The sequence below is a fragment of the Platalea leucorodia genome (assembly GCF_965183815.1).
Source record: "Platalea leucorodia genome assembly, chromosome: 7".
Taxonomy (NCBI): domain Eukaryota; kingdom Metazoa; phylum Chordata; class Aves; order Pelecaniformes; family Threskiornithidae; genus Platalea; species Platalea leucorodia.
In genome coordinates this window covers 70,128,690-70,272,868 of record NC_138829.1, presented here as the reverse complement: position 1 = coordinate 70,272,868, position 144,179 = coordinate 70,128,690, and the positions used below count along the sequence as shown (strand labels likewise).

Genomic DNA, 144,179 nt, shown 5'->3' with positions numbered 1-144,179 from the left:
GAACAACCGACCTGTCAGCCTCACCTCTGTGCCTGGGAAGGTCTTGGAACAGATCCTCCTAGAAGCTATACTAAGGCACATGGAGGACAGGGAGGTGATTCGAGACAGCCAACACGGCTTCACCAAGGGCAAGTCCTGCCTAACCAACTTAATGGCCTTCTATGATGGAGTGACTACATCAGTGGGCAAGGGAAGAGCTACGGATGTCTTCTATCTGGACTGCTGTAAGGCCTTTGACACAGTCCCCCACAACATCCTTCCCTCTAAATTGGAGAGACAGGGATTTGACGGGTCAACTGTTCGGCGGATGAGGAATTGGTTGGATGGTTGCATCCAGGGGGTAGTGGTCAATGGCTCAATGTCCAGATGGAGATCGGTGACAAGTGGGGTCCATACTGGGGCCAGTACTGTTTAATATCTTCATCAATGACAGAGACAGTGGGATTGAGTGCACCCTCAGCGAATTTGCAGACAACACCAAGCTGAGCGGTGTGGTTGACATGTCTGAGGGGTGGGATGCCATCCAGGGGGACTTGGACAAGCTCGAGAAGTGGGCCCATGTGAACCTCATGAGGTTCAACAAGGCCAAGTGCAAGGTCCTGCACCTGGGTCGGGGCAACCCCTGGCATCAATACAGGCTGGGGGATGAAGGGATTGAGAGCAGTCCTGTGGAGAAGGACTTGGGGGTACTGGTGGATTAAAAGCTGGACACGAACTGACAATGAGCTGTCGCAGCCCGGAAGACCAACCGTATCCTGGGCTGCATCAAAAAGAAGCATGGCCAGCAGCTTGAGGAACGTGATTCTGCCCCTCTGCTTCTGCTCTGGTGAGACCCCACCTGGAGCCCTGCATCCAGCTCTGGGGTCCTCAGCACAGGAAAGGCATGGACCTGTTGGAGTGGGTCCAGAGGAGGGCAACAAAAATGATCAGAGGAATGGAACACCTTTCCTATGAAGAGAGGCTGAGAGGGTTGGGGTTGTTCAGCCTGGAGAAGAGAAGGCTCCAAGGAGACCTTATTGCAGCTTTTCAGTACTTAAAGGGGGCTTATAAGAAAGATGGGGACAGACTTTTTTTAGCAGGGCCTATTGCAATAGGACACAGGGTAATGGTTTTAAACTGAAAGAGGGTAGAGTCAGACTAGATCTAAGGAAGAAATTTTTACAACGAAGGTGATGAAACACTGGAGCAGGTTTCCCAGAGAGATGGTAGATGTTCCATCCCTGGAAACATTGAAGGTCAGGGTGGACGGGGCTCTGAGCAACCTGACCTAGTTGAACATGTCCCTGCTCACTGCAGGGGAGTTGGACTAGATGATCTTTAAAGGTCCCTTCCAACTCAAACCATTCTATGATTCTATGAACCCTGCAACTTAACAGCATGCACAGAGGATTAACAAGAAATGAACAAACTGAACACTAACTAGAAACACTATTTTCTTCTCTTGTCTTTGTAAAATACTTTTAAAATGTTGTCCCTACTCAGGCAACATTATGAATCTTCTGAGTAAAGAAGTCCAAAAGCAGAACCATTACAACAGCTGTAAGGTAACAGCTGCCTAGCAGCAAGCATAGGAAACACAGAAGTGCTCTTCAGACTTGCATGAAACTTAGCATCTATTCATGTGCAATGGTGGCAGAAAACCTTCTTCCATCACATGGCTAGAATTTTTTCATTGTCATGGTTATGCAGAGTTCCACCTTAGCTGCTCTTGGATATATGTGAATACGTCCCCTGAAAGGGGAGATATGGCACAAAAGTATTCAAAACCATACCAAGCTTGTTCAGCTTGGAAAAATGTGCAAGATCAGCTAAAATATGTATCAGGAAAAGTTTAGTCATCATTGAAAAACAGGCTTTTCAACTTGGGATGTGTCTGGCTACTTTGTGCAGAACTGTGACTGTTGAGACTGGTCAGTAACAGAGTAATCCTTTCCAATACTGTACCAGTCCAAGTACCAATATTCCAGAAGAATAGTTTACCTTAACACAGAAATAAGTTTACAATACTCAGGGGGTGTTAGAAAAACAAATGCCTCTCAGTTACGCTCTTAATCAGTGAATTCTAAGGGTTTCACAATATGAATTACCACATTCCTGCACACCAGCCCAGTCTATTTTGATTAGTAACTAATACAGTAAGTAGTAGCACAACTTCTTAGTTATAGCTTTAGGCATCTCCATTTTTGGAGTACATGTCAGTGAAGAAACCTACCCACACCCATACCCACTATGGCAAAAGGAGAATACAGTTGTACTTAATTAAAGAGGAAGAATCTTGCATTACCAGTTTGACCAGATATGGGACAAAACCAGTCTCCATCTTTAACATGACACTATAGAGATTTCATTGACATTCTTCCTCTCCACATAAAGTTGGTCAAGATTTCCTGGGATCCCATACAGGATTCCACAGTATACAATGTTCCTCAAAAATACCAAACCGTAAAAAAAACTGCAAGATATGCTGAGCAAATTTAACAAGTTTAGTATTTTTCCTAGGACCCCCCCCCATTATGGAGGCTAAGCAGCTACTACAAAAGCTATAGCGAGATCTTTTAAGTTGTAAGCAACACTGAACTGTCAGTTTCCTTGGGCAAGAAAAAAAAAAAAAGTCTTTTTCTGTATATCAACTCCAAACATACTGCACTCACAAGAAATAGCACAATTCTGGCTCAGCTGACATTTAGTATTAAATTCCTATGACTTTTATGAATTAAAAATTATTTAATCCTCAATACTGCATTCTAGCATGTTTAAAAAATTCATCCTCACATGACTAATATTTCACTATTTTTTAGAAATAGACCCAGGACAAGATCCTTCATGCATGATTATTTCAGTGACAAGATACTTCTGCTTGCAAAAACTGTAAGCAGCAGCTGAGGCACTGCCCTGCCCTATTCTAATTATTCATCTTAGCCTCTAGTTGTCAGGTTTAGTTCTGTGGCCACTAGTTGTAAAGTACGTTTTTCACACCATGTTAAAAGGGAGTGCTTGGGAATATCTTAATAAGGCTGGCCAAGCCATCCTCATTAAACAAGCATCAACATGTACTTCCCCCGTCAGTGCTCTCCTATTATATATATATATTTTTTTTTTTGCCAAGTGATGAACAGTTCGCTCTTATAATTTCAAACTTGTTTAAGCAAGTAATACTCAATGAGGACAGATACATGCCTTCAGCAGGAAATTCAACTTACAGGCTCTTTACATTTTGTTTTTCTCTTTGTACTCTGTCACCCCAGTTTACATACTAAGTGAATTTACTGGGCTAACTGAAGCTAAATATATCTAAATCTGCAATATTTGAACTAAATGCAACTGGACCATTCCATGGAAAAGTTGCTTGATTTTTACAAATAAAGGCAACTCTAATGCCCGTGCAGAAAGAATAGAGTCTCAGGTCTTACAACAGACAAGTCTGGTATTTAAACACAGAAAAGCTTAACTCAGCAACACAGATGAAGTGTCAAAGTGTTGTTCTATGGGTGTTTTCTTTTTTAAGCTTTTTCTAATGTTCAAAGTAATTTTTTTGTCTGCCACAAAAGATATACATAATCAACAGCTCCAAACTTCATAACTACGTGAACCCAAAAAGCACGTTACATCACAGAACAAAACCAGGGATACGAATAATGCTAAAAGGCAGGGAAGGAAAGAAAAAAAAAAAAAGAGACGAGATGAGGACAGTCTGTTAATATGCTGTAACCAGTAACATATGCTGAAGTAAAAGATGGATCGGGTGAGGAACCTGGTCTGAGGAGAGGAAGCAGCTCCTATTCCACACTGGGCTACAAAAGGGAAAGATGATGCAGCCAGGAAACCCTGCAGCCTCCTACTCAGTTGAGAGAAAAGACATGCTTGGCCCATTTCTCCTCTACTACCTCCCAGGACTTAAACTTTTACAACCATTGGACAAAATACAGAAGAGTGTTACGCAGTCTCCAAAGACTACAGTTCCAACAAGGGATCAGAGTTACACCAAGGTAAGTATCAGCATAACTAAAATTACAGGAGGGGAAAAGGACAAGCTTCCATGGACAAGCAGTGAAAGCTAAAAGCCTAAAAAAGCTTTTTCATTTCCACTTTACATGAAGTCAAGTAATTCCAGATTTCCTAAAACAAAGGCTCAGCTTTTGGAAGATAATGTTGTTGAACCACACCCTCAAAAGACATTCTGAAAACTCAAGCTGCATGTTCTAAAAGAAAGAAATTACTAGATGCACCTGCCTCGTGTTCTTCAACACAAAGCTAAAAGAATGTTATGACCTTCCAAGCCTTTTCCCCATGAACTACAAAAAGGTGATAATACTGCATGAAAAATATATTACTCAGGAACAAAACAAAACAAAAAAAAAACCAAACAAAAACAAAACCACAGTGGTATCCCGAAGCGCCCCTGAAATTATCTAAACCAAACTTTTAGTCATTCACCCAAATGTAATACAGCAAATACAGAGAGCTTGGAAGAGATATTCTGAAGTTAGAAGCTTACCTAAGACACGCATAAACATGAAAAAACCCCAACCAGATTCACCCATCTATCCAAGACCGCCCTCCATACACACTCTGCTGTTCCAACCTTGGTCTCTCAGGTGCAGAGTCATCCTTTACACCCATAATTAGATTATCTGAAGAACTTCTAGTACTACAGGTAGCTCTTTGAACAACAAAATCCCATTTAAATCTTTAAATGACCTTTGATTTGGGTCAAAAGTTTCGTTTACTTCTGGGTTTCCAAATTAAAACACAAAAAGGTAGCCCACGTCTTAAATCCTAGTAGAAACAAAGAGATTCAAGTGCGAGACGTCAGTCAGGACTTTAAATACGATACACAACAGAACCTTAAAAGAATATAAAATTACACAGAGTTCAGGTTCCCATTGGGAACAGTAAATCCACAAGTCTTACTCAAGCACAAACTACAGTGAAAAGCACAGCTAGTAACAGAATTTAGGGGCAGTCTTACTCATTCAGCAAGGTTATCGGAGACCCATGAACCCCACCATGTTACAGAACGCCATTTCAGCTAGCCGATTCCCCATTTATGGATAGGAGTGCAAAGAAAAGGATAGTTTTGACTATGACATCCTATTGGCAAAAGTATATATTGCTAAGTTATTTTTATGGTAGGTTCACATAAGACATTTGAGAATCTGCAACTAAAATCCCCAAATCCACAATTTAAACCCTGCCATTGATCAAGACAGAGATCCTTTCAGACGTATACAGCAGAATTCCCTTTTCCCCCAGTTTTCTTTTTCAAAACGATTTACACAGTGAGAAAACTTTCTTATCAAGCATTCTGTACGAAGCACACAATAACACAAACAAGCAATTCCACTTTCAGATCTCTCTCTCCCTTTTCAGTGGCTTGTTTCATGATCATGCTTGAAAATTCAGAAACGGTACTAAACCAGGTTAATAAAACTGGTTACTATTTACTGAGATAACCATAGATCCAGTACCATTAAAATAACAGGAATTTATGATCTTCTTTATTTAGCGAGCCCTCTCCACATTAAAAAAAGTTTTATCTTTTACACCAAGGATTTGGGCAGCTGAAATTCCTTTTCAAGTAATTCAAAATAAACACCATTTCTCATTACAGGAAACTGCCACTGGTGAGAAGACAACGATCAATAAATTTCAACCAACTGCAAGGTAGTTTCTTTATATGAACATCCATAGTTAGATCTTTCAACCATACACCGAGTCAGCCTAAACTTTGTATAGGTCAACACAAAAATTCTTTGTTTAAACTGCATATCTTAAGGTGACTTTGTGCTGTTTTGTTTTTTTTTAACTATGTAAATTATTCAGCTACCTAAGCTTATATAATTAGACCCTTGTACTGTATGCTGTTCTGTAAATTTGAGGTGGGGGAAAATGAAACACTTCTTTCAACAGTAAAGAGTTCATTAACCCGGGGTCTACAGTCTTTGCTCATTTTTACCAGATATTCTACCCCGCAATTCTTTAAAGAAGGTAAATATGCATTTAAAACCAATGTTTCCCTACACACAAATTAAACTGAACAGAACCAAATTCGATACATACTTATATGGGAGGAAGGATTAAAAAAAGCAAGCGTTGTGCTTCAGAATATTTCTAGACAATTAGATGTGAAGCAGACTTAATCTACCATGTTCTAGCAATAGGAGTAAGGCACAACACAGCATGGCTCAGAGCATATCCAAATAGAGACTACTGTTCTACGGGGCAGGGGGGGGGGAACCAAAGGCTGCCCATTTTCCTGTCACAACAAATAGAGAAGACTTGCTTATTTTCCAAGTGGAAGTCTTTTTCTCCTCAACAAAACTAGAAGGACGTGCATGTCGAATTTTTCAAGCTTTTGTCCACATGGCCCTTTGAACAAGTGATGGTCCTTGTTTAAGATCTGTCCTGAAGATATCTGATTATGCCTAATACTGGTAGCGTAAGGACTTTTCCATTAAGGAAACTTGGAACACTTCATAGAAGTTCTAAAACAAAATACTATTTCTAAACATTTATATTTCTGAAAACATAACCATAAGAGAGATTAACTATGGGAAAACACGTTAACTGTTCTTATTCATATGTACCCATTAAAAGTCATAGTATATTTTAAATGCAACCAAAATTATATTCCCGTTAAGATTTTCACTACCATCCTCAAAAACCATATCCTGAGTAGACACGAACACAAACACATGAGAAAAGTTCAAGGCTAGCCACTGTGGAAAAGCAGAAGAGAAAATTAAGCAACAAAGCTTCTCTTCTTAAAAATATTACAGCTCTAGCCACTGAAGGAACGGGCCCCAGAGCCTTGTCATGCCGATCAGAAGAAAAGGAGCTGATTTTCAGTGGAGCTTCTATGAAACCCAAGGTAAAGTCTGAAATAGATAAAGGTCACGGGCAAAAAACAAGTTAACCAACTATTCACAGCAATTTACAGAGAACCTAAAAGAAAGCAACACATCAAACTGAGCATTAACTTTAACAAGTATTGTAATCACAGTACTCCTCCAATTTGGAATATATGAACTAGGAGAGTAATCTCCTCAAGCGACCTACAGATATGTATTCAGCTCACTGCACAATTATCTGGAGTTTACAAAATGCAGAAACAGTATTTCCATGCACTCCTGTGAAAAAATCAAGTTGAATAAAAACCTCACTCCACTCGACAGCAAAATAATAATTCTTTCAGCCTGGAGAATGTGAAAACATTTTTCCTGGCAAGAATTGCCACAGAGTTCCCCATTGACACTTGGAGAATCCACAGGCAGGCTTACAACAAAATACACTTGGAAAGTTACGAACACCCAGATTACCTGATGCACACGATGCATATTTATCCCTTCTCAGTATTTGAAGCCTGAGATCCATATGTGCAAAAGATGGTGGTAAGTATTTTCTAATATATGTCAACAGGTATCAGTCAGCCTTACAGACTTAAAGTGACTTAAGCTGCCTATATTGCTAAAAGCAGCTTACATGAAGACCTCCATCATATTCCTTTAAAGCAGGAAAGTTAAAAAAGCAAAATCAAGTTAAAGTGTCAAGTATATTGTGTACTGGGATGCGGTGCCAACTTATGAAGTGCAAAAACCAAAATTACTGACAGACAGCTAAAGTGTTCTTTCCAAAGATTCAAGTTCTCCCGTGACATTGTTAACCATAAGGCATCTACATATATCGAAACACAAACAAATGCGTAGTAACTCTAAGATCAAATCCTATAGCCAGTAAACCAACATCCATCTCTCCTAAATAAATACCAGAAGGAGAAACCAAAGTCACAAGCCAGTGTGTTAACATGTTAAAACACTAAGAACGGGGGGGGAACGTGTTTTTAATTCATATTGATCTTAAAAAAAAAAATTCCAAGAGTTTTTTTCCTTTTTTTTTTTAAACATCTAGATGGGAATTGGAACTATGTAGCCACACTGAATCTTTAAGTCTTGCTAACAAACATCTTTAAAGTTGTTTTTAGTTATACTCTTAAAAAGAACAGAGAAAAAACAGAAGGGCTTGCAGATGAAGAATTCTCAGAATACCAAAATAAACACTACCTGTCACACAAGAGGCTACAGGCAAGTTAGCATAGATGAGTATATATGTGAAGTTCACCTGGTTCTAAATATACTATATATTTTTTAAAACAGCTTGATTACAGCTCTTTTCACCCAAGCTTACATACCGCCTGCTTGTTAGACTGCAAGTTAGACTACAGCACACCAAACATTAATAAACCCATTATCAGACATTTGTACATAGTAACAGAAGAGGAGGAAAAAATAATCACTAGCTCATCTTTCAGGGCTACATCCACAAATCACTAGTAAAAACAAACAAAAAGCATCTCTGGGTAGTCACCAAAACATTCTTCCTACAAATAAACTAAGGAAAACAAAAACAACAGTTTTAGACTTCATAAAATCTTTTTATTAAAGGCATTGATGGGACATCATAACAGCACTAAAGTTCACCTTGAAATACAAGAAAACTTTAATTCTAAATCTAATCTAGCTAAAAGGTCTACTTATAAATCAAGATAACCTAAATTAAAAGCACAGTATAAACAGCAAGTTGCTAACAATAGGCAAGCAGATGTCTGCTGGGCAGGGGTGGGATGTTTCAATAAACAAACTCACCCAAACATATTTAAATGAGAAACAAAGAAGTCAGAACAAACGCTAGAGACCTGGTCCTCAATACACTCCACTATACTGTTGAGGTGTAGCTACTTCTCTTTCTGCCCAATTATAGAGCATACTTTCAGATAATTTCATATTCTGAAGGTTTTGGTCAAAAGTTGGCTGTTTCTATGCCTGGCAAAGAAAGAAATGTTAGGGAAATTGAGGTTTATTGATATAGTCAGTGAAGAATTCTAAACATTAACTCCTATCTCCATCTGACTTAAACTAGTGTAGATAAAGACCAATCTATCCAGTAATTTACTAACAGTAAGAGGCAAGCAAGATTTAGCAACTCAACATAGACAAGACTAAAACTATAGTTGTCTGACAAAGCAACAGAAAGAGTCATCTTTGCTGTCAGAACAGGATGAGAGAAGTGGAGGATATGTTTGCTCTGACACACATTTGCACATCTGAAATCCTTTTGGATCTCTATCATTTCTGGACACACAGGCTCACTGCTGAGACTAATGGCTTTTATTTAGAAGTCAGGACCACAGCTTGCTAGAGCAAGAAGTATAAGCTATGTCACCTCAAGGCTGAACACTTCTGAATACTGTAAATGGAGTTGCACTTAAAATACTAAGGAAATTTCAGCTGTTGCAAAGTTTGGCAAGCCCTTTACTTAATGTACTTTCTGCAACTGTGTTCTTCATATTATGTACAATACAAAACCTCATTTCTACATCTATGACATCCTGTATTATTTAAAACTTCTCTGGAGGAAATCCAAATAACACCATTATTAAAATGGCAACTAAATCCTTAAGTTCATAATTATAAAACAATACCAGGGCAGTCTTCAGGCCAAGTGTTCAGATATTTCTCACATGCGAGACATCGAACAGTATTTCTGAGATTGTCTAAGGAAGATCATTCTATAGAAACATACCTGAATTTAATTGAATACAAATATAAACAGACAAACGATTTTTAACTGAAGCGTGCAGTAGTGATAAAATATTTGCTATAGATAGAATGCAACTAAAGATGGCCTGCTGGGGACTCACTTTAAATTAAGATACAATGGGCAACCTAGGAAAGCCAAAGCCAAACCAAAATTATAGGTACGTTTGGGTTTTGTTTTGTTGTGTTTTTTTTTTTTTTCTCCACATTTAACTCCACATTACGGTAAAGTGCTCTTATTTACACAGACACACACAGCCTCTGACAGAAAGTTCTCATCTGCCCCTATATATACTTTGCAAAATACAGAAATTCTGAACACGACCATCACAAATACAGAAAAAACTTTTAATTTACTTACCTTGCACAGAAATGAAAATAAAGTACGATAAATTTAAGACCAAAAGATTAGAAGCGCAAGATTAAGATGGATCTTAATAACAGCACTGCTGTACTACATAAGCATAATATTTGTACATCGGCTTATAAAATTCTTAACATACATATTAAAATTGCCATCCCGATAAGAGCTGTGAATTCATCAACTTTGCTTTTATTTGTGCTAGGTACCAGAGTCTCTGTAAATTAAACTCTAGTCTTCTCCACCCAAAACAAGCATGCTGTTGTCATTTACAGAATCTTCTACATGAAGTTCTACCAGCAAATTGAACCCAAGCCTGCAACACCTTAATAGCAAGAGCTGGTGGTCACTTGGACCTCATCTACCTTAAGTTCAAAATTTAACTTCTAAATGCAGTAGCATCCTGTATGATTCACAGGTTTCACAGGTTTTCCTGTATGCTTTTAACTTACAAATTTTAAGCACACAAACCTTGAATTGTACAGAATACACTCTAGAAGGCACATGTAGGGCATAATTAAATCCACTAAGACCATAATTAAATCATAACTGAATGTGTTTACATTAAAAATAAAAGTTCTCTTTAAGTTCTCGAAGTAAAAACTTCATTTTCGTTTCTTCTGCGAAAAATTCTAGGAAGAATAAAATTAATTTTAAGTTCTTGCACAGCAATTTGATTTCACCAAGTTCATCTTCCAAGGTCAGAGTACAGTTTGACTAGGGTAATCTGTAATAGAAGGTAACTCCCAGAAAACAAAAAGCATTGCCAAGAATCCAGTTATTTTATCAAGGCAATGTTGATGTATTTCATTTCCAGCTGTCCATACAAGAAAAACTTGTCAGTTTTACTCTGTGTAAATGTAACAGATAAAGCACATCTATGTAAGATTAGAATGCTCTCCTCTCTGTGAATTAGACATCCACAACAAAAGTCGTCTTAAACCTGAAACAGCTATTTGGGATATGTGAGCTAGAACTGATGTCTTTAAATTACTAGCTGACCACCACACTACAAGCATACTAGAAAAGTCTACTTCTCTGACACTTCAGAGGACGTGCATCATTGCTGCAGAATAAATTGCATTTACTTTTATAATCTACAAGATGTGCAAACACACAAGCACCGATTTGCCATTTTGTAACTACATACACACCAGTACGAGCCTCTTCCCCATACACAGAAACTCAGTGAATGTAAGGAATTAAGTACACGGATGCCATTAGAAATTGAGTGCCTTCATACTAAAAACAGAGAAGTAGTTTTAGTACAGAAGCAATCAATCTGGCATTCCTTCTTTTATACAACGAGTTTCTATCAGTCATCAGAACGGTCTAACTGGCTGATTCAGCTAAATATATAAAACAGGAAAACTGCACATACAAACAACTCAATTCAATACTCCTTAAGATAAAGTACTCCAAAATCAACTACAAAGACATGTTACAAGCTACATGCCAAGCCTGAGGGAGAAATGATACGTTGGTTACATAGTGATTTAGTAATTCATGCAATTATACTAGTATTTGTACAACTAGTTAAATTGATCTTCACATCTCTTTCTACTAAATTGAAAACAACTACTATGACAAAAAAAAAAAAACTTTAAAAAATGTACACTACTAAATCCCTTCTTTCCTGAAAAAATGCACAGTTGTCAGTAAATTTCAAGTTATCCTGCTTCTACCCCTCCTTGCAATCCACAGCTAAAGAACGGGTCATTTGAGACACCAGTTCAAAAGAATGCCCAGCTTGAAATAATTAACTAAAAAGTTTGAATAGTTTCAAATATTACAGTCACCACAAAGTTTTCCTAGTGAATGCTTATTTAGAATTAAAAAAAAAAAACACCCAAACTTTTCACCTCATCAGAAATTTACACCTATGAAGTAACTGACTCTTTAACATAACAACAACAAAAACTTGTCAAATACAGAAGTTATTTCTGATTGTAGCAAGAATAATAAAATATTTTTACTTTGGAAACCATCATCAGTTGTCACCTTCCACAACCATTGAGCCTAAGCACCACTGAGGACAAAAGTGGCACAGTTTTCACACCATGACAACAGCATTTTTCAACAGCAGCCTACAAAAATCCATACACTGCTGTATGTTTATGTAAAATTACAGTAAAATTTCTCTCTCAGCTGAACTGTGAGACTTGCTTTCCTACAGATTTCACATGAAACCATACAATCATGACATTCTTGAAAATGGGAATTGTTTTTTTAACTGCATTAATCTTTTAGAAACGTTTACATGTAAGTAGCTTACTAGATTTAGGAAGGAAAGCTGAGAACTGGAAAGGGAAAAAAGGAACAGTACAGTTTAGAGCTTGGGTGATTCTACTTAGCCACAAATTCAAGTATAACAGTTTACAGATCATACAGTTGGTTAATGGCATCCATTAATGTAGCAGACCTGAAATAGTGGCTAAAGAGAAGCCACAATTATTACAACAAAAAAAAACAAAGAATGATTTTTGCCTGCAGCACATGATTTAACACAAGGAGCAGCAAAGGTTGGAAACTTCTCCTTTCTGATTTCCATCGTACCACTGTAACACAACTAGATTAACATGTATTACTTTTTAGTTTCTAACCCTGAGTAACTGCCAGTACCGATTACCATACCAAGAGTCATACAGTGATTACATTATAATGAGAGCAGTGGAAACAGAAGTGTTTAAAACTACTGTTTTAAAGTGTATAAACAGTAACTACAATATTTAAGGATATGTAAATGTTTGTAAAAATAATAAGTATTCTTGGAATAATGTATGCAAGTATAACATCACCATGACATACTTGCAACAACCACCAACCATGCTAGAAAGTATAAGGCTATCAACAGTTAACTGACACCTGAAAGCGGCCTCTGCTTTGCCTACAATCAAATGCTTTTCAAAGTGTTCAAAGTTCACTTGTATTCTTTTTAACTAGAATGGATAAAACCCGAGAAGTTCTGTAGACACCAATCACCTTTCCTAACTACACACTACTGCCCTATGTAACACATGTAGCACTACAGGCTGTATGTTGGTACGCTGCATCCTCCCAAAGTCAATAATTAGTAACTCCTAGCAACACCAAAAAAAACCAAAAAACCCCAAATCCAAACCCTCCAAAAGGAACTACATGAGTTAAACAACACACTCAGACTTCTACACTGCCATGACAACTCAGCATGTATTCACAAGGTTGCAGTCTTGAACTTTTCAAGTTTTTAAATCAAAGTCCATCATGGTACCAGAATGACCTGCTTGCTTTCCCAGAATGGCCTGTATGCAATTCTTAAGCATGTGAATGAATCAGGCAGTTAGAAACAACGTTAAAAAAAACACTAGTGACAGAAGAAAGTCCATCAAGTTCTATTAAACAAAAGGATGTAGATAAGACTTCACGCTCAAGCTAAGCCAAAGAAATGCCAGAAACTAGGAAAGCATACTGGAGGGAAAGGGCTGATGTTCCCCGCTTGCCTTGCTTTTATATCTTTCTCAAAGCAAGCAAGCACCAACAGATCCTTCAGGAAAGTACTAAGTTAGATTGATCTTCCCCTAACATAACCTGACTCTTCAGTAAAATAAATATACCAGAAGCCAAGAAAAAAACATAAAGAATACAAAAATTACCGAAAGATACCTTCCTTTCAAAACGTCCATACCTGTGGAAGTGCAGTATTCAGCTGTCTCTGCAAGGAATCTCTCTCATGACCAACTTCATGTAGCTTGCCCTGGGTCAATGCTAGCGTCTCCTGAGTTTCTCTTAGTGTTTCCAGAAGGCGATCCCTTTCTTCCAACATGGATACCATCAATTGCTCAAAATGGGAATCAGCATCTGACTGTAACGGGGAACCTGAACCATGGCCTCCATTTCCCCCAGAGGGAATCTCTGCCTCACTGATGGTTGGCATCACCTCACACATCATCTTGAAACAAAATAAGACAAAACAAAGACCATAAATTGAAGTCAAACAAATCTAAACAGGATAAGCAAAGGAACTTTGGATACTACCCATAATACCAACTTAGCTTTCCCAATGATAGCATCAGCAAAGGCTGCCAACACCTTAGCGTTTGCCACTATTTCATTAAGACTGCAGGAGAAAAGGTATACAATTTAATCAAGGCATCACTTCATAATGAGAATCTTCTGACTTCTTGCAAAACCAGATTTTTACAGCTACGTTTCAAACTGTGACCTCATTTCAATGGATTTATATTTTTTAAGAGTAAACTGCTGCTGAGATCTTTAAAAAAACAAAGATAAGCACGCAGCATGCCACCAAAAATTATACACTTAAACCAGTAACTGATTACACTGCATATTTTGAGAATCATTATCTGCTTCTTCCAACGCCTGAAACATACAAAGATAGTATCTAAACCAGTACTTTGAGCTTATGCTGGCTGTGGAAAGCCTATGGTAAAAGTGATGCATGTAAATTAGTGGTAAATCCAAATAGTCCAATTCAGGAGATATACAGGTAAAGGAAGATAAAAGGCAAAAAAATCATTATGAAGTGGTAGCAGCTGTCACTGTAGATAACAAAAGTGAAGGTAAGCAAAAATAATTCAAGGCAGAGTATGAATGCAATTAACATGCACATGTAAATACTGTACTACTGTTAAATTTAAGAGACCCTAACAGATCCTTACAAGAGGCTAAGGCATCAAGTTTTTTAAGAAGCATGGAGAAAAAACACTAATATAATTACTGTTCACTCTCAGTGAACCACTAAGCCTTCCAAAGTTCCTCAGACAGCCTCTCTCAACATCACAAACCTACAAGAACCTAAGGCAAATCAGAAAAAATGTTTTTTCTCAAGCTCTCAGGTACCACAAGTTTGTTCTCAGCCTTAAATTTCACGCTCATATCTAAACATTTTAAAGAACAATTAAACCTATTCTGACCCTTACAGTGGGATCTCTCAATCCCTTGAAAGGCTTGGCACAGCCTGAAGTGCTTTATAACATTTTCATGCGTGATTACGATAAACTGTATTTTCAACACCATTACATTATTTACCTTGCTCAATAAAATAAAAAGGCTTGGAAAACAGGCCCCAGGTTTCCTGCAGTACCACTTCTTCTCTGTTTTTAGTAGTCTTTTGTTACCCCAAAAAACCTTTCAGATTGCAAAGCATCCATTCAGCTCTAGTTCAATGTCTATTTAACTGAAACACTCCGTGCACATGAAAACAAATAAACCTGCTGAGAAGAGAGCAGATCCAGTAAAAAGCAGCAGCGGCTTCAGCTAACTAGCCAAGTCCCCAGAAAAGAAGAATATGAAAATAAACTGTCTCAGCTTCCCATCCCTCTATTACCAGCCCAGAGGTCCTGCAACAGCTGGGATGGGGGAATCATGTGCTGAGGAAAAAAAAAAAAAAAAAAAAAATAGTCTGATGCAGTGGTGCAACAAGCTTCAATAGTTCATCGCTCATAAATTCCACTCAGGTCACAATCACATTATTAAAGAGAGTATGGACAGCATGGGAAAACAGCATGAGCTTTCTCGTACAGGATCTGGAAAAGCCTCCCTTCTTTTCTCTTCTGTTAATTCCAACGGGAGGCTCTCCTTCCAGTTTCCTGGGTCTTAGTTCACACATTTATAATCCCAAGAGCAAGGCGCTGGTATCGCTTTGGAAGGCGAGGCGAAGGGAGACCTGTTGTTTCCCCCGTGTTAGTCCTCCACCCGCTCTCGCTCCGGCCGCTCCCACCGACGATGCTCCGGAGCCGAGATATCCAGCCGAGAGGGGTGGAAGAAACCCGCCGGGAATGGAGGCAGCGCCCGGGAAGCACAGGCGGGGGAGGAAGGCCCCGAAGAGAGACGGGGGCACCGGTACCTCGCCGCCCGGCTCTCGCCGCTCCTCTTCCGCGGCAGGGCCCGACAAACAAAGCTGCTGGCCGAGGAGACGGGGCTCCTCTGCGCCCCGCCGCGCCTCACGGGGAGCGCCGGGCCCGGCCTCCCCCCGCGCCCGAGGCCCCAGCGGCGCCGGGAGCGCGGCCCCGCGGCGGCGGCAGCCCGCGCACGGCCGGCTCGGGCTCCGCGCAGCCCCTGAGGAGCGAGCCCGGCCGCGGAGGCCCCGGCGCCGCGAGGGCCGAGCGAGCCCTCCCTCCGGCCCCTACCGAGCGGCGGGGCAGGCTCCCCCGCGGCGGGAGGACTCGCGTCCCTCCGGGCCGGGCCCGGCTCCGCCCGCCGCCGCCGCCTCCTCCACGTCCGTGGTGGCCGGCGAGGGGCCGGCTGAGGCCGGGTAGGTGTCGCTGCGTCCCGCGGCGGCCTGGGCCCGGCGGTGCCGCCGCGGCCTCAGGGGGCGGCAAAGGCCCCGTGCGCCCGGAGAGCCCCGATCGCCGCCGCCGTCGCCGCCGGCCCCCGACCCGCCGCCCGCCCGCCGCGCCAGCACCGAGCGCCGCCGCCTCCCGCTTCTCCCGGCGCCCTCTGCGGCTCCTGCATAAATCAGTGCGGGGCCCAGAATGCACCGCGCGGGGAGGCTCGGGCGCCTCTGCCCTCCTTCCCCGCCGCGCTGCGCCGCGGGTTCGAGTCCCGCTCCCCCGGGCTGGGTCAGCGCCCTTTCCCTTCCCCTACAAGCGATACTCCCGCCGCCCACGGGTGTCCGCCCGAAAGGAGGGCTGCCACGTCTCTGGAGCAGAGCCCCGGGGTAGGAGGCGTGCTCGCTGAGGGCTGAGCAACAGGGCAGGACCGGAGTCATCACCGCTGCCTGTGCCAGAGTCGCCCCGCAATCGCAGTCCTTCCCGGGCCTGCGTGTCGCGGCACGGCCCTGCCAGGCGGGTCTGCCCGCTCTGCCTGCAGCGTGCTGCTGCTGCGGGCATCGCAGGCTGAGCAGGAGCCGGGCCCTGCCCCGATCCTCGGCCCGCTCCCATCGCCTCGGCCCGCTCCCATCGCCTCGGCCTGCCCGCTCATCCTGGAGCTGCTCCCCTGGCCTCAGCCCACCGCCAGTGCCCTCCGCCTGCACCCTTGCAGCGTGCATTCAAAAATACCTGGGGGCGGGTGGTGGTAGGCCATGTGTTCAAGCCTTGCGGCTGGCCGAGCTGTGAGGTGATGGTTTTAACCAATGTAACGGTGTGACTAGCGGCTCTCTGGTGTGTAAAGCAGCTGGAGGAGCCAACGCCTGAGTGGCTCTGCGGGCCGCAGAGCACAACGGTTGAAGCGGTGTAACGGGCCGTCTTCCACCATGATGCAGAGGAGGTCTGTGTGCTGTCCGAAGGCCCGGCGTGGGCGACGAAGGCTTCTCCCGCCTCGCCCTGTGAGGACGCAGTGGCACCGTGTCCCCAGCACGGCTCCAGCGAGGGGTGACTTCGCCGGCGTAGCTTATTCCCCACAGGAAACGGGCTTTGGCTACGCTGACAAAAGAACTTTTTTTTTTCCTGTGTAAGCTGTTTCCAAAACAGCATATAAATGTTTTCCACTTGCGTTTATACAGCTTTTACTCTGTTCCTGGATGATCGTGTTTCTAAAATTTTTTCCATGCACCTGAGTAAGGTTGGAGTTTGTAGGCAAAGCTTAGAAATATCTCTTTTCCCTCTTCTTTTTGTGTCACTACTATGAATAAAGCATTTGCATTTTGGACCCTACTCTTGCTTCTATAGTGGAAAGCTCTGAAAAGCATCATGAGCCAGTTACGCAGACAGAGGCACATCATGCCAAAAAAGCAGCAGTCCCTGCACTGAAGGTTGTGCAGTTTTGTGACTGGATTATATGACACTTAATTTGTAAACACAACATATCGACACCTAGCACTGGATAGAAAGGACCGTTAATGAGTCACTCTTCTTTCCCCCAAATACGAAAATCTTTACAATTTGAATTTACTACATTGTGCTCCTTCCCTTTGGTATTTGAGCCATTAGGGTGAATTCAGGCCACATTTTAAAGCTTTTCCTCTATAGCCATGAGGTCTAGACTTTATTTTTTTCCTCCTGAAGTTTTGGATATAATCACATGACTCTGGGAGGTGGAACTTTAAGGAAAAAGCCAAATATTATAAGGCACATTCAAATCATGAGTTCTGCCAAATACTGGGTAGCACAGGTTTAACACTGAGTAATACACCATTGAAGTGTAACTGAATAAATACTGAGATCTGAGTTTTCAATATAGAAAGAATAGCAAAAAAAATTCCCAAATCAATTGTCCTCTTCCTGAGGAAACCTCCCAATGTTATGAATTAGCCTGTGCTGTCAAATAGTCTCAGTAAAGCTCAATGCTATTATTTATAAGCTTTGATATATTTAGAAACTTATAAGCTTTGATTTTAACATAAACTACTTAAAATTATCATGGGATGGGAGGAAGGAAGGCATCATCCACTTGGCCCTCTCCTTCAACTGAGGGTTTAACCCACACTGAGGGTTTCTTCCACAGAATTCGCATTAAGGTAGAACTATCAGCAAAATCTGGGCCATGCTTATGAATCATAGCAACGTATTTCTGGGTGTCAAACGAAGGTAGTTACTTCATGCTTAAAACTAGGTCCTGAAGATTACTTTGAACGTAATCAGCTCTTTATTTCTAAGCACATTTCTACAGATAAATGCTTCTATTTCATTGCCCCAAACTCTCTCTTTACCCACATCAACAAAATTGTCTTCTATAACTCGCATGCAATTCATCGACGACTGTATTCCTTATACAGTACAGGTGCTGATTTTGTCTGATTCTTTAAAGAAAACAAAAATACCCTGCCAGCTTGACCTGCTTGTTGAAAAGTTAGGCAAACCACTAGTAAAAATACTTAAACTCTTCATATGCAAGTGAAAAATAAACCCAGTTTTCTAAGTATGGTCGCAAATACATAGCATGCAAATGTATTGGCAGAAGAGCAGAGATGGTATCTCCTTACCTCTCAGACTAGGGTTCCAGATAATTCTTTCCTTCCTCTATAATGCAATATTTAGGAGGGTAATATAAAAATATAAATAAGTCAAACTGATACCAATCTAATAAAGTGAGACTTTAGAAACTGAAAAGCGTTTTAAAAAATCAAAGAAATTCCTCTTGCTTATTATTTTAAGAAAAATTATAGTAACTTTTTTCAAGATTAAAGTTTTCCCCCCTGCTATCTTCATTTTGTTGTCACTTATACTGCAAGTCTAGTATCAAAGTGACAGCCTGCTTAATTTTTAGCAGAAAGCCCTCAATATTGAAAATTACTGATTTCATTGTGAAATCATTTATGAATAATAGTCTAGGCACCAGCTCTTCAAATAATGCCCTGCAGGCAAAATAAGTCTTTCCACCTGTACTGGCAGAACAGCCATTTTGGACATTACATCCACTGCTCTGCTCTAGGTCCAGTTTATACAGTTTCTAGATTCCATGCTTACACTTGCACAAAAAATACTTTTGAAGCAAAGAGCAGCATTACATGTTAATTCTGAGAGGAGGAAAACCATATTTTACAGACAAACTGGTAAAGGTACATTAAGAAATGCTCATTTTTCTATCATTCTCCAAATGGAGACCTGCAGCTGAAGTATATTGCCTGAACTATTGCATGATGAAATTTTAAATAAAACGTGCAGGTGTAACAATTAAAGCATGCTAAAATAAGCTACCATCAACTGATTACAATCAGGTATTTCTTAGGCTTCTTTATTACCAGAAAAGCAACATTTTTTCCATTGACAACAAAGAGCCTGGAATTTCAGCCCAGCCAAAGTCTCCACACTGCAGTTGCTTCAATGAATTCAGAAATTTATTTCAGAATTTTATTCAGAATTCCAAAGGGAACAATTTGTAGGATTGAGACCATAACTACTTTTTGAAAAGAAATTGAAAAATTACAAAACCTACCCATTTCAAAATATTTTCAAGAACTTAAGGGAAATATCTTGTTGCCATTAGTTGACAAGCAATGAACAGTTCCAGCATGGCAGCAGAGATCTGAATCTGAGAGCCAGCGTAGGCAATTGGTTCCCAGTGCTGAGGTTTTCCCTGTGGCAGGGTCACTGCCGAGCACCAAGTCTTCACTGCAGACCTTATAGGTTGTGCCTTGCCCCTTCCTAAACTGCGGTCTGAATTTTTGTTCCCTGTAAATATGTTTCTCGGGTGCGTCAGGGGTGGTGGTGAGGGCGATGGAGTCATGAGATACATTTACAGATAGGACAGTGTTCATTATTTTGTCCTCATCCTTTGGGAGTCAGAGTTCAAATGGGTTGAAACTGTTTGACCTGGCTCTGCCTCATCAGTGTTGCAAGTCAAGGAAGTCCTTCCACGTCGGAATTCAGGTGGACAGTGCATGCCAGGAAAGGCAAAATCCTCACCTTTCATCTCGATTACCTTTGCTGTACCACTTCTGTGGATAAAGAGGACTTCAGTCTAAGGAACTGTCCGGGCAGCATCTTCAAAATAAAGTGTTCAAGCAAAACCAAAACAAGGCTGAAAAATAAAGTGGAATTTACAGCTGCATGAACAAACACAATTTCACTTCAACTCATCACACATAAAAAATGAAAACTAATAACATTAGTAGAAAGAGTCTGGCCGGATTTGATTTTCGTTTAACATATGGGTCAAATGGAGACTTTGTGAATATGAGGGCAAAAGGTTAAACACTGTAATAGGCACAGAATTTAGAATCTCTATAGAATTTGATAGAATCTCTATCAAACTGGACACTGCAATACATCCAGTCGGATTAACTGATCTCAGACCCAGGTTCTATAGAATAAATTCATAAGTGAACCTCGGTATTCACCCAGATCCTCAAGATGTCATTACATTTTCTCTCAGTTTGGGATGACTTGGAACATGGTTGTTTTTTCTTTTGAAACTAAGTTTTCTTTTGTCTTTGAATGGTTAAAACCAAAAATAGTAGTCGTACCAACTACCAACTGTAATCACACTTCATTATGAAAGCAAAGAACCTACCACACAATTCTGAAATGGAGAATAAATATGAATGAACTCTATGTATTAATCTTCACTTCAACCAGTTTGTTAACAAAGCACAGACGCTCTCACATTCAACTTTCCCAGCTCCTCTCATCTGTGGTTGGACTTCCCGTCTAAGAGGCTTTAGCTGTAGACCCTCCTCAGCCTCAAGGAGTTGTCACCTTTATCTTTGTCACCTTCAAATCATGTATCACTCTATACACAAGTTTCAGAGGAGAGATGGAAATGTCAGTGGTTAGGCACTTTCTTGAGAAATGGGTTTCAGCCTCAGGTGGGAATAGAGTTCCCATGGCATACAAATGTCTGCTATATGAAAGGGAGGCACCGGCTCCTCATGTATAAAGAGCTAGGTGTTTATTCATGCCCAAAAGGATGGCTTAGTCCAGGAGGGAACTTGAATCCAGAATATCCTAGTTAAGGAATACGCCTCCCACATGATATACTGCAAATACCTTCGTTAAGCACCTCGCTTTGTGAATGCTACACTCAAAGCCCAGACTGTGGATACAGCAGAATTTCTGAGGCGCCTCAAAAATATCTGAAAGGGCTGATTTTGAAGCCATTGCTGTCCCTGTGTGCAGTCCACCGTAGCCCAGACTGGATCAGCATACGGTCAGGGCTTCAAATGCCACAAACATGACTGAATAATCAGATCTTTGCATAATGCTCTGTGTTGCACATAATACACATGAAATAATAAAGTCAGGAGAACTCCCAGGTATTTACTGCAAAATACCAAAATATTTCTCAGCATTCCTATTTTCTTTGTAATACAAGGAAAGCGGTTTCTTTTTTTCCTCCTCCTGGGCATGTAACCCAAGATACACCATACAACATCAAGAGCATTAGCAGCTCAGGTCTTTTTAACTAAATGAGTATGGTATCTCTTTTATAAGTTCAGCAAGAGGTCTGGCTCCCCGTCCATGTCATTTAGGGAGACGTAACACTTGTAGACATGTCCAGAAAGAGCCACACTCTAAATCAGCTGACAGCAAAGTAATCAGTTCAGAGACCCAGGTTAAATATCTCTTTGCACCTCAAAACCACGTGATGAAATTCAAACAAAAGCTGTTAAAAACAGGGAGGAGGGGGGGAAAAAAAAGCTTTCCTTTCCTGTCACATGATTAATTAGATCCTAATGTTTATCCAAGCTCAGCAAAACAGCAACCTCTTCCTGCCAGTGAGTTTTGCCCGGCGAGGTGTCGGGGTCCGGCCGTGCCGAGCTGCCTTCCCTGCCGGCAGGGTGGTTTTGAGGACAAACACCTGCTGCTGAGGAAGAGCTTCTCACCAGAAAGCGAAGGAGCAAAGCGCTCCTCCGTTCGCTTCACAGCAGCGCAGGGCTGCATCCTGCCCACAGAGCGCTTCACGTTCATTTGTACTGAAATTTCCTTTGTGAGCCTCAAAGCCACCCTATGCTAGCACAAAACCTCCGCTGAAAATAGTCCAGGATCGCCTACACATTTTTTTTTTCCTTCTGAGTCGAGCCCACGGTACCTTATTTACTCTTTGTGCTTTATAGATGACTTAATGACTTATCAGCAAAACGCATTCTGAACACATTTCAGGCATTTTGTACCGAAATGAATAGATGAAAGAACAGGATTTTTGCCGACAGCACTGATTATTCTTTTGTCAGTAGATAGATGTGACCTGAACTATTCTGTTACCCGAACAAATGTCTCCAGAGGTTGCTAGACAGAAGAGACTCTTTGCCTCAGGGAGAAGGAACGAGAGGGGAAGGTGGCTGGAAGGTGGCCTATAGAGAAGAGGACGGAGGTAATTAATGGTTATGCCCGTATATAAAGATAAGTGCACTAGTAAATGTGTCAGCCCTTTGGCAACAGAAGCCGTGACGTCTAGAAACCATGCCTTGACACAGTTCTTCTTTACATCGACATTTTATTTATATAATATAGGTCTATATGGATCTATGTCAGATTTAGGCAGCTGTAAATCAAATCAGAATTGACTGCTCTGAAATTTCAGAGGGTTTTGAGTTGGAGTTAGTGCATCTGATTGATAGGAAGAAAAGTCTCCACGAAACACTTGACAAAGCACACAGGGAACTGGAGACATGCAGAAAACTCTTAAGAGACCAGATGAACTTACACTATTTATTTTAATGGGAATCATACCTATGTCAAGACCATAAGTATTTCCAAGTTTAGCTGCTATTCCTGCAACCAAGACTGGATATGCCCACTCAAGTACAAACCCGCTGAACTTGAAAAGCTTTTCAGCTTAGTTTCAGCTTCAGTTGTGCAATTTGCAGTTCAGAATTATTGCAGCTGTTGTCTTTTTTGTATGGATTTACAACGGCAGAAATCCCCTTGAGCTAGAAAGAATTTCTAAAGCAAAGTATCATTTCTTTCAATCTGGAGTGAAATATACCCCTAATGTCTGATGCACACGCAGTCTACGCTAAGTGAATGTACTGATTTCAGCACATCTTCAAATAGTTTGTTGGGAACTATTATGGAAGATATCTACCTAAAAGTGCATTCAGTTGTAATTTCAGGGCAATAGGGTTGTTCATTATTTAGCTACACTTCTTTTTTTAAAAGACTGCTTTTAGGAAAGGCCAGATTCATTTGACATAGTTGCGAATAATATTGGAAGAAGAAACTCTCTGGAGTCAAGAATTCAGAAGCAGCTGTGATAATGCAGCTCCTGACTAACTAGAACAGGTTCGGATACATTCCACCCGGCTGACCACCTACATCATGAACCCATTTACCCCCAGTTGTCCCTGTAATCAGTGGAGCAAGAGAGCCACTCCATGGGCGTGATTCAGATCTTTGGTGTGGTCCGTGAATCACCCGCTCAAGATGCTTGTCTCTTCTCATTGACTACAGAGGGAGCCTAGGGCAGCCGGACTCCTGCCGTGGGAGCCGCGGTTAGATGTCTAAACCAGCGTGAGATGAATCTGGGCTGGGATGCTGGATACGTGCGAGAAACAGCACAGCTTGTTTGTAGGAAAGCAAGTAAAATGAATGTGAATGTCCACAGAAATAAGCAGTGCTGTTATCAGCTTCATTGCTTTGGATTAAGCAGTCCAAGGTTTGCCTGTCTTGTTAATTTTAACTAGTCTGGGATTAAATTACTGTATTTGCAAGACTGAAGCCTAGAGCTTCAGAGCCGTGGCAATCTCCCAGGATATGTAAAAAATAAATTACCAAGAAAAAAGAATTATGTTCTTTTTATTCCAAAACACCTTGTATATGCATGCGCTGATCCCAGAGTGAGCTTTATAGACATTTAGCCTTTCACCTGTTTATTTCGCAAGACCCCAAGAGAGAACGGGAGCTGGTTTCTATGCGGATCATTTCAAAATCGAGGCTTCAGCTTTTAGAATGTTTTGAGACCTGTTAAGAGAAAAAAAAAAAAAAGTAAAAGATTGTATTATTTTAACAATATATGCAATGAGCTTTATAAATAGTCTGACTAGAGTAAAAAGGATTTGCATGTGAAGTAACACTTCTGTTCCTGTAAATCAGTGTTTGAAGGCAAAAAATAGTTTCTTTTCACTTTGTCTGCTATGCAAAGGCTCCTACTATTTCAAGTGGCTTTGGAGTAGGCACTAAGCAAACTGGACCATGATTTCTATGTACTCAGGATCCTCTATTATTAGTCCTTCTTACTGTAGTAAAGCAGATAAAAGCATTTAAAAAATAAAGAGATCTTATACAGCACTTAAGCCTATTTTTAATCCTTAACTGACTAGATTTCAGGTGATAACATACCTTTCATTACACGCACATTGCCTGCATGAAATTGTATGCAGCAGTCACTGCAGCCCTTGCAATTAGAAGTTTAGGGGATCCAGTGCAATCAGTATGCATAGTAGAGAGTCTAAATACCAGTAATTCTCCTCTCAGCTATAAAGGCTGTGTACTTTAGTAAAATCTCCTCCATCAATGTTATTAATTGTCATGTACAATACTTATGTCTTCCAGAGAGAATACCTAATTCTCCTGACTTCAATAGCAATTTCTCAATTATACAACTGAAGCTCAACTGAAGTGGCCAATTTCTGCATCCCCTTCTAGAAAAAAGATACCGGCTGTTAAGAACAGAGCAAGACATATGCAGCTTCAGATAACTACTACTGAGCAGTACTTAACATTGGAAACTGAAGCTAATGCTGCCGTAATTAATTATATTAACCTCCTGTTTGATATTGGTGTAACGTGGCTTTCTGTCTGTCCCAAAGACACAAGTGCCAAGTCCCCGATGAGGCCTGGCTTTGTGCGTACAGCGGTACCCACGCTGCAGCGGTGTGTACGGAGACTCGTGGCAGAGCGGCATCCTGCAGAGATGGCAGCGGCGATAGCAGGGGTAACAGTGAAAATGGACTCTTTCCACGCACACCCTCATACAGGCATTTATGAGCGTGAACACCACAGTTCATATTGCCTGCTCTAACTGGAGTCAGACTTTACATAAAGCAGGTTGTGCTTCTTGACGGATCCCTGTGGGTCACTCCTCTGAGTTCAAGCTTCTTACAGGAGTGTGTTTACTACCTTCACCTGAGGTTTGATCCAGCGTGTCCTCAGCTGCCACCAAGGTCTTCACTCCTCAGCTGCCACCAAGGTCTTCTTTTGACTCATCTTAGCTACCAACAAAAGATTTGTCCCTGTGTTGTGCCAGATAATACTCTTAGTCACTCGAGTTTTCTGTTTGCCTTTTTCTGTTTGCCTGAATGCCTTGTTCCTTTGTATGGAGGTATTTACATAGCTTTTATCAAATTACAACTAATTAATGCTGGCAGTTATTAAATAAAAAGCCATTTACAATCTAGCTGCTGAAAGTAAGATTACATGGCGTGTAGCTTGCAAGAGAAAAAAACAAGAGAAAAAGGTATGAAAGGTAGTCCTCTCCCTGCTCTTGGTTAAGAAATTATTATTTCTAGGGAGGTGGACAAAAGCTGAAAAAGCCTTGTCGCTGTCTTGTCCCTAAGCCACATCAATCACTTAATCCTTAAACAAAGTGAGAATAAAAAAAAAAAAAAACAACATTTAGGAAATGGCTGAAAGCCATGTGTAAGATATAAAGGGGAATAACTCATAATAGAAAAAAGAGCCGACCTGGCATTGTTCGTCTGTGCCATAACAAGAAGGGCAAATGATTTATTTCAAAGCTAAATTCCTTGTTCTCCTGAACACAGATCATATTAAAGACCCTTTGACCATACCATCTGTTTGCATTGTAATTCACATTTAAAAGAGTCAACATAAATATTGACTCACGAGCAGGTTCTAGCTTAGGCCTGTAAATTAAGCTGCCACAATACGCTTAAGCTTTTGAACAAAGAGCTAGAGGAATATTGGTCACTTTTTCCTTTCGTGTTACATACAATCAATCAATCAGTACTCCAAACACAGGTCAGATCCTCTCGCAAATCCAAATAAACTTATAACTTCCCTTTGTCCCTTAAACCATTTTAAATGCCGATGCCTAAAACTTCCAGGAATCATTAACATTTCTTCATATACAAATGTGAAATATTAAGTCTAGCCAAGGTGAGATTAATTTGCCAGTTTTGGTCTAGTGAACTGTTGCCCTTGCCACAAAAGCCATCGAGGAACTTGGCGCCAGCTCGTTCTTTGTAGTTTTTACCTGTGAAGCCACAGACTGAAATGGCAGGGACTCACCTAACTTCTGCTGCAGTCATTTCGGGGCACCAGGAACTGTCTGCAGAACGAGAAGGAAGGATTCCTCCATTCACTTTGGTCAGGTATATCGTTTCTAAACTGCACCGTGCCTGTTAAATCGTTTCTTTGGTGTCTACAGCTGCTGCCTGCAAGAGCAGAAGTAACAGGGAAGAGAACAGAGCGTTAATGTCAGCATCGCAGGTTTTGTATTGACCCAAAATATTAGATTGAAGGAAAATGCTGAAAATTACAGTAACCAATGACTGCTCTAATGTATACTAGGAATTCAGCCAACTCTTACATTTAAATCTGTGAGATTAAAACAGTGGCTTAAAATCACTTTTGCTCTGCCTGATCTTGAAGATGCAGCAGGTGGCCCTGAATTTGTACTTAATATTTAGTGTTGGCCCAGAAATACAACACAGTTGTTTCTAGCAATACTAGGGCTGCTCCTGGGGGTTGTCACAGGGATGTATTTCTTTGCAAAGATAGTATACAGCTTCTAAGTGATAGACATAAGTTTGAGAAGCAGTATTGAGAATAGCCCTGTCAGGAAAGTCTTGTTTTCCAGATTATATCAAATAACTTTACTTAAGGATGTGTGTATGTATGCATATGTATACACACGCTATATACACACCAAAATAACATGGCACAAGTTTGATTCTAATGTATCTTTAAGCAGTGTACAAAAGGTAATGTTCCTTACATAAGTATTCAGCATTTACCTGCTACATGTCCATGGATATTCATCTAATAAGGGGAATATTCAGTATAAGTGATGCAATGACAAAATTCTGCAGTACCAGATTTTTGCTGTAAACAGAACCATCAAGTTTTATGCCAGCCAAAATCTGCAGTGACAATTTAAAGTTTTAGGTACCAAATCCAGTGATGTTTTGCTGGATTGGGTTGTTTTATCACACATTCTGCAGAAAGGTTAGGGTGTCCAGTAGCCGCAATGGGGAAGGTTCTTGAGTCCCAATTTTAAGTGCTCACAGAGATAGCATCTCTTACCTCTCTCGGTTTGCAGCTAAAATGCTGCAGAAAAGCCTGCATACACCAGTTAGTTCTTAGCAAGGTTTACGAGTGTATAAAGGAAGGGTTTTTCAGCTCCTAGGGCTCAGTTTGGTTGCATGATTACAGGCTTTTTCGTCTGCCTTTAGTAATGCCACCTTTGTAGTACCAAAATACATGACGGAAGGAAGCTGGCAGCACTCCAGCAGCTCCCCATTACTCCTCTTTGCATGGAAAAAGAGGAAGCGGCCACTGCTGCTCTAACATTTGGCATGATAACGTTTCAAAACCAGGATATTCCCTGACCTGCTTACAGGTACTGTGGCAATTCCATCAGTACCCCTTTTTCCCTAGCTGAGGTTGTTTTACCCTATTTGACTACATTAAAAACCACTGGAACAGGCTGCCTGAATAACGAGGGATGATTCAAGAAATGTCAAAGCCCTCTTCAAACCACCAAGAAAACCCGTCTTTGTCCTCCCTCAGGCTTGTGTGTTACAATTATTCAACATTTAATGATGTGTGGGGGTATGAGTTTGCAGGAGGGAGATACAGGATGAAAGTAATTTTTTAAAGGAGAAAATGGGACAAGCCTATGGGGCACTTCAGGTACTGTTTCAATAAAAGAAACTGTGATCTAATTGCTCCATAATTCTTTCTCCAATTCCTCTGAATTAGCCTGTGAGAACTTCTCAGACCTCACAAAACAAACTGAGCTCCCCAAAATTCGGACCTGAGCAACAGCCATCAGACTTTGCTGGTGAGGTCTCTTCTGGCAGAAGATGTGGCACAATCCTGTTTGAGTCACCGATTATTAAAACAGGCACCCTTAAAAAATTCAGTTCAACCTAAATGCAAGCATCCCTAAGACTAATACTCTACAATAAGAATGCTAACCTAGGAAATGCACAAACAATGGCATTACATTATGCACAAAACCAAACTCAGGATTTTCAAAGGTCTTGATTGATACTAAAATTGGTTACATGCTCCAGCTGTTTTTGCGATGTTATCTACTTCAAGGCTGTTGATCTAGACACTTCTGCAAACCTTAATTCACAGGAGAAAAGACAGGTGAAATCTGGCTTTGGTTTTCAGGCTGCAAAATTATCTGGTCCTTTCACACTATTCAGTAGCTTATCTGTTAGAAATTATTACTGGAGATTCAGGAATTTCTAGGGCTGATGATTTCTCACTCTGACGAGGATGCCCATGTCCATTCCCACTTTAAGCAACATGAGTACAAAGGAAGAGATATTCCTAGGGACAAAATCATCATCAGAGTATCCTATGCCATGCTCCAGCTGCTTTTAGTTACCCACAGAGGCTGTAGGGAGCACAAGCATCGGTTATGTATGCTGAGGAGCTCAAGGACTGGTTGGGATCTTGGCTGAGCACCGAAGCGCCTTGGACACCTTCCTTCCCCAGCACTTTATTCGTGTACTGAATGCAGGATGGAAAACGAGGGTCCCATCCACAGAGTTACTCTTGCGATCAACATCCACGGTTTGTGTGTGCCTCTTGCTCACATTAAGCTACTTACTCATGTTACAGTTTTATTATGTTAATCTATGTCATGAAACTCAGGGGTTTAAATCCTTATTTACTCATTCGGTTTGATTCAGTCTCACAAATAAAGGTTCGAAGTGAGTCAGAGCTGGAGTGCTGGTAACGATGAAGTTCCAGGAAATGAAAGGAAAAAATACTGCACGGACTGAAGGGCCCTATAAATACAGTCATCTAGGATGTACCATAACATTTAATATCCCGTAAAATTCACAGACCAGATGTGGAATTTGACATTTCGATTTAAAGAATCACATGTACTGTATGGAGATATGAAGTTCTTTAGCATCAAAGTGCTATTTTTTTCGCAAAAAGTAGAATATATTTTACAGAAAATTGTAGGAGCAGGTGCATAGTGAATCGCTTATTTAGGTGGGATATAAGAGAGCTGCAAGTAGCCCTTAGCTAGAAACGTACACTTTGTTGTTTTTAGCTCTACTTAGTTTTAATTCATCTGCATATATATTAGCTACTTCATGCACAAACATGCAGTTAGGCACACAAGTTTGAGTTTTACCGTTCAACCTGGATACAGAAATGGAAGCACCATGTACTAAACTGGTGGTTGGAAAAACGTTGAAAGTAAATGTCTTCATTTCTAGCCCTGCGCTCTCTCGCACGCCCTGTCCCAATGGGGCAGTGGAACCAAAAGGAGAGAATTCAGTCAAGAAATTTCATTTTACATTCCTGCACTCGGAGCTTGCATTTTTGACACGGTCACCGACCGGAGACTGCAGCAAATCTCACAATTAGTAACAGCTTCCAAACATGATTCAGCTGCTGGGGCAGCCAGAAGGCAGCGTGCTGCAGCCGCACGCCCCGGGTACTGCCGTGCAGGGCCGTTGCCATGGGAATAATGGCTTTGGGGGTAATTCAGGCTATCCAGGGCTTCCCGCATGAGGGACTTCACAGCCGGGAAGCTGTGACTAAATTCTGCTCACATTGAGCATAACATTAAAAAAAAAAAAAAAAAAAAAGGATGTGGATCCCAGAAACCATGGGCCCAGACCTGCCAGGTGCTGCACCCTTTTAATTCCCATTTTCTCTGCAACTTTTTTTCAAAATTTGGCAACGTGCCTAGAAGCGGCAGGAAGCACCTCTCAGGGAGACCACTGGTTGGGGAAAAAAGATAAGCATTTAGCTCGATGGTTCACGTATTTAGTTATTCTTTTATTTAACAGATGTGGAACTTATTCCTTAAAAAAATGTTGTTGTTTTTTTTAAAAAAACAAATATTACAAATTCTGGAAAAGAATGGGAAAAAGATGAGCTAATTTTGGGTAGAACTCGACAGTGAAAAGCCTGTAAATACTCAAAACCTCAAGACATTAATGACAAGAAAAGTTTTGTAGCTTAATTTTTATACCAAACGTTTCTCATGGTTTATGTGCTCACTGTACCTAAAATCTGGTACCGGGTGCGCATACAAAAAATCACTTAACTTTTGTACAGAAACGCAGTCTTCATACATCCCTTTGGACAAATCTTTGCCACAGGTAGCGTGTACGCTTGCAGCTTTAACAGCTGTTAAAACCCTTTTAAAAGTTAGACCACAATAAGAAGTGCTCATTTATTAAGTTATGCAAATTATTTTTGGAAGTTAATAGTCCTGCTGGGGTCAATAGGAATAACGGGATTAAGAGTAGAAAAGAAAACAACATTATAAAAATTGTGAACATTTTTAATTGCAAGATTATTGCTTCACGTAAAAGTTCTCTAAAACCCGGCTCACCTGTAAATGACATGCCTACCACAGAAAATCCCAGCTGGGTGTTTTTTACATCTCTGATGACAATGGTGAATTTTATCTCTGTGTAACTTCACACAGCACGAGAGCCTGGTCTGAAGGCTTGAACACTATGAAGTAAATAAAAATACCAGTTTGACAACTTTTTGAAACGTTAGACATACGAAGTTGACATTAAGCTGCTTTCCTTAGCAAAGGTACTTACTACATTGTATTGGAGATGTAATCCTCAAAACCTCTTTTATAGATGTTATTTTTTATATACCAATCTCTTCAGAGTCTTAGAGAATACATACAAAAACCTTAACTTGGCTACAAGAGCTGGTTACTTTGAAAGCTGTCTTAAGTACTGTGTCCTGCCAGAAAGACGGCATTACCCTTTTCTTTGACAAACTAAACCCCAAGCTGAAAGAAAGGAAAGCTACGTTACCGGCCACGCAAGAACTGTACACATAGTATATTTGGAAAAACATGTTTGGAAGAAGTTTTCAACTTCCAACGCTGATCAAATCACAGGAATTGCCGAATTTAAACTCAACCAGTGTTAGTAACTTAACATATTTTAACAACATACTATATAAAATTTTACAAGAACAAACTTGTGTTGTTTTATTTTTAGTCTGTTTTAAGAAATGAATGTGTAATGCTACCAAGAATGAAACAGTAGCAGAAATAGCTCCGTGCATGAAACTTATGCCCATTTAATAATTAAGAGTGCCTGTAAGTTTATTCCATGCGGATTCCCACGCAGAAGCCTGCGTCGATCTGCGCTTTGACGGCAGCTGAGTAAAGCTGTGCTTCCTCTTCTCTAACTTACAGTTCCCAGAACCCACTGAAACACACCCTCGTCATGTTAAGTAATCCTCAGCTATGAAAATTTTTACAAAGATAAGATTCTTCAAAAGCTCTTGAACCTTTACTGCAAACTCCTTCCCCTGCCCCTCATCTCACCCCCACAATTCCTATTTTTATGAACTCGTTTCTATAATTCTACCAGTGCATCTGTGCAATAAAAACACTGGCAGAGAAAAGAAGTAATAAATCAAAGAGGGAAAACAACTTAGAAAAATATTTGCTGGAACGCATTTTAAGGACATAGGTGATGGATGCGGGGAATGGGAAGAGTAGCACAAACTACCTTTTGATAATCGTGAAAGAAACAGTGATTAGAAATAAAGTTAAATTGAAAAATACTCTGCCAAAAAGCCTGAATTAAGAACATGCTGAGTGCCAGAGAGAGCTCGGAGATACACCACGTGTTACTAAGCTTTTTGCGTTAGACAATTAAATGAAGCAATTAGATTTCAGAAAGTAGCCAATTATTTTAGGGCTGAAACAAAGGCTGGAGGAAATACAGCTGCCTGTGTTTAGAGAATGGAGAAAAAGGACGACAAAGCATTGCACTGGAAACATTCATGACAACCAATTCGTATAAAAGGAATTTTTAATTAAAAGTCTAGAAAACCGCTTTTAACTCAGTAATGAAAATAATCCAATTAAAAAAAACACCAACTTACTATGCGATACATAATTGATATCTTCAAAAATCATAGGAAATGGCAAGTAAGCACTGAAAGGGACTGTGAAGCGACATGGGAAGACAATCCTCCAAAACGAGAATTCTCCCGAGATGACACTTTTTACTCTCAACATGTTTTCATGTGCTGTTTTCTCAAGGCTGTAAGGAAACAAGACTCTCAAGAGACCAGAAGGGAAAGGTTTTAGTAATTCCCCACAGGCAGATACTCTTGCAGAGTATCGTAGAGAATGGGATAAAATGGGTAATTCAGCTACTTGTCCTACACATTCAAAGCTTTAAGCGCGCGCTGACACTTCAGTGCCAGTCTATAGCTCACAGAACACCGAAGCCTCCGTCGATTTAACTTCTGAACACACCACCTAAAAGCCCAAACAGGTTTAGAATAAGCTATGTTTTTATTTAATTAAAAAACAAATACAACCACCTCACCGCAGCATGACCAGCAGAGGAAAAATAAGGAAAACCGTTGTAAGGGCCTTACTCACAGGCGGCCTGTCTCCCAGGTATACGCTGCGCTGCGACTCAATTTTAGGCTCCCGAGGGCTGGCAGAGAATATTTTTTTCTTACACTTCTCTGAGTGACAGCATTCAAATGCTACTCCTGCTAGGAAAGCTATAGCCTTTTTAGCACTTCTGAGAAATTCAGTGACAAAGCTTTTTGCTTTTTACTTTCTTAAATGTTCCAAGAAGGATATCGGTAACGTAATGCCTGTTTAGCACCACTCCTTGCTTTAAAAGCTTCCTTAACATTTATCTTCTCCCAATTACAGATCTCATCATAGACAGCAATCTCATAACATAAAAAAAAAAAGCTCAATTTCTTTTGGTTTTAAGGAAGTATTTTTTAATGAAATGTGCACAAAATTATACAATATAAAACCTTAATTCAAGTTACAAAAAGAGGTATACATTTTAGTCCAAAAGACTTAATTTGAAAAGGAAAGATTGCTAACTGGATGACAACACATTTCCTTACAAATTGCACCCTTTTCCCTTACCCCTCCGCCCAATAAAAAGTTTTTGTTCCCTTTGTTCCATTTGATTTTGTTTTCACATAATCAATTTTTAAATTTGTAATAAAACCAGTTTTTAATTGGCCCTGAGGTACTGCACAGATTGGTGCAGTCTAGGTCATTGCTTTCATATGCAGTAAAACATCCACTATGTACAAATCTTAAAGGAACAAGAGTTTTTTATCTTCTGAGACAGAATATTGCTTGCAGCTGATGAGCATTTGGCTACAACTAACAAGTTGTATTCCTATTGATTCTTAAAATATCCCGGTTACATGCAGCAGGCAGTGTATTTCTTTTCATATTCCAGATAAATGCGTCTTCTGTGAACCTGAACACTTACTACAAGCGGATATGAAAAACATGCTACTGGACAGATTGAACTTGGAACTGTTGCAGAGCTGTTTCACCACAAACATAACTCATCTTGCTAACTTCACTTCTACTCCCCTCTGCTCACAAAGATTGCTTAGAGGCATGAAGGAAGAAAGTCTGAAGTAATCGTTTTCTTTAAATGCTGTAGAATGAAGGCTGTATCTATGAAGCAAGAACATTTTGAGCTAGTCATTTAGCTGAAGTGCAGCATTGTATCTGCTACTGGAAGTCTGGAATTGACCATCGATTCTGACAAGTGTTGGAGCAGGTACTTAGAGAACTGTACCTGCCCGAAGGGCAGGCAAGTGGGAACTTCTGTATTACCCATTGCTCTTCTGCTTGCATACAATCACTGATATTTAATATACTACAATTAGAAAAATACTTGTGAGAATCACTTAAGAAAAAACCTTAATGAAAAGGTAAATTCACATTACAGCAGTTTCCATTAACTACAGTTGAGTATTCAAGCGTCGCCGTCTAAACTAGAAGCACCAACTGCAACAAAAACTTGGAAATCGTCAGTGTCATGACATTTATGTAGAGTAGTGATATATTATATGCTGACACCCGGCCTTCACAGTAATGGCACCATGTAAAAAGAACTTCAAAGGAGCTAAAAGTCATGCAGGTACAGTAGCTAAAAAAAAGCCTCTCCTCTTCAAGTATCTATTTATGTAGTTAGAAGGATGTTTGCAGGAACAAACAATCCTACGCATCAAGCAATAATGATTTCGGAGAACTTTTCCCCCTCGCGTAGGGGATAGTCCCCAGAGGCTTCTACAGCCCTGCATGTCTTGAAGCTTGTGCAATTTTTCCAGTCTTAGCTTAGGCGTGAAGGCCATTTTTTGAAGTCTGTTTCAAATTAAAGCTGAAAACTGAATCTAGTCTCGTTCATAAATCCTCTTTCCTCTGCGAGTTGCTTACAACCACTTTCAAAAAATATAAAGGAATGGGAATGAACTAAAAAATTGCGAAGGACCTGGAAGAGCTATTGGATCTGGAGCGGCCTTTGAAGAGAACAAACTGTGGTGAAAGACAGCTATTCTTCACCTCGTATCACTAGATGAAAGTCAGTACTACGTCTTTGCTCTCAGTAGGCTTTCACACCCCTCCACGAAAAAGAAACCAATTTGTTTTCTAGGTTTTTGTTACAGTACACACTTCTGTTACCCAGAGCACAGATAACTGCAGCTTACTTATGAGGTGAGCTGCAACTGCCAGCAGACATGACCAGACTCTGTGATATAGGTTATGAAAGGATTCCTAGTAAAGAATCTTAAAACATTCATGGCAGTAAAAAGAGGCTGCTGTAAACATCTGTGAGACCCACACAATTTCTTCGATGGTTTCAGAGGAACATTTCCTTCAGGATGATGAAGGCACTTGATATAGAGATTTGATTTCAACTAGTTCATTTTCAACCCAGGCAAATTTTCTGCCAAGAAAAAGCCACCACAATAGTTACTAGCCCTCTTACACTGCAGCCTTAGGGCCTGAGGTTACAATTGTCTTAGTATCCTTTTATGGAGAGCAAATGTATTCGACAAATTATGGCAGATACTATCTTATGCTGCTCAAAAAGAAAACCCAGTACACAGCTAAGAGGCCTACTCCTCCCTCCTTTCACACTACTGTTGTAACAGGCCACAAAAAAAAAAAAAAGTAACCTCCCCATGAAATTTTGAATTACAGTTGCCTCGGAAGTGTCCCATGAATGTATTTTCAGAGAAGATACATCTGAAAAGTACCTGCAGTAAAGCAAATCTTGTTTTCAGGTGGGTGGTAGAACAAAGGTGTGGGAATTTCTACAGAATAGAGTTTAGGTCTTCTAAAAGTTAAAATCTCTTAAAGGAAGCATCAAACTACAAAGCATTACCTCAAAGGAATTTTTTTTTATGTTCATCTTCATCTGACCACAGATCAACCTATTAAGGCACATAAATTACCAGCAGAATAAGCAACAGAACCAATGATATTGATTTTGGTTCAGAAGAGTAGAAGGCACTTGTAGTTTTTTCATTCATATTCCTGGGACATGGAAGTGTTTTTTACATTGATTTCACCTGGTTCCAGTGTTCAGCAGCAAGAGCTTCTGTTCGACTCTGTCTGCCACCAAATTCAAATTACAGCCCCGAAGAGCTTTTATTAAGTCAGTCACCTTTGCATCTTTTCCCTTCCATTTCTGCCACTCTCGAAGTGACTGAACCAACTGTTCTCTCAAATTAAATGGATTGGCTGCCACTATTCTGTCCATTTTCACTTCAGAAATGCCAAGTTTTCGCATCAGCATTTTCCAGTCTCTCCCGACGTTTTCACATATGACTTCAAAAGCTGCCTCCTGCAGACCTGAAATAGCATAAATACATCAAGTTAATGGTGGCTTTACTAAGAAATATGAGACAATTTTTAATTTTTTTTTTTTTTAACAAAATGCTACCACTCTTGCTGCATCAGACATACTGAAGGTCATACTGTGTCTGAAAAGCTGCTGGATATACTTGGAATCCCAAGTACACAGCAGGATTTCCAAGTGACCATTTGATAAAAAAAAAGGGAAGAAATTTTCACTCCGGAAAGCCATTTGCAGCATATGCTGCCCTCACAGTACGTTTCCAGGATACAGCGCAGTCCCATGCAGCAGTTAGTAGCATAAACACCCTTAGCAATGGGCTCAGCTACAGCAGGCAGCTGAGGGCAGCCGTGCTGATTGCTGTAGGCATACCCACAGCTAGAGAATGCGTACAGATGTACTGGGGTTTCTTGGAGGGGGGGATTAGAAAAATAATACACCTACGTTTTTCATGCACATCTAGTTGATCATCAGGAGCATTAGCTTCTCGTTCCTCTACGAACCGCTTTAGCTGTGAGACCAAATCTTCTCTTTTAATGCTCTCAAGCAAGGCTTCAAGAAACGACACGTTGTCGCTTGCAATCAGCTGCTGCTCGATAAGGATGTTGAAGAGCTCCGCGCCATTCTGGACAGTCTCGAGTTTCCTTTTCCCAATTTTCTCTCGGCAGAGAAACTTCAGGGAAGAAAGCTCTGTGTCCGACAAACTCGAGGAGAAAGAGTGCAGCAGGGTCAAAAACGGATCCATGGTGCCGAGGCCTACACCGCAACCACCACCAGGCCCGGGGCGAGAGACAGGCCGCGCGGAAAGGCTGGCGGAGTCCCGTTCCCGCCCGCCGGGGGCGGATTTGCGTTCTTGTTTTCACAGAGTGACTTCTCGGGAGGCCAGAGAGCGCGGGGAGACGAGACGAGACCCGGCCCGGCCCGGCCCGGCCCCGGCGATGGCGGAGCGCTGGCGGCAGCCCTGCCCGGAAGTCACGTGACGGCGGCGGCGGCGGCGGCGGCGGGTTCCTCCCCTCCCGCCCGCCCGCCCTAAGATGGCGGCCGCGCAGACAGCCCTGTCACGGCTGGCTGCCGCCCTCGCTGCCCGTTAGACTGGTTTTAGGAACGGCGCAGTGTTCAAAAAACCCTGGGAGGCGAACGGGCTTGTTTTGTGATGCCGAATACAAAACGTGTGTGGGAGCCGAGCTCGGCGCGGCCGGTCTCCTGCTGCAGGAGGAGCAGGGCCGGGGCCCGGCGCCTCAGCCGTGGCCGAGCCCTAAGGTGGGGGAACTGTAGGTTCCCCGTTTAATACAGAATTATTGTGTTCTTGTGAGCACATAGACCTACAAGGGTTACTTTCTGGGTTTTTTTTGCGAAAGGGGAAAAGGAGGGCAGTACAAGGATGAAAGGACTCGCTTGACAAAGAGCAAGAAAGGGCACCTCAGAGCCCCGCTCCCACAGACACCATTCCTGCTGTGTCCCTCCCTGGCAGCTGCCCGGGAAAGCGGCCTCTGCCCTCCCTGCGCAGCCTCCGCCGCCCCTGGAGACCCCTCACCTTTCACTGGAAACACGGGGCTTGCAGCCTGGGCTTTCTTCCTCGCAAAGATTAATTGTGACATAAAGTAACTCCCGACCTTTAAAAGGGAAGAATTAGGCAAATGTTAAGTCCTTCTATTTTAAAGGCAATTTTTATACAAGGTGAAAGGTTGTCAGCTTTTCTTAAATGGGAAAGTTCGAGTTCATCCCGTTGTTTTGTAGGTCCCCAAAGTTCAGAAAAACCGCAATAGTTTTTCTTCAGAGCAGGTGTAGGTAGTTCAGCGATTTCCTTGTTCCTTCTGTGAACACTGGGATGTTGATTCCCCCAGCTACTCCGTTGCTAAATTGTTTCCAGTACAGCCTTTAATTTATTGTTCTTGCAACACACAAATAGACCTATGGTCCTTGTCATAAAAAGATTGCCATCTCAGATACACGAGCTTAAGCGTTGCCATTTTCTGCATCTCCTTCTCCAGTCTCACATTCCAACGGGAGGAACAACTCCTACTCCCAAAACATTTCTAAAACTCCCACAGGCGCAAGCCCTCCTTAGATAAAACCGCCAGATTTTCAGCATCCCGTCCCAGTCTGTTACACAGAGCCGGTCTTACACGTGATGAAGAAAGCCAATATATGGAACCGGCTACACGCATGAAGCCCATCTGTGCATCCACAGCGGTGGGCACAAGGATAGAAGAAAACATATATTTCATACTGAATACAAGATTTGTTTCCCATATAATCCTCCCAGGTTATATGAACATTGGGCAACCTCGTCTCCTCCAAGTTAGCATTCCCTTAAAATCATTTCCTTCGCTATAGCATTAGCAATATTTTCTTTGATTTTTAACCGGATAATCCCAAAATTCACAATAAATTTGGGACTTCCATCAGCCTCTGTTTTTTTTTTTCCCCCCTTCCTTATGTTCCTCATCCAGGAAAGGTGACAGGTCATCTAATCATGCCAGCCTTAAAAAGCAGCTAATGTGCATATCACTCCCAGTCTCTCAGATGAAATATAAAAACCTGTTTAAAAGACATATTTTTGTGTAGTCCCTGAATGCTGCAAATTGGAGGGAATTAACCTGCGGCAGGGTTTCATGGTAAAGTAAATAGTGAGAGGAACTGGCACTAAGAATTTGAGCTGGGATGCGATGTTCCTGCATTGAGAGGTGAATTTTCTTTCTGCAGCCCTGAATATACTTTGTACTGAAGGAGAGAACATTACTGAAGGAGAGAACATTAATAAAAAGGATAGTGTGATGCCAAGGAGAAATATATTTGCAGCGTCTGGATTACTTCAGAAAGCAGATGTAAATCCTAGTAACGATATAAGAAGTATAAAATCCATTTAAATAAAATCTCATTTTAATTTTGCCAAGGAAGATGACTCTACAAAACAAGAGGAACCAAATCACATGGTGCATAGGTTGTGCCTGGTGATGGCAGCTGGCCAAATTCAGAGATGAGTCTGTGTGAAGAGAGTCTAAATCAGCGAAATTTATACTTTTATTCTCTATCCCTTGACGTGCAATTGAAAGCAACATCAACTGAGGTTTTAATAGGTTCATAGGAACTTGGCAGCCAGATTCAGCACTGATGTACGAGGAGGTGTGAAAGCGATTCCATACATCAGTGTGATTCTAAGGGAGTCTAAAAGATACAAATCATCGTTTAATTAATAAAATAAATCATCACTTAAATGCTTTTAAACTCACTCCTAGTGCCTGGCATAGTGATTTAGTAGTCCCTTTTATTATGTCTGAATCTGACCCGTTAACTCTAACTTTGACACATTCACAGATGAAAATACCCAAGCAACTTGCTTTCCTCCAGTTATTTTCTTTGAAAGCAGTTCACGGGGCTTTAGCAAAGAAAGTATTATGCCAAGGTCAACAGATCATAACCGCTCCACATCAGAATAAAACTTAATAGAAATGATTTATTAGGCCAGCTCAGATTTCAGTGGAAGTTTCCCAGAAATTTAAGGGCTATGAATGATCCAGTTCCTAACCAAATAATTCAGAGGTTTCTCGAGGCAAGACGATTCCTTGCAAAATACTGCAGAGGGAGCTCGAAGCCTGGGAGTGTTTCAAAGTGAGCTTTTTGACTTCATGGTCTTGGCTGCAGGAGCAGGGCAAAGAGAGCAAATAAAAAGTTGATTTCTGCCACGTTACGTCAGGACATTCAGGCAACAAGCACCCGTTTAGAGGCCGTGGACACGCAACGGCGAAGCGTGTGGCTGCCCTTCGCGGGGCCTGTGCACCGTCACGTCGCGTGAATCAACGTGGGGCGGCTGAAAGGTTGCTTGGGAGGGTTCATGACTTATTAAACAGCTGCTTTAAAAAGCGGTATATTAAGCCACATGCCCTGAATAGTAAACGTTTTGGTAAAATGCATGTGGCTCTACTGAACCACAGGTGACTGAGAAGATTTTGCATGGAAACTTTGGAAGATGCTTTGTGCTTTCCAGCCGAGGCAAGCTAGACTTCTGGCTGGCCCCTCTTTGCTCTCGCATCGTACTCCGATCTGCTGTGGGGCTGTGGAAATGTCTGACAGTTTCTACGGGCGCTGCAATCCCTCTGACGTAATCTGATTCGCTATTAGTGCTCATTAATAAGTGTACGAGTTGCTGAGTCCACCTTTGCTGACTGTATTACTGTCAAGCAACTTACTCTTGCTATGACAAAGAGCTTTCTGTAAAAACTAATAGCTTGCCTTCTCGTTTCAGCCAGCCCCTCTTCTCTAACAAGGGATGTGCTTGCAGCATGCTGTTGACACACCAGAACCAGTTTTCATCTACCTATTTCAGACGCTGGTTGCAACATAGCTACTTCAGCACAGTACATGGCATGCTCAAATCAGAGATAGTAATGCAGATACTCAAAGAAATCGCTCTCCTTTCTGAGGCCCACAGTGCGGGCTGCACGCACCAGTAGAGTTTCCAGTGTTAACACATGTATTTTTCTTTTTTGCCTTTGTTCTGAGCTACATACCCGCTGCTTCATACCTACTTTGCTTACCTTTGGTATGTTTACAGCTTAAATCACTGCTGTTAGTTCAGTCCTGTTGTATGAGGGTAAAGCTCTGCTCCCGGGCGTGTAAGGTGCAAAGGACGTGCTTCTGTAGGAGCTCCTGTCTGGTTTTACAGAGCAGAGATGTGAAGGACTCAATGGATCAGGACTATATCTTGACAGACTTGATGGTGTAGTTGCTTTAAATAATATGCAGGATGAAGAGATAGTCAATAGGTGTCTGCAGAGGCAGAAACTGGAATCAAGTCAAGGAGAGCTTGCTGGTCTACTGCTGTTTCTTTACAAGCTGCTTAATGGTACTTATTAGGTTGGCTGGGCTGATTGTCAGGGGGGAGGTAGAATTGCCAAAGGGGTATTTGTTTCTTTTTTCAGCAAGTGGAAGGAAAAAGGGGAATATCCATACAGAGGTGGCGTCGAAATTCAAAGCAGTCTGTCGTGATAAGAGAAACCTATATACTGATGCACACCCTCCAGATGGACTGCATGGTGCTTTCAAAAGCCCTGCAGCTACAGAGGGGGGTACTCTTGCCTTTTTGACTGAGGCACGAGAAACACGATGGGATGCAGTTTCTAGTTGCCTAAGTCCATAGAAACTGGAGTTTTTAGGCACCACAGTGGTTTTAAATGAAGCAGCTTTGATATCTTTTCTAACTTGTCAGCCAATTCAATAGCAAATAACCCAGGGCGAATTTTAAATTCTCATCCCTGACGGTTCTGAGACACAGGGTGGACAACCTTCTTGGCCTGGACTAGACATATCTAATCCTGTCTCAGTGCTGAGAAATTGTTTCTCTTTTGAGGGCCAGTCAATTATACACTACTTATAACTGCCATTCTCTCTGAAGGGAATTAGAGCATCTCAGTTTTTCTTTGTTGTCTTCAAGATAAGAGCAGTATTAAAAAAATGCAAACCCCTCCCTATTGGTTAAGTTGGGCAGTAACAGTTTTTTTGTTTGTTCGCTTGCTTGCTTTTTTACTCCCACGGTGACTAAACTGATTTCTATAAAATTTCTTAATATACTTATTCAATGCTTCTCATCCATTGTTTGCAAAAGGCGAAAATGCACGTTTTTCAGCAAAGAAATGACAGTTTCTGCATTTTCTTTTGCAAGTGAATTGATCCATCCATGTTTCTTTTGTCAGATATTACCTCTGTTGCTATAACATCTAACGTAGAAAGAAGTGCACTAGTAAAGAAACTATTTGTGAAGAGACTTAGGATCCTAGGAGAAAACTGTCTGTGACAAAAGGGCCTATAAAAAATGTCAAATTATTGTGGGTTGAAAGAGAGAAAAAATGAGAAGCGGAGTGTGGGAAAAGCAAATAAGTATTGAAAAGAAAATGAACTCTGGCACGAATAGGTTGTATACAGATAAAAGATCTGGCCAAGTAACAACAACAACAAGCAATAAGTTGTTAACAGATGCTTGAACTTAATATTGAAACAGAAGAAGTGTTGATATAATTCTGTTGATATAGTTCTGTTGTGTTATTGTTGGCAGAAGAAGTTAGTTTAACTTTAGGGGAAGGGTAAATTGTAGACTTTTGTTTATTTTCTCCAGCTAAAAACCTCTGACTTGACTTTTTACCTATTTTTGTAGTGAATTTTCATCATACCATGTGAGTATGAAATCATTCAGACAAACATTTCACATGTCAATAAAGCTATGTGTATATATTAAACCAGCACATTTCGTTCCTCTAAACCTTCTTATTTATTACTTAAGCTCTGCAACATCAATTTTGCACTTGGAAAAACAGAAGAACAGAGAAAACAGAAAACGAGGGTTGTCTGCACAGGAATGTCATTGTGAAATAAGCCAGGGAGGAAATAAAAAACCTCCCCAAATAGTAGTGAATGATCACTAGATCTCTTTTTGGGCCCTTTCTATTTCTATTTTATTCAGGCCCTAACTAATTCAGGCCAGACTAACCTGACCTGTAGAGCATTGGACGTGTCCGCTCTCTGAGGGTTACCTTAGAATCGCCACGTGAGGCAGCTATTCTGAGCCGTTTCCTCCTGAAGATAAACCTACGGCAGAATATGATACAGAGCTGCCAAATCTGACGTTAACTTACGCCGAGGCACATCCACACGCCTGCCACTGTACTTAAGTCGTTTGCGAGTGCAACACTCGCTCTGACCCATCGACTCTCAAAGCCGTACTGGGGACCGTGCCCCCATCGCGCAGCGCTGGGCTTGGTGACTGGTTGAGAACGAAGCAAACAAAATTAAGATATGAACTGGAAGTTGCTAAATAACCCAGTGGTTCTGGTTGCCAGGCTTGAAAACTAATACTACTTAATTTCTGAAGAGTATATAAATTTGTTCTTTGTTTTCCTGAGCTGCTGTATTGCCAGTTCCCAAGCCCAATAAAAACATGAAAAGGTAAATACTTACCACATTAAGATTTATTTTCTTGGATAGAAAATAAATGGAGGGGTTTTTCTTCGGTCTCCTTCTTTGCATTGGAAAATACAATATTCTGAGCAGCTATAAAAAAGGTTAGGATAACTTAAAATTAATTATTTTGCAGAAAATGGATCAATATTGCACTAGTTTGCACCACTCGGAAGTATTTCTTACAAGCATGCAAACAGACCTGTACCACAGGACTTCATCCTCCCACCTAAGGAAGGGTTTTTTCCCTTTGCTTACCGAGTACAGCCGCACTCAGTTGCCTGCTACACAGCATTGCAGTTGAAAAAGTAGCGGCAGGGATTTTTTTTTGTCTGTGGACATTGCAGCTCGAATCTCTTCTGCATTAACAGACTCTGCTTTGGACCTGGTCGTGCTCACGAAAGTGGTGCGAAAAAACGTAACCTTTTTCCCAGCCGTGCCTCTGCATCCAGCCCGCGGAACGGCCTTGTCACAGACTAGAAAACATCTTGGCCTCTAAATGCCTCCCAGAGTTACTAAAATTTCACTTTAATAAGTATATCTGAATGCGCCTGGCCACACTTGCTTGATTTCTGAGTTAGTTAAACTCAGGTGTTGTGAGCTCACTACGGTGACTGGAGGTCATGAGACACCAGGAGGGGGGGGGACACTTTTCCTAAAAACAAATATTACCTTAGGTATTTGTGACTGGCAGCAGAATTACCCATTAGAGGAAAGATCAGTGCCTTTTTGTTCTTCCCTTCAGGAATGTGCCAGTATAGTATTTTCCGTCTGAGTCATTATCTCACCATCATTGAAGTTGGAAGGTGTAAGTTTTTTTTCAAATCCGATTAGAGAGGGAGTGCCTTGTCTGCTCGAACGCAGTGCGGTGATTATCCCGAGCGCTCATTTCCTTTTAAAACATGAATAGTTTTATGCCACCATTAAGTGACACAGGATATGACTAGGTTAGTTACTCACAGGGCTTTAGATATAATAAGCAAATCTGATTTCATCATCCCCCTGCCTTGATTCTTGGGCGAGGGGGAGTATTATTTTCTGCTCTCTAAAGAAACACTTTAATTGGAGCTAGTCCGCAGCGTTGTAGTCAGAGCCAGGTACAAGTTAGTCTTAAGCTACAATTTGGAGTTCATTTTCATACACAAAGATAATGGAAACTTGTTGCATTTGTTCCCAAAGGTGAAAAGTCTGTGAATGACGGCGAGAAGACTGGATTAATATAATACAATATATAGCATTTATATCTTTTCCTTACAGTCTGTACGCTTTAGAAGAACTAAGGAAGTTACACACACCACAGCTTTGTCTGCCTACCCTCAAAAAATTCATGTACTGAGGTTTTTTTTTTCTTGAGAAGCTCTTATTCAGAGATACAACTGAAATTAAATGACTTGCGACACAAGATCAGACCCAAGCTCACCCTCTCTGGTCTCTCAAATATACATAGAAACATACGGCTTTGCTGTTATTCACCAATTTTGGAGTGAGGCTTTTTAAAGCAGAAGTAGCCTGTATTACATCTTTGCCGAGTACCTGGAAGCGGTTCCCTGTCATTTCTTACCCACAAGAAGACCCAGAGATGATGACCAGCTTAGCTCTGCAGCTCTCTTTGGTCAGAGCTAAAAGACAAGCATCGTAAAGATGTGGAGAAATTTGGTGTCGGAAGTAAAATTCAAAAAGAGAAAAGTGAAGAGGTTGAGTAGAATTTCAGAACTGACTCCTGCTTTTACTTTCGCACTTTGAAGCCAGGAAGAAGATGTAGCTGAAATTTAATTCTACATTAATTTACTCTCAGGACTTTCCCTGTTCCTTCCCTGCTCCCAGCTCCCTCCCACTCCCAACAGTGCCTGAGTAGAGTAAGATACCTCAGCAACTCCAGGAGCAGCCCAGAATCCACCAGATTGCAGAGCTGTTTCGTTACGCACACCATCTCTTGCAGACCCGAGAGGTCGTGCAGCAAACCTGGAGTAGTCTAGCCTGCTAAGATTTATTACTTTCCCACTGGATGGGTAATTACGTGTAATTACCTACCTTCTTTACCTACAGATGTATTTTGAAGATTAATACATTAAGCAGTGTGAGCTGCTCAGTTAATTACGTGCTCCTACCAGGACAGATGGGAATTCCACGCTTGCGAGCGCCGTGCCACGATGCCGCAACGCTGCCGTCGGTTCAAGGCAGGCAGCACAGGCAGATCAGCCGCTTACCTGCAGGTCGCCTTTGCAGCACGAGAGACTTACCCACTACAGAACCAAAGGGCTTGTACCAACCAGGGCCCAACTTCAATGTTGGAAGCTATGTGAGAGCTTCTAAATCGTTCTGATCAACATTAAAAATAAGCGCGTTCCTAGAAAAACTGTTTATTTTTGGTTGCTGAGGATCATGGTATTATTTGCAGTTCAGTACATCAGTGGAGAGGGCATAGTCACCAAGGCCTCACGGATGCCGGAGGGGTCTTCCGTTTCTTACACCATTTTCATCCATTTCCTTCCAAAGGACCAAAGCCTTCCAGCTTTCATCTGAACACGAGAGCAACAGTATTGCGCCGCTTGGCAGGATGAGACAGCACATCGCTACAAAAACATTGGCAAATGCTACCTGATAACCTACTTACAAGATGGCCTCGCCTTAAGAAGCGATTCTCTTTCCGGAAAAACAACTTCTGTGGCTGATCTGCCAGCTAACTTGGATTTGAGAACATCAAAAGCCTTTTCTTCCTCCCTTCCCTATTCACACCTTTTCCCTAGGCTCCATCTCTTATATTTCAGCTAGAGAAAACAGCCACTCTTTTTTCCTTTAGAAATAAAAATAGGGAATAACCTTTTCTTCTGCTCTAAGAACGATTGCTTAACTACCTGCATTTAACTCTTGCTCTGAAAAACAGACTTTGTTATGCTTTTAAGTTCAGCACAAGCGCTCTGCTAAGTATTTTGTGTTTTGATTCTTTTTCTCATGAGCATCGTGATGGATACATTTCCCATTTCGGCATGAATTTTCTTACACGGGTGGTACTAAAGCAAGATGAAAGCTATGACCTCAGAACCTTCAAACTTGTGTAACTAAGTTCACATGACTGTGTCATGCCTTTGATTTTCTGAGCCCTTTACCTTGTGGAAACATAACACAACAGCGTGCAGAACTCTACTGCTTGCACAACTCTTCTGCATCGATATCTTCTGGCTTTAGCTGACGCTCTGGGTCCTAAAAGCACCCTAAAGTAAGCGTCACGAATTTTTATTACCGGTGGAACCAGTCATTCGATAAGCAATGCTTAGTTTCATGCAAAGTGTGCTGGAGTCAAAGGGAGTCAAAGGAAATATTTTCTTTGGCTTCAGATGGCCTCGAATCAGGTGGCATGCGTGGTATTAAAAATTAAGGGAAGAGCTTAAAATTAAAAAGAAGCCACATTAATAGTTAGTTTCTTCTTCAGAAAGGCCTGTTGGGCTAAAAAAAGAAGGAGGTTAAAAAAAAGAACTTTGGTTTTTCTCTGCTGTACTAAAAATGGCATATTGTGTTTGGTCATGGAATAAATAGTACTCAAATGTGAAAAGAATTGAACCAGAGTTTGAATGGAATCCATATAAATTTTAAGGCACGATTTCTTCAGGGGCAAAAGGAAAAAAAAAAAAGAGTTGTTTACTCTGAAAACTTCATAGGAAAATAGAAATGGACTCAAGTGACCTATGAAACTTCAGGAGAGTTCAGACTCCTGAGGTAACAAGATGAAAAGTAAATTGTTTTATTATTGCTTATTGGAAATCTCAACAGCCAAAAAGATCATTAACAGCTCAGGACCAGAGAGCGCTGAGTCTAAAAATAGAAATGTGTCTGTGCCTTGACTTGAGGCTTATTCACCCTTAAGCTATTTAAGACGGCAAAATATTTGTAAGACAGTATCTTAGAAACACGGTGACATGGAAATCCAGAAGATTCAGACTGGTACTGTCACCACCCGGGGGGGTACGGTTTCCTCCTCGGACGCGCCAGCTGAAGGTGTGTCTTTGCCACAGACTTGGGGTAGCAAAAAGCAAACGGCGTGTTTTAGCAATGGTTCAAAAATGGTCTACACAGCCACTTCCAGCTGTAATCTTTCCTCCTATTGTCTGTATTTGCTCTCGGGCTAAGTAAACCAGTATAAGGATTTTCCTGTTTAATACATTGATACAGTGGGGTTTGGCTTTTTTTTTTTCTCCTCTTGATCAAAGCGGGGCTGGGAAATGGGGTTTTGTACTTACAGTTTTGTGGCAGAAGCATGCCAAGAACAGGCTGAATGCACATCGTGGAGATACTGTCAAATCAATACAGAATTCAGCTGTATTTGTACGAATACTGATATTGCTCTCTTTCGTCAAACCTGGCCCATATGGTAGCTGTGAGTCACATCGAGGTATTTTCAGTTATTTCTTGGCCACTTCCAGATCCCTGCTTCTCTGCATTAACTTTCTTTTTTTTCCCCTCTTCCAGTGAATCCTTATTAGCATAACCCCGTCTCAGATTTGCTATTGGCAAAACCAGAATTTGTTTCTACTTGCATCACAAATATGAAAAAAAACTTTCATTAAAAGTACCACAAGTGCAGTGCAAATCTCTTTCTGGAAGGCATTATCTTATATCTAATGAGCTCGTATCTACTAGCTTGTTTTTAAGAACTGACAAAACCAAACCAGTTACCACCTAGGCAGTGATTTACCTGCTTCTGGTTTTCACGTCCATTATCTTGGAACAGAATTCCCACCTTCTAACTAAATTTCATTAGTTAGAGCGTTAAGGTTTGCTGGCTAGAAAGGGAGAATTGATATGAAGCCTCATGCTTTGCCTTCTCACAGAACAGTTAAATGGGAGAAGGAGGAAAAATTTGGGACCGGCGCGTCAGGTTCTGAGCCCAGCTTTGCTTGCACAGGTCCCCCAAGGCAATAAAAGCGTGACAGACGCAGCGTGGCCGTTCGGCTACTCGGCTGCTTCCCCTCAGAACTGAATTCTGCAAGACACGGCTGAAGGAATCCCTGATTTTCATTCCTTTAGCTTTACCATTTCACTTTTTTCTTATAATAAATACATTTTTCAATTTAAATGAACAAAGCAAACACCATTCTTTCTCGTTATGAGCCCACTTCAAATGTCTTAGTGAAAGCTCTTAAACGTTACGTTCTGCTAAATGCCTAAGACTGAAATAAGAAGAAAATTAAAGCTCCCAGGCTAAGATCCATCACTTAATATTCAGTGTCTATGGTGCAGCCGTCTACGTCTGTGCCAGAAGCCAAATCTCCCTTTGTCCGTGGAGACAGATGCATCTTAGGTGGGATCCATTTAATCTCCAAGGGGGTATCTGAAGCGGCTACAACACAAGATCTACCTTCTACGTTGTCAGGAAGATGTCTATAAATGAAGGAGTCAATGCCTGCAAACAAACCTCGGTTCTGGCCCCTGCTGAGTACACAGGGAGCACTGGAAAGCGCACCGCAGACCCGGTTTTAGGCAAATGACTGTATTTCTCAAATCTAACAGTACTCACAGCGGCACACTCGGAGCAGAAGGAGGACTGGGAACAGAACCTGTCCCACAGGAGAAACTCTTGCATATTTAAGTTTATTTCAAATAAGTGTTCAAAGAAAAAAAAAAAAAACAAACTAAAACAGATTTAGTATATATTTGCTTTTCTTAAAAAATGATTCCATGAAAGAGTTTTATAGTTATCTAAGTAGTAATACATTTTTTATATACAAAATTCCATTTCAAACAATTTACTGTACAAAAGAAGAAAGTATAAGCAACTGTTACTATTTCATGATTTCAGCAAATAATGAAAAATTCTGATAAGTATGTGTTTTGGATATAGCTCTACCATTTACAGGAATGTCAGTATTAAGTTGGGAATACTTTCGGATAAGTATTTACAGATGAAATTCCCTTTGAGGAAGTTCCCTAAGATTTCTCTTCAGAATAGGTAGTTCATGTTTGGCTTGCTTCTGGATCTTTTGGGCTACCAAGGAATGAGAGAAGAGCACTTTTTCACCAAGATGTACGACGGAATTCTGCTTGATTTATTCCCACTCACAGTCCTATTGCAGTCAGTGGGCCTGAGCTGGTAAATGCTTACTACCAGGCGTAATGCTTATTGTGTGAATAAATCAGGCAGGATTTGGCCTACAGTAGTAAGCTATCATAAGTTGCAAATTTTAAAAATAGTGACATTCCTGCAAGTCAAAATACAACAGAAACAAGAGTTAACAAAATATAAGCCCTTTATTAATAAAAATCTTTGGTTGGATCAATATTTTAAATAAGCTTCAAGAATATTTGGTTAATACCATTTTCTTTCTTCCACATAGTTTCTTTTCTGGTACCTTCTTTGGACAGACTACAGAAAAATATCGAGTTTATCACATACTTTAAAACAAATAAATACATCAAAAGCAAAATATGGCATTTTTTTTAAGTTCTAGCATTAATCTTTAAATTAGTTTGGCAAAGAAAAAAGAAAAGGAAAAAAGAAATAACTAACTTCTCTTGAAAACAGTCTTTAGACGTTTGGTTTTGTAACAAACCATACAGTAGTTAGACTTTAAAGAAATCTTTCGTTTTATTTTTCAGTTTTATATTTGTAATGCAAGTGCTATGGACAAGACAAAGCAATAAAAGAAATGAGGGTAATTGCACCAATATTATTTGGAAGTGCAGTTTATTGTTCGACAAAGCAAAACTAAAATGTACTATGCTTAAAAGGAGTCATACTGATGGGATTTAGCTAGGCTTCGTAAGTAGGGAGTTTAGACTTACACTTTTAGGAAGCTCCTTGTACAAAAGATAGAGTATTTTAAGACAAAAGCAAAGTCCTGTAACTAACTGAATGTCTGGTCCTGTAGCCCCGGTGCAGGCAAAACTTCCATTGAAGACAGTAAGTGGGACACGTTTTGGATTTGCTCCTCCGGCACAGCCTCTGGGAAATGCCATTCGACAGCAGAAAGTCTGCGGGAGCAACTGGCTGTGAAAAACGGGTGCAGACTCCCTTCTCCTGCAGAGGATAGAGGGCTACAGAGAAAAACCTGGCTAAGGAAGGGATGTGCTAAAACAATGGGAAAAAGGGAATTTCCTCAGCAACGATAGTGACCGAGTGCTAGGCAGGGCAGTGTGAGTCACTGGAGCTCTACGTGTGCTCGTTAATTCAGGGCATTTAACGAAATGCTCTGTGATCATCGGCCTGCTGGGAGGATCTCCGAAATTGTGCTGCTGCTGCCTGGCCATGAGCCAGGAGCCGCTGGGACTGCTCAAACACAGCTGATGCAGCCTGGGGCACTGAGGTAGCTTCATCCACATCAGTCGTTCATTGGTAAAAAAAGAGCTTTTCCAGATTCACTTTTCTGATGTTTCTGAAGAAAGCAGTGCCCCGGTGAAGGTCTCGGGTACACAGCAGATTGCCACAAGTGCCCCACGCACCCATTTGACTCTCAAGCTCAGCGGGAGCTCTGCTTGTTTCAGACCTGCAGGTTCAAACACAGAGGTTTGCCAGCAGAGCTAAACCCTGTCTTGGAAAGCAAGTCAGTCTCGTAGGCTTTACGTGGTTTCTCTCCTGCCAAAAGGAATCCCAGGGCACACTCTAAAGCTGATTTTGCATATAGGTTATCTAGTTACCCCACGGACCTTCAAGCCTGGGGTTCCAAAAATATTTTAAATTAGTAGAGTTATTATTACTTAAAATTTACCTTTATTTAGTTAGTTAATTAATAGGCTATGGTCAAATTCTCAGAGAATATCTCTATCAAGACGTACTAAGTACCTGCATTTATTAATGCACACCAACGTCAATAGTGTTATCTATCGATGAAATATAAAAGTTCCCTGCATTACTGCTTGTGCAAAAGAAAAAACAACAACGTTATCAGAAATAGAACGTGGTCCTCCATGTTTGTAAGAAGAGCATTTCTCACAAAGATGGGAGCAAAATGGCAGCACATCCTTCAACATGCACCAGGTTGTCCGTTAATCGAGTCCTGCCCTTTACGCGATGGCTTGTGTATCAGTGGAATGCCCCGACATACTCAACTCCCTCCTCTTCTATACGTCAAGAGGATACGAATGGCAGGAGGACAAGCTCCCACTGTGGCTCCTGGAGAGTCTGGGGCTGTGATTGTTACAGTTTTCACCTTTTCTCTTGTCCTTGTCTTTCCAGGTTTCTAGCATTTGCAGCTTCCCTTGCTCTTCTCTCATGAAGACCTCCACCATGAGAACTTTCTCTTTATGAATCTGCTGACTAATGTCCTTGGGAATGTCTGGGATAATCCAGTCAACAAAGTCACTCATAAACATGACCAAGTTCTGAAAAGGAAATTGTGAGAAAGTGTCAGCAAGGTCAACTGAAAGGGTGAATGCAGGGGAAGGGGCCATTTTTGGTGTACGTAGGAAGGAAGAATGAAGAAAGGACAATATTTGAGTCAGCCTCAACTGCATGTCGCAAGTCTGATACTGAGCCAAACCTATCTCAGCTTCTTGTTCGTGCTAGAAGTAGAGAAAAATGACAGGCACAGGTCTCTATGGCTTGTGTACAAATACTGTCACAGCCATTTAGAAGTCCAAAGGAAATACTGTCATTGATAAATGGCTTACGAGTTTTACATCAGAACGGCAGAAGCAAATAACAAGAAGTAAAATGATGGAAGTTGGTAAAATACATTCCAGTGAAATGTTTCTGATTTAAAAACCTTGATCCAATGCAAGGGAGGTCTTTCACAAAAAGATACATATTTTGACAAAAAAAAAAAAAAAAAAAAGGAATAAAAGTTTTGAAACAAGTTGTTCAGATAAGGCAGACTTAAAACACTTGTGTCACAATAACCAGCATAACTGTTGGGATCGAATAATGTCATTTAGTGAAAAATTACAAGATTTTGCTTTCTTGTTCAGATGTGAGATAAACTCTAACTGGGAAATTTTGGAAATTTCATTTCTTGGCTAGGTCCAGCAATGAGTTTGGATGAAATTTATGCTGCCTCAGTGCATTTGTTGATGTCCTACTGGAGAAATTGGTGGGACCTAATTAGTATCAGCCTTGTGCTTTGCTGCTCACTAAGGTCATTACGTTGCTTCTGCATCAAACCAGTGAAGGGAATCCCTGGGAATGAATTTTTCCACTGGGGATATACCTGGGCCTGGGTGGGTGGGAGGAAGAGGGTGAATGAGGATGGGCAAATTTCTTCGCTTTTCCATGAAATACCTGAGAAAGAAGGTATTTTCTTTGGCCTAATAACTTATTTCCAAAGGTGGCTTGCCTTATGTAGCTGAAGAAATACAGGACTCTTTTCCTTTCTTATATAAAAAGTGCCTGCAGTATAACCTACCTGGAAAACTATCACAAATGCTAATCTTGCTGCTAGGACAGCCCAGAAATCCTTTGAAATGTCATACTTGTTTTCAGACCAGGGGGGTTCTCGATAATCTTTGTATCTGCAAAACAAGACACAGTAAATCACTGATGTCATTCGGAAATTTTAGCACCATGAGGAATTAATACCCGACAGTCGAACAGCAAATCGAACCGTCTAAAAGCAAGTTCACTATTACAGCATGAGGCTGTATTAACCTCCCAGAAACAAGACACGGCTGAAAGCCTCCCATAGCCTTCAAGTTTTACTCAAAATTAAACCTTCAATCTTAATACCCTCTGATTAGTACAAATAATATCAATTCTGTATAAGGTGGAGTAAACTACACAGCTCAGATGATTTATTTTCTTTTAAGATTGGTAAAAAAAAAAACAAACCCTGTATATTTTTCAGACTAATTTTAAAGACAGAAATACTGATCTCGGATCCACAGAGTGCGTTATGCTATGTGGTGTTCTCCTTGTTCATGAGTAGCAAAAGATCACAGCTAAATTTTGCCATATAGAGAGAAGGTGACAATTCTGCCTTAGGTATGGCTTACAGAAAATCTATGAGCTAATCAACAATAACTTCTTAGAAATGGGACCAAGAAAAACATATTAAATTTAAAACCACAGCATCCTGTCAATATTTTGAAAGAATTAGGGTTCCCTATTTTCAAATGATTTAAAAATCCCTGGAATATGGAAGAAATGATGGGATGGGAAGAAGAAAGAGGCTGTGACTCGAAAGCAAATAAACCGGGCATTTTTGCGTTGGACCGTGACACTTAACTCTTCCGTTCTGTAAGTTCTGTGCTAAAAACCTGTTTGCCAACCTCATTTATCCTGCGCCCAAAGATCACCAGAAGGAAAGCAGGAGAAAGTAAAAGCAAGCAAAGCTAATACATATGCAATTTTGGTTGGTTTTTTCTTTCATCTCAGAGCGATTTTTCTGTTTAGCAGTCATTTCAGCAGATTAACTTGCACTATTGAAAATCATAAAAAATATAAATTAAAAAATAATACGATTATAAAGGTGGGGTTTTTCCCTGGTCAGTTTGTGTAAATTTTTAGTATATGTATACCAAAGTCATTTTTCTTTTTTTTCCTCCCCTGGAACGTCTCTTCCCTCCTTGTTCTCCTCTTCCTCTTCATACCCTCATTGTCCCCCTTTCAGTTTTGCTGGTCTAACTGCCTTCACTGTTATATTTGGCTTTGGTCCCCAATTCTAAGCGTTAAAATGTTTGTTTTGAAGATGATGCATATCTAAGGAAGCCTAAGCAAAACATGCATTTCAGCACTGACCTAGATTGCTTCATAAGCTGAAATATGCAATCATAATTTTTCTTTAAAAATCAAAAGAATATGTAGGAATCGTTACAGGCAGATTTCCTGTACGCTGACACTTTAAGTAGGTCTTAAGTTCCAGTGCAGATAAGGATGTTACTATTCTCATCAGGAATTGCTACAGAAACTGGACAAAAACCAAGAGCGGTGTACCACGCAGTCATGGTCATTATATCCATAGCATGTGATACAACAATATGACATCAGAGTAACATCATTTTGTTCCCTTAAAGCATCATTGTGCTGTTTATCATTGTTTATCTCCTTTCCTGAAAAAGGGAATATATAATAATAAAATTATTTGCATGGACAAACACTGAATTTAACAACGCTAATCTCTATTTCCCAAAATAAGCAGTACTTCATATTCAGGTTTTGTGGTTGCTTAATATGTAAGCCGAGATGTTCAAAGCAATGGATCCAACTGATATAAAAGGCTACCAAGGTGCTAAAAAGGTACTGAAAATACAAGGGACCTGCCCCAGGAATGTAGAAATTTGTCCCATTTTTAGTCAGCTGTGAAAATACTTAAAATTAGTTATCATTCAGGAGAGTACCTGCATATCTGAACCTCGTAGCCAAGATCCATGGGGTCGTTTGGAGCTGTTCCTGCTTGAAAATCGCTGACATTAAAAGAGGATAGTGTATGGTTCACGAAGCCATGCATGGTGCCATTCTCACTGTACATATACAGGTACACGAGGCGTGGAATGAAGTCGGATGTGAATGAGATCACAAATGCCTAAGCCATAAGAGTAAAGAGTGAGCGCAATATTCAGGCACTGGTTAAGTTAATAATACACTCGAGTACGTCTTGCCCAAACAACTCGGGCAACTCGGGGACTGCTTCAGAAAACAACGGGGGACACTGCAGCCCACGGGGCCCTAAAAATGGAGTATTCACGGCTGCAACGAGAGAGTATTCACTGCTTCGTCTTCCGAGGTGCAGAATATTAGATGGAGTAGTTCCACGTTGACTGAGATTTCTACATGGATAACAACTTGAACTCCCCAGAGGATGAAGCGGCCGTACCCCCCAGCGCCAGAGGAAAGCAAAACACGGCGCTGTTTCCCCGTCCCCCCGTCACAGCTTGTCCCTGATGCGTTGTATAAGGTCCAACTGATGGATTTCCAAGTACTTTTCTGTTCTGCAAACAACTGACAGTGAATTGACTCTTTAAATTCTCATTGCATTGCAGAAGGCCATTATTAGTTCTATGTGGTTTTTTAACTCCATCAGGATAAAAGGACGAGCAGGCTGAGCCCAGTTTTATTTTTATGGTTACAACAATTGCATTTTATTTGGTTATTTAAAAAGAAAGGTTTTCTAAAAACATCACACAGAAAACGCAAGACAGCCAATTCAGCTGAGTTCTTCATAACTTTAGCCTTTCTCATTTATCATTATTATGAAATGTTCTCACTGGCATAAATCTCATGTACATGTGGAACAAACGCAGTACAAAATGTTTTACTTATTTTATGATAGAGAGGGGTAGTACATAGATCAAAGAGTGAAAAATAACACTGGATAATGACAAAGAAAGACTACACGGAAGAAAAAAGAAAAAAAATAGAGAAATTATTTCCAGAGGAAAAGAGGAGAAATGGTAAAGACAAATTAAGGCAGCATACCAAATAACCAAAGGACTGGTTTGGTCATAGCACAACAGACACCTGTGGGCAAAACGAAGGGATTTCCAGTCTGGATAATGGTGAAAAAACTGAGAAGGCCCATGGACACGTGGCCGTCAGCCCTACACGGCCCCTGCTTTGCTGCATTGCAAACATGTTTTCAGCTTTCATTCAGCTTTTTTCTGTTCATCTTTCCCCAGGTGGGGTGCAATGAGGATGATCATTGTGGATGTTTATTCATATAGAATGTTAGATAAGTACATAAATGAATACATTAAGGCGTGCTAAAATTTTCTAAGGGCTGGGATATTCACTGTTGAAGTAAACAAAAATATTTTCATGGGTTTTCAGAGCTATCTGAGTGAGAGCAATGCAGTCCGAGGCCAGATTTTCAATGGAGGGACACTGCGCTCTGATGAGCTGAACTAATTCCCCACCAGTTGACTACTGGACCCTAAATAGGTTTTAGCATTGAAATTAAAAAATACATCATCTTAGTGATAGTATTTCAAAAAAGCAAAAGTAAGCAGCTGTGGTCTTGTTTGAAGGGCAAAACCGTTTTATGAAAACATTCTGGAAAAAAGCTGCAGCGCCTACTTACTATTTTATATTATTGCTACTACTATCACAACTTTAAAATAAACACTGCATCCAATTCTCTAATATTTCAGAAAATTTCTAAACCATATACTTTCACCTGATTTTAAGGGATTTATGCTGAAATAAAACTAATGGAGCAGAATGGAAAAGCCAGCCTATTGAATTAAAATTTTATTCATGCCGAATTACTTACATTTATGATGACAGCAAGCTTTCCAATACCTCTGAGGATATTATACCAGATTCCTAAGGAAGGAGACAAACATGTAAATGCTGTTCCAGTCATTAAAATTAGATAAATTACATTTTTAGTGAACAGTGTTAGGAGCACTTATGACTGTGCTGAACTAGAGTTATATTTTAAACAAAAAAAGAACAAATTATAAGAGATTAATTTAATGACCTGTAAGCAAAGGGAGCCCAACTCTGTCTTCCAAAGCTATGTTTAGGCACCTTTTTTTTTTTTTTTTTTTTTTTTTTGAGATTTTAAGCTAAAAGATTCTTTGAGGAAGAGGAAGGCAAGTGTGAGACAGAGGAATGCCGGCATAGGTAGAAAAGAAAAACATCATGAAATTTCATTCAAACTTCTCAAATGCTTGAGGAGAATAAGAAAGCTACAGATAGGGAGCTGGAACCTCCACACATGTGGTGCAGAATGTACGGGTCTACCAGTTTTAAGGATCTGAATCTGTTTCTACACCTTCTCATCACTATTGATCCTACCTCAGTTTCGAGAAAGCAAAGCTCCAGTGGAGCCACTCGATGGGATTTTTCCATTTGCATCTGGAAACCATATAGATATGGTTTCCTATATCATAGGAATATATGATATCCTATATGGTTTCCTCAGCATGGGCTCTGTGCACACCAGATGTAATATCAACCAACACCACAGTGACTCAGGTTCAACCCCTCTGGATTTAGTCTGAGGATGATGTGTGAAGTCCCACAGCTCTGCCCCTTCCCCATCTCCAGATCCCATTCCTCATGGAAGAGCTTCTCTGAAGTCTACATAAAGTGCTGGTTTAGCGTACGTGGTCGTGCACCCTCGTGCCTGGCCTCTCTAACAGCCTCCTGGTGATTAGTGACAGCTTGAGAATGGCTCCTTAGTTAAAGTACTCAAACGGCAAGATTCAGTCTTGATGGAAAAATCCAGGGCTGCTACCCGATCCGCGTGGTTACAGCCCTGATGAGCCACTCTCCTGTTCTGGGTCTGAGGAGGAAGGAAGATGTGGGAGGCTTTACACAGGGTGACATCCCTGGACTCCTCCAGCCTGGCCGAATCCTTTGCCTGCTAACTACCTCATACTTCATATAGCTTTGGTCTTCTGGCACGGTGTACACAAGCCAGCCTGGACAGAGTACAGGATTGAACTTCAGGAAAAGATATTGCAGTGTCAGTGGAAGCAGAGAGAGACTTCTGTTTGCTGCCAGTGGTTACCCACTGCCTTTAGCAGGCGGGACCTTCTCCCTTTCCTGAGTCTGCTGACGCCTGCCCTAAAATCTTGTCTGGTTTGTCTGCGGCCATCTCACAGTCTCTGACTTCGGGACGTCTCTGAAAGAAGTGGGGTTCTTTCACCCACACGAGTGGGATTGAATTGCAATAAATTGTGATTAACACCCTCTCAAAACCAAAAAAAAAAAAACCTCAACAAACCCACCACAACCAAAAAACCAACAACACCCCCCCAGCATCTCTACCGGAAACCTTAGCCCGCAGCATCAAATGAGCCAGCCACAAAACACCCCAAAAGCAATGTCACGGTAAAGGCAATGGCATGACAAAACGTGATGTGTTCTTCAGCTCTAGGGTGATCCGAGGGCACAAGGGTGAGCCCAAGGGAAAACTCTGCTTGCACACTACCAGAATGAACACTGAGTTTGGTAACAGATCATAAACTTCTCTGCTCTTATTGACTGGCTCTGTAATACGAACAATTATTTTAATGACCTTTTTACTCGTAAGTAACCAGCGTTTGGGAGAAATAGCTTCCTCATTACGTATACCCAGAGCTGTTAGCCCCCCGCAGTAAGGGGAGGACTGGGCTGTCGTCACCGTACAACCGCAGAGCCCAGTTCCAGCTAGATTCACTGCAACTTTCAAGCTTCACCCTTCTGACATTCATGCTGAGTAGGGATGAAGGGATACATTTACGCACAAACTTTTAAGTCTCCTCTCTTTCCCAAGTGTATTTCTCCAGCCCAGTCCAGAGTTATTAAATGGAGAAATTTTTGCTTCTGCAAGAAAACTGCATTGCCAGGAAGAACTGTTGATGTGCAGAACCATGCAAGATATTTCGCTGTTGTATTGATCATTTTGATTTGAAAAGTGATATTGTGTACTTAATGAAATATTAATCTGAATTTAAAGCTCTGGTCTTTCTATTTTAAAAGTAAAGCCTCGATAAGTTATGACAGTTCACAGTTAAGCCACAGTCTAATGTTTTGAATTTTCCTATAAATACCTTCCTGTTAATGAAACGAACTCAGCATAATAATATCCTGCCATCAATCCAGGAATAAACAAACAGGGATAACAATAGCAACGTGCACTTACCTATATCCTTTGCTCTGACTGCTACCGGTCTCCTCAGCTCCGTAACAAATTTTTTTGCATCTAGACGGATTTCAATGATGTTGTTCAACAAAGCAAACAAAGGCGCCAGCGGGAAGGATGCAACAAACAAAGTTACAAATCCAAACTGAATAACTGAAAAGAAAAAGCAACCATTTCAATGGCTGTGGTCGGTATTTATCGAATGCATGCATCATCTCATCAGTGCCGTCCCCCCAAATTCTAACCAGATGACACTTGCTGGGAGACTAAACCACATTGCATCAGGCGTGGTTCGCCCGACTGCTGCTCCATTCGGGCATTGGAGGGCCCATTGCCCCTCTTGCAAAAGCCGGGGCTGCTGAGGCAAGGCAAAGTGACCAGAAGGATGGGGAAGCTCCTAAAACAATTTTGCCCTGGGCGAGGCTGGCACAGGAGCGATCTGAAGGAGTGGGATTACGGCAGCGACTGTCTTAGCTCTACATAAACTTGCCATGCTCCACCCGGCAGGTTTTGAGCCCTCACTAATCCCACTGGAAGCTTTCTCTTCCAAAGAATAGAAACGTATGGGCTTCACAAAGGACACGCCTGATTCTCTGCCTTTACTGGGAATAACTTGCTTCCTACAACCTGGGATCGTATTTGCTTTTGTTTGATGGGGACATCACATCAATGTCATACCCATCCTGGTACAGTTAGAGCCCCATCTTTCTCTTCCTCTGCTGATCTCACTAACTGCATCTTTCCTTATTTTTAGGAACCAACAGCATGACCTTGTAGTCTGTACCATTAAATTTCGATCTGTTTCTACTACTCTGAACATCAAGGCCATCAGATATTCTAATCTGCCTCTGCATTTACTGGGCATGCCAATTCTAGGTATTCGTATACTTCATTATCCTTTACCACTATTTTTGCCTAGTAATTCCTTAAAATACTAAATAAAGTTGCTCTTTTAAGACAGAGCCTTCAGGAATATCTGATACTGTAGCAGACAGCACTATGTTGAACAGTTCTCAGCCTTTCCAAGATTCAAAGTAGGAAAAGAAACGTAGCTGTACAGCCACAGCAATATAGAGCTGATATCCAGTGCTTAATTTCCATATCACTCACTCAACATAATACATTACTTTAAAAAACAGTTATATGTGATCTGTCAAGTACAACCTGGTCTACAGGCACGTATGTCTCTCAGAAGATTTAGTCCAGATTTCAGAAAACAGAAACAATCTGGTGTGAGAATACGCAGTGGAAACTGTCAAATCTGAATTAAGTAACTTATTTCCAATGTAGGGTGCAACTGATGATAAAATATGCCTCACAATCTCAAGTTTATGCCATTTAATCATTTGCATTTGAAACTTGACAGCGACACGTCACATGGCTTGAAAGAAAATATCTACAATGTAGAGCTCAAGTAAGGGCTCATGAACAGCAGAGAGCACAGTTCATCCCTGAAGCAGCCAGCGGTTGGCTGAAACATGCCACAGGCCGAGACTCTACGCTTTAATAATTAAGTTATGCCTCATATCCACTGTCCACCAAATCTACCGTTCAAAACCCGCAGCTCTCCATCCCAATTAGTCAGAATAATTATGGTTTTAAATGCCTTCTTTCAACCTCACTCACTCATTTCCATATATTCAGGGGTGAGTCCAGCGAAAGGCTCCAGGTTATAGTCCACTTCATAACGCTGCTTTTTTTTCATGTGTTCTTCATGGTCTAGAGAACGCCGACGCTTTAATTTCATGTATCGTATAAATTTCTTCATTTTTCTGGGGGAAATGAAGACGATTCGGTTAGCATGCCATTCCAGCCACAGCGCCCATTTTTCAGTTATTTTACATTAACAGACACAATAAGCTCCATACCTATTTTCATAAAAACTGTGCAAGAGCCACAATATGCTAAAAGTATCAGGGATCAGCATATGCAGGTGGCGAAACACGGTTATAATTGAATCACGTGCTCAGTATTACACCTCTTGCTAGCCAGTAGGAAAGCAACAGATTGCCTAACGCTTTTCAAAGCCGTCTGCATTGCTGGCTGCAGTTGCAGCGAGGATGCAGGTATGTGCATACAGCAGACAAAGGCTTCCTGCAAAAATCTTGCAGGTAGCCTACGAACCGTGTTCACGTCAAGGGGCGGTGGATACACAGTGTATTGCATGCATTGTAAATAATACGTGTTTAAAAATAAACAGACAAACAAAAGTCGCTACTTACGGGATGCCAATCTCAAATAAATTGTTCTGAATCAGCTGCTTGCCCAACATGATAATACTGAGCTGGATACACAACTCCATTAGGCAGCCGCCTGGAGCGCACTAGGGTGGACAGAGGAAACGGCAGTCAGAACATCTGCTGCATCCCTGTGGCAGGGGACGGTGGTGCTCCCACCCAGCGCGATCACAGACAGGGTGAAAATGCAATTACCTCTTCCATTCGGAAAGAATGGAAAATGTAGACGTAGTCTCCTGGACGTCCAACAAATCTAGGGCACAATGGTTAGAATTAGAAACTTCATGTGTATTTTATACTTTTTATATTTGATTCCTAAAGTCATTTATGTCAAACTCTATGCCTTTGAGTGGGATCACCTAATGTTTAGTCCTGAAAAAGTGAATGAGAATAATTATCTTTGGTTTTGTTTTAAAGATTAAGTCCTATTTACTGAGTAAACAACTCAGTAAAACTGCAAGTCTTGTGTCCTACAATATTATAGGCACACCTTGGCAGAAATCCTCTAAGGTAATCCTCACTTCATTAGCCAGAACGTGCCACATGGAGTATTTATTTTAGCCCTGTGCTTTCATGCTGGTTGCAAGAAAAGAGATGACACTTGCTATTATAAAGTTACGAGTGGTAAATAGACAACGGTAAATAGATGGGGGATTGTATCTGAACGCGCAAAGTTATCGTTAACAAATTTGAAACAGCAGAGTACCAGATCCCTGCTTTATCCCATGAGGCTGCAGATTTTTTGGGTCAATACTGGGGAGTTTTTAAACCAGATTTACTTTATTGTCCAAACACAGCTGCCTCATAAGCAACAAGCTGAAACCCCGAACAGCCTCTTGCGTTACTCACCGGCCTTTGAAGAAAGCAACGTAGAAAATGGGTGTGTAGGCATTGACAAATTTCAGCAGGAAAGCCTTAAAAATCAGCCGCTCTTCGAAATTCTTGTCAGTTTTTGGCACCTCTGGAACCAATTTGACACGGATAAGAAACATTAAGCAATTATCCTACCTGCAACATTTCAAGCTCTTATAAATGTGGACTTTGGAAAACATCAGCCATCTTTTAAACAAAGAGGTATATATTTATAGAAATATATATGTATATATCTTAAAGCAATATGGCCTCACTGAGGTCAGTGGTCAATCTGCTGAGGATCCCACCGTTCAGGTGTGTTACAACAGTTATTCCAGTTTCATTCCACATCTGGCTGACCCCCATGACGATCATTTGCAGATGGTCCAGAACTTATCTGGAAAGATTTCTGGACCTTTTGTCACTGATGCTTTTTGGAAATGATTAAAAAATTTTTTTTCTGCAGTTTTTTTGCACTCACAATTTTGTATTTCTCAGCATGTCTTACGCCAAATAAAAATGGCAGAAAATGAAAATAGCAATTGCGTGATATTGAATAGTGAAGTTTAAGATTAGGTTTTGGAATTTCTGCTGTATCCTCTATCCCCGTCGCCCATAACTGGATTAGTGATTAGTACTACCACTGCTGAAAGAAAAACTTAAAAAATAAAGCTGAATCCATGTGCACTTTGATTTTTTTTAAGTAGCTGGTTAGACCTTTAGCCGCACATTTGAATTTCCTGGGTTTGCTCACCAGTTTGAAATTAATCTCGGAAGCCAGTCATTTGGGGCCTCTCATTTAAAATCGCTCTAGCCAATATCAGTGGAGGATTTAAACCTACCGATCTGAGTTAGCCACCTTGCGATGCAGCCGTATACTTCATCCAGGATGATGATGACAACCAAATTGATAATGACTGCAGTGGCAGTGACGGTGACCCTAACGCTTGACCGGCCCGAGGGAGTGGAACTGATTGCCAGCGCCGCTGCAGTCGAGATCCTGTATATGATGACTCCGAACACTATAGCGAACGTCAGCCCAACCTGCAAGCAAGAATAGCACAGCCTTTTATGAAAGATTTAACTATAAATACTTTGCTTGGGACTTAGCAATGACCTTAAAAATGGGATCTCTGGGCCACATCCCAAGTCTACCCAATTCTGCATTAAGGCTTCCAATCACTTTGCTGAACCGTGGGAAAAGATCCTCTTTTGCTAGTAATGTGATCATCACATGAAAAAAATGATATAATGATGCCACAATCACATGCAAAAGGCTTTTCTTAGACACCTAAATGTAAACTACTTGCTTATATTAAAAATATTAGTGGGCTTCCTTTCAGCTCTAACAGCAGCAGCATATATACATGGTATTTGCTTTATTATAAAAGAAAACCGGGGTTGAAGCAGAGAGGAGTATTTCAGTTTAAGTCTGCACACAAGCCTTCAAAAACCCTACTCAGGCTCGCTATGCTGTCGTAATCCCAAACTGAAATTAAATCTGATTAAATCAACACACTTCTGGCAACATAAAGGTGCACAAAATCTTATTCAATTTTTCATTGCTTAAATAGAGGAACAATTTTCAAACGTGATTCTTACAAGGTACTGCTTCTTCAGCTGAGAAGATGAGATTTACGGCATTTCATTCTTTGAAAACACAAATATTAAAAAAACAACCCCAAAACAGAATTCCCATCCTAAAAAAACAAATGAACTGAGTTATTCTGGTGTATTCTGCCTTTGGAAAGGGCTTAAGCTTTTTTATTCATCTGCGAATCTGTTCCATGTCTTGAATTACTATTTCCTTCAAAATTTGTGTTAAATGCTGATGCTTTATCAGCAGATGGGAAAAGGCTGTTCTCATCATTATTTTACCTTTTTCTTGAATTAAGTGCTCTGTTTGCAATTCTCCTGTTATATGGTATAAGCCCAAATTTGACTGATTTAGTAAAAATCCTTGGAATCAGGATTGCAATTGGCCACATCCTTTCTTTCAAAAAAGTTTGGTATAAAAATGAGGCCGTTCTCCACTTCCCGACTACTTTCTGAGAGGACTCTCACTACTTTTTAAGTTTCATCCCATCAGTGGTGGTGGTAATTTCCATTTCCATACCCTCATGTTTCCCTACCCTATTTAGGTATTCGTATTTCTTTACTGGACAGAGATGGCAAAGTAGAAATTCGAGCTCTTGGAAAGGTTTTAGATTATAAAGCAATAAAACGTTTGAATTTTTTCACTGGGGAAAAGCCACTGCGAACCACACCAATCTGATAAAGTCTGTCCCGGTTTCACTAACGTTTCCATCCCTTCTGTTCCATACAACAACTCAGTAACATAAATTTCAGGTTTTGCCGGGTGATGCTTACCATGAAGATAATGCCAACAAAATTGGTTAAATAGGCTGGAAAACGATCCTTCCATGTCAGCTTTTCTTTATCTGTCTAAAATTTTTTGGGAAAAAAGGGTACATTTAATAAAGACGGAGTGTATGATTTTGCATATGTGACAAAAACAGAGAAGGGGAAAAAAAAAAGGCTAGCAAATACACAACCAGTTAGAAGATGCAAAGACACAGTGTTTACAGTTACAATTCCACACAGGCAATTTGTTTACTCCGTATCTAGGTTCAAATCGGTTAAGCGCCTGCACTGCGGGTATAAATAACCAGATTTTTCTGTATACTTTTTGAAGGAAACATGCAAATAGGCTGTCATAAACCATGAAGTAAGATCTCTCCTACTGTTAAATATTTTCTTTTGCTTTCCCTAGAAAAATTCTCCTTCTCCCTCCCCAGTTAACATTTGCAGCTTTGCAGTTGCACAACTGGTTCCACTGAAATACAGATTAAGTATGCTACTGAGTAACTCCAAGATGAACGCACAGTTGACAGGGAAGATCTTGTTTTAGTGTTTGATAAGACTTGAAATTCCTTCAATATGAGTGATTTTTAACTGACTGTCCAGGTGGCATTCAATGGACCACGCCAATAGGAGTTAAGGTGTGCAGGTATAACAACTCTTTATAGGATACCCTAAATCCGGTCAACCGGCCACTGCCGGAATGTGGCTAGGAAAATTTCATTTAGCACAGTATTGCTCATCTAGAGTCATTCCTAAACTTCGATGCCGGGAATTGTTTCTAAACACCAGAAAATAAACAACAAAAGGAACATTACAGAAGATGACGCACACGTTATAATGAACATAAAAATATTACTCAAATTCTATTTTTATTACATGCACATTGTCTCAAGGAAGTGCAAGCAACTCTTTCAAGACGTGGCCCATGCTCCACTGCAAAACGCAACGTCAGTCCAGGATGGTAAATCTAAGATTAGCCATGCAGTGCCATTCCCAACGCATAGAAACAGTGTCCCAAAGAGTGCTGAAGAAACAAGGGGAGGAGGGGGAAGAAACCCAGAACTGAATGTGAATATTAAACAAAGGTTCAACAGTCAAAAACAAATTGATTTGTGTCTTCCATAATTACTCATAATTTGAGTTTCTTCATAAGTTTGAATAAAAAGAACCAATTTCACCCCAGCCATGACTGTCTTAACTCTTTGTCTCCATTTGTTCGCTGTCTCTTCTGGAAAATACCGATGCTTCTGATGGCAGTCAAAGGAAACAAAAAAAGGATCGGGCAATATAGCATTACAAAGCACTGCTAAATTAGTCTATATGCTCTCTACTGACTCAGTGTACATAGCAGTTTAGCCACAAGTGAATGCTCTATTAGTTTGCTTAAGGCTTTGTGTTTCAGCTTTAGGTTAATAAAGCATAACAACAACAAAAAACAAACTCTTGCCCCAAATCCTGGGGTAGATCAAGCAATCCTGCAAAGGATATTCCCTTTTTAATTGAGGATTGTGCCCTTCTTTTTCCTTTATGATGTACAAAGAATGTTCAAAAGGTTTTTCCTTTAAAAAAATATTTTTTTTTAATTGGACTTTTCTTGAAAATCATGAGCAATTTCTGGTTTAGCTTTAGATATTTTTTTCTTTAAGAAGATTTCCAAGTTGTCTTACAACTGTTGAATTTGAACTTTAACACTCTAGATCCCAATGCAAGATAATTACTGAGTCTTTCAGAAAAAACTCCTTTTCTCACGTTTCCCAAATTAGTAACATCCAAATTGAGCACAGCCCAAAAAGCTATAAATAGCCCAGTTAAAAAAAAAAAAAATCCTCTCTTAATTGCTCAGCTTTCATACTCTGATATTTGGAGGCCACCATTCATTAGTTGTCCGATTACCCTACAGTCTTCCACATTTAAGACCCCAATTCCTAATATACCCAAAAGTACAGCGCGTCGCAGGTTTTTAGCAGAATACAACGAAGTCTGTATTCCAACATCCAGCAGATAAGAGGGCAGCAACCCAAATTCTTTTTCTTCTGCAAGGGGTTTTAAAGCAGTGCTGCGAGTAAGGTATCGCACGTGACGCTGAGCCGCTTACGCGCTGCATCCTATAGATTAACGGGAACGCAGCACCGTCAGCTTTGTAGCGTCTTTTAAGAGGGGCCCAATGGTACTCAAGTATAAGCACATGACAAAATCAGACACTTTCAGTTTAAGACCAGTCCAATCTATGTATGTTGTCTCTTAAAGCGTATTTAATGTTAACGTGGTTATTGCAGTTGTATTTTCATAGGGTTTTCACAAAATTCCAGTTTAGGGCATGGCTGACGCTACTGTGCCACTCGCAACAGATACAAAAGAGGAATTTCTGCTGACAGATTTTGTTTATGCTGGAGCATTTACTTCTCTGCTTGAAAACGCGGTCATACAAACGGCTGAATTCTTGCAGTTAAGGGGGAATAACGTCTGGTAGGGTGGAAACCAGTATGCAGGGGAGGAAAGGAGCTTTTGCAAATTGGTCTGCTGCTGACAGACAGTAAGAGGGAAGGAATGACAGGCTTCAGCGAAAGGGCAGGGAAGCTGCTGACAGGGACTGCGCCGTCTGTGGGCGAGATGCAGGCTCCCGGGGATGACTGCCAGCACCTTTTTCATGGTGATGTAAAGAGCAAGTGAAAAGCAGAAGTGAGCGCTACCTTGTTCAGTGAAACAAAATGGAAGTTACGTTTTTAAAAGGCAGAAATTTATTATCAAAGCTGGAATTTGGCAAGGAAATTGGTGTTAGTACTCTTCATTAATCCTCTAGGAATACTTTTATTTACAAAAAAAAGTCTAGCAAGACAGAGAACCTCTCCGCAGAGGCTTTAGGTACTCATACTAGCACAGAATAAGATGGTTTGTTACAATTTTCTCAAACTTGATTTGTTGGCCTAATGGGAGCTCCCCTTCAATCGAGCTCAATTAGCTTCCCTAAGCCACACTCCTGTATCTGATTATTAAAGATATTTCTAGACTTAATCAGGTCTTGTGCACTGGCATACACCGAGTATCCCACGTATGCTAGGACCGAAGACATCTGGAATTTAAACCCAATGTGCAGTGACTCTATTTTTTACCTATTTCTTAGTCTTGGGCCAGTGCCTGCTATAATGACCTTCTTTTTCAAAGTCTTTTGTAGGTGAAACAAATGAATATTTTTACCATACCTCTTTATGTTTGTGTTCTTTTCTCAGTGACTTTTCTAAAACTTTAGCTTCATATTCTGCTCTCGGATGATCCTGTGAAATAAGTCATACTTTATAAAAAGCAAAATAATTTCTTTTCTATATCAGCTACATATGAACTGTTTGCAGGTCGATTTCCTGATCATTTCCAAGTTTTCTAACTGAATTCTAATTCACTTGGTATGTCATGTATGTCATTTGATAGTCGACTGTAATTAAAAAAAATGTTAAATCCCGTATCATTCACAGTTCTACAGCAGCAACTGCAGAATGATCTGCACTCACTGTCAGACAGCCACATGCAATGCTATGTCGGTTCAATTTAATACATAAGAGTATACAGCACAGCCTGCAGACAGCGTGGTTCATACCACGTGGCGTTATGCTTGGATTTTAATCACCTATCTTTTTGATAAAAATCAGATTTTGCATGTCATTAACTGTCATTTCAGCAACCCTCTGCTCACGAGGGAAGCAGTTATCTGCTGTCAGTATGCAAAATACTTGGCTTTGGGATCCCAGAAAATTGTCAGTTGGGGTCTTCCTCTAATCCTGTCTTGGACAGCATCCACCGATTACCCGTGTGCATTGAAGGAGAGGGCGTAGGAAACACTTAGAAGGACGAGACAGCCAAAAGATTCAGAAAGATTGACGGATTCAGAATTCACGATAATTACGCATTCACAAAAGATTCAGAATTTACAATTATGCATTGGATGGGAAACAGAACGGAGTTGAAAAAAGTCTGAACAAGTGGAGAGGGGGAGGGTGTAAAGGCAAAGCAATCAGTGGGAGATCTAAAGAAAATCTGATGCTCGAAAAAGAAGAGGTGGAGATCAAAAGATGACATTCATCAGTAGACATGTAATAAAAAAGGTAGGAGCAATTAAAAAAAAAAAAAAGTTTTCCAAACCTTGACTGCCTCCTTCAGGAAACCAGAAAAAAACACGAAAAACAAGAAAAAAAAAACAAAAACAAAAACAAAAACTTGATTACTGAACTGTTGCAGATCATATTGGATTTATATTTTAAAAATTACATGACACAAACATAGGTACAGTGGGTGGCTAGACACTACCAGAGAAAATCAGTCTACTCATGTTCTACAACATTTATTAACATTACTGTAAGTATTGTATGAACTAGGTGTCCCTAAAACCACCAGAAGATGAGACACTTTGGGTTTCGGTATATCACTTGAAACCCCGACCCTTTAACATGATACTAGCTTAAGTTTCACCCAAATCAGAACTAGGAGGGGCTTAAATTCTTTGCTAAACCCATGTATCTAGAGCTGACTACACAAAACAAATAAAATATACTTTATTAACAGCTGCTGTTTTAGCTGTGTAGAGCTCTGAACTCAGACACGAAGGGGATAGACATCAGAAAGATACAGTTAATCCTTGCTACTTTCATGTACACTAACAACAAGTTACCAAAAATAAAAGAGCAGTATAGTATCCAGGAAATAAATCCCTATATTCTCTCCCAGTAAAATAGGTATGATCTAGCAAAGCGCACGGCATAGAGGCTGCTGCCATAGCGCACCAAAAGATATTATGGAGGAGACGAAAATATTAAGAGGAGATAATTCAAGCGGAAAGATTATGGGGGTGAGGGGAACAATAACTGTGCCAGGCTCATCAAGCTGCATAGTGTTAAACCCAGGGCTGGTGAGGTTGTTGTTTCATGTGAGCAATATTTGTTGTGTATCTATTTAGAACATCTAGCGATACGACAAGGGCGGACGTACTTCTTTTAATAATAACAACAGTAAAAAAAAAGGCCAGCCCGCCAGCAAACGGAGTGGCAAACGCCTGTACAACCCGCGGGTCCTAGCTCAGATCCCGCAGCGGGGTTTTCGTAGCAGGGCTCGTCACGTACGATGGGAAAATGGAAGGGACCCGCACGCCTCCGCCGCCTCTGAACTGCAGCACAGCCCAGGGCAAGGCTGCCGGGGCTGGGACCGCGTTGTAGTCTAGGAAGGTGTCTCCTTTTTTGACAAGTGACAAAATTAAAAACAAAAAGGTGGGATACAGCTTCTCAGCTGGCTGAGGATTTTCTCTCCTTTCGTTCTAAAACTTCATTGATTTTTAAGACCTTTTTTCATACAGATGCGGCCCTTTTCCCTTTCATGCTATTTAGCACATTTAGCGTAAACCTGTCTAGGGATATCGGGTTTTATTTCAGCAAATGAAAGAAAAGCCAACACCTCCACACCGTGTCCCTCCCAATGCCCCAAGCCCACATGTCTGGCAATATTTTCTTAGGTATTTTCCAAGTCAGGGCTTGATCCTGCATCGTTAAAGTTAATAGGAATTTTTCAGTGCTTTTTTACAGTGCTGTAACTTTATCAACTTCAATACATTCATTTCTGATTTACAGCAGCGTGAGATGAATGAGGTCCTAAGTTGTTAGCACCCTGACATCAGCCCAGGAGTAAGGGCTGAGCTGTATATTCCATGCCTATGCTGCTAGGTGTGACCCGACTACGCACTTCAAAAAAAGTTAGATTTTGTGACTATACAATTACGTTTCTATGGCAACAAGACATACTAGTCATACCCTTGCTATAAAAACCTCAAATAGTTCATGCATAGGATTTTCCTTTCTTCTAAACGATGGAACCGCCCCAAGAGCAGTTCCCCGTGAGGCAATGTCTGTGGGATCGGGGCAAGGAGCTATCGGCAATGCCACGGTAGAAGTCAAAGAGTCAGAACTGAAGGGACAAACCTCCTCCTCTTCAAACCCAGTCAGGTCCCACCTGTAGTTGAGACGCATCTGTTTTCTCTTCCAGTGTTCCATAAAGGTGGCAGCTGAAACAACAGTTTAACAATTATTTCGACATTTTACCAAAAATATCACATCGGCCTCTGGGATTTGTCTTAAGAGGCATGCTGGCCATGCTCCGCTTCGCCTGCTCTACGTCCGCAGGCTCTCGCCTCCCGGGTCTCAGCAGGTGCAATATCGTACCATATACCGGGCCACGTTAACTTCATTTTTGTTACTCCTTTATTCAACAGTAGTGTCTATCTGGGAAATACTGATTAACAGTGCTAGGAGCCAACCTTTTTATCTAGGCAAGCGAGAAAAAAGGGCATTTACATCCACAGCTTCATGTGGAAAGATGCCTACAATTTTTTAAGGGGTATAAGAAAGTTAGACACCCAAACTTATTTAAATATTTGTATGTGTGACTAATGATATTGGTGGTCTTCATCGGCATATAATTCCATTCCTAAGTCCAGACAAACCTGTGTTTTATCTAGAACAGAATATGAATGATTTAACTAGCCTTGTACTGATGGTATAGTTATTTCCTCAAAGATATCAAGATAAAGCATTTTAATATTGTTATAATTACGTCCGTCTAGTGGTCATAATAGTATGGTGAGCTCTAATCATCACAGCCAAGCCTGAGTACTGATGCCAGTGTGGAAGCTGCAGGTGGGCAGGCTGTTAAAGAGGAAGCCTTTAAGGGCTTTTATCATTAGAAACACTGCCGGTTTCTTTTTGATGGAGAAGACTTACAGAAAAGAAACCTCGTTAAAGCAATTCTTGAGTCCCAGCGAATGATCCCAGTCTGTATCAGTCTATCTGCCTCTGAGACCGAGCGAGTTCTCAGAGGATGTATTTAGATGCTGGGAATACACCAGTGCTGTATAATAAATAAGTGATTATGAAAGAGGCAAGTCTACCAAGAAATGGTGTTCCCAGGGGAGCTTCCCGCAGTGAGTATTAACAGATGTGCTCAGAAACATTCGTATCCAGAAAAAAACGGAGGCGGGGAGAGGGTAAGAAAGTTGAAAAGAGAGGAAAGGACACCCTGACTGGAACCAGGCTACGGTCATGACATTCTTTTGCCGTCCAAGCAAAACTCTCACATGCAAAACTTACAACTGAGCCCCTTTACAAGCCATAGGCTTCCTGTAAATCGGGATGGCCATAGCTGTATCTTAAGAGGGTCTGTGTCACGGTCCTGGAATTGCCTCCCCTCTCCCCACCGCCAGCAGTTCTCGCGCCAGGGTCTGCACCTTCCATGTACAGCGACAAATACGGAAAGTGAATGAGATGATGTTTCTCAGTGCTACTAGAAGTCCTTCCATGGCACTAACTTACGACAATGCAAAATGAAAAGACTGCGTCTGAAACACAGCCAGCTCATTTCAAAAGTCCTCGGCGAACGTGCCAGGCAGCGATGCACCGCTGCTTTGCCAAGCGTACCTGCATTTTCATATTTCATCTGGGCCCATAAACATAAGTGGAACTTAAAAATTCCCAAAGGTTACTGTCCAGATGCTCTTATCTGTATTCTCTGACATTTTTAATGCCATTTAATACCAAACAGCACTGGGCCACGGTCCATGGTTAATGGTGAACTTTTGACCGGGGCTCAGTTTGCTGCTATCGCTGTTTTATGCTCGCGTAAGTGGAGTTCTCCGGGGTGTTACAATACCATCACCATACAAAGAAAGCCTGGCCAAATGGTTGCTCACCATAATACCCCTGAACTTGGGCTAATTTTCTTGCTATGCTAAGGACGCCCTGGGTCACCTGAGCAGGTTACTTGGGTCTGCCTCAACTCTTCAACTGCACGTGAACCTAATAAAACTTCTCATTACATGCAGAGTTGCTCACAAATGGCACTGGAGACTCTATGTGTGCCTACATTTAGAGACAGCCAATTTTTGTTCATACTATTTCCTTAAAAAATAAGGTGCTCATTTCATTTTTTAAAAAAACATTTTGACAAATCCTTTAGAAATGAAATTTGCAATAACGCAAATTCAAAACTATGTGGAAAAAGTTCTGATTTTCCCAATTCAAAAAGACCTTTTTGAAACAACATTTATTTTATATGCTATTGCACCACGAGAAAATTTGATGTTGACTCCGAAGAACTTGAGGAATTTCACATCCCGCTCCAAAACTATCTCAGATATTAAGCCTGATTTTGTACAGAGCACAGAAACTGGCTTCTGCCAATCTGCCTTCCTTTGCCCAAAAATGTAAAAAAACGGATGGAGGGACCCACCGCTGTTTGCTGAGGAAAGAGAGGCAAACAGCATTACTTTTTGGACAACAGAGCATTATGTGCCGAGATCCACGTGGGGTTCACAGTAATGGTAAATGAGGGAGAACGAAACCGATACGTGACTCTCCACGTGAGAGAATCAGCCTATTTAAAGTCTCTGACACTGCATCCTGCTTCGGGGTATATCACATTTCTCCCTATATGCTACATGGCCAGATGATCTGTAAGGCAGTGATCCCTCCTGTCTGCTACGAAGCTGGTGGAGTTCAGCATCCCCCCACTTCCCAGCTTTCCCTCCGAGCCTGCAGCGCTCCCAACTCCCCACTGTTCCCAAATCCCTCTGCGGGACCGTCCTTGTCCTTCTCCTTACAGTACTTGACAATGAGCTCTTAGCATTGCATCTAAAACATCATTATCTCAAATGGAGACCTTGGTCAAAAAGACACTGCTCTACATGGATTACGTTGAATTGTACTAAAATCAGTTCAGATGAATGTTAACGTAAAAATGGTTCCCTACGTACTAGCACAAATAAATCTTGGGCTATGTTTTTTAGCATTAAACATAATCCAAAACAGGTTATTTGCTAACTCGAAACAAGGTGTACAGGAGAGGCAAACATCATGTTGTGCTGCTCCCACTGACGCTGGGAGCATGGGGCTATCAGACTTCACAGCCGGGGGAATAACACACATGTCCCTGTTCTCTGTCGCCTCTCTGGATAGGGCTCCCAGTTACAAACGCGGCTTTTGGAGCCCATCGGGTCCCGTTTATCTTAACAGGCCCTCTTGGCCCGCAGCGAGGACGACGGGAGGCTCCACTCCTCCAGCGCCCATGGCTGGTGCTGGGGTGCCCGAGCAAGGAGGTCCCCATCCCTCCTCCAGCAGGGAGGAGAAAAGCCCTCGATAACCGTTCCTGAGGACACTCTCACAAAGATTTCTTGAGAGGGTTAATATTATTAACCAAGTTCTACAGACATGCCAAGAAAGGTTAAGTGATGTGCTCATAGTACAAGGGCAGTCAGCATCAGAAAAGATACCTATAACGCCACCGTTCCCGCCTCATGGTCTCCATGCATGAGGTTTGCCTGCTGATAAACTTAATTGCATCTCTGAGCACACTCAAGAATCAATCTTGGTTTGTCCCGAGACGCTAACGGCCATTAGGCTTCCCTGCGGAGCCCTCCCCACGACCTCAGAATACATTAATACATTTCTTCTGTAATGTTCTAAAGTGGAAGCTGGCTCTCTAAATAGATTTTTTTTTTTTTTTTGGCAAGCTGTGCAATCCCGTTAATGAAATTTTGACATACCACACAGCAGTTTTATGACAGATGCTTAACAATTTCATTTGATATTCATCTTGAGCAACTTTTTGAATTTTAGCCTTCAGTCCAGAATATAAATTTGGGGGTGACAGTTTCATGGGCAAGAAAAAAAAAGAAAGAAAAAAAGAGTTCTTTATATAATTAACTGCCTGAGTATAAATATACTGCTTTATCTCTTCTGTTTCTTCCTGTTGTATTCTAAATAATTAAAAACTTAACATGAAGGCATATATCTTCTTACCCCAGAGAGCCATGAAGACTGAGAAGAAGACAGTTGCAGGGTTATCAAACAGATGACTTGCGCGAGCAGTCGCACAAGCGGAGCTCATCTTCCAGTAGCTGCATGTTCTATCACATAAGGGACACATGGTGATGTTGTTTCTCTGGTCACACATTTCCATACTGCAACAGAGCAACAAGATACGGAAAAAGCACGGTGAGTATGGCTCCATCTGCCATGCTCTGATGATCTTTTCTGCTCTGCACAGCATCTGTTTCTGGTCTGTAGGACCATCAGATGCTACCCTCGCAGTGCTGCCCAGCTCTGCCCCAGCGAGCAGCTCTGTCCGTAACCTACACCGTTGCACGGGCTGAGATCCTCACGCGAGGCTGCTGTCTCCCTCCATCCCCAGCCCTACTTCTGTTTCAGGGGCTAAGAGATAGCGTTATGAAAGGAATAAGGCTCTATGCTTTTTACTATAGGATCTTACAGTTTAAAAAAAAAAAAAATTAAAAATAATTCTTGTTTTGAAATACAAACTACAGCAATAGATAAGGTACAAGGGAAGTGCTGAGTATCAAGAGACTGGAGTTCAACCAATTTATTTTCTCTGCACTCCATCTGTGAAATAGCAACAGTGACCGTCCCTTTGACTTTCTTCTACTGTTGGAAGCAGTACAAAGCACTCTTAATGAACAAAAAAAATATATCTATTTTTCGATATCCATTATCTGCTTTGTTACTCAGTGCTCATGCTTGTTGTACAAACTATGTAATTTTCATCTTCAGCTGTTGATGCATGCAGCATAAATAATGCAAAATCATAGGGCTTTAAAAATATTATAATATAAAACTTATTAAAAAATTAAAAATAGTAGGATATCAAGATTTTGTTAATCTGACCATAATTGCTTATTTTAGGCATGTATATTCTTGATTCATCTTTATGTCACACAATGCCCTCCTCAGCATTTTATGATGGGAAGCACTAAAACCTATCATTAGCAGTATTTTGTTGGTTTCTTTTAACATAATGATCTGAGTTAGGAAAAAAAACCTCAACACCCACCTGAGCAACCGGCCAAGAATTATTTTTAGTACTTCAATGCAAACTCCACAAGTAACATTAACAATAAATGCTAACGATTTAAAAACGTGCTGCAGTTTTGCCGCCCACTCTCAGCCCTTGGTAGCGCTCCATCGCTTACTGGAAGCAGAAATCGGTGGGACTGCAAGCTCCCCCGGCCGTGTGGAGGTGGCTTCATTTTAAGCACAGCTTCCAAAAGACGAAGCGTGTGGGGCGTGAGGAGGGACAGAGATGGGAGCAGACTGTACTCCGGCAAGCGCCAGTTGGCAGATGGCCTGGGGGAAGCCATGGCCAGCGAAGACGGACTGGGGTGTCGGGCTGCGGGTGGCCCAGGGCAAAGCCCTAGAAACCGGGAGGCAGAGTTTCAGCTGTGCTCACCCTAGGTATTACTGACAAAACACTTATAGAGAAAGGTAATGTTTTACTTTGAGTTTCTACTGGCCTCCAATAACAGAATCTATTTATTTATTTATTTTACCTTGGTATATTCTCATCCACAGTTGCACAGCCATATAGGAAAACGATAATCCCTACAATTGAAGCTGGAATAAGCATTTGTGTATAAACTCCCAGCCAGGCAAAATATAGTCCAATCTTCTCTCCGAAGTATTTTCTGAAATACATTTAAAAAAAGAAATGAGAGAGAGAAATGTTTCCTATTTCTTAAAATATAACATGGCTAAAATTACGAATCGCAGCTGGATTAAGCATGGCGAAAGTAAGATCTGATGACCTGTGGGAATTTTTTTCTTCTCAGAGGACTCTCTTTCTCATGATGCTTGGAGTTAATCCAGAGATACAGGCACCATGAAAGCAAGTCAGTCCAATTAGTAATTTTTTCCCCCGTGTTTCTGCTGTGTAAATGGGTATCTTTGGATCTTCTGTGAGCAAATCCTCTTAAAAAAGCACCTCATTTTCTTCAAAGAGTCTCAGCTCTCACCATAAGCAAACAAAATACATTAAAAATACGTCCCCTGCAAGCTTTCACACTAGGTGGGATACATCAGCGTGTTTCTAAACCCACAGAAAACTTTTCCCCCAGCAAACTTTCCATTCTCCGGAGTCCCCTGGGGTGGCACCGAGGCCAGTATCCCCGCAGGGACGCCCGCACGAGCATCGCTGTGCACAGCTTCAGCGCTGCCCGTGGAAACACGACGTTAAGGGCTGAACTCTCACCTCACCAGGTCAATTGGTTGATATTTATAAAAGACTCCATAGCTCGCCCACTCCTCACACAGGAGCTGTAAAACAGAAAGGCAAGGCAAAAGCTAAAGCACTGCGTACACGAGCATTTTCTCCTTTGGTCGCAGCAAACTGCAGAGTTCAGGCTGTGGATCTGGTCTCACCACTTTGTGGTCTCAACCCATAATCTGCCAATACACGCAGTCTGCATTAAGTATTAAAAACAAATTTGATGATTTGGCATGCTATAATACAGTGATGAATTCTAGCACGTTAAAAGGCTCTTCAGCAACTGGACCGATGGATAACTATAGCAGCGACAGGGAGAGTAGTCCTGATTTTATGATCCATAGGAGGTATCGAGCAGAATGGATGTGAAAGATGGATATGCTTTGAGTTACAAGACAGAAAAAAGCCAGAATAAACTGGTTTGTTTTCACTACACAAACTATAACATTCAGCATCCATCAAGAGGTGCTGTGCAGAGGTGCCTCAAAGCCTGCATTTAAGAGTTTTTCAGCTTTAAACTAAAAGAACACGATGATTTCCACTCATCCTTTTGGTTAGGATACGGGCCAAGGAAAACAATAATCCTCATTAGTGATTTATAAAATTGAATCCCTCATAAAAATAAGGTTCCTCTGAGACCTTCAACTTATCCTTTACTTCATAAAATATATAAATAATGCTTCTCAGATCTGATTTTTCCTCTTAATTCAGTTCAGCTAAGAGTGAACAAAAAAAATCACCACGTGTACAAAAAATACTGGAGAAGACGAAGCGTGCTCACTGGCCACCCAGCCATCACCTCCTCTGTGGGACAGGGGAAGAGAAGCTTTACATCTCCTTGTGAAGTCAGGTCTCCCTTTACTGCTTCTCTCCCTGCTTCAACCCAGCGACATGAGCTGGGTAGCAGGACGCTCCTGGACCAACTACCAGTATTTCAAGGAGATGCTTTGATGGTCACTTCTGATTTCATTAATTCACCTGGCAACAACATCATCTTTTTCCTTTTTCCTCTTCTACTGCTCTCTCAAATGTAAGAGCATGAACTGATTACTGCCAAGGTATTTCTTTTCATTGAACATTGGGTAAAACGGAAAAAAAAAAAGGCAGAAAATTTCAGAGCTCGGTTACACAGACCTCCACCGGCGGGTGAGGGCTGCACAACCAGCTCAGCTGTGGAAGAAACTGCAATGGGGAGCCAAGATCTAAACCAGTTATCATTACAGGGAGGGCAACATTATTAATCTTGTTCATAGAAGAACAGACCAAACAGGATGTTATTGCTTAAATCCGTAGACTATTTTATCATGAGAAACTTGACATGTCAGCCTCCTACATTTCTCCAGCGAAATGCAGCAAAGCAAGGAAGGGCAGGCTGGCTGTCCCGCTGCTGCCCGCACCCATTCCTACTTCTCACGTTTTATCACAGAGAAGTCATACAGCCAACAGCGTTTCTAGAGCACTTGTGCAATTCTCCTGCCAAATCATTAACACAAACTTTCCAAGCTGAACTGCTATACCTCTCATGCAAATGGTTCGAGTCATTCAAAACATACAACTTCTTTACTTTTACAGAAATACAACATCAAAAATATAAGTGGACTGTGGATTTTCCCCTTCGCAACCCAAAATCATTAGTCTTTATTAGTGTCCTTACAATAGTAAGAGCAGAAACTGAAACCTAAAGGCAGGCATTTATTAAACAGCAACATTCTTGCAAATCTTATTTTTGTTCTGCTATAGGTTTCTTTCAACTGCATCTTCCAAAAGTTTAAGGCCAGCTGCCTGTGTCTGGGAAACAATTATTGATTTGGGACACCTCAACATCCATGTGCACTAGCGAAGTCCCTTCCTTTTATTATTTACTTCATTTTTGCAAGCTAAGTTTGTGCTGGAAATTATATTCCTTTTCTGTGATCTAAGCTGGTCAGGCAAATACAAAGCTATGGAGATTTTGCATCAGTGCCACGTTTCAGTTTTGTACAACACTTCAAACCAAATCTGTGCCTAAAGTACACATGAATTATCTCATTTATCCTGACATTTATCAGCCTGATATTCAAAGCACAGCTTCAAAGACATGATTAGAGGAGATCAGCGCACTGGCCCTAAATATTTACTTCATTTCTATGCCTCAAATCTTTAATTTTGTTGTTAAAAAAGGCACAAGCCTGGCCTAGCACTGGATTAGATTAAAGAAAGCTTCAAGAAACCAGAAGAGACATGCCAAAACACACCAAACGATTATTTGAGGGAACTGGAAGTCAAAAGCCAAGGTAAACATTTCCAAACACACAGTGAACTTGTGAAATGAGTGAATTTGTGAGGTTTGAAAAGTTAGTAATAAAGACGATAATCCAGACGCTTTGAGAAAACATGGACTTTCAACCTATTTTTGGTTGAGCAATGTGTTGCTTAATAATGAAATGACAGGTATGTGGTATTTTTAACACAAATCAATAGAGGGGGGGAAATAACAGTCGCTGTCTTTTGATGAGCCATTTGCACCATTAAGGCCCAGCAGACCTTTAATTTTGGGTACCTATTTTTACATGACCAACCTGAAGGGCTTTAGATCTGCTTTTCCTACAACCTGAACGTCCACAGCATTTCTTTGGAGACGTGACCATGGAACAAACTGGAAAGGCAAAGTTTCAAGTCTGAAAGCCCAACATATACGGCACCCAAATTTAGTAGCAGCTCCTGAGAGAACTGGTCATAACCTCTCTACTTCATTTTTCCCTGATGATACACAGAAAAAAAGCCTATCTTCTTTAGAGAAGTGTGATCGGGAGTATGTACTAATTGCGCTCTGCATTTAAGAAATCAACATTTCTGCAAAGGGTGAAAAACTTGCTTTTTCTTATGAAAAGTATTTCCTTAGAATAATTCCTACTCATTTTACTACAACGAGCAAACGTCTTTCAGTATACAGACAAGAAAAACACAATTTAAACCACAGACTTATGTGAAAAGCAATGCAATGCATCAGTATACATCCACAGGGCAGTTTCTGGCTGAACAGTGCACATTAAAGCTTTGCTGAGAATGTCTCATTTCTGATAAATACCCAATCTTTATCTTTCCCAATACCTTTTATCCTTATGTTTTCAACTGCCTCCCTCCCCCCCCCCCCCCGCCCAGTTCTGATCCTCACGCTCCAGATCAGCAGCACGTGAATTCAGCAGAGGCTGCAGTGCCGAGACCGGAGCTCGCCGTGGAGCGAAGCAGGATTTATGTCAGATACGGAGACCAGAATATGACTGAGCAGATTCTCATCAGAGCTGGCCTGAAATTACATATTCTGAACTTCAGGAGAAGTTACGCATAAATGCTGTCAATACTCTTACCAACATGGCAAGAAACGTATCATTATCGAGCTTGGTAATTTATACATATCCATACCACATTTGGGCAAATTTAAACACTGGAAAGTACTTCTGTACTTCCACTGCTTGGCATTTAGTGCCTTTTTGCGGTGTTTTCTGTGAAATCTTGGCAAACATCCAGATTCCAACAGGTGACTCTTCAGGCTGGGACTCTTGCAAGTATATTAAACCCCCTTTATATCAACTTACTTTTCTGTCATTAGGTTCAACGTTTTCACCTTCATAGTCACCCTTTAAAAAAAGAAAATCTGCGTCATTCAGTGAGTCGCGCCCAGAGCTGCTATGCATCTTGCATACCCATGTATCCCACTCACTTAATGCATCAAAAACAGAAAAAGCAATCTGTAAAATAATGCAGTATTTTAGGAGTTCATTTGTCATAGCACACTTTGTCTTCTGTCGTCAGGCACATTAAGAAAGAGTAATAATGTCTGTCACTGGGGAAAAAGGAATGAATAAGTGATAAAGGTGGCCTAAAAATGTCAAGGGAAAGGATGCGGTATTGCCACAGTATTTGGGGTTCAGCTCAGTCCACTTGAAAGAGAAGAGACCAGCTGAGAGAGCTGATCCCTATCCAGACTCTCCAAACACTCAGGGCTGATTAGATTTGAGGTTTTAATTTGGAGTTATTTTTAAATACGATAAAGGAGTAAACTAAGACAATAAATAACTTACATACAAGACTATCAGTAGCTGTCTAAAGATGTGAGACAAGTACATGCAGAGAAGTTTATTTAATCTTTCTGGATTTCTAAGCGATATTGCTGTAGTTTAAGAGTGCCTGACATTTATGATAAATATCAGGCAGATAAAGAGGCTGTTCTGGTCTCAGTTACATGGAGATAAAGCACTTGCGGTCCCATGTAAAACCAGTGTGAGTGAGGGGAGCAGAAAACTAGGAAGACACGCTTCATCTTCACATCCCACGCTGGAAAACCAGCACGAGGCTCGACAGCCTTGTATGTTCACACAGCCAGCACATCGTGAGCAGCACGACTGCCACGTCCCCTTGACATCTGTCAAGCCTTTCTGTTAGGGTCTAGCTAAGAGAGTGTGTTTGTCAGTTCTAGTCGTACCCTGAACCCCTCAGTAAAGACGTCATCAGCATCCAACTGCTGTGCACCTCTGGCAGGATGGGGATCCCCAGCTCGGCTGTGAGTGCCACCAAATTCCCTACCTCCCTCTAATCCTCTCAGTGAACACTGTAGTCAAACACACTCTTGACATCTTACTGAACTGCTCAAAAGCAGATTTCTCCAGTAAGAAGGTCTGCAGTCACATCCAGTCCCATAAAATACCTCACTTGAAATTCTTGCTTATGGTTTTCCCTCTAGTGGCAATCAATCGCTTGGACACACAGCCACTGACATCTCTGTACTTGCAAGGGGGGTGCCAGGGGGATGTGGATGAGGGACCTACCCACTTGGTACCCCAGGAATAACTATGTTTCCTAGCACCGATGCCAGGGACCTCGGGAGCAGAAGGTCAGAAAGTAACAGAAGCATTTTGTTTGCTAAGCCACCAAAACAACTCTTCTAATGTTACGTTCAAATGTCACTCATGGTCATCAAACGTAGAACAGAGGTGGGAAATTCATTAAAAGCGAGCAGAGTGATGGAAACCACCTGCAGAAGTTACTGCAATCATGATACAAGTGAGCAGGGAGTCAGGATCCGAACACTTGTGTTTGGGATGATGCCATTAATACGTAACACGTTAAGGATTTCTTGGTGTCAGAGAGTAGACATGTAAAATATATTCCGAGATCACTTACATCATGCAAAGGATATGCAGCACTGTAAACTCCATTGGCAAGCAGACTGGTGATCCCTTGAAAAATAAAGACATAATAGTTATTTACAATTTCGAGGTTAGACAGGCTCACTTTATCATCCTTCCTGGAGATTTCCCTCAAAATAACAGTCATTTGGTCAGATAATGATTTTTCTGCCATCTCATTCCTTTCCATGTAGTTTCATTTTTAATCATATAGGTTATTAAACATGACTCATTTTATGAAATGGGAAACTGCAGAGAGCAAGAGGAAGTCATATATATTTGAGAATCAAGAATTAGAAGCCAATGACTTGAAATTAGTCATTAAAATAAATTACATTTTCTGAAAAGTCAGTTTGATTTAAGGGCAAGCCTGCAGATTTGAAAGTGTGTAGCAGAAGGCTCGATCACAAGAAGAATATGGCTGGAATTGATGGCATACGGGAACACGCATACGCACGCATCATCCACACAAAGTTTGAATTTAGATTTCAGATTGATTAGAGAAATTGTAGGGAAAGCCTTTGCGAAGACCTTGGCGGAATACTTACCATATTTACCACATTTTCGTCTTTTATTTAAAAGGGTAGTGTCCTTCTTTCTTCCCTCTCCTTTCCCTGTTTACACATCCGTTTATTAGTGACATGCATGAGGCTGAAAGCAATTAATGCTTCATCTATATCATGTATGCGGCATACGGGACTTTGAGGAGTCCTGCCTTCCCAAGTGGGGTATCGCTCCTTAACTTGGGGCCAGAGCACGGGTCGGGGGGGAGAAGTTAACGTGCAAGTCTGGAGGAGCACAACAGCGAGGGGCTCTTCGACACTGCAGCTCGCTGCACCGTTCCCAAAGGTCACTCGGCTGGACCTGAACCTCTGAGGGCTTTAGCACATTACTTCTCCAATGTTCTTGCTGCAGCTGCTGGCATTAATATAGCTACTTCCAATTACGGAGTATTACCCGCGTCTGAAGGTGTCGTGTAATCCACGAAGATACATTTGGGGATTCAATGAACCAGTCTTGGGTGCTGAATCAGAGCTAAGTCAAGTATTTGTTTTTGTGCAAAGCTAAGCTGACTAATGCCAATTAAAAAAAAAAAAAAAAAAAAAAAGAAACCTGGCCACTGGCATGGTGGAGGATTTAAAAGGACTTAGAATAAGAAAAGAAAAATTATGTGCTACAGTGTGCTCCGTGTCAGCCATCTAGTTCATTGCTAAGAAAAGAGTGTGGGGCTGGATTTGAAGGAACAGCAACTCTGAACCAGGAAACAGCTGACTGTAGGTTCACCGAGACATTTTTGATTGTTCTTGAGAATTTTTCAAGTTCATTAACATTTCTGAGATACTAATCACCTGCTGGAGGAACTGCTCCAGGAGTGCTCAGTACCCTGCAGTATCAGTAATTTTCAAAGTCCTATTTAAGATTGTACGGTACGATGAATTGTCTGCAAATGTTTCCATGCTTCTGGCAGAAACAACTAGTGAGCAGATAAATTATTTTTCTAGGGCTGTGCGACCGACCAAAGAGCTACGTAGTACCCTTCTACATATCAGTATTTAACAATGAAGACAGATTCACATTTCCACAAATCTGCAGAATAAATAACAAAGACTGCAGTGTTCACTGGGCGGCCGCCTTTTTCCTGCTGGGCAGAAACGTTCAGCATTATCTGTGTTTGCTCAAATCTGTTTGCAACCTCTGCTGGGTTGTAACCCAGCATTCCAGCGCTGGAACACAAAGGACCCGATTGAGTTATGCTGTGTACACCCATGGACAGGCTGGCCTAATGACATTTTTATTAGGTATACTGTGTGACCTTGCCAGTCTCAGGTAGAAGAACGTTCCAAGAATCCTAACACTTTACTTCCCTTTAGCCTCTGCGCTATTCAACTCTAATGTGTTTCCTATTTCTGGACCAAAAAAATAAAAAAGAAAGAAAAAAAAAATAAAAAATCAAGTGAGTAACCAACTCCAAGGCAAGAATTCAAACTGAGCTGTATGACCTTCCCCTTTCAAGAGTGCCAATGTAACTTTCAACGAAAATGATCCAGCACCGGACTCGAAAAGGGTCCTGAAAGTCACAGATTAATTTAATTTCCCATGCTACAGGGAAGCAGTACTTCTGTTAATACTGGCTGAACACCAAAATTTAGTGTATATAAGGACTCAACAATTGTACATTGTACGGTGTTACTTCAACAGAAAAGTCAAAGCATGGAAATAATTTCTGGCATACTTATTCTTCTATTATTTGATGTATTTCTAAGCAGCTGATGGGTCAATATTGAACAGAACTACCTGTAATTCAAGTTCCCTTTGTTTTATTTAACTGCTTGTAGGCAAATAAATGCTATAACAGATTCCAACAGTTATCAAACATTTTCTCCCATGTTCATGCACTTTTCTCATACTAATTTGTTTCTGTTGCTTGTCTGTTAAGAAGCTTGGATATGAGAGAATTCAGCTTTATATAATTTGGTTTACCATTAACTATTTGTTAATTTTGGTCCCACAGTCAAATATACACCTATATATCACTATACATATAAAATAAAGTATGTAACAGCTGAACGGGAAAAGCTGCCAACAAATCTTTAAGGTGACCTGATTTGCAATTCATGTTTACCTGTATTATGAATTTAGTTCTTAGAGCACAAGCCGTAAGGCTGAAATCCGAAAACTACTGGCCATGGCAGTACAAACTTTGCACCTGCTGACTTGCAACAACTGTTTTGAGGGCTAAGAGATGGGCCGGCTTTCAGCGCATGCCTTAGTCCTTGGCTGTTCCACTGGGTTAATCTCAGTTCCACTTAGGACAGTGTTTTGGGCAGTCATCAGTTAAGACCATTTCACTGAAGTCGTTGAAAGGCCATCCCACGATAAAAATGTGAGGTTACTACTTAAAAGGAATGGGCCAATCTGTAGACTTTCACTGCAGTTATTGAAATTCATGGTAATACCCTCATCCACTTCAGCGAGCGTAAAACTGAACTAGCGCAGAACACATATTATTCACTGGTTTATATCACATCCAGTCCTGCTGCAAAGGACCTAACTAACATCTGCAAGGGCTATATACTCACTTACCATTTAATTTAGAGTCAAATCTATAAATTCACATTTGAAAAAATTCCAAACAGTTGCATTAATTAAATTAAATTTCCAAATAAAACAATTATATCCACATACATCAAATTAGAGAGCAGGAGAAAAACCTGAACTCCACAGCCAGTTACAACTTGCAATTATTTTCAATACCTGAAAACGATATCGATCTTAAAGCTAAATAAAGTTCCTTACCCATGCTATATTTTGCTTTGGTACATGTCGTTCTTTTCAATATTTCATAAACCTATAGAAGTAAAATAAAAGAAAGGAAAGGGTTACTTAAGATACTGCCAGGCAAAAGCACAATCTTTTTTGTGTACAGCTCAAATATTGGCAAAACCAAGATGTCGATGAAGTCATCATTCTTTAATAAAAGTCCTGGTATTCAGGAGAGCAAGGCTTAAAGATTTCCATGCCGAGTTATCTGTACAAGAGAGAAAGGCTTAACTAAATAGCCAGCTATCAGGATAATTGATTGGGGAAACAGGGCTACGTTTATCCACTCGCACAACAGAAACGCTATTTTTGCTCATGTTAGACATCGATCAAAGATCAGAAGCCCTCTTCTACCCAGCCTAGGTGGTGTGCTGGGCCAGCTCCTCCCTCGCCTCCCATGGCGCGAGCTGGCTTCGCCCCACGGACTTCAGCAGAGCTTCAGCCTCGTAATGTGTACGCAGCACGCAGCCATTTATCAGAAACTGGACTAACACGGGCTGACCTTAAAATTTCTGAGCTTGCGTGACCTCCGTGGCAAAACAGATGTATTTATTTTACGATTTATTGCATTTATTGTCAAATAACCTTTGCACATCTCAGCAGGCCGCCCGAGCGGTCAAGCTTTTGCCCCGCGCCGCTCCAGTGCGGCAATGCTCTTAGGCAAGGCTGGCAGGGGAGCGGGCAGCAGAGGAAAACCATGGGCAAAAGCACCTGCTGCCCACTGCCTGCCTGGCTGGCGGGTCGCGGACCCGTTCCCCGGGGATGCTCGCTAATCCGCGTGCTAACTCGGACGCTGCTTGCTCAGTTCACGGAGGGAAGTGAGCAAGGGCATAGGAGGCAAGCCCCACAGCTCATCTGCCTGTTGTTGTCTTCTAACGCCAGTGAGTTAAAGGGCTGTCACAGAGAGATTTCCAGTTATACAATGTGATGGTTTTGTTTGGTTGTTTTTTGTTTTTTTTTTAAATAAGCAAAAGGTCTTTGGCTTAGTTTCTATTCACCAAAGATTCACAGGGAGTGACTAGATTCCTGTTCATTTTGCAGTAGGCGGAGGGGTCAATATTTGCACTGTGGTTTAAAAATACATATGAAAGAGGCAGGACAGAACTCTAAGAAACAAGAATACAAAGAGAAATGCATGCAGGATAAAATGATGATGGGACACATTCAATACGTCTTTTATTACCAGGTGATTTACAGGGATTTCAAACAAAGCAACATACTACGAGCATTATTGTTATATGCCCAGCGTTCCTTGAGTGGTTTAAAAAAAACCCATCCCTCCTCTTCCTCCCAGCCTCTGCTCCATTTTTCAGTTCGGCTTGCTCACCCTCTTGTCCTATGGTACCATTTCGTCTTGCTACCCTTCTCAGACAGCTTGTTGTCATGAATTTTAACTCATTTGCTCCCTTAAGTTTCTTGTACTTACAAGTTTTTTTTACTATATATCCATAAAAGAAAGTCTACAAACAAAAGCAATGCTTTTTCTCAATCTCAAATGAAACGTTTTATCGCAAATAAACCAATTCAGTGTTTGCCTTTTTCTTTTCCGTTTCTGTGCTGCTGCATCTGCCTTCCCTGGTCAAACTCACCTAGCCCTGATAACCTGCGCTCACATCGAATCAGTGCACTTCAGGCTACAGGGGAACTACATCATGGGGTCCACACACTGGAATTCCAAAGCAGGAAAGGGAAGCTGGATATCTAACACCCCTTATCACCGTAGCAATAAAAGACAGCTATAATTGCGATACACGCTCTGTTTGAAACCACTTAGCATCCAAAAGGCTAATGTTAAATATAAGATAAAAGCACGCTCACAGTCGCATTCCCACACACCGATTAGCAGCGGTGGAATGGGGCAAAGAGTCCACGTTATACTTTGAAAACTGTTGCAGCAAGTGCTGCCTGGCATGGTCCCTTCCAACTGCCCTGGATGTCACACGAGCTGTCCTTTCAGTTCCCCCTTCAGTGGCTCTAAAGGAGGCTACACCTTCTCCCCCACTCTATTTTCTGTTCTGTAAGTCACAAGGAAGCACTCAAATGTAGTTTGTGATATCGTAATTCCTGTATTAGGCTTCATTTCTGTAAGGGAACTGCAGAAGTTTAATTCCGAGAGGAAAAGTCCCATGCTAGCACTGAAGGAGCAGAGAGACCCTCCAACACGAAGGCAGTAATGGCTCAGCCCAGCCCCAGTGCTGTGTACGTGTACGTCACATTTGTTGGCGTAACAGAGGTGACCAGATGCATAAACAATCAGAACAAGATGCAATTTCCTCCCCTTGTTGCATTTGCTTCATGTAAACTTTAATGTTAAATAAAAATCATAAATAATGTTAAATAATGTTAAATAAAAATCATAAACCTCAACACTTTTAACACCATTCTAGAGAATTACCCCCCAAAACTGTAAATAATATTCCCTGTAAATACCTGGCTGTTTCATTGGAATTTGTCTTGGGAGATTTCCCAGCATTTTATAAAAAGAGCAATGTATAGTTACAAAAAGGTAAATGAGTCACAGGAGTGCGGGTAGCTGGTGGCAGAAGCAGCAGTAGAATCTAAATGTACTCCTTGCCGGTGATACATCTACTAAGAAACTATGCCCCAGATTAACTGTGAACTAGAAAGAAGATCCAAATGATTTTCCAAAAGGCAGCAACGTGTTAGCATCAAAGACTGTTCATTAAATAAGCTAAAGCTGGAAATGTTTTATTTATAATTTCAATAACTGATGTCACAGGCGATCCCTGGCATTTGGTTAAGAAAGGCAAACTTGCAACAGGCCTTGTACTAAAGCTGGCAAAGGGGCCATTAACACCGCGACTAAGGCACTATCCACCATAAATTATTTATATACAGTACTTACTATAGTGCTTCTTGTTTTGCTGTCAAAGAAGGAATCTCTGTCAGACAAATCAAATCTGTTAAAAGATTAGAAGGAAGCCCATTAGGTTAAAAAAAAAGCCAGTAATTTCCTGCTCTTGTTGACCCCTTCAATATTTTCATTTCTCCTGGGGATCTCTCGTAGCTAACATTAAAGAATAGCTTGTAGAAAGCTCGTTAAAGAGAAAGTCCATCCCAACTCTCATATTTTAAAGAGGCTGCTTCTGTGTTTCACTGGTTTTATATATTTATAGGTTTTTCTGCACAGAAGAGACTGTTGATGCTCATTTAAGTTGAATTCCCGACCACTGCTGGCCTTGAGTTTCTCCTAATAATCTTTACATTTTGTCTGTACCTTAAACCTTGTGAGGCCACTCTTGCCTCCCTTATTCAGCAAAGACACAGGTTGGTCTCACTGAAAAAAACTACCACTGCAAACAGCATAAGGCACATCCACGCCTAAGCCAAGGAGCATCTTTGGGGCTTTCTCTGAGCCACCAGGCTCAACTGCTGTAGGAACATCCTACATGCAAATAAATACATAAATGCATTTCCTGCAAGTCCAAGAACACTTCAAACGTCACATACATTGACTGGCCCAACTAACACACACAACTCCATCAGTGTTCTGCATCCCTTGATTAAAAACGAAAACCCCTGTATGTACAGTGAAGAAATCCTGCCCTAGGACTGTTATTTGTTCCAGCTGGCACATACAGAAACACAGCCTTCAAAGCTTCTCCTCTGGGATGCCGGCCAAGGAAGAGCAGCAGCAAAGCGATCCAGGGCAGTCAAAACTTTGGCTGGGCCCCACCTTATGATTTTTTTCCTACACCCACGTTTACAGCTCTTCTTACTGATCTGAAATCAATGGCAAAGCTATCACAGAATGCTTCATAGCATTTCCAAAGTCGAGCCCTGGTTGGCAGTACATGTGTGAGCTGCCCACACCAGATGAATGAAATTATTCTGAAATTTATCAACCCACATCTCTGGCTACGAATTTTACTGAGCATTTTATTTTACATGGAAAAAAGACTATTGTAAACCACATTATAAATCTTGTTCGGCAGTCTAACAGTTGATGCATATAGTTACATAGATACGCATTATATACCACAACAGCAGCACAGAGATTTCACAGAGGGGCTCTACAAAGCTTCGCTCCTCAACAGTGAGTCAAAAAAAAAAAAAAAAAAAAAAAAAGTAAATTTACTGCAAAACGGAAATATTCTTTACACTAATCACTAAGAAAGAGTTGGCGTTCATTTTCCCTTTCACCTTTTGGTGCCTTAGCTGCTATCAGGAAGGCTGGAGCCTGTTGACATGAACATTTACGGAAAGCTTTCACTTACAGGTGCTGTTTCTCTCTGGAGAAGGGGTAGGAGAGGCGCTTCACCGTCTGAGGTTTGTGTTCTGCTACTTTTGGCTGGATGGGCTCTGTTATTTTTTGAATTACAGAATTAATCTTTTTCAGAAGACCATGGGTCTGATTGATCTGATACATCTGAGTGGGCAAAGAGAAAAACAGTAAAAGCTTATTGCTTTTTGGTTATCCATAAGAGAGAGCGAACTGTAAGGAATAAACCATCAATGAAGTAAATACATCAGAATATATTATCGAGGAATATAGCTTACCTTCTTGAAAACATTCAGAAACACACAGATGGACAGGAAAGTCAAACCAAGGCAAGCAGAGGAAGCCTATCGCTTCTCCTCTGAGCCAAAGCACGGCCTGTGTTTGATTCCAAATCAAATTATCAAATGTTTTATAATCAGGCTGGGGTGTTCAGTGGAGATATACTCGGCACTGGCCCGTGAGACACCCGCTCCTCTGGCATTTACTATTTTCTCGGTGCAATGGGACAAAGAAAAGCAGGAGCTACGGAGCCCTTGTGCAAAACAACAGAAGTGGTCTCCTCTCCCAGGGGGCTTTCCCGGGAATATTGTGCAGGTTTCAGGAGTTTCCCCTCTTCCATATAAAGGAACCAAAATATCCTGAATTGTCTATTGCTGTTCTGTAGCACTAAAAGCGGGAATTGTGTTAGCAAGTCACAAAAGAGCTTCCCTCTCTGAGCCCCAAAAACGATGTGCCGATCCAGGGCAGGGCTCCCACTGCAAGATGCTTGGCTGCAAATAGGGCTTTAGGGGTCTGAGGGTGTTCTCAGGCACATCGCTTCTCCCGGGCAATGCCTGCAGGCTTAGGTGGCCTCTTTCACACAAAAAAAAGCCCCACAAAATGCCCACCCTGACTTTTCTTTTGTGGGAATGAAGCTTTAACCGCAGGATCACAACACGCTTTTTTTAATCTAATTGTGCTTCTGATTAAAATGGGTGGCAAGTGAGGCAATAATGGGGATTAATATGAAATCCAAACTAAAAGTGTGGTTTTAGCGTTGTAATAAATGACGCTGGGCTTTGAGACTGTCTCTGGCTCCATTATAGACTTCCCTCTGCAGTCTGGGACATGCACTTAGTATGTGTTTAAATATTAATCCATCTCTAAGCTATGCTCACTGAACAGGTAGCTATCTATCACAGATGATTTAGAATTGATGAAAATATACTGTCATTTCTTTAATGATATTTCAAATATTCTGAAAGGTAATTTATTTTGTGGTAGAGTAGTCCCAACTCCTGCAAAAATGACTAACGATGTACACGAAGAGTCACTAAACCCAGTGAGACTACTGCACGCGAATTGTTACTCTTATGTTCTTTTTTAGCTGTCTAGCATGCCGGGTGAGAAAAAAACCTCCAAAATGCACACATAGATTTCATCATCAATTGCAACCTCTTCTTTTAAAACATGCTGAGAGGATGAGGCATTGTGTGAAATCACTCGCATCGCGTACACATAGCGGTAGCGGCTGGGAATTCTTGATTTCCATTCCTCCTTCCACTTATTCTTTCTGCTGTCCCAAGCAAGCAAGCAAGTTTGTGGCTCTCGTTTTTCTGTACAGATTAGTTAACTATTTTAAAAATGCTTGTGGGAGGAAAAGTCTACATTGTAAGGTGCTCAGAGATGAGCATACGTTTGAACTATGCCTTCCAGAGGAAAAGAGAAAATCAGGACTCACCTTTTTTGTGGGCATCTTGAGCTTAAGAAATTCTGCCTCTCGACACAATACATTCCACGGTGCGTGTATTTTTACAAATCCAACTCCATGGATTTTAGTCTTAAAAAAAGGCAAGAGAAAAGGTTACTGATGAGAGGAAATTAAGTATTTTCCCCCTTGTGTTTCATACGTATTTAAGGAACAGTCTATTACTGCCAACACACTAAATCTCATTTGAGACAGCTAGTTTCTAACAACAGGACAATCGCTGAACACCTCTCTGTGCTGAGCTGCTACAAAATGTGACTCAAAAATGCTATTGTCTTCCAGAACAATTACCACAAGGTTAAACAGATAAAAATTGTTTGGGAAATAAAAGCTAATAACTATGGACACAAACACAGACTAAGCCAGTTAAATTTGAAGCATAGGCACCCAGCCAAATGATATGATTTCGTGAGTGCGTTGTAATTAATGGAGCTGAGAGAGTCCCTGCTGCCTCCTAGGAGCTGCTCAGTATCTCAAAGGACCAGAACTGCGGTAAGAAAGAAGCAGCCTCAGACACAGATGTGAGTATCTGCATTAAAACACTACGCATTTTAATGAGGAAAACTGCTAGGAAGAATTCAACAAAACAAAAGGGGAAAAAAACCACAAGTGTTAATGGTAATATGCTTGCATCCCTCTAGTTCTCTGAGCTCTGTTCTAGATGGCTGGACATGGGGGTTTGCTTCTGGCACTCCCACATACACCCGTATTTACTCCACGGGAGTAATCATTTCAAAGCCATGGGACAAATGATATCAAACTAGCAGGCATTCAGCAAACAGAACAGAAAGAAACTTTAATGAATCTTTCTAATCTTGCTGCTGTGTCAACTCAGGCAGTTATTATAATAACTAGCTTTCACGCAACTATATTCTGCACTGGCTTTCTAGAAATCAGTTACTCGGAGGACGTAAATAACTGCCAGCCTTCCCATAAGGCATGGCTTCCAAACCCCCTTTGAATTTACTTTATTGAAGAGAGTTTAAGTGACTTAGTAAACATCATCTGATTAAGAAACCTTTGCTCTTTTGCAATTAGTAAAGCCTCCAACGCAACTTCGTGGCATGCTTTTCAAGCCCAAGTGATTGCAGGTTTTTCCCCCTACACTAATGTGCTGGATATGGAAGCTGATGTAAATCCCTGCAGCTTGCTTTCATCTCTATACGTTCCTGATCTGGTTTGATATCTTGTACTGAAAGGACGGGGTTGTCTCTCTTTTACGGTGTCCTGGCTTGAACCCTGAGCCCTTCTGCATCATTTGAAATCATATTACATGTCATAGGTGGGGACCTCCCATCTTGCAAAGGATTTAAATATCTATGACTTGGCACAGGCAAGTTTCCAGTTCGCTACAACAACTTGCAGGTTTTACACAAAGCAAGGCTTATTTTCATCTGGGAGACGGAGAAGTGAAAGGCTTTTTTTGCATTATACTATGCAAAATATATATTTTATTTATATATATATATATATCATTATGTACATGCCTGTAATTTGTGAATAACAGGTGGCAGATTTTTTTTTAAACGCTGATCACAGGTCTAGATATTTAATCTCAACTTTTAGATCCTGTAAATAAAACCAGTAGAAATGTTTACCCTTTCTCACAGGAGTTTCAGGCATATTGGTTGGATCAGTTAATTGTAATAGCTTTCTTTGAACTTAATACGGCTGTGCCTGTTTCTACTAATCACACACTGGCAGTACTTCACACACATCATTTTTTATATAGTCTAATGGTCTTTTAATAGAATACGCTGTTTTCAGGGTACAGGTGAAAGGCGTTACAAGCTGTACTGTTCATGTCTAAGAATGGAAAGAGCAAACTGTAACACAGACCCACGCGCTCGAGCTAGAGCATGTACCAGAACCTCCCAAACAAATTTAATTCTCTTGAAGTCTATACTGAGGTATAAAAATGTCACTGTCTGTATCAGGTATTTTTCATCAGAACTGGAACTACCAGTGGATCCAAACCACAGCACACTGTAAACCCACCAAACTGGGATTAGTGTTCAGAGCAATTTAAGCCTCACTTCTAGATACGGCAACACATCAACAAGCTGTGTTGCAATAGTGGATGTGCCACGAGCCCTGGCCAAGAAAAGTAAGAAACTTCACCTCATTGGGGCATTAATAACACCACGGCCCATTCCTGTGAAGCGAATTAAATCAGTGGGCGAGGACGCCGCTGCCAGAACTGAAATCAAATTCTGGAAGAGTTGAGCTTGCGTAACCTTGATCAGAGCCAGGTTCACAGGAACGGTTCAGCATCTCCCAGGATTTGACCACCAGTTACCCTCCTTATCTTTAACCATTTGAAATGGGTCCTTACATCCTCATCGCGTTCCAGTTCCAGACCAGCCTCCACGAGGTTCCCTTCATACTCCTCCCTGCGAAACCTCTTGTCGTCTTCGTGGTAATCCACGTGAGGTTCGCTTTCCCCCATTTCCAGCTGCACTCCCTTCCCGGGAAGGGGCTGGTCCTGCTTGGTGCTTCGGGCACTTGAATCATTGTGATGAACTCTCCTGGTGAGTGTCTTCCCTGCTGAGGACTTCTTGTAATGATAAACTAGGATGTAGTCTACTTTTCTTTTGCCATCCCTGAAGTAGAGTCCATATTTGCAGTCAGCATCTGGATTTTTGGATAGGGAATTTAATAACTGGAAGCAGGGAATGGGGGTGTGGAGAGAAGGAGAGAGGAGAAGTATAATGAGTACACACACTAAGACGGACACCAGACAGACCATATCCTTGTATCAAGGACTCCTTGCCTGGAGCACACAATGACCCATCTTCAAACAGCACGCAAATGGAAAGAGCCCCCACGTGCTACTTACTCAAAACAATTTTGCAAGTTAACACCTGCAATTTTACTGATAGCCAGCTGGGATTTTATTGGCCAGAAAGAAATAGATAAAATGACTGGGATTTAATCTAATTACCAGCACACTAGTTCATAAGTCATCTACTTGGTGGATTTGGTTTTCTCCTTTGGGGGTTAATCACCACTAAGATCATCTGTCCTTTTCCACCCAAGACATCTGCGTTTCAATTCTAACAAATAGATTAATATCATATGCAAACATTTCTCACTTCTCTTATCTATCGTTGCAAGTTTGTATCATCTGAGAAAGAGATCATCTCAGATACAGACTGAAGGGAGCCAGCTGGTCATGAAGCGCGGCCAAAAACGCAGATGGACCGTAGCCAGGGAAGTGGGCTCATTGCTTACTGAGTTCATCACTTTTTTTCCCCACTTATAAAACTTGTGTTGCTTTGCAGTCTGATGGTGGCAAAGGCTTTATTCCCATCTTGAATTAATGCTGTGTTAAGTGTTGCAAGATGCAAGAAATGTAAGTCTTAAAACACAATTCCGTGTCCAAGCATTTATCTGAAAACTGCATGGGGCAACCATAGAAACATACAAAAGTACAAACAATTATTCATTTCTACTTTCGATATCACTTCTCATGCATAAATCACAATTCTACCCTTGGAGATGCACAGACCATTAAAAAAAAAAAAAAAAAAGAAAATTCACTAGTAACTTGCATTTGTTTTTACAAAATATACTCATCACAGGAGTGGCTTTTCAGGGACCAGGGACATTTTCTGGCTTTTAATTTTACAGAAGAATGTTAAACCTCCACAGAGGGAAAAGGACTTGTGCTCCAAGTGATAGCAATTGGCCATCAGTTGCAAATCATATCGGTCAAAACCCGTGTGGGATGTGTACACCTTCTGCTTGTTTCATACATAAAACCGTGAATGCAAGTTATTTGCAAACAGTTGTTTCTAAGACAGTCCAATTTTTAAACCCCAGATGAAAAGAGCAACCTCTGAGCTTACTGTAGAGTATATCGCAGCCAATATAGCCAAAACTTCATCAAAACCCTGCCAACGTTACACCATTTGCATATTTCTCTGAACATCGCTTTGGGGAGGGCAGGTCCCAGCTACCATAACTATAAATCAATGTCTTTAAGGGACAGTCTGTTCTTCCCCTTTTGCCTCAGGAAGATTTTTACTCAGACAACAAATTCAAGCAGCAAACCCCATCTTCCTGGGCTTGGAGGGAGGAGGAGGAGCACTGAAGAAGTAATTCAGAAAGTGTAATCAGATGAGCGCATAGCAATAACACACAGCAAGAAGCCTGCGATGGCCGGCAGTGCGTGGAGCAGCCGCCTGCCGAGGGCGGGATGCCTGAACATCCATTGCTTTCCAACGCCTGACTTGCCCGTGTCTGCCCACGGCCAGCTTGGCTGCAGGTCCCCATCTCCTCAGTCCCTCGCAGCTTTGCTCCACAGCTGCCTTTGCTATCTGTTTTTCTCTCCTTTTCTTTCAGGATCCCATCTCTCTTTTCCATTTAACCTAAACCCTTTGTTCCAAATACATAAAAATATGATAAAACAATATAGCATTTGCTGCCACCATAGAATTCACTCTTTGTCCTATTCCCTCTTTCCCCTGCTCCACATCTGTCTTATTTAGCCATGGCAATAACACATTCTTCAGGGCACAAGCTGCTCATGTTTGTGCTCTATCTAGATATTCCTATGTAGTTCCTAAGCATAACTACAATATAGAAGACGACCATTAATAACTATTATTTTCTGATTGCTTCATGATTAATGGCATGCACCTGTGAATTCAGAACATTTTTTTAAAGCAAGCTGACAGTCTGCTTGTGGCAGGCAACTCAGTTATGCAAATTTGTATAGAAACAAACTATTAAGAAATAGTAACTAACTGGATTTTCAGGATATAATGCCTCTTCAGAGTAAATAGTTGTTGTAAACAAGATACAGGAACACTGGGATTTCTTTTAAGATAACTAATTGTATTTAATTTTTAAAGATGTGTTGATCTTGTTAATTAATTAAATATCAATTTCTGAAAAACTGGGCTGAACCGACAGATGTTCAGATAAGTGCAGGGAGATAAAACAGGCAAAAGACTCAGGCGCCAACCACTTCCTACCCTCACTGGACTGACTTCATGAGGGACAGCAATAAGTTGGTCTGTTCTGGAGGCTAATAAATAAAGGAAACGGGCAGGACTGAAGATGGCTCTTGAAGATGACAGCAGTGAGTGTGTCAGATGCTCCTAACTGCTTGGGGAGCTCGGGAGAGATCAGTACATGCTGGCCACAGCCCCTCTCCTCCTGGAGCACGCCTTGGGCAGAGGAAAGCGGCACTGAAAATCCCTAGTTTCTCTGTTTCTTTGAGCCACTGCCACCGGGAAGGGGACAGGTCACACTGCAGAAAGTGAATGAGAGCTTCTTCCCATTTCTTTGAACTTTGCTGTTGAAAAGCTGACTCACAGATAATTTAGGAGAAGGGTGCTGCACTGTGGATACTAAATTTATTAATATATGAGAATAGCTATATCCTACTGCGAAAGGGATGCAGCCAGAAGACTCAAAGAAGCCTGTTGGTCCTGTTTTAAAGAAAGAAACGGTTAGATTCTTCTAAGGATGTGGTATTAATGCTGAAAGGTACTCGTAGGCCACATCCTTTCTCGCAGTGCTGCTACGCTGAAATAGAGAGTGAGCTGCGTTGACTTCGACCACGTAAGGCTCATGCCCCTTCGGTTGCAAATGAGACACAGAAAAGACATTTCAGTTTTACCACAGCAGGAGGGATGTTTACGCTCTAACAGAATTATTCCTCCACGCTCCATCCTAATTAAGCACAAGCACAGTGAATCAAGTATTGCTTTTTCAGGTACATCTTTCCCCAGCGAGATCTGTTATATAGCCCACTCCACCTCAATTCCTTCACCTAAATAAACTCCTTTGTATGTGTTTATGACATAACCAACTCCTAATCCTGTTGGGTATTCGTATTACTAACTTTCCTTCAAACTGGTGTTAAAGAATTTAACCAAGGCACAATTAATGACGCTGGAAATCTAACCTCTATTGTGTGCTACAGAATATTAGTTTAACGTTACCTATGTTAACAATAGCTTTCGCATGAAATTTCAGACATTTTTTTCTGTTCTACTCTATATGGGCAAAGAGATTTGAAGGCTGCCACAGCCTTATTGCCGGATTGATTACTCTGAGAATAGCCAACCCCTTTTTATGCTACAGGTTAAACAAGGATCCCTTGCTTCCCTTCTTCACATCAAAGAAGAAACCCCAGTACATTAGCATGTACTGTGGCCGGTGGCAATCCTCCACAGCACCTCTGAGAAAGGGAGGGAGAGGATTTCAGAGCATCCTGGGAATGGAAAGAATGAGAAATAAGCTAAGGGGTAAAGCACGGTATGCCAGTTATGGCACATCTGGCAAGTCCTTTACTCACTGTACTCTCATGCTGGTCATATCCTATATCCTCAATAGCTCGGATGTTGATAATGTGGATCCCCTTCTCCTCAGCAGGTAGACAGGAGTATTTCTTGTTCACCCTCATTCTTGTCTCCTCTGGAGCCTCGCTGAGATCTTCTGGCAGAAAATCCACCCCATGAAACTCACTGTCTGTGTCTGAAAAGAAAAGGAACAATTTCACCAAGACGCTTTAATCCCAACACTTGCTCCTCCCAGAGCCACCCAAGCTAAAACATATCACGTTCCTGCCTTCTTCTGCCAATGAGCCCTTTGCAGGGCTCCCACCCTCCTCTGTGCCTCCCTGCTCAGCTTTCCCACAGCTCCCTTCAGCCCTGCCTAGGTGGTGACGATAGATGGCGTGGTGTTTTCCCCTTTTCAGTAGGCATTTTCTCCTTCAACAAGCGCTTGTTCATGCTGAAAAACTTAAGTAGTGGGTTTCCCCTCAAGTACCTATGTACTGCATCTCATTTACTGAACCATTCTTATTTAAGTAGTCTTGAAAACCCGAGGTTTTCTTCCTCTCAACCTGACAGACATCCGTACTGTTTCCACTTATTATTTAAGTATATAGATGGGCTAAAGAATTTCATGTAAAAATTTCACTACAAACTGAACAACTATATAACTGATAAAATGCAAACTGGTGTTTGCATATGTGCATTTATGCAAGCAATAGAAGGCAAAGTTTTCCAAGATTTGATTCATTTTGACATTGAAGTAAAATACTGCAGCATTACGCCCTTTTTTTAAACCACACAGGAGGAGTATTTGCTTGTCTAAAGAGCGAAGATAAAGCAAGAATTTTAGAATTTAGCCTTGAATGGATACTAAATTAACGCTCCCAAAAAAACAAACAACAAAAACATGCAGAGGAGCACGCTCTAATAGCAAATAGCAGCTAGATTACAACAGTCTGTTGCTGCAACTAGTTCAACACTCTGTCTCTGGGGCAGATAGCAGCAGATAGCAGCAGAAATTGTACAGAATTAGCCCGTTAGGAAAAATATTTCCCTCCTACCTAGAGCTGCCGCTAAGCTTATGATGAGGTGAGGACAGATATTGCATTTTAATTAGCTGTGTCTTACCCTAAGAGCATGTTACTCCTCTTCACCAAACTACCCATCTGGATTTGATTGAACTTCAGGGATGATGTGGAAGGAAGAGACAGAGGAAATCTCATTCCCCAACAAGTTTGCAGGTGATGTGAAATTGAGGAGCATGGTTGATAAGCTGGAGGGTAAGGCTGCCACTTCAAGGGGTCTCAACAGGCTGGAAACATGGGCTGAGAGCAGCCTCGTGAAACTCAACAAAGTCAAATATGAAGTCCTGCATTTGGACGGACTAGTCTCAAGCACAAGCACAAACTGGGCATGGACCGGACAGAAAGTAGCTCTGCAGAAAAGGACCTGAGGGTCCTGGTGGACGGGTTCGAAGTGAGTGATCATCTTGAGTGGTGAAGGATAGCTGCATACTGGACTCCGTTAGTAAGAAAGCAAAGACAGGAGGTCTAGGGAAGTGATTTTCTCCTTTATTTGACACTTGCCAGACCGCAGCTAGAGCGCTGTGCCCAGTTTTAGCTCCCCAGCACAAGAAGGACATTGACAAACTCGAGCAAGTCTAGTGGAGGACTGTCAAGATGGTCAGGGGGCTCGAGTGCACAAGGAGAGGCTCAGAGACACGTGCGTATAGAGCCCAAAGAAGAGAAGGCAAACGATGGGGTCCCATTCCTGCCTTCAACTACCTACTGAGTAGGTACAGACATGGCAGAGCCAGATTCTTCTCAGAGGTGCACAGCAAAAGGATAGGAGGCTACAGACGCAAGCTGCAACAAAGGAAATTATGACCAGACATTAAAAAAAAAAAAAAAAAAAAAATCTTAATTCTTTAACAACAAGGGTGATAGCATGATGGGGAAAGGGCCCAATGAAGCTACAAATCTCCTGGAGATGGTCAGAATCATCCCTGGAGATGGTCAGAGCTCAACCACACATGGCCCCAAGAAACCCGACCCAACTTCAGTGTTGGGAGGGCACTGCATGAACCTGCAATCCAGGTTCTTCATGGCGACATGCAGGAGTTCGCATGGACAACAGCCTGCAGCAGCAGAGGAGGAAGGCGTGGCCAAAGCCTTGGAACATTTCTTGAGCTTATCAGAGTAAGATAAATGTTATTAATATGAAAGTCATGCTTCTCCGGAATTAGTAGTCAGGCTTCTCTATAACTCACAAACACCATGAGTTTGTTAATCTTCATTTCAGTTACTGTATCTGGGAAATTTGCTGCCCCAAGCAAGACTCTACAAGCTGCCTGCTTTCCTAGGTACTGCAGGGCTCATTAACACCATCACCTTTGCATAAAATCTGGGCAGCAACTATGCTTACGTATTTCACGGGCACAGCATGTAACGCCCACATCTCTGCAGATCTGTGCTGCTGTTCTTGGCTTTTCTTTAAAATTCTCAAATAATTATCTCAGAAAAGATGCCACGCTTGCGATGTGGGGCAGCATCCTCAAACTCAGTAAATCACTTGAATAACAATTTGTAATAGTTAAAGAAGCTTTTTATGGGGTAATACAGAGATGCAGCCAAAAAAGCAGCTGTCTCATGGGAGCGACTTGCATGTTTGTAACAATTCCCTACACATGTATGCTCTCTTTTTCCAACATACACATGCATACACACACACGCTCCCTGAACACATGGGAATTGATACAAACGCGATCAGCTGCAGAATGCTATGTACTCCAGCTTTTTAATCTATAGCTGTAAAATACTCATATAATAATAAAACAACTTTTGGAACTTCGTACGCATAACAACCTGCATTTTTATTTGGAAGAATGCCTGAAACAACCTTCTAGAAGGAATAGCTTAAGTGCTGTAAAAGTCCTCTCTCCTTTTTCCTCCTTTCACACACATACTAAATAAAACCTAGTTACTTCAGCAGATCACAGAGGATATTAGAAGAGAAGCACCTTTTACTGACTATGAATCTGTACATTTTGTGTATCTCATAATGGACCTGTGAACTGAAAAGTGTTAGTTTAGAAATTACAATTAGGACGGAGTATGTTTAGAGCAGAAAATCGCAAGCTTCATTGAGTCCAAACAAGCTCCCTGTGTTCTGGAGCTGCACTTCTGAGCAGCATTTGTTAAGGCCACAGTACAGAGCAAGGAGACCTGCTCAAATGATTCAGTACTATTGTGCAAGCCCAAACAATCCCCCATCCGCAAGCATATATTTACATTTCTGTTTACACATCAGTAGCCTGGCAATATCGGAAAGAACAAATACTTAAGGTAGGCAATGAATCATACAATTTGGGTTTATTATGACTACCGGAAAAGATGTGAAATGTGAGAACTTTATTGATACAATCTTAATTACAAGAAGTTTGATTTCTATACTTAAAGATGATGTCAGGATTTAATACTAAGTAAAGTCATCCAAACCACTTTGGTAATTACAAATGCACAGGGATTATAACTTGTGCCGATCTGGCAGAGGTCAAAGCATTCCGTTGCAGAACACAAAACATCTTTTTATATGGCATAGAGTATTTTAAAGACTTAAAAACTTGAATCTCTATTTTGTGTTAATCGTATTAAACAAGGACAATAATTTACTCTCAAAATAAATTCATGTTCAGAATTATTTATGGCAAGATAGTAGATGTAATATGAAAAGCACAAAGCACATCAACGTCCTAATTCAGCTAGAGTCACATCTTTGTTGGGAGCTGAAAGAGGAGAGTATTGTGAAAATTGCTAGCTTTGCTTCCTTCTAACATTGACTAACCCACTCTCTTCTATTTACTGACCCGAAAACACTACAACAAAGACTTGAAGTGCTCAACATATTTCAACACAGCCATATAACCGATCAGCCCTTTCTCCTCCATATCCACAGCTGATGATGTTCAGAAACCCATGGATTTCGAGACAGCAGAAGTTCTTAATATTCCTGGAACATCGACTCAGACCCACCCGATGCTTCTTTTACACTTTGTTATGTATTGCTTTGTCATTTCCCAGTATTTGCTATGAATCACAGAACACCCTGCCAAATATACAATATATAATGATATGCTTCAAAGCATTCCTTGCCTGTCTCAAAACATCCACGTTCTGTAAGCGCACAGAAGGCTGAAAAGTGTTCGATACCAACTTCAATCCCATCCATGAAGCAGGTTTGAGAAAGTATTCAGTGAATATCTGATGTGTGTAGAACTTCTACCTTCCTTAGCACAGGCGCTGCCAGGTAATTCCCGTATTTGCTGTTAATAACGCTGTCTTTTCCATAGCTGGTATAAAAGACCAGGCTTTTCGGCAGCACCTGTGTTTAGGAACAGCTCCATAGGGTACGTGACCATACGCATACCGTAACAGCTGTCCCTTTTTCGTTAGGAGTGGAGTAATGTGGGAGAGCAAGAAAAAGAAGACATAGAAACAGACGTTTGCAGCAGCTCTCAAGCTACCTTTGTGCTCTCTGTGGGAGTTTTCCCAGAGATCTTGGGCTGTTGTGGATTACACTGAGCCACCAGCCGCAATTCGGAGCACGGAGATGCTACAATGACCTTGCAAACTGCGGTAAAGTTAGAGATATCTTAGCCATTCTGAAATGATTTCTCTAAGATGCATCAGGTACAATGAGCTCTGTGCCATTTCCAGTACAAAATAAGCAAGCACTATATTCATCCAAAGTAGATAAACTTATATAAATCACAGAGATGAGAGCACGAGGACGGAAACTGGTGAATGAAAAGATCAGAAGAGACAAGTGCATTACAACAGTAAGGAGGGTCTGTGCATGTCTTGTGTCTGTGCCAGTTACTTCTCCCCCTGAATCTCCAATGAGTCTCTCACTGAACAATATGGGAAATAAGATTAAATTAATAAAAAAACCCCTCAAACTTGCAAACATCTGATCCTTTGTTCAAACTTCAGTTGCAGCTGTAAAAGTCCTCAAACGCTTCTTGCAAAAATTAACACTAACTAATTAACAATAGATTTTCCACCACAGAAGTTTGGCACATTATGCTGTAGCCTTTACTCATTTAGACAATGCTTCTTCATTGGACTTTGGTGACCAGGTGAACGAGCACTGAAAATCTGCTCTAGAAATGGGTGTATTTTCTCCATTACTAGCCTCAGACTCGATCAACTAACTTATTAACATTATAGTCATAATCACATATAACCACTGAATATTATCAGGCAAAAAAAATTTTTTTTTCATTAAAAGAAATGGAAAATTGCATTCACACAACACAGTTTTTACAGAAACATCCTGTGCTAGTTCTAAAACGAGCATCATCAAGTCAGCATGAGTATATATAAACAAACGAACAACTATTTCACTGCTCAACCTGAAACCAGTAACTTTGCTGAAGCTGGCTTCTCTTATCTCGCCTTGTTTTCTTTTTTAGGGAGTGTGTTTAAGAAAGTGGCTAGAACAAAAAAGTCACAAAGGCATCTGAGTTAGCTGTTCCAGTTGTTCTCAACAAGAACGAAGCAGGAGAGTTACACGAGCATGTGATTTAAGACTTGTAAATGTCCACGTTCTTATCTCTTTGCCTTATAAAAATTGTGATAGAATTCAGAACAAAAAATTAAGAATCACACAGGATAAGTTCCCCAAGCGAATCATTTTAAAGGAGCCATAACACCAGTTCTTCACAAAAAGCTTCTGAAGTACTAGCGTATGGGGTTTAGATTCCTTAAACTGAAGACATTTGTTTCATACGAATTAACAAGTAAAAGTGGTGTGCGCAGGTCCCAGAACTGGTAATGACCCTGCTGTCACAGGGAGGAAGCACGTTAAGGAAGTCATGCACACACACAGATAGATATGTAAAAAAAACCCCACCCACCCCATAAATATAGGTTGTATATTTTGTTTATACTATGCTCTTTCTGCAGAAGAAATGCTAGTGTATGCAATATGTCGGATATTTTTTGGATTTGGGTTCTTTTTAAAAAAAAAAATACAACAACTTTGATAGACACTGAGAGAAAACGCCTTAGTGTGGTTTTGCTTACTATATATTGCCCCCTAGCAGCAGAATCCTCCTTCAGCACATTCTTACCCATTTCTTTACCTCCTCTATCTTCCAAATTCAAAGTTACAGGTTAATCCTTGGGCTAAGAACACAACAAAATAATTCTCACAAGCGACTCACCTATCACTTCCTCCTCTTTTTTGTTTTGTTTTGTTTTTTTTCCCCTCCTGATATATTCAAAGGTTGTCAGATTTGGAGCCTGAAATCCCTGCTTCGTCCTCGGGAAAAATAAGGCAAGGCAAATGTCAAGGAAGCCTCAGTATGCCACCCCACCAGCGTGTCTCATTCCTGCCCTATGGGTCATTCCTGCTGGCCCGCGAAGCTCTGCCACGGGAACGCCAGCGAGGATACCCGCCGCTGGCAAAGAGGGGAGTTCTTTTTTGGGACACTGACACCTGTTTACGAGGCACTGGCCTGAGACCAAGAGCCCGGTCAGGAACCGCAGTGCTCTCCAAGGAGCGCTCGTACATGTCCTGAACTTTTGTTCTGTTCGAAGTCCAGAAGTTAAGCACTGATTAGATCCACATCTGTAACCATTTGATTTAAATTTTCCCTCGCCTCTCCAGCTGTGAACAGCCAGATGTTGCCTCTAGCAGCGCTGCTTCTGTAGATGCAGGAGGTTGCACTAACACCATTGACTGGCCTGGCAGGCAAAGGGCTGCTGTGAAAGGCAACCGACCTACCCCCGGGCAAGATTAACGCTTTCAGGGATGCTGCTGCCTTCTCTCCACCCGCCTGCAGAGGGGTGACTCCCTGCCCCTTTGATCCCCTGTAGCACCATGCTAAGTAGGACACCCTGGAACTCACCCATCTCCTTTGCTTTTGCACTTATTTTAAAACTTGGCTGTAGCCTAGGTCTGTACAGGGTATTACCTTAATGAAGCAAACAGGAGGTTACGATCCAATCCATTAAAAAAAGAAAAAGCTTGAACAGTGAAATAAAATTTGGATTCGAAGGACAGTTTCCTTTACAGAACAGAAGTACTTTTAAAGCAGGACAATCTTAATATAGCTGACGCTGACAACTTTGTTAGCACTTCATATTACGCTGAATGGCAGAGCCCATTCAGAGACTGTGTCCAGTATTTGGGAGTCTGAAAACCAACTCCTGTCACATGAGTGGAGAAAATTCAGCTCCTGGCAGAATTATTTGAAACACCAGCTTGCTTAGCTGTATTTCTCAGTACTGACTTACCAATGGTGGGTCTCTAGAGTAGGGCTGCAGCTTTCCTGGAAGGCTGTCTACAGCTTTATTGATCTATTATTATCAGCAACATGTTAAAAGAAGCTTAGAAGGACACACAACTATGACATAATTTCTATTTCTGCCTTTCTATTTTTGTTTTTAAAGATTAATTTACCCTGTTTGCAGTATGTAGCCCTAGGCTTGAACACATCTAACCTGACACAACCCTTGTGAAATATGAAATCTAAAAACAAAGAGCAAATTACCTAAAAAACCTAATGATAGTAAAATAAACATTTTTGGTTGAAATGGCATTTTCAACAGCACATAACGGACCAGCAAATATAAATTCTACCATAACAAGATTCATACTGCCCATTTATTTAGACCCTGGAAAATCCCACACTTTCTAAAAACACACAAAGCCTCCCCCCCCCAAGACAAATTGCACTTTTTTCCCCCCAACTACCAACAAATATTTAACGGTCTCTTAAGTATGTCTGTTTTCAGACTTATTTCTAAAATACTTAAATCAAGCACTACTTCTACCAGACACTGGAAAAGTATTTCCTATTTGCTTCTGTTGCTATTCCACAAAAAGCAGCATTAAAGCCAGGCTCAAGTCCACCGCAGATTGTTCTTTGCGAACTATAACTCCGTTTTTACTGATTATTTCTGTATTTCTGTAATTTGATAGTACTTCATAGCAAAATAGACAAAATGAGCAAAATTCTGCTCCTAGTTTGCTACACATACAGAATAATTCTTGCAACATTTTTTTGCATTTTATATTAGTTTTAACGAGAGAAGAAGCACTCGTGTGATTCACTGAAAGCATCAGGACTAAAGACCATAATCCTCTTTCTTACGCGAGTTACTGCTGACTTCCAAAACGCGTACCGATGACTTTCTTGAATGCACTCTGCAATGTCATATCCTGAGTTATACGTATCGTGGGAACAAGAGGATGAATTAGATACAGAAGATCCACTGAATCCGTGCTCTAGGAATCCTGCTAGTTATGTTTTGAAGGGTTACGATGCTATTTATTTTTCTTTGTATGTTCCAAGGGAAGGCAGTTGTTACCAACAGGAGCAGTAAGATGAAAGGAAAGAAATACTAAAAAAGATATTATGGGGAAGAGTATTGGTATGCATTGGGACAACGTACACCTAAACTTTCACAGCAGCTTTTAAAGACATCTAAATGCATTTCAAATATTTAATATATTTTCCTTTACCAGGCTATTACAAATAGCTCCCTATACCAATCATGCAAAAATGAAGATCCAAAGATTACCAGTTTTACTGTTAAAATATGAGCCATAGACTGCAACCTGGGCCTGCGGTCATAGCATACACTTACTGGCAAAGCTGCTCTTGATCCAAGAGGTTTCCCATTTAAAGTCCTAAACTTAAAACATTTGCACTTATGTTTAAATTTCCATGCATCAAAGTCACAAGGGCTTAGCCATGGATGTCTTGGAGGGTTTTGCTAACCTGGTAAGGATGTTTTTTGACTACAGTCACCATGTTCAGTAACCGCAGCTCTTCTGCGTTCGCACTGAAAGAGCCAGTCACCCTGGGTGGGGTCGGGTTTTGTATGGCAGAGCTCCACGTTCTATACGTTCTTTGGGTGTGCCAAAGCAGGTGGAGCTGATTTGATCGTGAGGTGGTGGTAGGCGATATTCATCCAAGGTCCCAGTGCAGCCCCTAGCTCTGTGCTATTTGAGGAAATAAAACCAAAATCCTGCACTGAGCAAAAGCTTAGTTCTAGCAAGTTTTCTTCATACCCCTGCAGTTTTAACTTGGATGCTGAGCAACATTGTTGTATGGCAATAAACTGCTAGGTTTCACTGGCAATTGAAACAACATCTCTCTCTCCCTGAGCAAGTGAACGCAAATCGATGAAGGGGAAAAGCTCTATTAACTCTTGTCTATCCATGAGAAAGCCATTCCCTGTGTTCCCCAGTCTTAATGAACTAAGTTGAGGCATACAAGAGGCAGAAGACCTAAGAAGTGACTATGCAACCAGGCAGTCTCCTCCTCGTTTCTAAGAGCTGAGATCTACCACAAAGAGGCTGATGCTCCAGGAAGGTGCCATGCGCCGGCCAGCTAGCTTGCCCTGTGCCAGAGGATGCAGGAACACACGCTATAGGAAAAGAAGATACTCCTGCTTAGGATTCCTGGTGCTCCCGTCTTGGGTCACAAAATTCTTGGAGCAGAAAACTAATCTGTCAGCAAAGCCAGCTTCCCTTCAGTGCCAGCAAGAGGAAGGATTGGGCCAGTACCTTGGTAAGGCATGTCGAGACCCCCAGATGAAAGGCACACTTGAAATGTTTGAGCAGAGATAGACATTCTTTGTAGTTTGGCCCTCGGCAGGGAAGCTGACAGCAGCGCCAAGCCCAGGCTCACCAAGTCTCTTCCTTAATGAGCTTTTGACGATCTTTACTATCAAGACTGTAACAGGGGACAGACTTACTATAAAGCCTGGATTATCCAAAGGCACACTGGTGAATCCACATTTACTACCAAAGACTAAAGGAGAGGAAATTGCCATGAAATTGCTGTCGACCGTGAAACTGAAATAAGCAGAGCGTGGAGACCTCTGTGGGTGCTGCAGGTGGTCAAAGGCAACTGGGCCAACATCTCTGTCCAGATTTCCAGGTTTCATTCCTAACTTGCCCTTGTTTGTTCTGCAGCAGTACTTTTCCAAAAGGAGCTCAGAATTCACACCAAAGGCATGGCCCTTAAAGAAGCAGATTTCTGCATGAAGGCAGTCGTGTCCACAGCCAGCATGTAGGCACTTAACACGCCCCCCAAAAAAACCCCAACCCAATGAGTTCATATCATGAGAACATAAGACAGACATATTTTGAAAGACAATTGTGTTCAACCTGTGTATAAACAAAGACATCTTGGCAAAATAAAGAGACATCCTCCAAAAAAAGGGATAATTTTTCTAATCATTAAGATGATCATGTATGACACTAATGCACTAATGAAACCAGAAATAATAAAGGGCAATTATAGTCCAGTACTTTATCTTAAAAAGTGTGAAATAGATAGCAAAAGGGAGAGCCCTTTCTGTCTTGTTCATTATTCTCTGAGAAATCGTCCCCAGAAAGAGACTGACAACTACAAGCATCACCAGGTGGGCTTTACTCTTCCTATGACATACTCTCAATACTCTCTCCTTAGTACTAGGCATAAATCCTCCTCCCTTGAGGAAATAACTCTGAGCACCATAAACATATGACCCACCAAAACAAAAAACTAGAAATGATATAGTTTCAAACAGTATGTCTCTTTCGTAGCCAAATATTCTGTTAATTCCCAGATTGCAGTTGTTCCATTATGGTCCAGCAAACGAATGGTATCGGTTGCTCCTGGACCATACAATGTAAGGCTCCACCAAAAAATGTTTTGGGATTTTTTTTTTTTTAATTATTTCTACAGCTCTCGGACTTTAGCAAAATCCAACCAGGAAGCAGACCAAACTGCATCACATCCACGTGCTTGGTGATATTCTGCCTGAAGATATTCTGGGTAAGAAAGGAAACGGCAACTCCTGCCAAGAGCAAGCATTTGACATCAATGCAGAGAGAGAAAGAGAGAAAACATTATTTGTTTTCATATTTCCTGAGAAAGACATTGAAGATGTTGTAACCTTGTTATTTATAGAGGGCCAAGGTTTCATCCTAGAATTTAGGAGAGGAATTTATTTTCTTCTAAAGTGTGATTAAGTTTGTAAGCTTAAGACAAGGTTTTATTGTGTTTTTCTGTTTTGGTTAGCAGAATAATATTTCACTTGCTGTCTTTTTTTTTTTTTTTTGAAAAAGGAAAATGTTCTCTTCATTTATCTGGTAAATGTTTATCAGTTCAGTGAAAAAAACCTAAGCAATGGAATAAAATGGAATTAAACTTTAATATATTGCTTATCTTCAAGCATTGAAACATTTAGAAAAACAATACTCTGCATGAAAAAAAATTCTTTTTTTACCAAAATATTTAGAAAAGTAATTTCTATGGATACTGTGCTTTAGTATATCCGTTATTCCATAAACTTTTTCAAAATATATTGTAAACTGCTATTTGCAAACTTCATCGCTTTTTAATAACACATACTCTATGTTAGTTGGTTAGTTCAACCAGTTTACAAAACACATGATGCATTTTTGCCAGCTAGGTTTCTAGTCTCATGAATAGCCTCTGTATTTTTTTTTCTTTTCAATATTCAAGCTCTTCAGAAATTACCTTGAAGTGATTGCTTTTAAACCTGCAATAAATCTATTGCTGATTAAGAGAAAGAAAAGTTCTTCTCCCTGACCACAGTAATGATGTCAATACTGGTATTTAAAGGAATAGAGGGCAACTAGGTAAATATAAATGAAGGTGGCACAATTCTGACTGATTTCAAATCTAATGGAGATAGCTTGCTAGTAATGTCCTTCAACCAGTTGCTTTACTAACCTTTTGGATGTCTGGAACCCAAAGCTGTTGCTATTTTTTATGATGACTGGCTATGTATCGGAGATATTCTGTGAAGTGATGTGATAGAGCAACAGTGGTTACGGTGGAACAGGTGTCGTTACGCTGGATCAGCTATTGCACAATGCATTAATTTGAGAGACATACGATATTTAAAATATTTGAACAAGTTGCAGTGGTTGAAAAAAATTCCTAGCAGTGCAAATTTTTATTTTTACACTGTCACTCTCCAGCCCAACTCAAGATCAAGGCACCCTTCCACTAGCTGCTTGGTAAAGACGTACAGAAGGGCAGGCTTCTCACCTGGCTCAACGGCACCAGGGCATTGCCTGCAGCCAGCCCCGGAGCGAACGCACACACATAGCCCTGGTCGCCTCCTTCGCATGATAAAAACCTCAAGAAAAACAAGACGACCTTCCAAGCAATGTAAATTTGTTTCTTGCCAATATGGGAGCCATAGAGGAGCAGCAGCAGACATGCTTGGGATAAAGTGTGCATGCAATCAATTACCCTGGCTTTACAGCCTGTAAGAGACCATATACTGGGGGGAGGGATGCGGGGGGGTGCAAACTGGTGGGGGACTTTGTTAGCGAAAGCTATGTCAGACCTCCTCCCTGAGGAGCAGCTTCCATCCGAGCAGCTCCTCCAGCAGCAGTGAAGAGAGCAGGTTGGAGTACGGGCATTTTGTACACCACCAGTACATTCATCAAGGACATTAGTGCCCCCGAACCGTGGGTAGTGACTGCACCTCTGTCAGTAACTACACGTACTTACATGAAGGAATATTTCAACGTTACAACACATGTAATGTTTCTGAATCTATTTATTTTCTTTACCTAATTTTAACACGAGCATGATTTTTGTTTATATGAAACTAAGACTTCTTTCCTGATAACTTTCATCTCTAACTATATTTCTTCAGGAAGTATTTATAACTCGGATCAACAGTTTATATCCCTTACTCCTTCCCTACCTGCGGGCTGGTTCTTGCCTGTGAAGCCCTCGTGACTGAAGGCAGGAAGGACAGTGAATGCCACCACAGCACAGCTCCGGACAAAGCAGTCCAACAAGACGCTTCAAGGAAACTTCAAAAAACACAGAAAGTCTTCTTGATTAATGTCCCGCAATAGTACATCACAAAAGTGTATTTTGTGGAAGGCTGGATGCTCTAGTGGTACTGAAAATTGGAGGAAGTATAAACATAGGTATGACTTGACCCAGCCCAAAGTTTCTGGTGTGCCAGTTCTCACAGGAGAAAATATCTACAGACCAACCCTGTCACTCCTGAACATGATGTTCCAGTGGGAAAAAAATGCCTCACTGCACCTACGCCATCCTGCGTAACAATTCCCGCAGCACCCTATCGGGATCTCCCTGGACAAGAAAATATCAAGTGCTTTCTCTGATAATCTCTCTGCTTGCTAATCAGCCCTCAGGCTCTTAGAAGGGACTCAGCCTGTGACCTTTTAAACAAAATTTAAGCAGCCAAGCACCAAAATCAGCCAATTGTAGAAAAAATCTGTAACCGAAATGCTGTTTTTCATAGTAGAACAATTACTTGCTGGTTTGACAGAAAGGGACACATCTTGCTAATCTTGAGGCTTTTTAGCACTTGTATCCTGTTTGGCTTCTTTCCTTATGCCTATTTATTTGGGAAATTTATGGTGCGATTCCCAGAGGTTTGGATGGCGTATCGCTTACCCACTTCAATAAACAATCTGGAGTACTGTTTAAATATGGAAACGCTTAGTAGCAGCACAACCAAAGTGACCGGTTGTGCTGCTGCTTCTATGCCTTAGGAAACCTATGCCTTAGGAAAAAAAGAGGGGAGGTGAAAGGATCATCTTGTGCAGACAGCCATTTATCTTTCATTAATCTACCAACACCACACAGCTGTAAGATTTACAAATTGCAAAATATTGATTCAGTTTAGCAGATAAAAATTTCCACCCATGACCTTTTAAAACTCTGCCCTTCTGAACAGAGCCTCGTTGCTTCATCATCAGGAACCAAACGAGGTACACTGGTTGCATCCTCATGGGTCACAGTCCTCGTGGGTGCAATGGCTGGCAGTTCAAGCGGGGATGCCAAGCTCCTGCAATCCTAAAATGCATTGATATCCCCATCACTGGCACAAAGTCCGTTCTGCCCTTGAGCTGGAGCCTCTTTCTTCTGGTTTGGGGAAGGATACTTAATGGTTTTACCATGTACTGACAGTTTTGCCTTCTCCTTACTTTGTAGGTGCAAATACAAGGCTGTTTTGGCTCAAGTCCTGGTGACAATAAATTTCCTGGACTTTTCAGAGTATGTGAAATATAGCCACATGCAATGTGGTAAACCACACCTGACCAAACATTTCTTCAGTTTTCTAAATCCGATCTCTTGCCTAAACTCCTGTATGAAACACCTCCTCTCAGAAACTGGACTTGCTGTGCACAAGGAAGGTGTGTGACTCCCTCTACTGAAAGAGGTGAGGGTGATTAGCTGGGAATCTTCTGAGTCTTTATACTACTGCCTCATGACCCTCACCTCCAAAAAACCAGCTGAGATTTTTCTTGCTCAATCTCTAGAAAACCTCATCAGCTCCTCTCTCACATGTCAGTTAAGGGACAACCTTGTAAACCAATTCTTCCTTGTAAATCAAGCAGAAATTGGTTTTACTATAGGTAACAACTTCAAGTTGCTGGATTGCCCGAGCCCCCTCGTGATGGTGTAAGAAACAGTTAATGCAACACTCCACTCCCACAGCCACCTGCGTCTTGTTCTTGGGAGACACTTTCTGTTGAGAACTTCCAGTCACTACTGGTAGCAGAGTGCTCCCAGAGCAGAATAGCAGAAAACAGTGTCAAACCAACTTGCAGCTAGCACCTTATGATCAAACTGCACGCCCGCTGCCTGTCCACCCCGTGCCCAAAAGCAATGGGCCTTCTCGATTGCAAGGAACACCCACGAAAATATCTTTCCCATGACTGTAATTCCTTTACAAGCCCATCATGGCTCTCAGTGCTGTAGAACGTGGTTTCTGCTCAAACACAGGCTGGTCCTAATCTTCTCCAGAGGCATCACATGGTAGCTCTGTCTACCATTGCAGGATACTTCAGGACTCCTTCCTGACATGTCAGTTGATCACAGTACAACTATCCCTCTGTGAGACGTAGCTCAGAAAAAGGCAAATGACAATTTAGGGTATATGAAGCAAGGTACTTCCAGTAAGGATGAAAGAGCAACAGCAGCATTTCTCTGGGATATTGCCTGCAGTACTCATCACCCCCTATTTCAGAAACATGAACTCAAATTTAAACAGATGCCAAATGTCTGAGGAGGTGGTGGCAGCGATGGAGGAAGAAGCTTGTCTTTCTAGAAGACTATAAAAGAAATAGAAAACTACCCCTTCGTTACCCTCTTCCTCTGCCCCAAGTCTCAAGAAGCCAAAGGGCAATGAAGAACAAATAAAGTACACATGTGACTACAATAACGTTTAAAACACTCAAAGACGATCATTAGAGATGAGGCTCCATATCAGAGGCACGAGGGTCATATCAGAGCAATGGAGGCAAAAAAGAAAATAAATAAATAAATAAATAAATAAAATCAAACTATTTTTATAATGGTACTTGAGAAGTTTATGAATGGGATTCTGTGATGTGGTTGCCCGAAATAGCAAAGATTTGGACATGATGACCCAGGAGTTCCTGAAAGCAGCTGGCACAGAGGCCATGCGTGCACAGAGGGCTTCCCGCTATTTCCTCTCCCCTCCTGTAAGATGGACTTTTCCCCCCGAGTTACAAAGGAATTTCAGCATTAACACAGGGCACCTCAGAACAGGACAAGGATAATGATTATTCCCCCACAAACAACAATTCTACCTAGAAACCCAAATGGAATTTTGCAAACCCCGTTGGCCAAATGCCTCTCTTCCACTACTCTCTTCTAAGACGTATTTTCTTGGATTTCTTTTCATTTTTGTTGCTCTTCTCTCGGCTTTAGGCTGTATGATACACATTTTTCTTGCAAAAAGATGCTTGAAACTAGATAAAGTACTCCAGGTCAGGCTTTTCCAGCCCTGAGCAGAATTACTACACGATCTATTGCATATGCCAACATGTTCCCTACAACATAAGATATTGTGGATTTATGCTTAGTTTATGACCCTTTTCCGAGGAACTGCTATTTAACCAGCTAATTATTCCTACCCAGAGCAAGTATTTTGCACTTGTCTGGTTCTCATCCCAAGCCATGGGAACACATCCTTTTCCAGGAAGATAAGCAACAACAAGTTTGGTTTAACAATGTAAGATTTAAGGCTGCTAGTACCGGATCCAAAACTCCACAGTCACATAACACAAAAGGCTGAAGGGTAAATACACTCACTTTATTGGTTCAAGTTTCAAGACATTTTTGGTGGGGCAATTTGGCATCAGCAGGCTTTGTTTTAGATCTATGATCAACTGTCCTGCCACAGCCAACCTAAAGGTGGCATAGAGGAATAGAGCCACCGTTAACTCATTTGGGTGCTTTGAGGAATTTGATAGAAATGCAAACCGTATGTGCCCATACTCAAAGAAAATCAAACCAGTTCTTTTGAGTGACACAGATCTGATATCTAAAATTGCAGAATCAGGGCAAAAGTTTAGTTTTGACATAGTAAAACTTAGCTTCATAGATACTGGATGAGATTCTTCTCTGTAAACACGAGAGCACGTTTGATGCAAGATCAGAAAGAGAACTTATGGTAACATATACATTAATTATACTGAAAAACAATCAGTGCTCCAGAACAGATAATAATGAGAAATGAACACTGAAGGAAACTTTGATGTACTTCTTAGATAACTGTGGTACTTCAAAACTGGATTCAGTTCAAACATTTAAAACATCTCAGTCCGAGATCTACATTTCAGATTGAGAATGTGTTGATGCACAACTAGATTTTAAAATAAATACATGGTGGAGCAGAACACAAACATGAATAAAAAACCCCTAAAATAAAACAACCCTCTCCAGTTAAAACTCCCCTGTTCCAACAGCTTTAATACCACTTCTCCTTCATGTAAGCTAAATCCAAATGCAAAACTTCACTGAAGTCATTCTTAATAATTCAGTTTGCAGCCTGGATGGGCTGAGATGTGTGTTGACTCAGTGCAATTTGAGTCATGGGTACAACCCAGGTCAGACTGCTAGCTCCTGCTCTGACCACTTGACTACAGGGCCTTCTTTATAAAGAAACTGAAAATAAGTAAGTACAGCGCTAAGGGCAAAGCACATCAATCCTGATCGAGGAAAACACAAACCTGTGCATATTTAAGCAGGCCATTTGTCTTGCTGATGCTAAGTGAAGATGTCCCAGGCTAGATAGGTCTGGTTCATTACTGACTAACTTGTTAGGACCAAGCTGTACAGGTATTTCCAAAAGTATCAGTGTTCCAGTAGTGACAAGGACGAGGAATAACAACACAAAGCAAAAGGACAGAAATTTGGAGTCATTCAAGCTTCTCTAAACGTACCGTTTTTTTCTTATACTCCCATATAGCAGTAAAATATTTTTTTATAACACCCATCACCAGAAAGTCACCGGTGACAAAACTAAAAAGACTTCGTAAGTTTTTCTAGGACCGCAACTGAATGAAATAAGTGAATGCAAAAGCCACCACAGGGAGTAAAAAAAAAAAAAAAAAAAATTCCAACAGCAACAGCCCTCAATCCCTCCCTTTACACAACGAATAATGTCCATGTGGTACACTTCATTTTCACTCTCTGCAGCCCAGCCACAGAAAGTGGAATTTCTTACTAACACGATGTCACTTTGATGGCCTCAGGTGTCACAAAACAACCACAATAATCTTCAATATACCACGAAACATCTGAAAATGGTATTAACAACACAAAATATTTTTCCCCCCATTTCCCATCTACAGTTCCTGTATTCTTAAGTTCAAAATTCCTATGAAAGCCCCAGCTGGGGGCACGGAGAGCACAACTGGAACACGTCCACGAGCTCCACAAAAAATTAACATAAATTTTTAAAACACCCTATATATAAACTACAAAATGGCGTGCGCTGTCAGGATTACCCTTTATGAACAACACGTGCCAGCGCCTATTGGACTGTTTATGAAATTTGCCATTACATTTAAACACTTCAGAGCATGGAGGAGAGCCCATCTTGCTTGCCCATCAACAAGAGTGGTTTTAATTACATTGCTGAACGGAGACTAAGCGAGTGCGTAACAGCTCCAGGGACAAGCGTAACACATGAGCAGACCCAGTCTTTTGAATGGGACTACTCATGTGCCCCGAGTTATACACACGCTTCGTGAACTGCAGCTTTTCAAAGTTAAGCAAATTAGCTCTCATTAAGGCAGCCAACCTTAAGGACATTTGAAACGAGGGCACAGAGTGGGGCATCAAAGGGGAGGCAGGGCGCTCTCAGTTGCAAGTATGCACGGGCTTTCTGCCACCAAAATGTCCCTACACGTTTCCATCATGTTATTTTCAAAACAGCTGCTGCCCACTGGCACTGCCGAAGTGTTTAATTACATGGAGTAAGCGTTGAAAGCCCGTTGCTGCTCCTGCCTGCACGCTGAGCCGTCAGCATGGCCACCAGGACAGGCAACCTCTTGCCCCAGGTGACAGGTCACAGATCACGGTGGTCACCTGCAAGGTGGGTCCTTCCCGGCACCTACACAACTTATTTACTGCCAGAGCCCATCCCTTGACCTCAGTGAAGCTTTGGTGCCTATCTTCCAGTGCAACATTTCTGAAGCCACCCAAAGAAGTAGCGTATGCCCTTTCCTTAAGAGGCAAAGGAATCAGCTCTCATTTTATTTTCAGGGTGCAATAGCTGCTGGTACCAAGGAAAACAGAGGTGGAAATACTTTTCTAAAGCCCTTTCCAAAACATTTGCACCTACATGCTGGATGATAGACCACGTCCACACGCTACACGATGCTGGGAGCAGACCAGGATTTTTGCATTTCAGAACCGGTCAGGAGTCAAACATTTTCCAGAGGAGGGGCAGCCCGTATTTCTTTTAATCAATTACCTGCCTACTGGAGCTGAGTTACAGCGAGTAGGAAAACACTAATAATAGGGCTTAGAAACCTTACAGTTCATAACTCTTATGGTCCACATTCATTACTTGAATGCATAAATCTGGTGAGACAGCACGCATCTTCCCCTCTTCCCTAACAAAGGGTTCCTGCATCCCATGCTGCAAACTCCCAGGCAGCAATTCCTGCTCACACAACAGTTTTAAAGAAAAGAAATAATATCAGAGTGCCTCCTCTGTTTATGATTACAGCTTTAATAACATTCCACCCCCCTTCTAATTTTTCTTTCAGGCTCCCTTTTTGGCCTGTTCTCAGTGACTGCCTCTCACAGACGTTTCCAAACTGTAACACATACTTTGGTGACTATCAATTTCACTTACGCCAGACAGATTTTTACTTGATGGTTGCCCCTTCCTAGAAAAATAAAAGCTAACATTCTACAAGTTATTCCCTCATAAAGCATTATAAAGAAAGTTTAAAGGATAAGCTTCTCTTCAGTGCTCTCAGAAAGGTTTAGTGTAGCAGCAGGCTTTAGGCATCCATCTACACACCCATCTGTTTACTTTTATCTAGACTTTTTGATTGGGTTTAAGTTTTACATGCATCGAGTAAGGAACGACAGGATCGTTGTTTTAAGCTGTACGATTATTGCGTAAATTAGGGTGGAAAGAAATAACACTACCAAGTCCAAGGAAAGGTGAAGGCTGCATGTAGCAGACTCACAAATGATTGATCGAGTGTTTAAGCAAGAGAATGGTGAGAATGGAGCAAAACCTCCTGATGAGCTAAAGATGGTATTGCTGTAAGATCCCTGCTTCTAAAACCACCGACAACAGAAAGCAGAACACTTTATTGATGCGAGGGCTCAGAAATGCTACAGTCATAACCCTCATGGTCCAAGCTCATAATTTTACTGTACAAATACAGTGAGGCAAGATGGATCTTTTCCTCCTTTTATTTTTTTTTTAACAAAGAGTTCCTTGATCCTATGCTGCATACTCCCACTGCTGTAAAACATCACTAAAATACACAAAACACAAAGTGAAATGCTTGTTCACGCAAACTTTGGCATACTCTCACTATAAGACACCAACCGATGCAAAGAGCTTATTGGATTTAAGAAGGGCTTTGACATGTGTTTTACAAAGACAGCCTTTCAAACAACACTTAACCAACCAACCTGGAGTTCGGCTGTTTCGAACCTGAAAGAAAATTCTTCGGGGGCAAATTATCCTCTCTCTGTTTGGGCTAAGACTTCTTGCCCCCTTCTTGGAGGCGGCTGTGGGACGTGCCTGGAGGCGGACTGTGGCTTGGGGGAGCTCCAGCCTACAGGAATGCGCCCGCTTCCCACAGCAAATTTCTGTGCCCTTCAAACTTGGTGAGTAAATATTCCAATGCCTCATCTATCGATCATGCCACAGATGTATAACAAATTAGTCTGTGTACGATGGGAAGCTAGAAAAGACAGAGCATCACCCGAATTTACCCGCTTTCAAGAGGTTTAAAAAAAATCCTCTTCCTCCCAGGTGGAGCCTCTCTGGACAGCCTTTATGTTCCCACGTTGGTCCCAAGAGGACTCTTACGTTTCTTCTGGTCCTGAACCCTCCATCCCAAATGAGCCAGCCCCAGAAGGCAGCGAGCCACTGCTGCTGCACAGCTGCCTAGCTCTGCCTCTGACTCACTGCTCCTTCCCCGCTCTGACCGTGGGAAGCGATGGGAGACGAGGGCACTCAGCACCTCTCGGGGTGCTCAGCCTCGGGATGTATTCGGTGCTGTGAGAGCGTAGCTGGATGCAGAGAGACAGCAACGCACCAGCTGCCTGCATCAAGCATGCTCAGGCACGGGTTAACAAACAAACCGTTTCTTTTTTGGAGACCCTGATGTTTAAATCTCTTTTTGGTCACAGGTACTGTTCAGATAATGTATGTTTTTAGACATCCAATCCACTGTTGAACAACCATACGGTTTGGGAGCCTGCTCAGTTGTGCCAGGGAAGGCTTGGGGCCTGCAGGCACCCGAGGGCTGTGACTGACCTCCACCACTCCGCTCTGTGCAGGAGCACTCGCCACTACTCTCAAGTGCCCCCCTGACCAAAGAACAACATGCATCCAGAAAGAAAAAGAAAGAAAAGAAAAAAAGGAAAAAACAGCTGTATTCTTCCACATGAACCTTGGGGACAGCTCGGGAGTATCATCTCTTTCCTGCAGACAGAGACCCGGTAGCCCCCGAGTTCCCGCCCGGCTCTGGGGGACGCATCGCATGGCGGAGGGCTGGGAGTGGGGGACACCTCTCCCACAGCCAAGGAACTGACACTCCGACAGCATCCAGCTGCTCTCTGCATCCATTGCTGCCTTCCCACATATAACCAGCTACTTACCCCAAATCCCCAAACTTAACAAATAGCCCGGGCACTATTTTTTTTGGTATGAAAAAGGGAAAGTATCCAGAGGAGAAAAAAAAAAAAAGAAAGAAAGAGAACAGACACAAAATTAAACAATCTACCTTAAAATAAACTCTGCAGTATTATCTGTCTCTTGTCAAAAGTTATTAGGGAATAAAAGTGACAGACTGTCTACTAAGATACATCCCATGTCCAAGTGACATACCTAAAACTTGTCAGAGATTTCCCTCTGTTGATGTGTCTGCTTATCCTTAGTGCCCACACGTGTTACATTACTGTATATTCTTGCACGGTGGAAGCACTTGATTTATTTGTTGAAGGGAAAGAACACTTTTTTCCCCACCTAATTTTAGTCTTATGATGCAACAGGTCTTTGTCTGTTCCTCACGTAAAACAGAAAAGTCCTCGACTAAAACCAGACACCACGTAATTATTTTTCCTTAAAAATAAAGTCAATAAAACTGGCAAATGTGAACAAAAATGGAACTGATCTATCAAATAACTGTAAACGGATTTTCCTTCACTGCACATTCTTCACATTAAGAAATTACTACTGGTCAATATTAAAACCAGACAAATTACGTGCTGCTCTGGTGAAAGAGAGGGTAAAACAACTCATGTGGACAAGTTACAGGAATGGACAACCGAGATATTGCCTCAGTCCAGACAGCAATTAGCTTTTGGGAACTTGATGCCTGCTCTCCAGCCTTGGCTGAATGTTGCAAGTAGGGCTTCTATGTAACATATCAAATCAAAACTGAAACACCAGACTTGGCCAACTTTGGGGGTTGTTTGAAAACTGGACTTCGACCACAGCTTTCATGTGGTTGTGGACTGGGTACATTCCCATGAAGTTTTAATTCTTATTCAAGCTGCAGAAGGGTAGCGCAAGGACACTAGGAGAGTTCAGGAGAAAAGTTCTGTTGTGGGGATAATGTGGAAAGGGTTTTCTATGTGGTGGCAACATACACTATAACCAAAAACATTCAAAGAGATTAAAGAAATATTTGCAGTTGAATATGTGTATTTTTTTTCTTAGAAGAAACTTTAAATGAAAATTAAACCAAGCAAATAAAGTGAGCTTCAGCTATTGAAATAGAAAGCGCATGGATAATGGGAAGGAGAAAAGAGCAAGAGATGTTTCGCACTGCAAGGTGCACCCCGGGGTTGCAATTGCACAAGAGTTTAAGTGAGTCTAAGTGAGTGCAAGTTGTGTGTCAGAAACCCATCTACACCATATCAGCCTGACAGACGGAGAGAGATCTTATCCGTTTAACCTTGCTAAGAGCAGGTTAAGCACAAAATTTCCTTTTGTTTCTTCATCTATTTGTTGTTGGGAACATTTGAAACTCTCTTTTCCATATTGTGAATATCTAGTTTTATTTTCATTTAACTTAATGCAACTGGAGCGATGTGAAGGTAACTTGACAACAGCAAAGCATTTCTTACCCAATGCTGTGACAAATCCATAGCCTGGGGTACCGGGACACCCTGCCTTCCTAGACTGTTCCTCAGAGTATCCCAACACCAACACAACATTGCTTCACAGGACTGTATCATCCAGTTTCAGAGTTGGTATTGAGTCAACCAGAAGAGAAAAGCGCCTTCAGATTACAAAGAAAAATCTCTGGCCTTCCCAAAGGTACTGCAGGAGGCAGTTCCTGGCTGAACCCTAAGAAACCCCACGGTCACGGAGGGTTTCAACTTTTAATATGGTTTAGATTAAAATCCTATCTGTGTCCACAACTTTGATGAAATTTTTGTCTTCTGTGTCAAGGCCGAAAGCAATGAACTAAAACAAAGAACTTGACACATACAGTCTCCGATATACAAACAACTGACTGTTTCCATAGAAAATCAGAGAACAGAGAAACTGAAGTAACTCTAAAAAAATGAATTCCTAATTTTGTAATAAAGGCCACATGGCCCACTCAAGTGAGCGCACAACTGGAGAGGCATAACTGATCAGTTTTACCCAAACACCACTACCGATTTCATCTGTGACTACATGCATTTTTTTTCACCTCTGGACACATCCCTGTGTCTCGGTCAATGGGAACTGCAGGGCTCACCTCCTTACTTAGCAGAGCATTTACAGAATTAATTATTGAGCACTTAATCAAATCAAACAGTGAATGAACTTACTCCAAAGTAGGAGTTCATGAAAAACACAAAGCAAAAACAACACTGCCATCCAAATTTTTGTGGTTGAATTTGAATCTCTTATCTGTACTCACTGGAACAATTTTGGTCTGGGTTGCACACAAACTTATTTTGTACACCAAAGTTGCATACGGTCCAACAAAACAGAAAATTAACAGAAATGCCATTTGGAAGTTAGATATTACAAACACCTTTTGTGAGATTTTATCACCATTACATCAGACTCCGGATTCTGCCCTAATTTGGTAATAAACTGATACTCTGAGCCCCATCTTACAAATACCACAAACCCAAACTCAACCTTGCTTCCACTGGCCATCATTATTAGCAAAAAGTCACTGAACAATAATGCTGGCATTGTAAGTTCATGCAAGGAATAGTACGTGCAAAGGTTTTGGACGTGAGCTGAAAACCCATTTAGTTAAGAATATTTTATTGTGGAAAAGGATGTGGAAACAGAAAATAAGTTAAAATGATAAAGAGACCTGAATAGAAAACCCGTGGTTATAAATGGAACAGTTGCTGTAAGCAGATAGTTCTGTACATCCACATCTGTTCCAGTTCAAAGCAGTTCATGTGAACCAGGGGAAGAAACTATTTTTTCCTTTAGCTTCACTGCTGCAAACCTATCTGCATTCAGGCCAGGGCAGAGAGTAGGAAGAGGGAGAAACCACCACGGGTGTACTGGCTCAACCCAAATTTCAATGAGATGGGGCTGCCACGGACACCTCTCCTTGCCTTTCCCCATTTCCCCCCCCCCCCCATTAAAACACATTTAGAAGAGAGTGGCAACATTTGCAAATACTTATGGCAATTAAAGTTGTTTGGTTTTGCTAAAACCAAGGCATCTGTAGCTTAACAAAAGTTCTGTTTTTGTTCCTCTAGTCACAGATAGTTTCTGTTTCACAACTGTCCCTTCTGGGGCCACTTTGATGATAACGTGGGAAAAGCAGGCAGAACAGCCAAACAGGGAAATAAATATATAAAAATAACAAGACTGCTCCAGGACTCATTCAGGTTCCAGAGGAGATCAAATTTCCTGCCTCTGGATGGCTGAAACACTTTCCCTACCCAGTTCAGTCTCTGTTTCTCTAATATCCTTTTTTCTCCCCCTTTCGAATCTTAAAAATGAAAGAGTGAAAACCAAAGCAGCTGCAAAAAGGGTGTGGTGCAAAGAAACAGAAAGAGCAAGGGTATCAAACTTGGGAAAGGGTAACAGCTGAAATTGGCTCCCCATTTTGGTCTGACAGCAAACCAAATACAAACCAAAACAGCAAATACCAAACTCCAGAGGAGGGACATTCCCCTCTAATAATCTGGTTATGAGAAATCATTATTTTCCTACTTTCATTATTAAATGACAGTACGTATACACCCTTCATGCAGTGCATGAGATTTAAATGCTTTTTTTTAATATTAAGTTGTTCACGTTGAGGTTGAAATACGTTTGCTATGGTCCCTGATTCTATTTGCCACCTGCAAAACGTGAAAGCTTCCCGCAACCGAGTCTGCAGACAGCTCCTGCTATTGATGGACAATGTGCTCGAGTCAGTCAATACCGAGTAATTGCTGGACTGAAATCAATCGCAGGCTCCCAGGAACTGCTTTGACTGGATTTTACTTTAAAGATTTAGTGCCGTGACTGGTGAGATGCTGAACTCCTCAACTACCATTAGACATGTGCTTCTCTTCCAAAATGAAGATGGACATCAACATCTCCGCTGAATTCCAGAGCAGAGTTCATGAGAAGCTACCTGAAACACAAAGATCTTCCACTTCAACTAAATAGTTCTTAAAACCTCGTCAATAGACGCACGAATAAAGGATCAGGACTGTATTTTGAAACATTGTTCATGTTTGGTGGAGAAAACACCATGCGGGGTGGGAAGCGTGCTGATTTCCCTTGAAAACACAGAGGCGTGGAAGCTGGTGAGACACACAGGAGGGTCCCGGGCTCAGTTGCCCACTTCCCACCAAAACAAGGGCTATTTGTATGCTTAAGTAAGTGCTTTGCTGGATGAGGGCCAGAGGGCACAGCAAATTGCAGGATACAGCCCCGATGAGCTATTTTGAGAAAATATATTGAAGAGAAAGAGAAAAGGGAAAGCTTTCATTAATTTATATTATCAAGACAACAAAGATCTTGTTTTGGAAACAAGAATCCGGCTCTTTTAACTGAAAGCTTGTTAGCAAGATGCTACAAGGAAAAAGTTTAAAAATTCGATTCATTCATGTGCCATTTAGAAACTATTAGCTTTAAAAGGCTTAGATTTTATTTATATGCCTCTGGTATGTAACAGAACGTTTAAAATCTAAACCAAAACCTGTTTCTGCTCTTCCATTGGTAATTAATATGCGGTCTTTGTTTTTTATTATCCCACTACTCAGTTATATTGTCAGATGGACTTAAATGATTAAGATTAAAAATACTGTATCGCAACACACACAAGACAAGTCATTACGGCAGTGTAAGAATGGTACTGGTGAGCACAATTTCTCTTGCAGTTGATGACCTGTCATTACTCATAGCCTGTTTGAGAGACCAGATTCATTCCCAAAAGAAAATGATCAGCTGCAATTTTAAAAAATAAGCTATTTCATTTAGGCCAGGTTTTACAGTCTGATGACACTCAGCAGTCCCCTGCAAAGTAAACAGCAGAGTGAATAAGCACAGCCTGGTAGTCTAAACTCCAGTTCTTAGCTAAGGAGCACCTAGAACAATTTTACCCCGTTTAATTTGGGGCAGATGGACGCCGCTCTGCTTCTTCCACTCTCACCTACACAAAGCACATGGTTGTATCCTGGACAAATATTATCTGCTCTCAGCTTAATCCATTTCAAGTGAACTGAAAGAACAATTCTTGTTTTCTGTTACCTGTCAAACCCATAAATTCAACATATCCATTCTTGCCATATAACAGAAGTTCTGCGACAGCAAACAAATGCGATGCAAAAGGAGTTGATGGGCTCTCCTGATGGCTCACTGAAGTTTATGAAGTCCTTTAAGATCAGTGGGTAAAGGAATACTTTGTACTTCTAAAGCATGTACAAAAGGGCTGGAACATGATTTCTGTGTTCAGCCTTTGCCTCTCAACCCGGCTTCCTACCACCTGAGCTAAAGGAGGATCTCCTGCATGTCCTCGAGTACAATTGTTCAGAAACAGCATCTGTTCCTATTCCGAGAGCCCAAACATCATCTTCCATCTCAGGGTACATGAAATAAAACATTTCTACAAGGTGACGGAATTTGAAATACAAATCCGTAGCATAGAAATAGTTGTTTCTGTTAACTGAAGTATGTCCTCGCAACATCCCTTAGGCTGTTCTCTCGTGCCTTTTAGCTGGTCTCAGCTATCTGCCAAATGGATTATTGACAGCAATTGTAAAGACGAAATAACATTTCAGATCTACGTCCCGGTCGATACCAACACTAAACCCTAGAAGACTGTTCACAGACAAATTGATAGAGCCTGCAAACACAGTCCTACTAGTTCAGTGCTGATACCCGCATCCCCAGAAACCTGTGACAACAACATATTCTGGACTAAATACTGTCCCTGTCTACTTACAGAAGACCTTCATTTAACTCCAAGGAACTGCAAACATGGATCTGGGGGGAAGGTTATTCAGTTTTGAAGCTTTGATTCCTTTTAATTAATTCAACATTTAGAAGCACAGAAATCTTTTGCAATACCCTACACAGCAGTTCTCAGAGAAGCAGTTGCTTTCACCAGGCAACCCAACAGCAAGAATAGCTGAGGATGAAGCTAAACAAGCATGGTTACTAATGAGAAGAGAAAGAAGGGAAGGAAGCAAAGCTACCCGTAAGCAGCAAAACAGACATAGTGCACATGAAAATGTGAAAAATGTATGTATTGACAAGATCAGAAAAGATATATGGATAGAGTGGTTGGGGCGGGGAGGGGGGAATCTTATGTTGTCTTCCACTACATATGAGGTCATACGATATATCGTAATATACTGCACAACTACCATCGTACAGACCAGCCTTAAATTTTAGTAGGCAATCCCCACAGAAAGGAGACCATTTCCTAAAAATCCCAATAACATTAATTTATTTTCAGATCTATTTGATGCAAGTTTAGGATTAGTTTGGGGCACACTATCCGCAGCATGATGAATCGACTATATGCCCTAGGAGACTGAATTTGTTAAAGTATGTTGCTTGAGCTGATTAAATGAAAGTAACTGTTGCTTTGGCTGTTGGTGTGATCAACCTTAGGGGTAGCGCGAGAGGAATAATTAACTGGAATCTCACTTGGGTTTTATTATTTTAGTGACAAACTAACCTTTAAAATCCACTCTTTTTTAATTTTTTTTTTGGTAACTCTTTGCACAGAGCTGCAAGGTTATACCACCTTGGAAGAAGAGACAGAAAGCAGCAGCAGGCAGCCTTTCACCTCCACGCTGCCTATTTCACGTGCGAGACCCCTGAGGCACAGCCCCAGAGCCAGCCCCTTCCCTCCACAAGTGCTGGGCTGCAACTCCGACACCTGGCTAAAAACCTGGAAAAAGCCTGGCTCCACACCCTTGCTTTCTGACTCAGGCTCATTTCTGTTTATACTCTTGTGAGCTGAAGAATAATGATGACTAGTAGCTATATAGATAAATAAAGTATATTAAGTCACAGGAAGTAAAAAGGGAAAACCATTAGTTTATTTTTAGAAACCTGTTCTTGCCATTCATCAGAAAAAGAACATTCAAAAGTATGCAGCGAGATACAAGCATCTGGATGAGGTTTGCTGACCACATACCAACATTCAGACTACACACAGAGAACCATTTTCCTTCTTTAGACCAGTCTCAGCCTGCGTGCCAGGAACACAGGATACAGACAATAATGTAGTAGTTTCCACTAGCGAGCCTCGGGAAAGGGTGCTCTCACCACACATCCTACAGCTGCCTCGACATGGTCTGCTTAGTCTTACCCTCTCAGTGGTCCTACAGCTGATACCTCCCCTTTAGACACATCGTGGCACCAGCCAGTACGTCCCAAACTGTTAGACACACACCTTCCATCAACACCGTCCATACCAGGTTAAACACAAGAGAAAAGGTCTCAAGGTCTAGATCAGCTTCTCCATATAAATAGACCATACCAATGCTAACCACAAAGAAAGAGGTGATTTAATGTGACCTGGATGCTCAGCTCCCAAAAACAGAGCAGCCAATGCAGTACGCCCACACATCCCTTCTTTTTCCTCTTGCTGGGTTGCCAAAATAACACGCATCCATCAGTAGAAAACCTTTTCAGGACAATAGTGCCGCAACACACTGTGATGAATTTAATGGTATTTGCATAAAAGCTTCCATCTTTTGCAGTCTGCAGTAGATTTCTTCTGGGCAATCATACCACAAGCATAAAGTCATACCGTATTTTGAATCTTTGCCTGCCAAAATCTGGGAAGAATTGCAAAGCACGTTCATTGACATATCTTGCGGTACGTCGTCAGCCAAGATGCTATAGTACAAATGATCAGACATAAATACAGAATAGGTTTTTCTGTGACTGTTAACACTGTGCTGGACACGTTTCTGCCACTTTCCTTACTTCAAAGCAGTAAAAAACTAAAACTTTGAGTGATGCTTAGCCCTGAAACTTCCACCTTGGCTCCCGGTCCTCTTCTTAAGAGCAATTATAAAACTCCCACAATATCATGTTAAAAAGAAGAGTTTTAAAATGTGTTCAGAGGACTCTGCATCCATTACTTTTACCTCTATGATCTCGCTGAAGTCAGGATCTGCTCACTTTTCCTACTCACTTTTTAAAAACGTGTCCTGAATCTGCACTGGAAATGTAATTTAGTTGCCAACCTCTTCCCTTTTTTACTAACCGAGTGCTGTGAAATGTGTTTCTCTCTCCCTGGACAAAATTCTTCTTAGTGAACCTTACTTATCAACCCACAGGTCCCTATTGCATATTCCAAGTTTGTTCTGCAAGCAGGACATCAGCTGACGTCAATGAAGATGTACAAGAGGCAACAAATATTTGCAGTGTGTTTAGAAAACAGTTTTTTTCTCATTTTAGTACATATTCATCAAGTTTCTCCCTACACAGGATACAAATAGAGGGAGAGGTAACACAGCAGGATTGGGAGCCAGGAGTACATAACTTGTAATCACTGATGTCATGATATAAGTTAAATAATTTATGAGATATAAAAAGAGCAGTTAATGCCTGCAAACCACTTAGCCTTTTCATAATAGGTTTCAGATTTTAAATCTCCCTTGGAGCACTGACGGTCGCGTGCAAAAAGTCATAGGTGTTTGTGTCAGTTTAAAAAAAACAACAAGGTTCTGTTTTTCAGAGCTGCAGCCTGAAAGGACATTTCAGTGATTATATATATTATTAATACAGCACTCATAGGAATGAGAATGTACATCCAGGTCCTAGCACAGACATAGAGCTGCCAAGAATAAATCAGATATGCAGATAAGGTAAGCAGGCAGAGATACTAAAGAGGAATGGCATTGGAGCTAGCGTTACTACTATCTTTTTATCAGTTCAAATCTGGAAATAGTTTCCGTAATGGCTGGAAGGACAGACTGCCAGTAGAAGGTTCAAAGATGTGAACTGTGGGAGTCTGAAGAAGAAAGAAAACACTGGCATGTGGGCCAGCCGCAGAGGAGAGGCAACGCTGCTCTGGGGACAAGACACTGGAAACAACAAAGCAAGCTGAAACGGCAGAGCACGCGGTGCGGCACAAAGAAACAGAACGAACGAGAAGCGAGGATGTACGCAGGGACACGGGTCAGCTGTCTGCAGATAAAGGCTAAAGGATACAGGGAGGTTAGGGGGCAGGGAGAAGGGCTGGCCCTCCCACCAGGATGTAGTACTACTTTCAGAAATAGAGGGATGAGGGATACAAATCAAAGGCTAAACCAAATAAATAAAAATCTATTTCCCTTGAGGGCCTGTGGGCTAGCCTATGAAGCAGCGGCGGTGACTAATGCAACCCAGCACGAGGAGCTTTGCTTCCTGCGCGTTCAGAGCCTCCCAAGCAAGGCGGCCATTGCGGTTGTTTCTAAAAGGCCTATATTTACCATAAATTGCCTTGCAGCAACAATGGAGACACCACTATCTTTTTGCTCTTCAAAGTACCGGAAAAAAGTTGTGCACCGTTACTCACATCACTCCGTTACATTACTTAGATCTAACAGCTGGCACAAGATGACTTAGCACCACTGAAAACAACACCGTGCTAGGGTCCCAGCAAGGCACGTAGGTTGCCAACTCCTGAAAATTTGTCATTTGTAAAACACCTCTTGGAGTTTGTACCTACAACAGAACTGCAAGTCCTGCCATAATCTCAAGTTTGGCAGCAAACTTGGGTGAGGTCGGGAAGGTGAGCATTCCCATACCGGCACACATTGTCCCAAGATAAACCACTTTTGTAGTCTCTGAAAGTAAGCAGAACTATTTCATCCCACTATTACTAACTTGGCTTGTATAATAAAATATGAGGATGTGCACGTAAGTACTTTTTCAGAATCCCTGAAAATGCTTGCAAGAAATAAAAGAAGTGGCCTCTGTTCATGGAGCTCACCAGTCTAACAGTTTACCTAGACAGTGACCCAACAACTCTATATGAAATGAATGTTTGATAGCTTAAGTACTTCAAACTCCCCATCATCACGCCGAAGGACAATGCCAAGGACTTCGGACAGGCCCTCCTCTGAAGCCTGCCCAGTGCTTTTGGCTTGCACAGATCTCATCTCTGTGCTGACCGCCCTCTGCAGCAAATGAAGATATAGCAGAGGATTCAGCCTTTTGACGGTACAGTGCAAGGATTTACAAGTACCTTGATAATACAGAGCAGGATACTGAGCTCTGTGCAGAGGCTAACGGGGTCTCTTTCCCGAGAAGTCACAAACCTTGCTGTACAGTGTGATACAGCCATACATTGAGCACTATGGTCTCCGTGAGAACAGCTTCTCCCTCCTTTGCCTCCTGGAGAAGGCTCTGGTCGGGAGGGCGGCTTGCTGAGGACCCAGCTGCGTAAGATGCCAAGCCTGCCCCAGCGAGTGCTAAGTATCCCCGCTAAAACGGGGGGGGAGATGAGCAAGCATAGCATTCATCAGCCTTTCACACAGTGAAGTCCTGAAGTTTGTCATGCCTGTTACAGTCCCTTCCTTTCTTCCTTTTCCCCAAAGTGATCCTAATTTAAAGCGAGCCTTATTTTCCAACCACAGCACGTCCCCAAGCATTTCCTTTTCTCAAAATCACCAGAATCCAAAGGGTGTAATTAAAGTCAAAAGGGATATTTTTCCCTTCCTGATGCCAATAAATGCTGCTACTTCCCAGGGTTACGCTCCTGCCTTCTGTTCTGGCATGCTACTTTTGCCCCATATTTCATGTCATATCCATACAACCGCAGCGTGTAGCCCTAGAGCTACACGTACCTCACCAGCGCATCCACCATCTCGGACACCGCAATGCCCTGTTTCCCACCGCCTCGATGCTCTGTACGAGCTCTCAGGGACGGACAAACTGCCCTGCTTGCTGTCAGTCTCGGACAGGAGAAGGCACGCTTCCCGCAGCTATTTGGTGGACCGAGGCACAAGGCTGCAGTCCAGCACAAAGTCAGAGCTGCGGCTTCGGCTGCGTATGTGCTCATCCACAGAAATTAATAAGTTATTACTACAAATTAAAATATTAAGTTAATGATGTGCATGACTGCAAGTTACAGAGCTGGAAAAGAAGTCCTAATTAAATCAATACAGTTATTAGTCCCTTGTCATCTCTGATTAATTATTAGCTTAATATGCTTCATCATTTTCACTGTTAATGGAAATAGCTGCAGTGCTACCATGGGAAGCAGGGTAATACATACGAGAAACCTACGGAGCCGTGCTGGAATTCCCAGCTCCGGATTGAACAACGTCTTCCAGAGAAAGAGGGGAAAACATTTCATTTTCTGGGGTGATAGTCTGACGACATTTAAGTCGGTTACCAAAAACTCTCATGGTTTTCAAAGGGCTCAGATGTTCACTCAGGGAATTTTTGATTGCTGAAATCTAGGGGGTAAAGACTTGGCTCCTAGTCCTGTGCTTAGTCCTGAGCACTCGTCCCAGCGCCTCTAAGTCTTTCTCTGAAAGGACAGGGTATCACCGCGGTCCTTTCAGAAGCCAACATGCCAGCACCTTTCCCCAGAGCCCACCCCGGTTCTGACCCTCTCCCCGTCTTCATCAGATGGACTCGTCACCCCAGAACACACAGAAGGAATCGGCATAAAAAAAGCTGGCAGCCATCAGCTGCGACGTCTGGGTCCTTAGGGCACAGATGTAGCTGAGGACACCTGTCCTTTCATGCCACCGAAAGAGCCAAAAATAATGTACTGAGGTCACTTTTTTTCCTTGCTAGCAAAAAGGAAAATAGTACTTTGGATGTAGGTAACTGCTAGCATTTACCCAGAGCTAAGGGGAATACAGACTCCCCTTCATTTTCCGGTCTTCTAGCATCCTCTCACTGACCCCAACCTTCCCCTGACTCCTTGTAACAAGCAACTTCCTCAGCTGTCTGCAGGAGGGGTTTTTGAGTATAAAGACCATATAAAAACATCAAGGATGGGTCTCCACATCTCTCTCCAGCAATAATGCAAAAATTACCACAGAACTGGATAGGATTTGTACTGCAATATGTGGATCTGCTATGAAATTAGACAGGAGTTTCATCTTATAAATAGCTTTTACAAACAGGCTCTTTTGGATAGGTTATCAATAGAAATGCAAACACGCGCTTCCGAGAACAAAACTGCTCCTTGAACTCATTAATGAAGCTGGTACACAGCGTTCATGCTGCTAATGGGTGATTCAGTAAATTAAATCGAGAATGTCACTGTAAAATATTATGTAAAGTTTCTCAAAGATAAAGAGCCACTCAAACAGTTTCTCAGGACTCTCAGCCTATCGCCGTGATTACCTGATGATAAATTACCTGATGATAAATTGCCACCTGCCCCATGGCAGAGCTTTCTAGTGCCATTTTAGCGTTTAGTCGATCTCTCTGTTCAAGGCTTCAGCTTCCCATGCTTTACTTGCTTTCCATTTCAGTTTTGAAAAGTTCGAGCTCCTTCTTATTTTAATAAATAAGTTAACGTGGGATGATCAGTGGCATACAGAAACCCTGTCCCCCGGTATTTAGATAGAAAGCCCAGCTGTTCCGTGTCAGACATTAAAGAAATAGTTTTCTTTTCATTCTGAGCGCTCTAGCTAGCCTACGGTTTGATGAGTGCACAGCATTTCTTTTAGAAATGGGCTGAACTCCAGTGAAATATTTGGCCATTTAATGAGTAGACTCTAGGATAACGGTTTTCGTGGGAATCCAAAAAGAAGGAGTAAAGAAAAGGGCTCCCCGTGCTATTCTTAGCTGCAAACAGTTAGATTTGGAATTTTGATTGTAAAGCATGGAATTTCTAAATGGTGCCATTCTAAATTTACTTCATTTGTATACAATTCAGCTGGATAATCAAGTGTGTTCCAGTATGTTCCTGGTTAGCATCTCAGCTCTAGTTTTATTGTCTCTAAACTGGTAGAAAAATGCGTTCAGTAAATAGCGCTTGTAAAATTTGTGTTCCAATGTGTGTGCGTGAAGGTTTTGTACACACAGTGTGCGTGCGTGAAGCCTTGATATAAACGCATATGGGGGTGACCATGCACGCACGCAGACACTGAGCTGTGATTTATTTCTAGAGGGAAGCCAAGGAAATTCCCACCCCCTACCATTTAAACGATCTGCTCTTTGGCTCTAAGCATTCTGTAACTTCTCAGCCAAGGAATGTATTATCCCCTTCCAATATATATAATTTATTTTGCTGCACACATTAGTTAATGATACAGAGATACATGATTTAGCCAGTTCTGTAAAAACATTACTGACAACCTGAGACAGACCCATTTCATTCTGTAAGACCTTTTTTTTTTTTTCTTCACTCGTCTTCCGCAGCACAGTGTGAATTAACAGCAATCATCAACTCAAGGATTTATTCCATATACTTTTACTCCGGCAATTTTTCATAATTAGATTGGCTTCCCGGGATTCGACAAGCTTTTAATTACTATATTAATGTAGGTAAAGAGGACTTTACACTATTTTACGTTTTCGGGGGGGGGGGGGGGGGGAAGAGGGGAGACGGCTATTTTATTTCACTGGTACTTTGCTGAGATTATTTCTGGATTTTTAAAAATAGTCGATGAAATGCTAATAATAAATCCCTTATCGGGGCACCCGGGGGGGGGGGGGGGGGAGCGGACGCGAGGAGCCGCCCGCAGAGCCCGTTTCCCAGCCGGGGAAGGAGCGCACCCCCGGCCGCCACCCCACCCCACCCCATCGCACCCCATCCCCATCCCCGCACCTTCCCCGCCGCCGAAGACTTACGTGGTCCCCAGGGCGCTGCGGCCGGCAGCCTGCGCAGGTGGATCTCATCCTTATCCATCTCCTACCCGAGCCCCGCAGCCCAGCTGCCACTTGGTACCAAACTCAACTTGCCAGGATCCCTCCTCCTCTTCCTCCTCCTCCTCCCTTCCCCCCCCCCCCCTCTCTTTTTTCGGGGAGGGCGCGTTCATCCAGCGAGCGGCACCGCGCAGCTCCCCGCCGCCCCCCGGCCAGACTTTAAATAAGGGCGCCGGGCGGGCGGCCCGGCCCGCCGGGAGCGCGGCCCTCCGCGGGGCGCCGGCCCTCCGAGGAACGCCTCCGCCGCCGCTCCCTCCCCGCCCGCCCGCGCCCCGCCGCCCCCGCGCAACGCTGCGCGCAGCTCCGCGCCTACCTGCGGCGGCGGCGGCGGGGCTGCCCTGACCTTGGGCGCGGAGCGGCGGGCGCCGGAGCGACGGCGGCAGCTGGCGGGGGCGGGCAGCGCGGCCGCGAAAGGTCAGCGCGCCCTGCGCGCCCGCGGAGCGGCCCGGGGGGGACGGGACGGGACGGGGCACCGCCGGCGAGCTCCGCTGGAGCTTGGCCCCCTGCGGTCCCTGAAATTAAGGCGGTTTAAGCGTTTCCCCGCTCCATCTCCTGTTTGTTTTGGTTTGGTTTTTTTACTGTTAAAAGCTCCCGCACCTTTCAGTTTAACAAAAATAAAAGAAGAAAAAAAAAAAAAAAAAAAAAAAAAAAAAAGCACGTCTTGGTCCCGCTACCGAAGCGAAGCCGTCGTTTGTGGCTGCCGGTGATAACTCCCCCCTCATGCCAGGCAGGGGCTGGACCCCCCCAGCCCAGCTCGCCCCGACTGCCCCCTGCCCCACCCGGACGCACCTGCCTCCATCCCCGCCGGAGCAGCCGGGGCCCCCTGCCCCGGGCAGCCGGTGCTTTCCCCTCCCCGGGCCTGGGCCACGGGGGGTGCTGGGAGTATCACGGTACACACCAGCAAACGCGGACCCTCGCAGAATACCACCAGGTTACCTTCTTACTACTTTTTTTTTTTTTTTTTTTTTTTTTTTTTTTTTAAGAAATGTGAGGTGTAAAATAGCTGCCACCCACTTTTTACACCTCCAGCTGGATGGCCACAGTTTTTTGCATAGGATTTTGAACAGGATTCCATGCTTATCCATCTCCAAGGACTTAAACCCCTCTTCAGTGCCCTGCAAGGATGCCCTGGTCTCCTCCAAACCTGCTGCCTGATCCCGTGCTGTGCTGCGGAAACCCACTTTGGCAAAACTGACACAGATTTATCTGCACCATTCCCTGACTGCTTTCTCTTTTTTTAATCCGAGACAAGCACTTAACCCTCAAAAATGCATTCAAAGACAGAAGTACGCAAGGGCTCTGCCAGAAGGAAACAGGCTCAGCAGGCTTCCCGACTTCTGGCGGGCAGCCCCCAAGTACCCCGCCATCGCTGCGCCCAGGCCCTTCCCGGTCCCCTGGCACCCCCAAAAGGGACATCGTCGAGTGGCAGCTTGCTGGTGGTACTCACCCCCCAGCTACAAGGAAGGTGAGCTGAGCCACAGCCAGTCGGCCTGCAGGGCTGAGCGACCTCCTCTCCCCTTGCTCAGAAAACGGGGTGCCCAGCACCACTGCGGGGTAGCAGGGGGCACACGGCTCCCCGCCGCATGACAGCGAGCAGACACTGCTCCCGCTTAGATCACGGTCCTAATTCCACTCTCAACTCTCCTTTGTTACCAAAAAGATAGCAGGTTACAGCTCAGATACCTCTGCGGGACTGGTTTTTTTTTAAATTGTAACAGCATCTTTCCTGGTTTGGTTGGAGACTTGACGCAAGGGATAGAAAACGCATTGAGATAAATATATAAACAAAGGAATTTACACATATAGACTTTTCTTTCATGGAATATAAACCCTAGAGGCTTTGAAACTGAGTCCGGATGCTTTTAGGCTACATTTTGTATCTTTTTACTCCTTTTTAACTTCTGTGCTTTTTTGAGACAGTATGGATTTTGACTATTTTTAAAGTATTACTTAGTTTATTATTAGCAGAAGAGCAGGCAAGTAGATTGTGTTGAACTGAAGCCTCACTTACTGGCTTGCTTAACCAGGGATCAAAGGCACTTGGGAGCATGCTCTTTTTCCTTTGCCTAAAATGAATTTATTTTGGATGGAGATTTGCAACAGAACCAAATGTGGGCACAAGACCAACACATATATTTGTTTTACGAATGTGAAACTCAAAGAAATCTGGAAATAATGCTGGATTCCAGTATCCTATCTCGTAATGACCACAAGCTCCGTGAGCAACTGCTGACTCCAGCTGGGGTAGGAACCCAGCCCGGACGTACGCACGCACAGGGCAGGCGCAGCACGCGCCTTCATCATCAAAGGAATGGTGAGGCTACCTTTTCTGCAGGTAGCTGTCTACTGAAAGCCCAGCCAGAGGCAAGCCAGCTGATCGATGACATCATTTTGTAATAAGCTTTAGGAAGTTTTAGTCTGACAAGCAGGATTTCAAAAATTAAGCTTGTATTCCAGCCCTGCACATGGAAAAAGATAAAAATAAAGCTAACATTACTGCCTCATTCCAGGAGTTTAAGTGTTAATGGGCAATCATTTATTTTTAAAGTGTCCTGAAAATTAAAATACATTGATTGCCTAGTATTATTTTAGAAGGTCCTGGGCTGACATGGCCCAGATTTGAGTGGAAATGGAAAAATCTCGGTGTTCTGTGAAAGCTGCGCTCCACCCAGTAGTACTGAGAGGCAGGACAAGTTTCCTTCCCACTCCCCTAGATGAGCTCGAGCAGATCCCTTAGCTGCTTTGGAGAAGCCCATTGTTGGAAATAGCTATAAAGGTAACGGGAAAATCATGCATCTGGCCAGAGGCTGCCTGACCTCCATCACTCTGTACTGCTTCCGCACGCTATTTCATTTACCTGTCAGTATTCCCTGGGCTCCTCCCTGTGCATCCATACGGACTTTGTAATTAGACTAACAGCAAAGGCTGGACCACTCTTGCACCTGAAGTGACAGAACCGAGCAGTGGGACTGCTCAGAGTCCGACCGCGCACGAGAGCAGAGGAAATATGATTTGTCTTTTCAAGAGCCCCATGAGCTAAAATAGGCCGTTGAGCTGATAGGAAGCAGAGACTGCAGCTACAGTTTTCTTCCTTAGCGTGTGATAAAGCCAGGGTGCCATCTCAACACATACTTGTGAGAAGAATGGTAAAGGGACGGAGAATCTACTGTCTACGCAATAAAACAAAAATGCTTTCTTAACAATTAAGAAGGAGACAGTGCTGCTTGGCATCCACACCTATAGTAAGTACACTTGCTGGAAATATTTATAGTCTGCTCCTGCAAAATGTACTGTGTACCCTTATAACAATAATAATGCAGTTCTCAGCTCCTGCGATTTGGAGCCGAGCAGAGGCTCCGGGTGTTGGGGGTGCTCACGCTCTGGGAAAATGCCTGCGCGTGACACCGGCCCCACCGTCCCAAATGCCAAAACAAAGCAACCAGCCCACCAACCACCTCTCTGCCTCGCAGTTGCCTCTGAACTATTTTTATGAAGTCTTTTACACTTTTGAGGGGCACGCAGTGACGTCAGGGATACACTCCAGCTCTCCTTTCGGCTGGGGCATCCGGAGATAAGAGCCCATATCCCTGGCAGCCACCCGAAACGGCATGAACACAATCACATGATGGTGAAACAAACCCTGGCCGTGGCTGTGACAGCAGCGTACCCCCTGCCTCCTCGCCTTTGGCATGACGCTCAACACACTCCCTGGCTGTCGCTGATGCACAGGCAAAAAAAAGTTGATGGATCTGTTGTGTACGAGATAGAGAATCAGGTTCCAGAGAGCCCTAAAATCACAGGCAATGCGGGAAAGAACCAGGGAATGAAAAGTCACGCTATAAAAACTAAGGCATACCCAGAGAAATTAGCAGGTGGCAAGATTAAGATAAACAGCAAGAGATTTTTTTCCCACATAATATACTGAAACCATAAGATTATTATGCCAATTACTATATAATAGTAAATATAACAAAACCATGGATACAGAGCATCACTACATTTTCAGGCGATACAAGTGAAGTCAGAAGCACAGCTTTTTTTGAAAAAGGATGAGAAACATTTATGAAAAATAGGTCCAGCAGCGCCTACTGTGCAAAGTAGTCTGGCTATAACTTTCAGCTCAGTAAGCTCTTAAGCCTCTGGTTGTTGGAAAGGCATTTGTGCGGAAGGATGTTCTGTTTCTTATCTCCTTTCCTTGCTACTTACCACTGACAGACACTGGGTCCTGGGCTAGCTGGACCTCCGAGCATGGCAAGTCCTTCGGCTGTGTAACACTTAGCATTTCTATAGAGCTCATGTCCCTAAAGCACAGAATATTTTATTTGTTATGAACTCATTTAGGTCAAGGGTAGTTCTGTGTTGGAATTATTAAGCAGATGCTGCTAAAAACATTATTTCATCAATGCCCCAATCTTGCAAGTGCCTCTGTGCATGCTTATATTAATTACTTGTGTGAGCAGTGTCTGCTTTTTTTTTGTGATTTAACATTTTGCCAAAGCTGAGTGAGAAAAATGTGACTGTTTGTAAATAGTAATGTCTAGTACGCCAAATATATGCTCAAAGCTGAAGGTAGTTTAAGGACTGAATCAAACAACGTCTATAGTGAAAAACATCCACTACTTTGCAGGTCTTTGCCCGTGCCAATGGCAGAAGCAGGTTGGGAGTCACCACACATTCCCTAAATTAAGAATAAATATTTAGGATGACTGACTTTCACAAGTTTAGACAATGTAAGAGAAGTGAAAAATGAAGTTCTGCATAACAGTAGAGAAAAATTAGAAGACAAAACCCCCTGCTTCTGCGTATGTGAAGACTACTCCCTTTCTCACGTCCCCACCAAATGCTCTCACTAGTTACTATTAGCCACTATGGATATAAGCAGGGTTTTCCCATTAATGCTGCTGAAGTTTCCAAGTGTCATTTTACAGAAGTTAGAGGAACCTCCCACTTCTTCCCCCTGCAATTTACAGTTGGAAGTAACACCACCCAAAAGCCCAGCCAGGACTTTGAAATTAAATTAGAAGATGCTGTAAACTGTGTTCACAGGAACAGCAAGAGAGCAGATTTGACTCAGACCATGTGAGTCAGAGTCGGTCTCCGATTCTCCCCTTGCTGCTGATGGAAGGAAATTATGACGGCCGTGGCTAGCCCAGCTGCGCTGGCTGAGGGGTGGGGGAGCAAAACTGAGCCCACTCCAGGTTGTTTTTGTTTTAACCTTCTGTCTTTGGATCCAGTCCCCCTCTCTATCCCAGAGCAGATTCAGCTGGACCCAAGATACTGCTGATCTGAGTGTCCCGACTCATTTTCAGGAGATTGACATCATCAGTTTCAAGCTTCTGTAGGAATCTGGTGCTGTGCCTAAAGTTATCCTTGTATTTAGAAAAGTTTATCCTAATCTCAGTCCCTTCTTGCTGTAGGACAAGTCTATCGGTCCACGGCCATTTCCATTAGACATGAAAGCACATGTTCCCTTCTCTTTGATCCATGTGGCTCACAGTTAGCAGCAACTATTGATTACCTTCTTGAACTGAAGTTCAGGTAACCAGGATGGGAAAAATAAGAACAGTTTTCATGTATCTTTGGTGTTCTTTTTTTGTCGCGTACAGTCCAAAGCAAAAATCATCCCACAGTGCTTCCGTGTGCGAACTGCAGCTGCATGCTGTGACCTGCCTTTGTATTTTTGGTCTTAAGCAATGAAGTTTAAAAAAAGAAAATTGCTTACCAGAGGTAACTCTTATAGCTTTACTGCCACTTGAATCATACAGAGGAAAAGAGAATAAAGTATTTACCTGTGACTCAACTTGCCACTCTTTGCATTTATAGGACCCACCATCTGCCTTGACACACATTTAGTCTAGGTGTTTACTGTAACTTCTTTTTTGAACCTGCAGTTGTTGCACCATTTATAAAAGAAGCAGCAAAGCCTTTTCTTATAAGATACAAAGAGGCACTAACAATGACTCAAACTAATACCCTTTAAATGGCTTGGATACTGGAAGACTGTAGCCCATGTGCTACAGTCATCTATAAGACATCTACAGGGCAGAGAGACAACAGAATAACATCAGGCACAGACTGGCAGCCCACTAAGAGACAAGTTTTTAACACTTCATTAACAGTAACAGGAGTTTTGCCATGAGCAGCAATGATTTTCACATGCCAGGACCTAAATACTTTCATATCCTCATTAGTTATCAGCAGATATGACACCAGAACAGCTCAAGATTTGATATCCACTGGAGATTAGACTCTGAAAAGCTCAGAGATTATCCAGAAGGATCTGCTGGTGCTTCTAGCCCCTCCGCATGGCCACCTGCCCCCCAGGATAACAGAGATCACACCTACAGCCCCAAACCATGGTACTGTGCTCCCTCTCCATCCCACCTCCTCAGCCAGGAGCCCAGACTGACCTCCCTCTCCAGCATCCAGCCCAGACACCACAAATGAAGAAGCCAAAAGCCTTTTTATTCCCTGGTGACTGCTCAGGCATCCTTTCCTTTCCTTCCCTTCCCATGCCTCCCATCTCCCTGCAGGGCAGGTGGTGGGGCTGCCCCTCTCTGCTCAGGTGTTTCCAGTTGGCAGCATGGCTGCAGCTGGGAAGATGCTGAGGCCTCTGTTAACTCTGTCCAGGCTGCTGCCATTTCTGGTGTATGTGATCCTGTCACAAGTGCGTTTTATGCAGTGGTAGCTGACAATTTAAGACCATTATTTTACAAAAAAGTAGCAAGTTAGGACTCGCATAAATGAGTGAAGACTTGAAGTTATAACAGTACCAGATTGCAGTTTAACAGCAGAGAATCTGTTGCACTCATATTTGGATAACATTACACATGATCAGATGTCTGCTTTTTCAGAATTTAGTTACTATAGTGCAAGTCTCAATGGTCTACATACAGCAATTATTTCCCAGGTAACACACAAATATTATAAGGTCTTCCTATGGTCATCAGACATTAGTGGTGAAATTACACGTACAACTATTGTAGGTTTAAATTCTATACTTTCATATACTCAGTTACAACGGCTGGTAATAGGTGTTTGCTAGGTTTTTGGTGTCTCTGTTGTTTTTTTGTTTTTTTTTTTTAAACTGGTTACATTATTTATTTTAATATCCACAAGTTATCTCCAAGGTGTTTGTGGTTTAAACATGTGAATCATGAATTCTGTCGGGACCTCTGTGAAGACTCCCTGGAAACAAGGGAACAATGAGCTGAGCCCAGGGCTGTGAGTCAATAACAAGTTCAGAGAGATTCACCAATATTTTCCAAAACAGGGATATCCAAGGATCTGAATGAGAAACTTTCAGGGTGACAAGCTGGTTAAAGAAACAGTAGTATTCACTTTTCCAGCCTCAAACCTCTGTGTTTCTGCAGGACAGGTATTGAGAGAAAGAAAGCAAGAAAGAAAATTTTGAAGAATGTTTTAGTATGCAGTCATCCACCTGGGACAGGGTATGCAGGTCTTAGCAAGACAGGGCATCACCTGCAATAGCTGAGTGCTGGTCTTGGTAATCAGGTATGGTTGTATGCTCATGTCCATGTTTTTGAATGGATCCAAGAAAGAATATAGGCATTTTTACATTGTGCTTTGAATCTATATAAATAAAATAATACAGCTGTGATTGTTTCCTGGTCAGACTGAACACGACATATTTTTCAGCAATGTATCTGTAAATACAGCTAGCTTGTCTATATCCAGCTGGGTACTTCAGAGTAACGAAGCCATGCCAGTTGTTTTTGTACACAAATGCACCAGCAAAATGCATTGCTTACAGCACATAGCACACACTGATGTTTTAAAAGCAAGTGACTGACAGTGGGTCCGGTGTGTTCCCGCAGCCCAGGTCTCCGCTTTCTTCAAAGCATCGCCTGTGTAAGTCAGGGTGGGAAGTCAGGCAAAGCAGGAAGGGATGACAAAACCAAGGTGATGCCAAAGCCTGTAACTGTGGGCTAGGCTGAGCGGCAACAGGAGAGGGCTGGACGAGAAGGGATAAAAATGTTTGATAAAAAAAGTTCGTAAACTCATGGCGTCTTATTCAGTGTGACTAAGCCAAGGTAGGACTTCTCCGATTAGCTGTTGCTGCATGTCAGGGTAGGTGTGACATCCAGGCCATTTCTTCAGCTTTAATGTCACCTTCTCCACCTAATCTTAATAAATCTCTTTAATTGCACCACTTGGGACTTAATCTGTTATTTGAGAGTTTTTTGTAACTCACCCTTGAGACTGCCAAGCAGCCGTCTATCTGCAAGAAAAGAAGAAAGGGTGTTTCACTACTACTTTTGTCAGGGTTGTGATCCAAGAGGTACCAGATTAAGGAGTTTTCTTTCAGAGGTGAGCTGCCTTTCAGGAGAACTCGAATCACAGCAGCTTCTTGCTGACCACAGATGAAAACTGAATTTGAAGGGATTTAGGAAGTTCTGTGGGTACTGTTTATGTAGATCAAAGTGGGAAATAGATACATTCACACAAATTTCTGGTGATTCATATTCTTCTCAAAATCAACTCTTGAATATTCCCTTTCAAAACATAGGACCTTCAACAGCTCTTAAAACTTGCTGGATTCTTGTATTGTGCTGGGATGGTTGCCACCCACCCAACCTGTGTTTGGTCACTGCTCTTCTAATAACTTCATGCCATAGTCTGGTAGTTCTTTTGCAGCTGCTGGGTTGCTGGCAAGCTTCGTCCTATGCTCCTAAGTTACAACAGACGTGATGGATGCAATTTTCTGCCATTAACCAGGACCACAGCAAAATATGTCCTTGGCAACATGCTTCCTGACCCAAATCCGTCTGTGTTCTTTCTGGGACTGAAAACCATGGGTTTTTTCCTGTTCTGTGTTGCTGCACAAGAATAAGGGGGAGATCTTGTCATTAGTTAACACCTACGTAACTTTTTTTTCTTTGACCTAATCAGCTCATCCAACATTAAATTAAAACCAAGAAACTTATAGTTGGTTCTTTTCTCTTAACAGCAGGTTGAATTCCTATGGGAAGACACCAACCCATATACTGAAGATGAGGATATCGACAGCTATGAAGTGATGTACTCGGCACAGGGTCCGAAAGGGGATCAGTGACACAGTAAGAGACCTTCCAGTGGCTAATTCTGCTCCAGCTCCCTTTTCACATGTATAACCTGCACACCCACCAACCCACACACCTTCAAATAATGGTAGCTGAAAACAGGTCCTCAGACACCTTTCACCATCAGATAATAAAGAGTATTATTTAATTATTGATTATACGCATGGGAACAATAAACCTGAACAGAATATAGAGAAGAAATCTCAGTGTTCTTTTTGAATATTTGTTTAAATACTTTAAAAAATACACTTACTATAAAGTTATAAATACCTTTAATTTATCAGTGTTTTTGGTAACATCTGGAAATATGTAAAAACAATTCTGAAAAATTACAAGCTAAAAATCTGTTTCCAATTCTTAAAAAAATCTTTTAAAAATCTTTTTTTCCTCTGCCTTAATTTTCATACATTTACAGGTACAGTTATTTAAGTTCTTCTCCATTAATTTTGTGTCTTAAGACTCACAGACGCAACTGATCTTTATCATGGTCTTTTAAACACAAGGGGGCACCAACAAGCTAGTGGAGCAAGACAGAAACTGTTCACACACAGTAAATCAGAAAAAACTGTTACAACTCTTGATAGTCTTCTCAAGTGAGACGGATTTTGAAAATATAGGAAAGCAATGCAATGCTTTATCATTTCCTCATCTGAAATGACTGGGAAAGTAATTCCTGGCATGTGCATATTATGCTGCCTCATTTCTTTTACTGGCTAGAATTTGGATTATTTCCGACCACAGACGTCTCTCTAGGAAGGCAGAATCCTGTTTCCTTGGTTTTATAAGAGGGAATTCAGCTTCTAAGTAAAAAAATACCAAATACCCCCCAAAATGCAAAGTTGAGCCAAAGGACCATTAGCTTTTTTTTAACATAGAAATATCAGTGCTCTTTGTGTTACTCAGCTTTCCCTTTTCGATTTCTTTGTAGTTCCATAATAAAGCTGATTTAAAAGGAAGTCTTGAAGTATAAATTAAGATATGAAAGTTCTTAATGTGGCGTGATCCTATCTATTGAAATACGGGCATCTGCCCATACCAACAAGTGGAATTTGCCCCAGTGCAGAGGGTTAGCACGAGACCCAACACCGTGTAGATCCTGAGAACAGGGCTGTGGTGTGATGGAAGGGCAATCTAAGCTCTGCTTGCTCACCTTTCTAACTGCTGAATTTCTGCTGTGCTTTTCTAGTCCTGTTGCAAGGTCCTGTGTCAGGTTTTAAGGTTATGTATGAGAAAGATCAGTTGCTATTCATTTTCCCACTGTCGCTCATAAAAGATGGTTAAATTCAAAGGAACATGATGTTTTTGTGCAATGAATGAAAGCAAGTCACTTTTGGGACTTCAGTGAATGGTTTTGACAGAGTACTTTTCTTTCTAACTTTTCCATTTTTCTCTTCTTTGACTTCAGACGCTGCGGGTTTCCTCCCTAGGTGTTTCCTGCGTTCTTAGGTGCACTCTCATTCTTCCTGGATTTTATATGTTCTTCTAATTCTCAAGGCAATTATCCGTCTAGCCCTTCCCTCTTCCCAGCCTAAACAAACATTGGTAGAACTAGTTTTCAAAGGAATTAACAGTTTCCAGGTGAACATGAGGTCTCAAAGGAGACTCCCCTAACTGAGAGCTCATTTACGTGGGACCCCTAAGTCGGCAGGTAACAATCACAAGAAGGAAATATGTTTTTTGCAAGTGCTAAACTATTTTCACTCATTTAAAATCACAGCTGAGCCCCGCACAGCCCTGTATAGAGTTAAAATGGCTTAGCAATGTAGTCATACCATACATAGAACAATTATACCATTCATATGATGATGATCCAAGTATGAAAGTTTCAAGCTTCTATTATTCTGCTTGGGAAAATGGTTCTACAATGACACAGACCTCACTGTTAAGATTTTCCTGATAATTTACCATGTTTGGACCTGCACAGAATTGTTTTTCCCATTCTCTGTGTTCATGTAGGTTATGAACTGCCTGTTCACTGTCGTGTTCGTCTGTCTGCCACATTTAGGAAGGATTTATTAGTGGATTTCAAATAGTGAAACCTGCAGATAGGATAACCACTACTATCAATTTATCTGTCCCAGAACAAAGATAGAGGTGGTTGTGCAGAACCAAAGGCAGGTGGTCTCTGGGGAGGCTGGGGAGACCAGGAGCAGGACACTGCTGGATTAGAAGTCCCTCTGCACTAACTGCATGCAGGTATAACCTTGACTGCCATGTAATCACAGCTGTTAAGTTTCTTCGCTCAGATACCCACCAATTTGTAGACATGAAAATACAATTGCTTGTAGCCATGAAAATATTGTTTCTTATTTCTTACCTATTTAATGTAGGTAGAACTGCTAATTAGTGGTTTCCAGATTGAGAACACTCTTTTGGCTTTGTAACTATATACGTGTTGAAGATGTAATGTATTCTTTAAATTAATCATAAACTCAGAAGTATCCCGTGACTTAAAAATGGGTTTATGGATAAAACACAGGAGGGGGGAATCAAGAGATGTGAATCCTTTTCACACCATTAACTACCTTGCCTGTCAATATGAGTCAGCTAACTTGCCTGTGCTTTAGGTCTCATGTGTAAATGTTTACCTTGTACATTCCCAGTTACTAGGAAAAAAAAAGACCAGCACTCCTGCAAACTTGAGACCGAAGCCTGGCTTTTCCAACCATAGCAACAGTGGCTTTCAACTGCACTTACCAGCCCTTGAAATCAGGGAAGTCTGAATAACGTTTGTAGGTGTGTGAGAGGGGCTTTTTCTTCAGTCACTTAATCTTAAATAGTTGGTGGGATGGAGTAGAGGAGAGGAGCAGGTCAGTTTTGGAGTGTCCAACTGTTGCCTAAGCCAATTTTTTCTCCCTTTCTTTTTACTTAATTCCAAAAATACTAGTGGTTTTGCTTCATTATGCCACATGTCTCCAACTATGTTTATGATACAGGCAAGTTTTTGTGTGTGTGCTGGTAGCAGTGTTAATTCCTGCGCTTGCAAAAGCTCGAGTTTTGCTTGTGCTGAGCTGCACGACATGGCTTCAAGCAGAACTGTTCTCGTCTTGTGCTGCTGGGCCATTCGACAGTCAGCTCGCTCACTGCAGTTGCCAACGGAGCATCATCACCTGACGCTTTTGTTCGGGGCTTCAGTAATCAATGTTCACTGACTTCCTCCTGTTTTGCTTACTTTTCATGAGTCATTGTTCCTACAGTTGTTTTCATGTTTACCGCCTCTTTTTCCCTTAGATTAATACATTTGATTCTTTTTGCCTTCCTTTCATTTATGTTCATTCCCTCTTTTATCTACAGATATTTTACATGCGTGCCCTGGACTTCTGGGATGCCTTTGATAGATGCCT

The 144,179-nt window shown here is 41.7% G+C and overlaps 3 protein-coding genes across 6 annotated transcripts in view; all 3 read right to left on the bottom strand.

The window, feature by feature from the left end:
- The window catches only part of PPFIA1 (PTPRF interacting protein alpha 1), a 61,091-nt gene extending 45,161 nt beyond the window's left edge, over positions 1-15,930 (bottom strand). The window contains exons 1-2 of one of the 2 annotated variants that reach the window (XM_082317900.1): positions 14,983-15,930; positions 13,619-13,882 (exon numbers count right to left, since the gene is read on the bottom strand). In XM_082317900.1, the coding sequence (XP_082174026.1) occupies positions 13,619-13,882 (264 nt within the window). In that variant the 5' untranslated portion in view covers positions 14,983-15,930. The remainder of the gene's footprint in view (positions 1-13,618; positions 13,883-14,982) is intronic. The other variant, XM_082317901.1, reaches the window with a different exon arrangement.
- Positions 15,931-26,614: 10,684 nt separating this feature from the next.
- Positions 26,615-37,101, bottom strand: FADD (Fas associated via death domain). Of its 2 annotated transcripts, XR_014228858.1 has the most exons (3): positions 36,578-37,101; positions 35,660-36,129; positions 26,615-26,668 (listed from the first exon to the last, which is right to left on the bottom strand). XR_014228858.1 is itself a non-coding variant. In XM_082318157.1 (2 exons), exons 1-2 carry the CDS (start codon positions 36,876-36,878, stop codon positions 35,843-35,845), a joined length of 588 nt encoding a protein of 195 aa, XP_082174283.1. In that variant the 5' UTR covers positions 36,879-37,101; the 3' UTR covers positions 33,254-35,842. The 2 variants fall into 2 exon arrangements, 1 of the variants encoding a protein (XP_082174283.1); XM_082318157.1 differs by lacking the exon at positions 26,615-26,668 and having other exon boundaries at positions 33,254-36,129.
- A 13,809-nt stretch (positions 37,102-50,910) lies between these two features.
- ANO1 (anoctamin 1) lies at positions 50,911-131,724 on the bottom strand. 2 transcript variants are annotated; one of them, XM_082317245.1, is made up of 27 exons: positions 131,678-131,724; positions 96,905-97,083; positions 92,927-93,253; positions 90,565-90,663; positions 88,840-88,991; positions 87,468-87,522; positions 84,578-84,629; positions 81,829-81,894; positions 81,276-81,331; positions 79,691-79,732; positions 76,101-76,165; positions 75,403-75,537; positions 73,859-74,019; positions 69,989-70,071; positions 67,235-67,306; positions 65,204-65,281; positions 64,041-64,115; positions 62,513-62,714; positions 61,668-61,779; positions 61,014-61,071; positions 60,804-60,904; positions 60,208-60,353; positions 58,582-58,734; positions 56,218-56,270; positions 54,347-54,531; positions 52,417-52,522; positions 50,911-51,397 (listed from the first exon to the last, which is right to left on the bottom strand). In XM_082317245.1, the coding sequence occupies exons 2-27, from the start codon at positions 97,010-97,012 to the stop codon at positions 51,137-51,139; spliced, it is 3,003 nt and encodes a 1,000-aa protein (XP_082173371.1). In that variant the 5' UTR covers positions 97,013-97,083; positions 131,678-131,724; the 3' UTR covers positions 50,911-51,136. The 2 variants fall into 2 exon arrangements, with proteins under 2 accessions (XP_082173371.1, XP_082173372.1); XM_082317246.1 differs by lacking the exon at positions 65,204-65,281.
- Between the last annotated feature and the right edge of the window lie 12,455 nt (positions 131,725-144,179).

Coding starts and splice junctions, on each gene's coding strand:
- FADD (XM_082318157.1), bottom strand. CDS start 36,878: ATGGATCCGTTTTTGACCCTGCTGCACTCTTTCTCCTCGAGTTTGTCG. Junction 36,130..36,577: donor ACTAGATGTGCATGAAAAAC/GTAGGTGTATTA, acceptor ATGCTATTTCAG/GTCTGCAGGAGGCAGCTTTT.
- ANO1 (XM_082317245.1), bottom strand. CDS start 97,012: ATGAGGGTGAACAAGAAATACTCCTGTCTACCTGCTGAGGAGAAGGGG. Junction 88,992..90,564: donor TCAAGATGCCCACAAAAAAG/GTGAGTCCTGAT, acceptor TTGCCCACTCAG/ATGTATCAGATCAATCAGAC. Junction 51,398..52,416: donor CATTTGTGATAGTTTTCCAG/GTAGGTTATACT, acceptor TTTCCTTTTCAG/AACTTGGTCATGTTTATGAG.